Source organism: Macaca fascicularis, chromosome 20, assembly GCF_037993035.2.
Source record: "Macaca fascicularis isolate 582-1 chromosome 20, T2T-MFA8v1.1".
Taxonomy (NCBI): Eukaryota; Metazoa; Chordata; class Mammalia; order Primates; family Cercopithecidae; genus Macaca; species Macaca fascicularis.
This window is the reverse complement of record NC_088394.1, coordinates 80,209,960-80,339,106: the sequence shown is the minus strand read 5'-3', so window position 1 is coordinate 80,339,106 and position 129,147 is coordinate 80,209,960. Positions and strand designations below refer to the sequence as shown.

General features: G+C 49.2%; 1 protein-coding gene across 1 annotated transcript; it reads right to left on the bottom strand.

Annotated features, from left to right (window-relative positions):
* Positions 1–10,796: 10,796 nt before the first annotated feature.
* ATP2C2 (ATPase secretory pathway Ca2+ transporting 2) lies at positions 10,797–99,625 on the bottom strand. The gene is made up of 27 exons (XM_005592673.5): positions 99,438–99,625; positions 70,074–70,184; positions 63,406–63,522; positions 60,137–60,226; positions 58,037–58,072; positions 57,875–57,936; positions 54,361–54,469; positions 47,454–47,603; positions 47,296–47,364; positions 46,717–46,792; positions 43,926–43,992; positions 33,831–33,955; positions 33,600–33,697; positions 32,158–32,259; positions 30,468–30,557; positions 26,656–26,757; positions 24,514–24,670; positions 20,998–21,168; positions 19,848–19,945; positions 19,712–19,762; positions 18,079–18,245; positions 16,622–16,690; positions 16,424–16,540; positions 15,091–15,238; positions 13,108–13,206; positions 12,800–12,941; positions 10,797–11,359 (listed from the first exon to the last, which is right to left on the bottom strand). The coding sequence occupies exons 1-27, from the start codon at positions 99,534–99,536 to the stop codon at positions 11,214–11,216; spliced, it is 2,868 nt and encodes a 955-aa protein (XP_005592730.3). The 5' UTR covers positions 99,537–99,625; the 3' UTR covers positions 10,797–11,213.
* Between the last annotated feature and the right edge of the window lie 29,522 nt (positions 99,626–129,147).

Genomic DNA, 129,147 nt, shown 5'->3' with positions numbered 1-129,147 from the left:
ACTCTTCATGGCCAAATAGTATTCCCTTGTGTATACACACACCCCATTTTCTTTCTTTTTAAAGTATTTTACGTTCCGGGGTGCATGTGCAGGATGTGCAGGTGTGTTGCAGAGGTAAACGTGTGCCATGGTGGTTTGCTGAGCCTGTCAGCCCATCACCGAGGTATTAAGCCCAGTATGCATTCGCTGTTTTTCCTAATGCTCTCCCTCCCCCCACCGTGCCACCAACAGGCCCCAGTCTATGTTTTCCCCCTCCCTGTGTCCATGTGTTCTCATTATTCAGCTCCCACTTATAAGTGAGAACATGCAGTGTTTGGTTTTCTGTTCCTGTGCCAGTTTGTTGAGGATAATGGCTCCCAGCTCCATCCATGTTCCTGCAAAGGACATGATCTCATTCTTTTTGATGGCTACATAGTATTCCATGGTATATATGTACCACATTTTTTTTATCCAGTCTATCATTGATGGGCATTTGGGTTGATACCATGTCTTTGCTATTGTGAATAGTGCTGCAGTGAACATATGCGTGCATGTATCTTTGTAACAGAATGATTTATATTCCTTTGGGTATGTACCTAGTAATGGGATTGCTGGGTCAAGTGGTATTTCTGATTCTAGATCTTTGAGGAATCGCCACACTGTCTTCCACAATGGTTGAACTAATTTACATTCCTATCAACAGTGGAAAGGCGTTCCTGTTTTTCTACAACCTCATGACCATCTATTGTTTCTTGACATTTTAATAATTGCCATGCTGACTGGCAAGATATGGTATATACCATAGTTTCTTTATCTGTTCATCCATTGGTGGACATTTAGGTTGTGTCTACATCTTTGCTGTTGAGAATAGTGCTGCAGTAAATGTGGGCATGTAGGTATCCCTTTGACACACTGACTTCTTTTTCTTTGAGTAAATAGTCAGTAGCGGGATTGCTGGATTGGATGATACTTAGTGGTGTTGAGCTCTTTTTTTTTTTTTTTTTTTAATATAGCTGTTGGCCATTGCATGTCTTCTTTTGAGAAATGTCTATTCATGTCCTTTGTCTACTTTTTAATGGGATTACTTATTTTTAAATTGTTGGGTTCCTGAAGTGTTTTCCCTGTCTTTTTTTTCTAGTAGTTTCATAGTTTTGGGTCTTACATTTAAATCTTTAATCCATCTTCAGCTGGTTTTTGTAGATGGTGAGAGGTAGGCATCCAATTTCATTCTTCTGTGTATGGATCTCCAATTTTCCCAGCACCATTTATTGAAGAGACTGTCCTTACCCCAGTGTATGTTTTTGGCAACTTTGCTGAACATAAATTGACTGTAGATATGTAGACTTATTTCTGGTTTCTCTATTCTGTTCCATTGGTCCATGTGTCTTTTTTTTTTTTTGCCAATACCATGCTGTTTTGGTTACTATAGCCTTGTAATAGATTTTGAAGTGAGGTGGTGTGATGCCTGCAACCTTGTTCTTTTTGCTCAGGATTGCTTAGGCTACTCAGGCTCTCTTTTGGTTCCATATGACCTTTAGGATTTGTTTTTAATTTTGTGAAAAATGACATATTTTGATAGGGATGGCATTGCATCTGTAGATGGCTTTGGGCAGTATGGTCATTTTAATGATAGTAGCTCTGATGCACAAGCATGGGATGCTTTCCATTTGTTTGTGTCTTCTTCAGTGTCTTTCATTAGTGCTTTGTAGTTTTCCTTGTATAGATCTTTTACCTCTTGGTTAAATTTATTCCGAGGTTTTTTTTTTTTAATAGTAATTGTCAATGGGGTGGTTGTCTTGAATTCTTTCTCAGATATTCCATTATTGGTATGTAGAAACACTACTGAGTTTTGTATGTTGATTTTGTATCCTGTGACTTTACTGAATGTATGAGATCTAATAGTTTTTTGATAGAGTCTTTCTAGATATAGGATCATATCATCAGCAAAAAGGGGTGATTTGAGTTCCTCTTTGCCAGTTGGGGTGCTTTTTATTTCTTTGTCTTGCCCGATTGCTCTGGCCAGGACTTCCAACATTATGTTGAATAGGATTGGTAAAAGTGGGCATCATTGTTTGTTGCAGTTCTTAGAGGAAAGACTTTCAGCTTTTCCCCATTCAGGATGATGTTCGCTGTGGGTTTATCATATATGGTCTTGATTATGTTGAGGTATGTCCCTTCTGTCTAGTTTGTTGACAGTTTTTTTCAGGAAGGAATGTCGTATTTTATCAAATGCTTTTTCTGCATCAATTTACTAATTGATTATATCTGATCATATGGTTTTTGTCCTTCATTCTATTAATGTGATGTATCACATTTATTGATTTCTGTATATTGAACCATCCTTGCATAACTGGGATAAATCTCACTTTATTATGGTGTATTATTTTTGTTTTATTTTGCTTTTTGAGATGGAATATTGCTGTGTTGCTCAGACTGGAGTGCAGTGGCACGATCTTGGCTTACTGCAACCTCTGCCTGCTATGTTCAAGCGATTCTCAGGCCTCAGCCTCCCAACTAGTGGGGATTACAGGCACCCACCACCACATCTGGCTAATTTTTGTATTTTTAGTAGAGACAGGGTTTCACCATGTTGGCCAGGCTGGTCTTGAACTCCAGGCTTCAAGTGATCCACCTGTCTCGGCCTCCTAAAGTGCTGGGATTGCAGGCATGAGCCACCACACCCAGCCTTTTTTTTTTTTTTTTTTTTTAATGCGCTGTTGGATTCAGTTTGCTAGTGTTTTGTTGAGGATGGCTTGCTTGGATGCTAAATGGCAGCAGTGGGCCGGGTGGGTGGGCTCTTGGGCCCCTGGGCAGCCAGTGTGGCATGGGAGATGGCAGTGGCAGTGGCAATGGCAGCATGACCCTCTGGGTCCCCAGTAGTGTATGCTGGTAGTGGTGGTGGCTGTGATGAGCTGTGTGGGCCAGTCTCCAGACCCACAGGTGGCATGTGCAGGTAGATGCCAACTAGTGCAGGTAGTGGCAGGGTGGGTGAACCCAACCTCAGCAGCCTGGGAGGAGTGCTCAGGTACCAACAGTGGTGGCCTTGGCTGGGCCATCCCCAGTTGTCTAGACTGTGTGTTCCGGCATAGGGTGTGTGTATTAGTCCATTCTCATATGCTGCTAATAAAGACATACCTGAGCCTGGATAATTTATAAAGGAAAGAAGTTTAATTGGCCTACAGTTCAGCATGGCTGGGGAGGCCTCAGGAAACTTACAATCATGGCAGAAGGGGAAGCAAACTTGTCCTTCTTCACATGATGGCAGGAAGGAGAAGGGCAGAGCAAAGCAGGAGAACAGCCCCTTATAAAACCATCAGATCTTGTGAGAACTCACTCTCATGAAAACAGCATGGAGGTAACCTCCCCCATGATTCAATTACCTCCCCCGACCGGGTCCCTCCCATGACATGTGGAGATGATAGGAAGTACAAGATGAGATTTGGGTGGGGTCACAGCCAAGCCATATCAGCATGTGTGGCAAAGCCAGGCTGGGCAGGCTTGTTCCAAGGTCCCTCGATGGCATACGCAGGCATTTCCTGTAGTAGGTGGGGAGGATGCAGTCCTCAGGCCTCCGGTGGAATGCTTGGGTGGGAGGTAACAGTGGTTGTGCTGTGACCTTGCCATTGGGGAGGGTGAGGCTAGTTTCAGTGGCAGCAGCCCACGCCCGCGAGTGGGGAACACGTACTCCGCTTGCACCTTGGTGGTGGCAGCCCGCACTTTGCTGTGCCTCTGCCCTCGTGCTGCTGAACCCCAGGCTGGCGTGCAGTCTCTCGTGGGCTGGGCTCCCATTTGGTGCCTTGCTCAAAACTGTACTGTTTACATTTTTCTTACAAGTGACGGTGAACAGCCTCATTTTCCAAAAGCTTTCAGTATCATATCTTTTTCTTGGTTTTCTAGGGTGTGGGTCTTTTTCTTGTTGATTTGTAACAGTGCTTTTAAAAAGTAAAATAGAAATGAGATCTCAATATGTTGCCCAGGCTGGTCTTGAATCCCCGGACTCAAGTGATCCTCCTGCCTCAGCCTCCGAAAGTGCTGGGATTACAGGCGCAAGCCACCACACCCGGCCAACAGTGCTTTTTGTGAACAAAGCAACATTTCCCATATATGGTCAGTTTTTTACAGTTTATTTGACTTCATTTGTGGCATTTTTCTGCCCATAAATTTTACAGTTTCTGTCATATTTGCCAGCATTTCTGCTTAAGGTTCTTTGGATTTGCAGTTTGTTTAGGCAGTCCATCTCTGAGTATTAAAAACATCATTTTCTTCTATTGTGGTTTCTGTTTTTACCTCTTAAATCTTTTATCTATTCAAAAGGCATATATGTATATATAGGTGTATATATATTTTTTGGTGTGTATATACGTGTGTGTGTGTGTGTATATATATATATATAAAATTTGTTTTTTGAGATGGAGTCTTACTCTGTCACCCAGGCTGGAGTGTAGTGGCACAATCTCAGCTCACTGCAACCTCTGCCTCCAGGATTCAAGCGATTCTCCTGCCTCAGCCTCCCGAGTAGCTGGGATTACAGGTGTGTGCCACCACACCTGGCTAATTTTTGTATTTTTAGTAGAGGTGGGGTTTCACTATGTTGGCCAGGCTGGTCTCAAACTCCTTACCTCAGGTGATCCAACTGCCCTGGCCTCCCAAAGTGCTGGGATTACAGGCATGAGCCACCGTACTCAAGCTTCAAAAGGCATTTAAACATATACCCCTATCTTAGCTCAAAATAAAGTCCCATTACCTTTTATATTAAGTGGTTTATCTTTTCCCCATTGGCTTATAATGATCCTTTCTCATCAACTGAATTTCTGTATGAATTTAGGTCTCTTTCTCATGTTTTAATTGCTGGAGTTTTATGATAAAAAATATTTAAGAACTGTTTTTCTATTACTACTGTTTTTTGGAATTTTTCTGCAAATGCTTGGCTGCTTATTTTCTCTGACCTTTGATTGCACTGTGACCACTTCTAAAAAATGGGATAGTACTTTCAAAATGGTTCCACCTATGTTAATGTGTATTTAATGCTGACATTTGGCTAATGTTGATTCTTCTATCCAAGAAGAGGATCATCAAGCTTCTTAGGTAAATTTTTATTGTCATTTCTGGGCCTATCAGTGGACATTTCTTCCTAAGTGATGGCTATTTTAACATAGGAAGCTCTTGATTTTTGTAGTTTTTATTCCCAGTTATCTTACTGATTTTTTTTTTTTTTTGAGATGGAGTCTTGCTCTGTAGCCAGGCTGGAGTGTAGTGGCGCGATCTCGGCTCACTGCAATCTCCACTTCCTGGGTTCAAGCAGTTCTCCTGCCTCAGCCTCCCGAGTGGCTGGGACTACAGACACACACCACCATGCCTGGCTGATTTTTTGTATTTTAGTAGAGATGAGGTTTCACCATATTGGCCAGGATGGTCTCAATCTCCTGACCTTGTGATCTGCCCGCCTCGACCTCCCAAAGTGCCAGGATTACAGATGTGAGCCACTGTGCACCCCCCCGCCTTTTTGTTTTTTTTGAGACAGGGTCTTGCTCTATTACCCAGGCTGGAATGCCGTGACATGACCTCAGCTCACTGCAACCTCCGCCTCCAGAGTGAAGCGATCCTCCCACCTCCTGCATTGCTGGGACTACAGATGCGCACCACCACTCCCAGCTAAATTTTGTGTTTTTTTAGAGATGGTTTCACCATGTTGCCCAGGTTGGTCTCAAACTTCTGAGCTCAAACAATCCACCCACCTCGGCCTCCCAAAGTGCTGGGATTCCAGGCATGAGCCACCAAGCCCAGCCTCTTACTGACCTCCTTTATCCAGTAGTTCTCCCCCTTGAGCGTGTATCCGATTTGCCTAGAGAGCTTCTTAAAATGCAAATTGCAGGTCTGCATTCCTGTTTCTGATGATGTAGGTGAGGATGGGATTAACTCTTGACAACCTTATTCATTTCTTCTACCATTGGATTGTTTTAAATCTCTGCTGGAAGTCTTCAAATTACGTTATGTAATATTGGTCCCAAAGTATTGAAACTCTTTTGTAGTTATCTGTTTTTTTTCCTTTTCTTGTGTTTTCATTCTCCTAGATTCAGTTACTAATTTTGCTTTTATATTATTTCTTCCTGCTTTTCTTCTGTATATATTTTTTTCAGTTTTTTGAGTTTACTAAATGAAAAGGGATGGAAGTAAAGGAATACATAAAGCTATTACTTTTTTCTTGGGCCCTGAGTTATTTTGCAGTATTGTATAGATACTGATAGGTGTGTGTTGATCGTAAGCCTCTAGATTTTCTGTGGCCTTCATTTTGATTTCCTCTTGTACCCAAGCGTTTTAAAATTTTGGTATGCCAGGGAATTTCCCGTAGTCCTGTGACTTGTCTTTAATTACACAGCGTAGAGATCAGAGATGCCTCTGCGTTATTTTTTTGAGACAGAGCCTCGCTTTGTTGCCCAGGCTGGAGTGCAGTGGTGCGATCTCAGCTCACTACTACCTCTGCCCTCCCAGGTTCAAGCGATTCTCCTGCCTCAGCCTCCTAAGTATCTGGGATTACAGGTGCCCACCACCATGCCCAGCTAATGTTTGTATTTTTAGTAGAGATGGGGTTTCGCTATGTTGCCCAGGCTGGTCTCAAACTCCTTACCTCAAGCGATCCAACCGCCTTGGCCTCCCAAAGTTCTGGGATTACAGGTCTGAGCCACCGTGCCCAGCCAAGAAGTCATCTATATTAGATTTACTCTTTGGAATCACTCTGAGGTTTCGTGTCCTTTCATGTGGTAAGTTAATCTCCTAATGAATTTTCTGTATCATTTTCCTGAATTTCCCATACTGTTTCCTCTTTAACTTTGAATGTTGTGTTGGTATACTCTGGCCTATGGATTTTTCAGTGGTGATTATATCTTGTTAAATTTCCTTCTTGGTCTCCCTTAATGCTTTTGGCCTTTCTTTTAATCTTGTCTGATTAGACTGTGTCGCTTCTGTCGTGTGTGTTGTTTGCCTTTACCTAGTGTATTTTTGCTCTGTGTTTGTATGTCTTATCTTCTTATACACTTTATTTTGAAATGATTTTAGATTCGTATAGAACTTGCAAAAATTGTACAGGAGTTTCTGTCACTCCATGAGTGAGTGGATAAATAAACTGTGGTACTTCCAGGCAGTGGAATACTAGTCAGCCATGTAAAAACACACAGAACAACTTGAAGAGACCTACAGGTATTATGCTTAGTGACAAAAGCCAGTCTTAAAAGGTTCTATACCATGATTCCATTTATGTAACATTATTGAAGGAACAACATTATAGTGATGAAGAAGGGATTAGAGGTTGCTGGGATTAGGAGGGTGTTACTATAAAAACGTAAGAGGGAGTTTTTCAGGGGCGATGGAACAGTTTTGCCTTCTCATTGTAGCAGTGGTTACATGAATTGATGTGTCATATAGTTGCATAGAACTTGTGTTGTGGCGGGGCAGGAAACCACCCTCAGACCCAGTGATTTGCTAGAAAGCCTCACAGGACTCGGAAACTGTTGAGCTCAGAGGGAGAGGGTGACCAGTCTCTGCAGTTGCAGCCCTGGGGCTGTTCTAATCTGTATGTTTTCCTGGTAATAGACATGGCTGTGAGCAAGACAGGTGTCAGTGAGCTCTGTGGGCCTCATCAACGAATTATCCCACCTGAAGATGGTTGTGGGAAACTCCTGAACCTGCAGTCAGTATCAGAAGACCTGGGCAGACTTGGCCAGCCATTTGGAGCACTGTGCCCTTAAACTCAGGTTTGCCTAACATCAGGTACTATGTAAGAACCAGTGACATTCAAATAGGTCTGCTGATAACAATATTGTACCAAGCTTGTTAGAACAAGTTTATCTGTGTTAAAAAAAAAAAAAATCCTGGGATTTTAATAGTAATTGTGTTAAACCTAATAAAACCATCTGGGGAGAATTGATACTTTTTTTTGAGACAAACAGTATTCAATTTTTAATTTCCATTTCCAATTGTTCATTGCTAATGTATAGAAATACATTTTTGTGTGTTAACCTTGTATCTGGTGGCTTTACTAAACTCGTTAATTCTAGGAGGGTTTTTCTTTTTTAAAAAGATGTGTTGGAATTTTCTGTGTAGACAATTATGTTATCTGTGATTTTCTCCTTTTCAGGCTCTTTTCTAATGCCTTTTAACTTTTCTTGCCATATTACACTGGCTAGGACTTCTAATACTATGCTGAATAGGAGTGGTGAGGCTGGTCACCCTTATCCTGTGGGGAAAGAATTGAGTTTTTCATCATTAAGTATGATGTTAGCTATAGGTTTTTTGTACCTGTTCTTTATCAGGTTGAAGAAGTTTCCTTCAATTGCTAGTTTGAGAGTTTTTATTACAAATGGAGATTGAATTTTATCAAATGCCTTTTCTGCATTAATTGATATAACCATGTGTTTTTCCTTCTTCAGACTATTAATGTAGTGAGTTCTACTGGTTTTTGAATGTTGAACTTTTGAATGTTTGAATTCCATTCCTCAATTAACCCCATCTTGTCATGGTGTCTTACATTCTTTGTACCTGGCTAGATCTGATTTACTCATATTTTGTTGAGGATTTTCGTGCATCTATTCATAAGGGATGTTAGTCTCTAGCATTTTTCTCTCGTTTTGGTATCAGAGTGATTGTTGGCCTCATAAGATGAGAAGTGCTCAGTCCCCTTTTAGTTTTGGAATACAGTGTATAGAATTGACATTTCTTTACAAGTTTAGTAAAATTCACCAGTGAAATCGTCTGGCTTCAGAAACTGCCTTTTTTGGAAGCGTTTCAACTTCAGCTTGTCTATTTAATCTTCAGTGAGTTTTAGTAGTTTTTGGTTTTCAAGGAATTGGTTTATTTCATCCAATTTGTTGAATTTAGGTACATAAAGATATACATAGTATTATTTCTTATTATTGTTGGAATATCTTGAAGGGTTTGTGATATACTTTTTCACTCCTGACATTGGTAATTTATCTTCCCTTTTTTTGATAAGCTTCTTGCAAGACTGATAGTTTTATTGATCTTTTCAAAGAACTAGGTTTTGATTGATTTTCCTCTATTTTTGCTTTTGCGTTTGATTTCTGCTCTTTATTTTGCTGACTGTTTCTGTGCTACTCGTGGATGGGTGTTCTACAAATGTAAATCAAGCTAAGTTGCTTAATGGTGGTGTTCAAGTCTACTGTGTCCTTAATGAAAAGAAGGTCTTAGTTTTAATGTAGTCTAATTTATATTTTATTGTTAGCATTTTGTGTCTTATTACAATTTTATCCCTAAAGTTTTATATGGTATAAGCAAGAGTTAAGAGTAATTTTTGTTGTTATTGCGAATATCAGTCGAACCTGGTTTTTTGATCACTTACTTTTAAATGGGAAGTAAGTTTCTTGGGCCAGCAACGTGCCAAAGGATCCTGAAAAGTAGAGCAGGAAGTATCCCTGCCTCAGGGGGAAGCACCCCTTAGCAGACTGTGGAAGTGGCACAATTCAGCCTTGACCTCTTAGTGGTTCCATGGGTTGGCAGCTTATGGAAAGACAGCCCCACTGCTCAAAAGGTTTCTTCTCCAGCCAGCCCTATGTCTGCGTCTCACTAGGAATGGCCGTCTCTGCATCTCCTCCTGTGGCCCTGGTGTCACAGGTTGGGTCGGAGAAGGGCTTCTTCCCAGGCTTTGAATCCTACCATGGAGGACTTTGGACTCTGCCTGGAACCCAGGCAGGGGTCCACTCGTACGTTCCTTATCTTGGTCCGACCCAGCTGTTACCACCCCTGGTAGCCCTTTTCATAGCTACTGTGGCTGGGTACATTGGTTACTTTTATCTGACAACTTGGCCAGGCCAAGTTCATTTTTGTCAAACGCTGGTCTAGATGGCACTGTGTAACTAACATGTAAGTCCGCAGACTTGAAGTAAAACAGATTATCCTTCATAATGTGAGTGGGCCTCGTCTAATCAGTTGAGGACTACAAGAGGAAAAGGCTGAACTCCCTTGAGGAGGAGGAAATTCTGCCTCCAGCCTGCGTCCCCAGCTCTTCCCTGGGTCTCCAGGATGTGGGCCTGCCCTCAAGATGTTAGACTTGCCAGCCCCACAAATCCTATGAACCAGTTCCTTGAAACAAATCTCTGCATCTCTCTCCATCCTGTTGGTTCTGTTTCTCTAGTGAGGCCTGACTAGCAACTGGGGAGTTCTAGCTCTGGCCTCATTTCCTGAGAGATGGGGACGGAGTTCCCCTTCTGGTTCTCGTTAGTGGTTCTAGCGTGGCTTCAGGCAGAAGAACAGCATGGAGACCTCTCCTCTGCCACGTGGAAGAGCAGATCCGTTTTTGGAAGTCTGTGGGGCAACAGGAAATCAAGCTCGTCTGCAGGTAGCAGGAGACACTGCTGCTCCCGATTCCGGAGAGAAGGGTCACTTCTTGAGAGAGAATCTTGCTTTGTTGCCCATGCTGCAGTGCAGTGGTACAATCTCTGCCTCTAGGACTCGAGCCATGCTCGTGCCTCAGCCTCCCGAGTAGCTGGGATTAACAGGTGCACATCATCAGGCCTGGCTGCTTTTTTTTTTTTTTTTTTTTTTTTTTAATTTTTAGTAGAGACAGGGTTTTGCCGTGTTGGCCAGGCTGGCCTCAAGTGATCCGCCTGCCTTGGCCTTGCAAAGTGCTGGGATTACAGGTTGAGCCACCGTGCCCAGCCCTGCTCTTTATCTCCAAAAGCCATCCCATAGGCCATTCATGATGGATTGCTGCTCACCCCACGTGGCCATTAACACACAGCTGTGGGTTTCCAACCTGGCTCCTTGTATGAAAAACCCTAGGTAAACGCATCAAAAGAATAATAGCCTCTGGTATAGCACTTTATTTAAAAAGCCCTCATTTTATGATGAGGAGGTGGGGCCTCCAGGAAGACAATGGGCGGAGTGTGACCATCCTACCCACTACCTCTCAGAAGCCCCATGTATCTGGCACGAGTGGCCTGCGTCACTGCAAGCTGTGGCACAGATACATATATAGATGTGGTTAATAAAAATCATTGTGATTTAATAGTGTGATGTTTCTGGACAGGCCCCTCCCTGTCTGTCCCAGAGCCAGTTGGCGTGCTGGCTGGATGCGGACCTGGGTCCCCGGAGCCCACGAGATGCCTGCAGCGTTCTCAGGAGGAAAAACTGAGTCACTGACAGAAGGCTGCGGCGTCCGTCCTAAAAGTCTCCCCTGAAGAGGAGACACCGCAGGGGCCACAGGCACATCTAGATGGAGATGATTAGGGAAGGTGCCGCAGAGTGAGGGCCACTACACGTCTTCGTGGTGCGTCTGGACTCTGGGTGCCGCAACAGTGTTTTTCGTATAGTTTGAGGAGCTCTGACAACATGAAGACGGATGAGGCCAATCCAGTTAAAACCAGCAAATCTGCCAAAGGGGAAAACAGAAAAGGGTCACAGAGCACACAACACAGCTCTGCGCCCCGGCAGGAAGCTCCTTCCCTGAACGTCCTCCTGATCAAGTGAGAGGTGCAGAGGACCAGCCCTTTTCCTTACCCCCAAGGGAGGGAGATCTTCCCAACCCTGGATCCAAAATGCTACAGTTCCAGAAGGGTCTGCCCATCTTTCAAGGCAAGCTGCAGGCAGCTCCAGAGCACAGGGTGGTCCGGCAGGCAGCTGGGGGCATGTTACGGACTCGGGCTGGAAGGGGAATGGGTTTCCTCTCCCGGCAGCACCTGTTCCAGCACGCTGGTGCTTGCAAATGTCCTGAGTGACCAGTCTGGGCTCCCTGTCCAGTGCACCCTGACACATTCCCTGGGATGAATTCCCAGCGTCTTCCTCTGCTCCCATCATATGCTGTAGTGAGGAATGATCCCTGGCTCCCTGCTGTCATGACTCCCAAAATACGGGCTGCCAAGCACAACCCCTTCAGCCGTGGGAAGACGGCCTTCCCAGCAGGTAGAAACCTCCAATGAGCACATTGTTTTGGGGCTTCCTGTTGTCTGTTTCTGCAGGGCATTGCTGGTGACCCACACTGCTTTTTGGAGGACAGGGCAGAATTGACCATCCCAGTCTTGCCTGGAACTCATAGGACCGTTGTCACTGCAGCCTCAGGCCTGATGGATAATTCCATGCCCCTCCAGATCTGAGCCACGACCCACTCTGAGCCCTGCCAGCGAGGGGGGGGCCCATGAAGGCTGCCTCACCAGCCTCCCTCGTCCTCTACTCCGTGGTGGGGGTGACTGTCAGCACCGTGGGGAGAAGGGTGGGGTTGATGATTTGCCCCTGGCTCCCTCTTCCTCCCAACCCTGCCCCCACACCTGCCATCACTGCAGCTTCAGAGAAGGGTGACACGTTCACTTGGCTGAGGATGTCGAGGAGTTCCCTGGGCCCCACACCACGGTGTGTGTCCTTGGAAAGCCATGGTGACTGAATCATGTCCCTTCCAGCCAAAACCAGAAGACAGACCAGCTCCCTGTCTTCAGGTGACCAGATCGCTAAGTCACACTACTGGCCCCAGGGTCAAGTCCAGGCTCCCCAATCCCAGGCTGAGTCCAGGCCTTGCACAGCTCCCTCCATGTGCTCTGAGCCTCTAGCCTGACGCCTGTGATGCCGATGCCCCAGTCCCTATTCCTGAGCAAGGGGCCTCTTCCTGGAGGTTTCTGTGTGTCCTCTGTGCCTCCTCACATCACCCACATTAGAGTCCCTTCCTGTGAGGACAGAAAGGCCCTGAAGAGAGAGCCGGCCCCTGGTGAGTTCCGCTTTCCCGCGCTCGCCCCTCCTGGGCTGCAGCTCCCCGCCCGGCAGCTACCGCGCCCCCCACGGCCCTGGTCTGAGGTCACCTGTCGTTCCTGTCCCCGCCACTCACCGAGCACTCCCAGATTCTCCGTCTGGAAGACCCTCTGCAGCGGGGGGATGTAAATGACCGCCAGCTGCCCCAGGATGGACCCGAGGATGGAGTAGAGGAACATGCGGTTCCTGAGAAAGCCGATCTCAAATATCAGCTTGGTCTGTAGGGAGAAAGTGACATGGGCATTGTGTGCTGTCCACAGCCCAGGTGCAGGTAGGAGAGCTCTGGCTGCCCACGCTGAGCCACAGCCGCTCAATGCTGTGGGCAGGCCTGGGGCATTGCTGTTGAGAACACTCTGCAGCAAGGAGGGTCAGCCCTGGTCTCACCTGAGAGCGGCAGGTCAAGGCGTTGAAGAGATCAAAAAACACAAAACAAGTGAAGGTCATCGTCGTGGTGCGGGGAGTGCTCGCTCTGTCTTCAGGCATCTGGAAGGCAAGCGCACGGGCGAGAGGTTAGGCGGGACGAGACATCATTCATCCTGAACCAAAGGGCACAGGCCTGCCTCACGGCTCCTGGGGCACGGCTGGGGGCCACTTATAAGCTCAGTAATAGGAATGGGTCACAGCTTCCTCCAGGTGTGAGGTCAGTGGGTGCCACACCAGGGTCTCCCCAGCACATGCTGGTTTGCTGCCACCACGAGGATGGGGGCGGGGCACCCACAGCCAGAAGAACCACCACCTCCTCCAGGAAGTAACTGTCTCCCGGGGAGGTGATGCCTCCAGTTAAACCCACAGCGTGAATGTCACTTCCTACAAGGCAGGCTGAAGGATGGCTAATGCCCGAGGCGACGAGAGCCTGTGAGGTGACCGAGTGCAGCTCTGAGAGAAACCCTGGAGTCCTGCCCAGCTCTGAGCCCTGCAGGGTCTCAGGGGTGGGTGACATTGCAGGGTATGGCCAGAGCTGAGGTGAGACCAGCCCACGGTCAGAAGCTCCTGGGCAGTTTGTTTTTTTGAGACGGAATCTCACTCTGTCACCCAGGCTGGAGTGCAGTGGTGTGATCTCAGCTCACTGCAACCTTCTGCCTCCCAGGTTCAAGTAATTCTCCCACCTCAGCCTCCTGAGTAGGTGGGACTACAGGCACCCAACCATGCCTGGCTAATTTTTGTATTTTTAGTAGTGATGGAGTTTCACCATGTTGGCCAGGCTGGTCTTGAACTCCTAACGTCAGGTGATCCACCCGCCTTGGCCACCCAAAGTACTGGGATTACCGGTGTGAGCTACCATGACTGGGTAATGTTTGTGTTTTCAGTAGAGACAGGGTTTTGCTACGTTAGTGAGGCTGGTCTTGAACTCCTGACCTCAGGTGATCCACCTGCTTCAGCCTCCCAAAGTGCTGGGATTACAGGGGTGAGCCACCATGCTTAGCCAGCAGTTCTCACCTCAACTTCCCACCACCTGAGGAGAGACTCCTCTGCCTGGCCAGGGCAGCAGGCCATGGATACCCTCCTGCACTCAGTGCCACACCACAGGGCTAAGCCATGAGCGTGCAGCTAAGTCTTCTGGAGCACGTGTGTTAAAGTGGAGACAGAGGCAGGGCCTGGCAGCTCAATTCTTAGGGGTGCAGGGGTGCTGACGCCACTACTGGGACCCCACTCGGAGGACCACCGGGTTGGCCCATCTTTTTCACCCCAAGCTGGACAAGCGCAGGGGCCTTCACGGCCTTCCCAGGCCAGTAAGAAGGCAGGGGAAACAGAGCTGTTCTGCTTGGGGCAGACGGAGAGCAGGAGGAAACATGGATGCAGGGTTCCTGGCTAGGGTCCCTCCCCCTTCCCGCACATGTGCGACCTGCAGTGTGGTCACACGGGTCACCTGCTTCATTTCCCACCTAGGTCATTGCCCATCCTGGCCCAGAGCTCCCTGAACCTGCAGGCCTTGAAAAGTTGACCCAGGCCCAGATGCGAAGCAAACAGTCACCTCTAGAGCATAACACAGGAGGATCCTTAGCAGGTTTCAAATTGTTTGCCGGTGACAAGGGAACAGGGGGCATCCTGTCCCATATAGGAAGAAACCTGATGCACGGGGCCTCAAGTACATTTCAACTACCGTCTTGGCAAAGTCATCCCCACCCTGCCAGCCTCTGCAGTTCCCAGGCACACACCTGGCGACCTCCTTTCCTTCAGGGGTCACCCAGTCCCTTTGCCTCATGCTCCCCGTCCCTCTGATGGCACCACATTGTCCTGTGTGTGTACATGTTTGCCTCTCCAAGATGAGAGCTGGGGCAGGAGGGCAAGGACTGCAGTCCCCAGCATCTGTACGGCCCCAGGACTTGGAGAACTCTTACAGAACAAGAGGGGGCGGCCCTCGCTCACCTCCTTCCAGAAGATAAAGAGGGTCCCGCTGATGATGACAACTGCGGACATGAGGATCTTCAGGATGAGGGCTCTGCTGAGGATGGTGTCCCCCACACTCCGTGGTGGCTGCCTGAGGGTGTCTTTGTCAACGGGTTCTACCCCCAAGCTGCTCCAAACAAGACACAGACGCTTTGAAATGAACCAGGAATGAAATACAGGACCCTTGAGGCATCTATGCATAAGCCTCCCAGGCACAGCGGGCAGGGCCAGGCATTTGCTGAATGCCCCCAGGCATCGCACCTGCCCTCCTCATGCCTTCCAGAAGCCCCAGAGCCCGAGTCCACGGGCAGCTGTGCCCCTCCATCTGTTCCGCAGGCTGAAGGAAGACCACCCACTGAGGCCAACCACACACAGTTCCATACACCCAGGCGATCTCCATCACCATGAGGCGACCCCCCAAGTTGAGCCTGGAGAAACAGGCTCCAGGCTCCGCCCTCCGCAGGGCCCCTCATCAGCTGAGACCTGCCTCCAGCCAATTCCACACAGCAGGGTTGAGGCTAGACCAGCAGCGGGTGGCAGAGTGGGAGCAGCTCAGACATAGCTCAGACTAGCTTCGTGCTCCCAGGGAGAGCTGGCAGGAGAGGTAACCCTCACACTTGGCTTTGGGGACACAAATGGGGACTGTCTTTCCCTTGGCAGCTGTCACTGGTAATAACAGCAACACTGAGCTCCAGCGGAAGCAACGTCGGCGCTGCGCTCAGTTACGCGTGCATGGCCACATGGGTCCCCTGACTCCAAAGTACATTCCTTCCCCCACACCACTTGGCTGGCCTGTGGAAGGGGATATTAAGGAGCGGGTGGACTCCTGAGCACCTACTGGGTAGCAAGGTGCTTTAGACAGCAGGAATAAAACACAAACTCCACCTCCACGAAGCTGACGTTCTAAAGGGGAGACAGATCACAATCAGACCCATAAGGAAAAGCGTGTGTGTATATCTTCCTCTCTAGGGAAAAATACAGCAGGGTGCGGGGATTGAGTGGGAGTGCAATCAGGGAAGACTTCCTGAAGGCAGTGACTGGAATGAAGAATGAGAACGAGCAAAGCAGGTTGCCCAGGAAGAGCATCCAGGCAGAGGGAGCAGAAAATTCCATCCTTGCCCAGCCCTGCCAGCCCAGATACTTTCTCCTCTGCCTTCTACTCCCAGTCTCACCCCAGTGCAACACACTTCAGTTTTCTGGGAACTCCTGATGGAAAGCGGCAGTGTGTGTTCATCCCTACAGCCTTAGGGCACAGCCAGCAGCCCTGCAGCGGGGTAAGGAGACACAGGGCTCCCAGCTGGCCTGGCCTTACCTCTGCGCCGGCGGCCCATCCATGATGATGTTGATCCACAGGATCTGCATGGCGTTGAGGGGGCTGGGCAGGTTGAACATGGTGGACAGAGTGATGAGACTGAGGGCGGAGATGCTCCTGCGGGCCACACGCAGCCAGTCAGCGGCCGCCCGCCAGGCGTGGCCCTTAATGACACTCGGAATGCCGGCCTCTACTTACGTGCTCAGCTGGAATCGGACAAAGTTTTTGATGTTGTAAAAAATCCCCTTGCCTTCCTCCACCGCATTCCTGCAAGGGAAGAGAGCCGTTTACTCACAGAGAGGGCCTGCGGGAGGGCTCAGCCAGTGCGTTGGTTGCTGCAAGGGGCAGTGGGGACTTGCTCAGATGGACGCTGTACTTGGACCTCTGCTGGTTCCCTTTGCTGGCATTCTTGGGGACACATTTGTAAGAGATGGTAGTGTTCTAACAGGTGCCCCTTGGTCACTGGGAACTGATCCTTAAGCCATGTTCGCCCTTCTGTGCCAAGGGTACACTTGATACCTCCAATTGGACCATCAATTACTCTTCTGCCAAGCCCAGGGATCCCATCCCTGCCCAGACTCCCGAAGTGCTCCGTGCATCTCAGCGATTTACCAAAGAGAAGAGAGAGATGCAGCAAAACCAGTTAGGCCTAAAAATGAGGTCCGGGGGACGGTAAGGAGGGAGGGATGGGGAGGCTGAAGGACATCGCCTACTTCTGTCTTTAGAAGGCTCTTCACGGAAGCCCTTTTAAACCTTGAGCTGGGGTCACGCATGTAGAAAAATCATCTATGCACCGCGCCCCGCCCCGCCAGATTTTACTAAAAAATTTTGCAAAAGAACTATAGAGCTGATATTATGACTTTTTTTTCTTTCTTTTTTTTTTACTAAGCGTGTTAAGGCTTCCTATGGCCAATCAATTGTGGCAACAGCTTTGTAAAGTGCACGATCACACCTGGCCTCAATATTTGTTCATTTGGATTTTTTTATATCAGGTTTAAAAAAGTTTTCCCTCACCCCCAACTACTACGATTTGCTTATGAGGACAGTCTTAGAACTAGTTAAAATTAGATCCAGAGGGAAGGTAAATGTATTAAGAAAAAAATACAGAAAAGTGAAATGGAACAAAGAGTTTTGTGTAAACCCAGAACCTAAAGAGCACCTCGGTGGGGAGCAGTGGGGGTGTTTGCACCCAGGTCTCTCTTCAATACATGAGATATATCTATCGACACGTGAGCCTCACACTGAAGATGCTCATTGTAATCCTTTCTCACCCGACACTCAACTGCGACCATGTATTTGGCCACAGGTTTTCCCTACAGATTCAGCTGCTGCCCACCAGCCTGAGCCCGGCGGGCATTCTCAGGAACACATGAAATGCACCCACAGGCAGCAAATCCCATCCCTGCTTCATGTCCGTGACATTCCCCTGGGTGCAGCATGCGACTAGCCCCAGGGGCCGTGGACCCCATGACCCTGCTATGAAAGGCTCTTGGTGTTTGGGGTTGGGGGCACCTGCCACACTGAGGAGCCCCGAGATTCAGCTCTCCCTGGGGACTCTGCGAGACCCCCTCTGTCTCCACAGTAGCAGGTCCCAGGGAGAAGCTGGTGGCCCCAGGCATTTTTGCAACTAAAAAACTACCAGAAGGGCAGCTTACATGATGGCTGAGAAGTCATCGTCCACCAGGATCATGTTGGCGGCCTCTTTACTGACGTCCGTCCCCGTCTGCCCCATGGCGATCCCGATGTCTGCAGACTTTAGGGCCACCGCGTCGTTCACCCCATCCCCAGTCATGGCCACGATTGCCCCTGACTCCTGCAGAGCCTTTGGAAAGAGCAGGCAATGAAGGCCTGCAGCCCGAGGACCAGCTCAAAATGCCCGGTCACACACACCCTGTGGCCAGCCACAGAGACCTGTCTGGAGGGCACGTGGACTTTGAATCCCAGCTTCACCCACATTAGCTTGGGAATTGGGTGAGCCTTTGACCCTCTTGACCTCAGTTTCCCCATCTGCAAAGTGGAAGCAACAGTTCCTTCTTCCCAGGTCTGTAGTGAGGCCCAAACTGAGATGGCGGATGTGAGGGTGCCCAGCATGGTCAGGAAAGGCTCATAAAGGTGATCCATCCCCAGTAATAAATAGTAATCAACATTGTGGCTCTGGAAACCATGAGGTACCTGGTAAGTATGACTACCTTCTTTGAGGAGTAACTCGCATAGGGATTTACTCTGTAGAGCTAAAAATGACATGAAAGAAAGCCCGTCTACTAAAAGAGCTCAAGGGCCAACTTTCAGAGCACAGGCGAGAAAACCCAGCACGTTTTCTACCTTTCTATCATATGCAGGGTCAGAAAAATCACATCAGCTCTTTATTGGGCACCTGCTGTGTGCCAAGAGCTTCATGGGCCTGGCTTTGTTTAATCCTCTGCCAACCCTGTGAATTAGCTGACGGCATTAATAGTTCCCCCATTTTACAGATGAGGAAACAGAGGCACAGAGCTGAATGACAGGAATAATGCCAAAAAGCACCCAGCACTTTGGGAGGCCAAAGTAGGTGGATCACCTGAGGTCAGGAGTTTGAGACCAGCCTGGCCAACATGGCGAAACCCTGTCTCTTTTTGTAAAAATACAAAAATTAGCCGGGTGTGGTGATGCAGGGCGTAATCCCAGCTACACGGGAGGCTGAGACAGAAGAATCGCTTGACCCTGGGAGGCAGAGGTTGAAGCAAGCCAAGATTGTGCCACTGCACTCCAGTCTAGGTGACAGAGCGAGACTCCGTACCTCCAACCCACCCCACCCCGACCCCCCACAAAGAAAAAAAAAAAACGAAAAAGACAGCTTCTGTTGTAGTTTTCCCCTTTGCATTATCCAATTACAGTTCCCAGTTTTCAGTGTATGTGGCAAGGGTCCCCCAGTTCTCCCCTCCTCCTCAAAAGGATCCCCAGGTTTAGTGGGGCTCGTGTCCACCCAGCTAGAAATGACACTTCCCAGCATCCCCTGCGGCTAAACCTGGGCCCATGACTGCGTTCTCGCCAAGGGGCTGTGAGCGCAAGTGACGCTGGCAACTTCAGAGCCTCGTCCTCTCCAAGGGAGCTGCCCGCGTGCCCCTGCTCATCCTCTTCCCCTCCCCCTGGCTATGAAAAGGTAACCCCGGGGGCAGCTGCCCCGGACCTAGAGAAGGAAGCCACAGCCGGGCCCTGTACTGTCACCCGACAGACGCATGAGCTCCCTGAGCCACAGTGTCTCTGGCCCGGCCCCAGCAGCGCAGCCTGTGCCCGCCTCACCCAGCGAACCTTGATGATTTTGAGCTTGTGCTTTGGGCTGGTCCTGAAGAACACGGACACCTGGACATGGAGACAGGGAAGGCGAAGAATCAGATTTCAGAGCTGTGACCCAGCCCCGCCGCCAGTCTTGCCTCCGGGGACCCACCTTCCCCACGCGGTCGGCCAGCTCGCCCTTCTCCATGCTGTCCACCTCCTCCCCAGACATGGCTTTCAGCTTCCCGTTGCACAGGCCGATGTTTCTTCCTTTAGGAGAACCTGTTGTGAGGGTCTGCTCCAAGGCCCCTGTCCCCACCCCTCACTCCCAGCCCTACCTCGGCCACGGGGAATACCAAGAATAAAACCATGCTGGAGACCCTTTACTGAGGACCTACTATGCTGCGTGGCCTTGGTTCTATCCACAGGATTAACTTACACCAAATGCCTTATTATCCCCACTTGAAAGGTGAGGAAACACAAGTGACTTTGCAGAGGACACACAGCTGGTTAAGGAGTAACACTGGAACCCGACACAGCTCTGATTCCAAAGCCCATGAACCTTTTCACAGCCCCAGGCTGTGACAACCCATATAATAGTAACTAGAGGGACTGGGCGCAGTGGCTCACGCCTGTAATCCCAGCACTTTCGGAGGCCAAGGCAGGCGGATTCCCTGAGGTCAGGAGTTCAAGACCAGCCTGGGCAACACGGTGAAACCCCATCACTACTAAAATACAAAAAATTAGCTGGGCATGGTGGCAGGCGCCTGTAATCCCAGCTACTCAGGAGGCTGAGGCAGGAGAATTGCTTGAACCCAGGAGGCAGAGGCTGCAGTGAGCTGAGATTGTGCCACTGCACTCCAGCCTGGGCAACAGAACAAGATTCCATCTCAAAAAAAAAAAAAAAAAAAAAAAAGTAACTAGAGCAGGGGGGCTGCCAGCCCTGTACTAATGAAGACTGAGGGTCAGAGTGGTTCAATGGTTTGCCAGGGCTACACAGCTAGAGGCAGAGGCAGACTGAAACTGTGCATGGCCATGATGCTGCCTGTGAAGACAGTGGATGAAAAGCCCCTGACACACAGTAGGTCCTCAGTATCCATGAGGACTTTTCCCCTTTTGCAGAACCTGCCAACATTTCAGAAACAGGAAACACCTCGGAAATTGGAATGCTGGCCACGAATACTCAGCGTCTTTTCTAAGCCCATAGGGCTAGGTGTGAGCACTCCTGACCAAGTTTGCTGAGGCTTCCCTTTGGTTGCAGCCCCCCACTGTAAAGGATGGATGGGTCCTTTCGTCCTCACCCCTGACCCTGTCCCAGTTACCTATGGCCAAGGCCGTCTCCAGAGCATCTCCTGTTATCATCTTCACGGACACGCCAGACTCGGAGAGAACCTGAACTGCTTCCTTCACACCAACTCTTGGCGGGTCAATGATGCCAACGAGACCCAGAAATGTCAGCCGCCCCAGCTCGGGCCCAGAAGCCAGAGCCAGAACTGAGGAAAGAGGGGGAGGAAAAAGGGGGAGTAAGGAGGGATCACCGGGGGCTCAGGGGCCATCTGTTTTTGTTGTTTCTGTTTTTTCGTTTTGTTTTGTTTAGAGGGAGTTTTGTTCTTGTTGCCCAGGCTGGAGTGCAGTGGTGTACTCTCGGCTCACTGCAACCTCACCTCCCGGGTTCAAACAATTCTCCTGCCTCAGCCTCCTGAGTAGCTGGGATTACAGGCATGCGCCACCAGGCCCGGCTGATTTTTGTATTTTCAGTAGATACAGGGTTTCACCATGTTGGCCAGGCTGGTCTCAAACTCCTGACCTCAGGTGATCCGTCCACTTCAGCCTCCCAAAGTGCTGGGATGACAGGTGTGAGGCAATGTGCCCAACCCTTTGTTAGTCCCCAGCCAGCCCCCACCATGGCCCAGATCCTCCTCGGTCTGCGGAGGGCTCAGGCATCAAGTCCCTAGACTGAAAGGGAGGACAGAGATGCCTGCAGCGGCTCTCAGGCCTGCGCAGATGCACACCAGACGGAGACGGGAGCCAGAAACAGCCGCGTAGCAGAAAATACCACTGCTGTCCGCTTGATAGGGTTTGACTGTGTCCCCACCCAAATCTCATCTTGAATTGCAGCTCCCATAATTGCCACGGGTTGTGGGACGGACCGAGTGAGAGATAACTGAATCACGGGGGTGGTTTCCCACACTGTTCTGTGGCAGTGAATTCGTCCCATGAGATCTGATGATTTTATGAGGGGTTTCCCCTTCGGCTTGGCTCTCATTCTCTCTTGGCAGCTGCCATGTAAGATGTGCCTTTCACCTTCGCCGTGATTGCGAGGCCTCCCCAGCCACGTGGAACTGTGAGTCCATTCAACCTCTTTTTCTTTATAAATTACCCAGTCTCAGGTCTGTCTTTACCAGCAGCATGAAAACAGACTAATACACCACTCATGGTATAAGACCCACCCCACTTCCCAACAAAAGTGGCCACAGAAACTTGTTTGAGCTGGCCCAGAATGGGACACGTGAGGTGGAGTAGGATAGGACAGTTCTGACAATTCTTGCCCTCATTTGCTCGGTGCTAACTCATTTTGTCATTGCCAGCAGACGTGGGGGAGCTGCACAGAGGTTAAGAAAAATTGACAGGGGAGCGACCCAGCTGAGGGGACTCTGAGCTTGCCCTGGGCCTTGACTCTCTTTTGGTGGCACAGAATCCAGGCCTAGCTCCTGCCAACCGGGTGATCTCAGAGGGGGTGGTGGACTTTTCACCTCACTGACACCAAAGACAGGGCTGGCATCCCTCCTGCACCGGTGACACTGCTGCTCTTCCTCTCCTTTTCCAATGCCCCACTCCCTGAAACTAGAAGCAGGAGCATCCCCTGCTTCTAGTGGCCACCTGGCAGCCCTCTGTCCCCAGAGGTCCTCACTCCTGCCTCTGTGCTCCCCTCACCCTGACTCTCCTTCCCGCTCCGTGGGGTTTGTCATCTTCCCCTGGATGTGTGTAGGGTGGGGGGTCTCAAAGCCCAAGACAGGATTCACTGACTCTTCCAATCCTCACAGCAATCACTCCAGGGGATCTAGCAGGTTGGGGCTTCTCTAAGTCACCCGGGCACTGCCCCAGGCCTGCCAGGCAGCAGGCATCAGTTCACGGTCGCCTGCTGAGGAATAACATCCCTTCTCTTCTCAGACCAGACACGGGTTGGAAAAATGCACAGGCCTTCTCTAAGGCCAGTTCCCAGGTTGTAGCTTTCCCAGCCACAGGTGGGAGACAAGTTCATTTGTAAACACAAAAGGACCTGCGTGTGGACTGGGGGACACAGGAAAAGGCCTCACTGTTCCTCTGCCACTGACCCATTCTCATTACGCTCTCCCCCAAAGTCTGGAGCAAGCCCCTGGAACGCGTCCTCATGCGCTGTAGCAGCGCAGCAGACATCCGGGCGAAGGCGCTGGCTGCACTAGGCCGGGCTGTCACCCGGGCTGGCTCCGCTGCCTGGTGGGGATTCAGGGCGTGGCCTCACACAGGCACTTCATGGTGCCCAGTACACAGGTGGGGCCCAAGTGCCAGGAGCAGATTTAGAGGCCAGGACCACGTGGGATGTTTACTTACTCACGTGTCCACTTTTAAGTGAGCCGTTTCATTGTCAGCAGAGGCGCGATGTGACCAGAACAGGGAGCTACTTTCGTCATCAACCATGACGAAAGCAGCTGCCACCCACGCGCCCGATTTTCTCCCAATCCCTCCACTGTGCAGGAGGGACGCCACAGCTCTGTCTCTGGTGTCAGTGATGTGAAAAGGAGCTTCTTACACCAGCCCCTCTCAGATCACCCAGCTCGCAGGAGCTGGGCCTGGCTTCTCTGCCACCGAAACAGAGTCAAGGCCCAGGGCAAGCTAAGACGGGACCCACCGTCTCTTCCAGTCCCTATAGCAATCAGTGAAGTCACTACTCTCGTGCCTTCCTTATGCATACGGGGAAACTGAGGCACAGTATTTACCTGTGGGCCTATTGTAGACCCAGCGCTACACAAACCATTTGGGAGGCAAAGCGCCTGTGCTTTGGGGAATGCTCCCCTCACTCGGGAAGAGGGGACACATGCTCGGCGCTGGCTTCACCGTGCCCCAGAAAGCCACAAGGGTCTCGCTCTGTACACCTCTGAGCCAACTTGCCAGCAACCTACAAACTCTGTTCCCCGAAGGGGAAGACCAAGGCTCCTGAGCCAATAAGGCCAGCCCAATACCTCTCATTCCCCCCAAGGGAACACCAGTGCCTAAGGCCAGCCCAACGTCTCTCACCTCCCCCCAGGGGAACACCAGTGCCTAAGGCCAGCCCAACGTCTCTCACCTCCCCCCAGGGGAACACCAGCGCCCAGCAGCGCTTCTAAGCGCTTCCTCTGTACCTGGCCAGGGTGACAAATGACACCAGGGGAGACGGGTTTTAATGTTCAGCCCATCAGGGAAGGCACTGGCTCTGCTGCAGAAATTTGAAAACGGCCAAGGGAGAAAATATATTCCTTGACTGAAAAGAGCTTCAGGTTTTCCTGATAAGAGGCAATGAGCAAAAAGACCTATTGGGAAAATCAATATTTGGGGTGCAGCCCATTCACCTGCCTTAGGAAACTCAGCAAGGGAGGGTCCCCCTCTTCTGGGGATTAATAGGGGTCACTGAGGAACTGGGATGAGGTGGGGGCCTGCCTTTCATGGGACCATCAGGTTCCAAGCACACGTCGTTGCTGTCAGCATGCTGCCTGACTCCTTGGGACAGGTGACCTCCTTGACTGGGGATCCTGCTTGAATGCACTTAAAAGTCAATGTTACATGCAAGCTTAAAGCTCTGGGCTGGGGCCACAGGCACTGACCCCGCAGACCGAGGGACCCCATCCTCTTCTCTTCCTGCAGGCAGAATGACCTCTGCTGGGGTGTCAGCGGCAGGGGGATGCCTCCGTTGTTGTACATGGTGCAGTAGCGGATCACCTCTTCCAAGGCCCCCTTCATGAAGTAAATGTCTTCCTGATCCTTAGAAAAGACAAAGGGAAGAAATCCACTACCACTGGAAGCCTTGTTCATAGTAACCATCACCCCACTCTGCACAGGGTTACAAAGACACACACAGGGACCTTGGCAGCGGAGTTATTTACAGTGGGCTGGTGCTGTTTCCAGGTGCTGGACAGGTTCGCTAAGTTCCAGAATCCCATCCATGGAATGTTTTGCAATCCAGAGAAAGAACAAGGTCAATCTTCAACCTGTACCACCCTTGTTCTTTTTTCAGTTCCCTTGTTACGGTCACTCAGAGCGTCTTGTATGTTGCATGCATGGGAGGAATCATCCCAGCTTGGACTATGCCTTTGGGGTGTGATTAACGGAATATTTCTGTTAGACTGTTGCCTCCCTAGGGCATCACCAAGTCTATTTTGTACCCACTCCCAGCACTTGGCTTGTCATAGTGAACCCACGTGAGTAGCTGATCATTTTTCCTGTGTTTTTGTTAAGCTCTGTCGTGACAAATATGTACACTGTAAGCTCCACGTGGGGAGGCCCTGGGTCAGTGAAAGTCACGCTGTATCCCCAGCCTCGCTACTGGACCCACCTGGCTCACGTGGGTGCACAGTGTTAATATAACACTGTTATAAGTTTATATAATATTAATTATATATGTTATTAGTTAACATATTAATTATAATACATATGTATTATATGTATGTATATCATTTATATGTATGTTACATTATATTATTTATATGTATATTCTACATTATATAATAATATATTAACTTATATAATTATAATATATTACATAATATATTATATAATTAATATGTTACTATAACAAGCTTATATTAACCAACACAGGCATCTAAGACACAATATTAAAAGAAAATCTTAGGGGGAAAAAGTAAATTACAAACACTATAAACAGTAACCTTGTTTTGAAAATACCATCCAGATATTGTCATTTGCATATTTAGAATCTACAATGCTCCATCCCAGACTTAAAACAGAATTACCACTGGGTGGGTCGTGGGCAGGGAGGGAAGAGGGGTGAAATGAAAAAAGCTTTCATTTTTATGTCATATTTCTATACTTTTTCAATGAGAAATATTACCATTGCCTTGCAGGGAAAAAGATTTAAAGATCTAAAAGTTTTTTGAAAATCCATAATCCCTTCTAAACCCCTGAAATGTACAAGGGCCTGGCATGAGCAGGCCAAGCTGCCCACAGCCCTGAGTGGGAGCTGAGCAATCTGCAGGGGCAGACACGGTAGATTCTAGAAAGAGTGAGAAGGAAGAGGAGGGGTGGAGAAAAAGGTAGAAGGCAACAAAAACTTTAAAAAATAGCTTGTAATGAAAATCTGAAAAGTCACAACAAGTCTGAAAAGAAAATTTAAAAAATCAGCTGTAATGTCCACCCGGGGTGGCCACGGCTTGGTATGTGTTCCTCTAGTCAGGAACAACGTGTGTGCACAGGCTGAGGCTCCACCCAGACACGCCTTCCGTACTGAAGCTTTTGCTTCCCGGTATGGCGGGAAGGTGAGCTAAGAAGTATAAAAAACTTAGCACAGGGCTGCAAAGAGAGGACTGGCAAGCTGGCAACTGGTGTCAGCAGCAGGGCTTTAGTCAGTGGATTACAGGCTGGTAAATCTCAACATTTGCACCTGCATCAGAATCTGCAGAAAACGAAGGTTACTGGGTGCCATCCCTGGACCATCCGGCTCAGGAGGTCTGGCATGGAACCTGAGATCTGCATTTCTAATAAATTCTCGTGTGATAACAACCGCGGCTACTCCGGGGACCCTGCTGTGAGAACTTCTGTTTTAAACAAAAAGCCAGAAGCAGAGCCAAGAGAATCAAAGGTTTGATGGTGATTAGGTTTTTCCCTGTATTTGGAATGTCACAGAAGCAGCCAGGAACTTTCAAATTATCCTTGAAGTCCGCATTTTGCGTGATTTCTGGGTGTGGGCCTGGGCGGAAAGAGAGAAGAGGCTGAAGATTGAAAGGGCTCACCTCAGTCTTCAGACTGCATTTCACCGCCATCCACTTCTGCTCTGAACTGAATGGAATCTCTTTTTTTCTTACGTATGAATTTTTAATATCACTTAAGTCCATCTAGAATAATAAAATGCACATTTTTAGTGACTCATCTGAAGCCAATCTCTACACAAAACTCAGTCCATTTAAATTATTCATTGTTCAAACCACCTCTGGCAGATAAGAAATCCAAGCATTTAGCACACAGAAAAAAGGCCATTTTTTTCTGTGTGGAAAAAATGGAATGTCCCACCTAGAGAAAAAAAAAGTCTCTTCTCTTGGCTGCAGGGTAGACCCGATGGTCATTGCAACAGCTTCTATCTGAAATCTGCTTAGAAACAAACCTGCAGTGCTTCTGCCGGGAGGAACATTTCAGACTTGAAGGTGTAGCAGTTTCTCAAAAGGAACCCCCAGAGTCAGCAAGGCAGCCCTGCGTCCACAGCCTGGGGTCCTCGCCAGCCCTGCGTCCACAGCCTGGGGTCCTCGCCAGCCCTGCGTCCACAGCCTGGGGTCCTCGCCAGCCCTGCGTCCACAGCCTGGGGTCCTCGCCAGCCCGGCCCTTTGTTGCTCTTTGATGGCTTTTGGATTAGTGACGTGACAACTCAGAATCTCAGTTTCCCCAAGTGTAAACCAGCCATGACCCATGCATCCCACTGCCCTGCAGGGGGTGAAAATGGGGTGCAGCAGGGGCACAAAAAGCTACTCCTTTTACATGAAGTGCAGATATTCGTACAACGCAGTCTATCTGCAGTATTACATTTCAGGGGGAGGGGGTGGGGTGATTAGGGAAAAATGCCTAAAACTTCTCCTTAGTGGGGTTGAATCGTACCCCACAAAAGATATGTTGAAGCCCTAACCCCGGAACCTCTGAACGTGACCTGATTTGGAATAGGGCCTCTGTGGATATCGTCCATTTGAGGCTATTAGGGTTGGCCCTAAGCCAACATGACTGGATCTAAGAGGAGGAAGGCCGGGCGCGGGGGCTCACGCCTGTAATCCCAGCACTTTGGGAGGCCGAGGCAGGCGGATCATGAGGTCAGGAGATCAAGACCATTCTAACATGGTGAAACCCTGTCTCTACTAAAAATACAAAAAGTTAGCCAGGCATGGTGGCGGGCGCCTATAGTCCCAGCTACTCGGGAGGCTGAAGCAGGAGAATTGCTTGAACCCGGGAGGCGGAGATTGCAGTAAGCCGAGATCAAGCCACTGCACTCCAGCTTGGGCAACAGAGCAAGACTCCGTCTCAAATACAAAAAAAAGAAGAGAAGGAAAACGCTGCACGGAGCCATGGCAGGGAGCACCTCGTGACGGAGGCAGAGCTTGGTGTGAGAAGCCAAGGCAGGGATGTGTGTGCGAGTCAAGGAATGCCCGGGGCTGCCGGTGACACCCAGAAGCTGGGAGATGGAGCCTGGCCCTGCTCACACCTTGATTTCAACTTCTGGCCCACAGAGCTGTGTTTCAGTGTGTTTTGGTTACTCTAAATCACCAGCCAGTGGTGCTTTATTTCAGGACCCTAATCCAGGAGCAATAATGGAAGAAAAGTTGGGAACCACTGGCCTGGCCTCAGTGCCGTTTAGAGCAGGAGAGACGGGTAAGAACCAGGAAGTGCTTGCCCCATGCCTGTCACACAGGCAGCACTTCCTACGTGCCAGCCAGTGTTTATTCCATATTCTCAAATCTTAAGCCAGGCCCCGGGAAAGAGGAGAATCATGACACATTAAGGAAATCTCCCAGCTTCTAGGCTCTGGAACCTCTCTCCTCTCTAGGCTGCAGGGGCGGCTGGTGGCGGGAGCAGGGTGACACGTGGGTGTCATTCCTGCCAGACAGTCAGGCCGGCACCTTCCCTTCTGGGCAGCGAGGAGTTGTTGAATGGAGCAGACTCAGCGCTATTTTAAAACGGGAAATGAGCTCCGTTCACTATTACAGACGCTGCAGAGAGGATTATCATCTTCTGTGAATGGAAGGAAAATCATATGATGTCATGATTTCTGTTTGCTTTTTTGAGACAAAGTCTTGCTCTGTCGCCCAGGCTGGAGTGCAATGGTGTGATCTCGGCTCACTACAACCTTCACCTCCCAGGTTCAAGCAATTCTCCTGCTTCAGCCTCCCGAGTAGCTGGGATTACAGGTGTGCACCACCATGCCCACTTAATTTTTATATTTTTAGTAGAGATGGGGTTTCGCCATGTTGGCCAGGCTGGTCTCAAACTCCTAACCTCAGGTGATCCGTCCACCTCGGCCTCCCAAAGTGTTGCGATTACAGGTGTGAGCCGCCACGCCCAGCCTTTTTGTTTTTTGAGGCAGGATCTCACTCTGCCATCTAGACCGGAGTGCAGTGGTATGATCATAGCTCACTGCAGCCACAGACTCCTGGGCTCAAAGGATCCTCCCACCTCAGCCTCCTGAGTAGCTGGAACCACAGCCATGCACCACGCCCAGCTAACTTTTATATTTTTTGTAGAGATGGGGTTTTGCTATGTTGCCCAGGCTGGTCTCAAACTCTTGGCCTCGAGTGATCCTCCCACCTTAGCCTCTTAAAGTGCTGGGATTTGAGTCACTGCACTCAGCCTGTAATGACTTCCCAATGCTCTTACACTGGGGAAAAACGACTGATCTACCGTCACAGGGGCTTATGAGAGGGCGACCACCTCCCCCGCACCCAGCACCAGCTTCGGGAAGGCAGCCGTGTGGGAGGTCGGAGTCTTGCACTGGAGGGAGGGACAGGTAAGCTGATAACAGAAAGCAGTGAAGTGAGCCCGGGGTGAGAAGAGGTGTCTGCTGGGATGGAAACTGGAGTGAACTTGAAGAGAAAGTCGGTGCTCGCCAGTGAGGACAGGCAGGAGCAGTCAAAGCCCAGGAGGAAGCAGGAAGCGGGGTGAGTGCAGGGGCCAGGCTGGGTAGCATCGAGGGGTCAGTGCTGGCGGATGAGCACCCTGAGTCAGGCTTTTCCCTTGACCTTGATGGAGAGGGGTCTGATCAGACCTGAGTCAGAGACAAGTCACACCGCAGAAAGCACGGGGCAGGCGGGGGAGAGGAGCTCCCGCAGTGTCCAGGGGAGCCCCGGCTGTGGCTGAAGAGGAGGGATCCAGGCCAAGTAGCCATGGAAACAGACGTGGGAGCTGACTAGGGCCATCTTCCTCCTTCCTTTGCTCCCTCCTCTTAACCTCTTCCAGCCCCTCCTTTCCCATGTCCTTTGTCCTCTCTTCTTGCTTTCCTGTCACCTGCATTCCCAGCCCATGTTTTTCTGCCTTTCCTTCTGCTAACTTGTGCACAGAGTGCAGCAGACCCCCATCAGCCCCCATCCATCCCCTCCACACTGCAAGCAGCCACTTGGTACATGACACTGGGCACAGAATGAGCAACCCCGCACAGCCACAGAGCCCAGGATCTAACGCTGAACCCCAGAGTCACTGGAATACATTCCCAGGAACCAGCCCCCCCAGATGGTGCCTCGGTGAGCACAGGGTCATGTTGGACGCACAGGGAGTCTCGTTCCACTGTCTGTCGCTCCAACACCTGACCAGGGCCTGAACCACAGGGAGCTCTTAGGACTCTTTTGGAATCGCTGGAGGAGGGATTAGAGACCTGCAGAACTTTCTGAAGTCCCGTGGAATCTCAGAGCTCACCTCCTCTACCACCAACAGATGGCCCACAGCCAGCTTGGGCCATTTTCTTCCATGATTACCTAACATCCCTAGTCCTGTTAGCTCAGACAGGAGCTGGCTTTCTACCAACGAATCCAGCCCCGAGTGGAAGAATTCCCCACACAGACACCCCAGGACATCCTACCTTCATTGCCAGGGCCATCAGGGCACCCTCGGTGGGCTGTCCCATCACGGTGTTCTTTCTGATGACCGCGTTGTTGGCGACACAGCCCGCCTAAAAGGGGATTATCCCGACATCTGTAGTTAGTACTCGGCTCGTGAAAAAGTTAGACACTGTGGGCTTTTCCCAGTTTTACATCTGGGGCTGCGGGGACAAGACTTGCTCTTTAAAACTCAGTGTCCTGGCTTTTTAAAAGGAACACCGTGACTATTTCTTGGCTGTGCTGAATGTTGGTTCCCACAAAGCTACCATGAGGGAACCCAGCAGGGAGGCAGGTGGACGGGTGGTGATGAGGCAGGTGACGGGGAGTGACCTGTAATGGGGATGATGGCGTTTCCACTTGGGGTGACAAAGTGTTCTAGACAGTGGTGATGGCTGTACAACTTGTGAGCATAATGAAACCACTGAATTGTGCACTTTAATGGGGTGAATTCATGGTAGATGACTTCTGTCTCAATTTAAAAATAAATATTTAAACAATAAACAAGGGACAAGCAAAAAGAGCAGGATTCCCGGCACCCTTCCTTTCCGGCCTGGTGAGCCTGGACACTCACATTACTTCTCTGCCCATTTCTTTTCTTTTTTATTGTTACTTACTAGTTTTGCATATTTTTGTTTCATTCTTCATTCATTCATTCATTCATTCATTCATTCATTCATTCATTTGAGACAGAGTCTCACTGTGTCACCCAGGCTGGAGTGCAGTGGCATGACCTCAGCTCACTGTAACCTCTGCCTCCCTGGTTCAAGGCAATTCTCCTGTCTCAGGCTCCTGAGTAGCTGGGACTACAGGTGTGTGCCACCATGCCTGGCTAATTTTTATATTTTTTAGTAGAGATGGGGTTTCATCATGTTGGCCAGGCTGGTCTTGAACTCCTGACCTCAGGTGATTCACCTGCCTTGGCCTTCCAAAGTGCTGGGGTAACAGGCATGAGCCACCACGCCTGGCCATATTTTTGTTTTTTAATCTGCAAAACCGAGACAGCGTTCGCTGTGATAGTGAAGTGGCCCCTGGAGGCAGGTCCTTCACAAGCAGCGCTCACTGAACTGTACAGACGAAGAAGGGTGCTATGTGGGGAGGAGTGAGCCCCTGTGAAACGATGAGTACCACTCGGATTGCAGGACTCATCACAGCAACAGGGGAACATCATCACAGGCTCACTAAGTAATAGGGGAAATTTATCACATGCTCGCTCATAGCAATAGGAGAAGTTCATCACAGGCTCACTTTTTAACCATTTATCAAGCACGTCTCTGTGCAGGAGTCTCCTTAGAGCCTTCCCAGTGGGCAGTGATTAGAATAGAGGCTTCTAGCTCTTCTTTTTAAATATTGTTTTTAAAAAATAATACAAACAGGGTCTCACTATGTTGCCCAGGCTGGTCTCAAACTCCTGGCCTCAAGTGATTCTGTCTTGGCCTCCCAAAGTGCTGGGATAACAGGCATGAGCCACTGTGCCCAGCCTAGCTCTCCTCTTACCTCTGATGTCTCCATCAGTTTTGGGGCCATTTTTTCAGTGCTGTGACAGCCTCACCCCTGGGTGGTCCAGTCATTGTCAAGAACCAGTAAGTCCAATGGCTATTTCCCTTTTCAAAGAGAAGCCCCAGAAGCCCCAGTGTAAATGCCTATTTCCCCCGTGGTGCTTTTGACACCTACCTCCACTAACTTTCCTACTGAGACATTGGAAAATTCCTTAATTACTTCCTTGGATGGTAGAAGACACACAGTCCCTCGACCGTCATACCCAACTCCGCTGACCTGCAGGGCGAGGCAGAAGAAAGGGTGTCACCAAGAGTCAAAAACATGCTCCCTCGGTTGGCCCACAATCCCTGTTCTGGGGATTCATTCCAAGGACATAATCCTAAATGTGGAAAACCCTAAAAGGGCTTTCAGTATGAAGATGTTCTCTGCAAGATTACTGATGAATCGGATACGTCACTGATGGACACAGTGCCAGGCATTAGTAAACTGCAGCAAGTTTACTCAGTGGGACACTCTGCAGCCAGTACAAGTGATGGTTAAGAAAACTAAGAACTAGCACAGAAGAGTGCTTATATTCTAAGAACAGGGACGGGCAAACGTGCTAGCCTTTGCAGCCTATTTCCAAGTTTGTCGTGGCTACTCAGCTCTGCCGTTGCGGCACACTGAGGCAAGAAAGCAGCCATTGGCAACATGTACACAAATGGGTGTGGCGGTACACCAAGAAAACTTGATTTTCAAACAAGCACTGGCCCATGGGCAATCATTTGTTCACCCCTTGCTTTGGCCAGTTTTGTAGAAAAAATGTCAGGATAAAAAATTGCACATTCAGGGAGCTTCCAACTGCGCCAAGCACACAGAAGGCACTGAAAAACACGAGCGGACTTGGGAGGCTGAGGTGGGAGGATCCCTTGAGCCCAGAAGTTATAGGCTGCAGTGAACCATGATTGCACCACTGCACTGCAACCTGGGCAACACAGCAAGACCCTGTCTTAAAAAACAAAACAGTCTGGGCATGGTAGCTCATGTCTATAATCCCAGCACTCTGGGAGGCCAAGGCGGGTGGATCACCTGAGGTCAGGAGTATGAGACCAGCCTGGCCAACATATAGTGAAACCCCATCTCTGCTAGAAAATACAAAAATTAGCTGGGCTTGGTGGGGCGTGCCTGTAGTCCCAGCTACTTGGGAAACTGAGGCAGGAGAGTCACTTGAACCCGAGAAGTGAAGGTTGCAGTGAGCCAAGATCAAGCCACTGCACTCCAGCCTGGGTGACAGAGCGAGACTCTGTCTCTCAAAAACAAACAAAAAAACCACAAATGGACTAATCATGGTTAGTTTATCATGGAAGGTATGGAATTTTTTTTCTAGTTGTTAAATTTTGTAATGTGCTTACAATTAATAAGTAACTGAAAAAGGAGGCTACCTTAAATTGGTCGTCTTTTGAAAGGAAGTATGGGATGATTAAAAAGAAAATCAGTCATGTTAGCAAGGAGATTGTAAGATGACCTCAATTTCTTTCTTCCTTATTGTGTTCTAGAAGACATTGTGTGCTTTATCTAGAAAGGAGACAGCCTGGCTGGGTGCATCTTTAAGGCTTGTAAATTCCTCTGGGACTCACCTCGGCATGAAGCCCATCTGACGTTACAAGCTGGGTCACTGTCATTTCGTTGGCAGTCAGAGTACCCGTCTTATCAGAACAGAGAACACTGCAGCAACCTGGCACAACAAACATCAGTTTCTAGAAAAGTCGCCACCCTCAGGCTTGTGAAACCCCCAGGCTGGATTGCCCCGACAGCCAAGCCCCCATTCAATTCCACAAGTGAGAATTCCACCGGCCGGAGTCCCTCACCTAACGTCTCCACGATGGGTAACTTTTTCACGATGACCCGCTTCTTGGCCATCCGCAGCACTCCCAGGACCAGCGTTACCATGACGACGATGGGCAGACCCTCGGGAATGGCCGCCACAGCCAGGCTGGAGCGAAAGGGCAAATGAATCCCCTCCTTAAGGAGTGTGTGACTCTCAGCTGGGGCTGGCAATGCTTTGGCTGGTGAAGCTTGTCTTAGGTGTCCCCAACGTCCTGGTTCTATTCTCCATTCCCAATCCTAAGGTGCACCTGCCTCCTTCTTCAGCACCCGTTGTCCTGAGTCCTCCCCTGCAGACCCTGCTCTTGGGAAGCGACCTAGCCTGTCAGTCATCCACACCTTAGTGTGAATTAGTCTGTCAGCTGTTTTGCCTCTTTAAAAGTATCTTGTATTTACATTATTCTCATTTATTAGAAAAGGCTCTGGGTCCCATGAAAGGAACTCCCAGAATCAGACAATAAGTGGGAGTAAGAGTTTTCGGTTCCAAGGGCCCTCATGGGTCCCTTGAATTTCACTTTTCATGAGCGTTGTGGTGTAGACACTTCCTGTGAGGAAGCCAGACAAGGAAGTCCAGGTCAGGGGAGGTGAAGAGCCACAGCGACGCTCTTGTCTACTGTGTGGATCCGTTTCAGGGTATCTGCTCACTTCTTTCTTATCTCTCCAACTCTCCCCGTATGGTGCGACCCCACTCCCCCATAACCAGGTTGACTGGATTTGAGGGGAGCGTGTGGCCCAAGCTGAGCCAGTGAGATGCTGTCTTGGCAATGAGACTGGGGCTACAGCACACGGATGCCCCTTCCCTGGGTGTGTCAACAGGTGAGAGGATGTGTGGAAGGGGCTCCTTCTGCCCCTTTTGGCTGAGACTCCACAACATCAGGGCCGAATGGCCCCACGTTCCACACTCCTGCAGTGGTGGAGAGGTATGACGCCTGGTGCCTGGTGTCCAGTTTGACATGGCCAGGGGTGGGCTGCAGATAGGGCAAGAGTGTTTGCAAGTGGGCCTCTGTTGAAGCCGGGTAGTGGCTACATAGGTGTTCACTTTATCATCCTCTCTGCTTTGGTACATGCTTGAAGTTTTCCTTTAAAAAATGTAAAAATAATCATGAAGAAACCATGACAACCCATACGTCCATCAGTGAACAAATGGATGAGTCAAATGTGGTCTATCTATGCAGCAGAATACCCTTCAGCCATAGAAAGGAATGAGGCACCGGCACACGCCACCACATGGATGAGCCCGGAAAATGTGCTGCTGAGTGGAAGAAGCCAGACACAGAAGGCCACTCAGTGCGTGAGTCCACTCATAAGGGATGTTCAGAATAGGGAAACCTACACAGAAAGAAAGATGAGCAACTGCTTAGGACTGCGATGTGGGCACAGGCGGGAATGTAGAGTGATAGCTAAAGGGCATAGTGTTTCTTTTTGAGGCGATAAGCAAATGTTCTAGGCCGGGGGTGATGGCTCACACCTGTAATCCCAGCACTTTGGGAGGCCCAGGCAGGCAGATCACCTGAGGTCAGGAGTTTGAGACCAACCTGGCCAACATGGTGAAACCCCATCTCTACTAAAAATACAAAAATTAGCTGGGTGTGGTGGCGCGTGCCTGTAATCCCAGCTACTCAGGAGGCTGAGACAGGACAGTCACTTGAACCTGGGAGGCGGAGGTTGCAGTGAGTCGAGACTGTGCCATTGCACTCCAGCCTGGCGACAGAGTGAGACTCCATCTCAAAAGAAAAAACAAAATCTTCTAAGGTCAGGCACAGTAACTCAAACCTGTAATACCAGCACTTCGGGAGGATCACACTGGCAGATCATTTGAGCTCAAGAGTTCGAGACCAGCCTGGGCAACATTTTTTTATTTCTACAAAAAAAAAAAAAATATATATATATATATATATACACACACACACACACACACGTGCACACACACACACACATATATATATATAATATATAAAAATTAGTTGGGTGTGGCAGTGTGCACCTATAATCCCAGCTACTCAGGAGGCTGAGGTGGGAGGATCGCTTGAGCCCAGGAGGTCAAGGCTGAGGCTACAGTGGGCCGTGATCACGTCACTGTGCTATGGCCTACATAACAGAGTAAGACCCTGTCTCAAATAAAATAAAATATAAAATAAAATAAAATGTTCTAAAATGGACTGTGGTGATGGCTGTGTATATCTGTGAATACACTAAAAACCATTAAATTATATGCTTTAAATGGATGAATTATATGATATGTGAATTATATCTCAATAAAGCTGTTTAAGAAAGAAAAAGGCGGGGTGTGGTGGCTCATGCCTGTAATCCCAGCACTTTGGGAGGCCGAGGCGGCCAGATCACCTGAGGTCAGGAGTTCGAGACCAGCCTGACCAATATGGAAAAACCCTGTCTCTACTAAAAATACAAAATTAGCCGGGTGTGGTGGCGCATGCCTGTAATCTCAGCTACTCAGGAGGCTGAGGCAGGAGAATCGCTTGAACCCGGAAGGTGAAGATTGTGGTGAGCTGAGATCACACCACTGTACTCCAGCCTGGGCGACAAGGGTGAAACTCCGTAAAGAAAGAAAGACGCCGGGCGCGGTGGCTCAAGCCTGTAATCCCAGCACTTTGGGAGGCTGAGACGGGCGGATCACAAGGTCAGGAGATCGAGACCATCCTGGCTAACACGGTGAAACCCCGTCTCTACTAAAAAATACAAAAAGCTAGCCGGGCGAGGTGGCGGGCGCCTGTAGTCCCAGCTACTCGGGAGGCTGAGGCAGGAGAATGGCGTGAACCCGGGAGGCGGAGCTTGCAGTGAGCTGAGATCCGGCCACTGCACTCAGCCCGGGTGACAGAGCGAGACTCCGTCTCAAAAAAAAAAAAAAAAAAAAAAAAAAAAGAAAGAAAGACAAAGGAAAGGAAAAGGAAAAGGAAAAGGAAGAGGAAGAAAGAAAGAAAAGAAAGAAAGGGAAGGAAGGAAGGAAAAAGAAAGAAAGAAAAGAAAGAAAAAGAAAGAAGGAAGGGCGGGCGGGCGTGCTTTGGCTGGCGATGGGGAGGGGAGGAGAGATTTTGAGCAGATGAGGGAGGCTGACCAGATCCTCCCTATCAAGCCTGCACCCGAGGCCAGGCTGAGGGGTGGGGAGGATATGACTTAAATGGAGCTCCAAGTGCTGTCATTGCATGGAACCAGTCTGTACAATTTCTAGAAAGAGACTATTTAGAGGACTAGAAGTGATGTGGAATTTCTGTTATCTGAGATACCAGAAACGTCCTGGGAGAAGGGGCCACTGCCTCTCGCCACACCTGCAGCCCACCCACAGCCACGGCCAGGAACCCTGCAGGAGCCCCTGAAGACACCCCCGCTCCAGGCTGCCCAGGAAACACGTGAAATCGGCCAGCGTGAACGAGACCACGGGGCGATCCCAGAGCCCAGGCCCTCCTCTAAAAGAAGAGCCACCACCAAATCACCAGGGACGACAGCAATGCACAGTGCTGCCGGGCCTCCCACGCTCCCCAAGAGAAGCTGGAAACCCAGGATCTCTTTCATGCAAACTCCCAATTTTTAGATATTGGCAACAAATTCCAATGAAAAAAATACAGTTGAAACAAAACATATTTTCTGGCTATATCTCACACAAGGGTGGCTGGGTTTGTTTGAGATGGAGTCTCACTCTGTCGCCCAGGCTGGAGTGCGGTGGTGCAATCTCAGCTCACTGCAACATCCACCCCCCAGCTTCAAGCAATTCTCCTGCCTTAGCCTCCCATATATCTGGAATTACAGGCATGTACCACCACACCTGGCTAATTTTTGAATTTTTAGTAGAGAAGGGGTTTCACCATGTTGGCCAGGCTGGTCTTGAACTCCTGACCTCAAGTGATCCACTTGCCTCGGCCTCCCAAAGAGGTGGGATTGCAGGTATGAGCCACTGTGCTTCGCCTGTTTTTTGTTCTTTTGAGACGGGTTCTTGTTCTGTTGCCCAGGCTGGAGTGCAGTGTTGCCATCGAGACTCACTGCAGCCTTGATCGCCTGGACTCAGGCAATCCTCCAGCCTCCGCCTCCCTGGTAGCTGGGACACAGGCATGTACCACTATTTTTTACTTCTTAATTTAAAAAATTATTTGTACAGACAAGGTTTCACTGTGCTACCCAGGCTGGTCTTGAACTTCTGGGCTCAAGTGATCCTCCCACCTCAGCATTCCCAAGTGCTGGGATTATATGCATGAGGCACCAAGCCTGGCCAAGTGGCAGTTTTTATCCTCTGCATTAGAAAATCCAGCAGAGCAAGGAGGTATACAGTAAATAGCTGCTGCATGAAGAAGTGGGTATAACAATGCTTAGGCCTGCGCTGGCCTAGCACACAGGGACACTCCACCTGGGTTGGCTGATAGGCAGAACACTTGGTGAGAATCCATTCAACCAGGATCACACAGGGAGACCCTATTTCATCAGAGCGAAGACACAGTTGATTGTGAAGGGCACCATTATTTTGTGTAGCGCTCAGAAAAGAACACGGCCAATTTATCAGTAACACCATGCTTTCTAATTACATCGCTTATGAGAAGTGGTCTGATTTCAGAGGAGTTGGAATGTGAAAAAGAATGTACATCTCAGAATCAAAGAAAGATGGTACATTAAATGTTGGCAACAAATTCCACTTACAAAACAGGCAGTTTGAATAGAATGGTTGTGAATGGTGACCTTTCACCCAGGGACAACGGAACAGGCAGGGACAAGTTAAATAAACCAAGATTATAGAATTTGATCAAGGGGCTGTGCCCGGTTTGTACAGTGACAGCCAGAAGGCTTCGCTGGTTTTATGGCACAGGCTGTGAAGACCAGCTAAGCAAACATTTGTGGAGGGTTATGACGGGGACTTTCACCCCATATGGCAGGGGAAGGGCATCTGTGTATTACCTGGATGAATTAATCATAATAAAGAATTAATCCACAAGCTAATAAAGATTAGAACGGGCCGGGTGTGGTGGCTCACACCTGCATTCCCAGCACTTTGAACCGCAGAAGCAGGTGGATCACTTGAGCCTGGCCGACATGGTGAAACCCCGTCTCTACCAAAATACAAAAATTAGCCAGGTGTGATAGCAGGCACCTGTAGTCTCAACTACTCAGGGAGGCTGAGGCAGGAGAATCGCTTGAACCCAGGAGGCAGAGCTTGCAGCGAGCCAAGATCACATCATAGCACTCCAGCCTGGGTAACAGAGCGAGACTTCACCTCAAAAAAACAAAAACAAAACAAAAATTGATTAGAATGGACCAGGAAAAGCAAGTGCCTTGGATCATCTTAAATGTCACTTAACATACAGGGAATTCATTTTTTTTTTTTTTTTTTTTTTTTGAGACAGAGTCTCGCTCTGTCGTCAGGCTGGAGTGCAGCGGTGCAGTCTCAGCTCCCTGCAACCTCCACCTCCAGGGTTCAAGTGATCCTCCTGCCTCAGCCTCCCGAGTAGCTGGGACTACAGGTGCCCGCCACTACACCTGGCTAAGTTTTGTATGTTTAGTAGAGACGGGGTTTCACAATGTTGGCCAGGATGATCTTGATCTCTTGACCTCATGATCCATGATCCACCTGCCTCAGCCTCTCAAAGTGCTGGGATTACAGGCATGAGCCACTGCGCCCAGCCCAGGAATTCATTTTTAAAAAGCTTTTAAAGTTAAAAAAAATGATTCTCTCATTTTACTTATTTTGGAAAATCTCCACTAGCTAAGCTGCCGTTTCTATCTTCTGATTCAGTGGTTTTGGGTGGCTTTAATCTGGCACTAAAACTGAAAAACCTTACCCTTTCAAAATCACAAATGAGAGGGGGAGCAGTTCTCCCACGTACAAGTCCACTCGCGTGGGTCAAGCAGGAAGCCTGTGTTGCAAGGGAGGTTAGGACAAGAAACCAGAAGTGACCAATAGTACAGCGTGGGGAGAGAATCGGGCGATTTGGGGCTTGGGCGCAGAAAAGCCTTTCTTGCTTTTTCTCCTGGAAATATTTAATAGTCTTTCTTGGCTCATGAAACTTTTCATGGCTTGTAAGACAGGGATGGGATGTACCATTATTTGCAGGAGGGTTTTTTGTTGTTGTTGTTTTTTGAGATGGAGTCTCTGTTGTCCAGGCTGGAGTGAGGTGGCGTGATCTCAGCATACTGCAATCTCCGCCTCCTGGGTTCAAGCGATTCTCCTGCCTCAGCCTCCTGAGTAGCTGGGACTACAGGCGTGTGCCACCATGCCCAGCTAATTTTTGTATTTTTAGTAGAGATGGGGGTTTCACCGTTTTGGCCACACTGGTCTCGAACTCCTGACCTCGTGATCTACAGGAGGTTTTTAATTTTTTTTTAATTTTTTTTTTTTTTTTAGATAGGGTCTGTCTCTGTTGCCTAGGCTGGAGTGCAGTGATGAGATCATGGCTCACTGCAACCTTGACTTCCCAGGCTCAAGTGATCCTCCCGCCTCAGCTTCCCGAGTAGCTGGGACTACAAGCTTGCACCACCACACCTGGCTAATTAAAAAACATTTGTTTTTGCACAGACAGGGTCTCAGTATGTTGTATAGGCTGGTCTCAAACTCCTGGGCTCAAGGTATCCTCTCGCCTCAGCCTCCCAAAGTGCTAGGATTACAGGTGTGAGCCACTGTGCCCAGCCTATTTAGGGGAGTTTTTAAACATTCTGTCTTCTGAGAGTCCTGTGTTCTCTGGCAGCTTCCTTGAGGCTCAAATGTCTCCCTCCCTGCCACCACCCCTGCCTCCAAAGGCTCAGTCACCTGAGAATGCTGTTCAGGTGTCTTGGCCTCTTCCCTGGTCCTGTTCTTACTGGAACCCGCTCTGGGGGCACAGTGTCAAATCACAGCCTCACATTCAGAGGGTGCTCCCTGGACCAGCTATGTCAGCACCCTTGAGAGCTTGTTAGAAATGTGAATCTCAGCCAGGCGCAGTGGCTCATGCCTGTAATCCCAGCACTTTGGAAGGCAGAGGCAGGCGGATCGCCTGAGGTCAGGAGTTCCAGACGAGCCTGGCCAACATGGTGAAACCTCGTTTCTACTAAAAATACAAAAATTAGCTGGGCGTGGTGGCGGGCATCTGTAATCCCATCTACTTGGGAGGCTGAGGCAGGAGACTCGCTTGAACCCAGGAGGTGGAGGTTGCAGTGAGCCAAGATCACACCACTGCACTCCAGCCTGGACAGAGCGAGACTTCATCTCAAAAATAAGCAAGCAAACACTGCATGTTCTCACTCCTAAGTGGGAGTTGAACAATGAGAACACTTGGACACAGGGCGGCGGACATCATACACCAGGGCCTGTCGGAGGGTTGGGGGGAAAGGGGAGGGAGCGCATTAGGCCAAATGCCTAATGCATGTAGGGCTTAAAACCTACATGACGGGTTGACAGGTGCAGCAAACCACCATGGCACATGTATACCTATGTAACAAACCTGCACATTCTGCACATGTGTCCTAGAACTTATTTAAAAAAAAAAAGGCAAACAAAAGAAAGGTGAGTCTGAACACATTGGGTGCAGTGTAGACTGCTCAGGTGATGGGTGCATGAAAATCTCAGAAATCACCACTAAAGAACGTATTCATGTAATAAAACGCCACCTGTTCCCCAAAAACCTATTGAAATAAAAAAAAGGAAGAAATGTGAGTCTCAGGCCCCGCCCAGCCCCGAGTTGGGGGAGTGGCCATCCCGGTTTACCAGGCTGTCTCAGGGACCTTCCCCTTCTTCAGCTCAGCCTGAGACCTCGCCTCTCCAGTGCCTGCCTCTGCAGGTACCCTTCCAGTGCCTCAAACCCCACCGGCCCCAGTACAGCTCAGCGTCCTGCTCCAGTGCCCCCTCCTCCCAGCCCCCGCTTCCGTAATAAGCTGGGGCTCCCACCTCCCACGTCCTTCAGCCTCTAAATCAAGGATGGCCAACACTTTTCAGCTCTCTGCTTCCAAAGTGTCACAGGGACGGCCTGGCGTGGCATACTGGGAAACGCTCTGATGATGAGGTTAGGAATAGGAGAAGGAGCTGTGAGTTTCCCCATGATCTAGGCGACTCCATGTTCTCGTTCTGGTCACAGAGCTCAGCTGTGGTCCCCTGCAGTGGCCCTCAGACATGTTCCCACCACCAAACCTTTGCCTGTGCTGTTCCCCCTGCCTGGTACACCCTTCCTGCTCATCTCCTGACTCAACTCTCCACCCAAAATCCTCCCCGGCCACCTCTTCCAGTCCATCCCTTTCTACCTCCCTTTTTTTCTTCTTGAGGCGGAGTTTTGCTCTGTCACCCAGGCTGGAGTGCAACGGCGCAGGCTCACTGCAAACTCCGCCTCCCGGGCCCAAGTGATTCCTCTGCCTCAGCCTCCTGAGTAGCTGGGATTATAAGCGACTGCCACCACAGCCATTTAATTTTTGTATTTTTAGTAGAGACAGGGTTTCACCATGTTGGCCAGACTGGTCTAGAACTCCCGACCTCAGGTGATCGTCTGCCTTGGCCTCCCAAAGTGCTGGGATTACAGGTATGAGCCATCACGCCTGGCCGATTGACCTATTTTTGAATATTTTATATAAATAAAATCATACAATATGTGCAACTGGCTTCTTTCACCTAGCAAAATGGGTTCAACATTAATCCATGTTGCAGTATCAATCAATACTTGATTCCTTTCTGTGGCTGAAAAATATTCCACTGTACCTATGTTGTTTATTCTTTCATGAGCTGACGGACATCTAAGTTTGTTTACATCATGGGTGTGATGTATTAATTACATATATATACATAAGAACAGACACTACAATAATTTTCCACACATCACCAAAAAGCATCTTGCAGACAGCAGCTGCATGTGCGTTACCGTCCGGGAACCACTGGGCCTGATGTGAGCCTAGACATGGGTTGGTTCCTCCCTGTCCTGGAATAGCCCCTAGCCTTCCTTCCAATGGGACTTACCCAGTTAGTGACAATCCCCAGCCCTCTGCCTCCCTTGCCCTTGGTAAATAGCCACGGAAGAACTACCGACGAAATCACACCGCTGCACGATGGTGGGCTGCCCGTGCCTCTCCCTGTCTCGGTCAACAGGACCCAGAGGCTTGGGATGACTACATAGAAGAAGGGCGGGTCCCCTCGGGTTAGCATCATCAAGTGATAATGACTCCCAGCCCTGCCATCCTCGTGTGGCCTTGGGCTCCACATCCATTGCCTCTCTGAAAGCCTCCTCTGTGAAACAAGGGCTTGGATCGAGTTCTAAACTAGTAATAATGTGTGCGCTTGCATGGACTAACTCCTTTAATCCAAACAGTCGCCCAAGGAGAGGGTACATGAGCATTTCCGTTTTTGAGAGGGGGAAACTGAGGCACAGAGAGCTGAGAAACTTGCCAGAGGTCACAAAACCAGCAAGTGGCAAAGTGCAGAATTTAAACAGAGGCAGGCTGGCTCTGGGGTCCTTGCTCTTAGCCAGAAAGAAGACCCAAACCCACAGGCAAGGAGTGACAAGAAAGCTGATACAGTCTGAATGTGTGTCCCCACTCAAACTTCATGTTGAAACAGAAGCTGCAATGTTGGAGGTGGGAGGAGATGGGATGATGGGGTGGGTCCCTCATGAATGGTTTAGCGCCATCTCCTTCGAGCCGTTCTTGCTAGAGTGAGCTCCTGAGAGATCTGATTGTTTCAAAGCATGTGGCAACCCCCTCACCCCCCTGCTCTCCTGCCCCCACTCTTGCCATGTGACATGCCTGCTCCCCCTCCCACCTTGATTGGAAACTTCCTGGAGCCTCCTCAGAAGCTGAGCTTCCTGTACAGCCTGTACAACCGTGGGCCAATTAAACTTCTCTTCCTGATAAATTACCAAGCCTCAGGTATTTTCTTTTTAGCAATGCAAGAACAGCCTAATACAAAAGGGCCCCCCCCCCCGATTATATGCCGTCACTCATTTTGCAGGCATTCACCAGGCACTCTGTACCTGTCGGAGAATGTGCTATTGGGAGGCTGGAGTTTGGGTGATGGGGTTGCACCTTCCCCAACCCTTCCTGTTCTGCAGCCTCCCCACCTTCTCTTGCTGCAGGGAAGGGCTCAGAGCCCATGACCACCCTGGCAAGGCAAGGGGCGGCCACAGCACCCTTACCTGACCCCAATCGTGAACATATTCAGGAGCTGTTTCCCTTGCAACCAGCCAATGAGCATGATGAGACCTGGGGAAGAGACAGAAACATCCTTATCTCCATATGCGCCGCACACGCTGATGCCTGGAGGGATTCAAACCCACTTCCTTCAAGAGTTTACAGGAACACATGCACAGAGGAACGACTGATAACCTCAAACACTTTCAACCTCTCTCTTCTTTTTTCTAAGGGAGATACGTTTATACCTACAAAAACCTGGTTTTACTTTCTCAGGAAAGGTCCAAGCCAAGTTTAAGTTAAAGACTCAATCAGTTTATTTTGGACTGTTTGCAAACATCTTATTCCCAAAGTTTCCCATCTGCTGTGTGTATCCAGAACATGCCCCCATGCGGTGTTTGCTGTGACAAATGCAGCTGCTCCTGCGACGGGCAGATGGGCCACGGGCTTTTTTTTAAATTATTTTTTCCTGTGGTACTCATGATTAAATATACTTCATTTCTGTTTTCCTTCATTAATAATTTACCCAATATTTAGTGCACACCAGGTACTGCACTAGGTGTGCGAGACGTGGAGGTGGTCACAGATAGACCCTCAAGGCACAAACGGCAGCAGCTGCCCTGGGGCCTGTGGAAGTTCACGAGATGCTCTGGCAACGGGGAAAGGTGCTCGGGTTGCCTGGTGCAGCCTAAGTCTCGTCATCTATAAAGTGGGGCTCATTGTCATGCCCCCCTCAAAGAGTAGTTGGTTTAAGGTATGACAGTCTGTGCTCAGAACAGCTCCTGGGCCACAGCAAACACCAATCTAATCGTTAACTCTTGTTGCCATCATTGTCGGAAGGAGTGAGTAGGGACTGGGAAGGTGGGTGGGGTTGCCCGGTGACACCCTTGGAGAGCTTTCTAAAGAATGTCAGCTTTGCTTTGCAGGGGCCAGGGGGCCAGGGATGTTTTCTGCTGGGTGGTAGTGGGGTGTGTGTGTATATGCGTGTTGAGCGGGGGAGCTACCACAGTATCTGTTAGTTTTGTTTTGGGCATCCTACAATTAGCTACTAAACTCAGTCATCAGTTAAAATCTTAGCTAGAGCCCAAATGAACTCAAATGAAATAGATTAGCAGGGGAACTCTACTGGAAACAGGGGCGAGGCAGTGAGCCTGGAGCCACCCCCACTAGGAACTTACCCCACTCCCACCCTTGTGGCCTTCCCATAGCAGAAGGCTGGAGATTCCTCACAGGAGCTCACAAGATTCAACTAGGTACATGTCTTCCGAAACCCATGTTCAGTGTCTATACATTAGTAGCTTGAAAACGGCCACACTGAGAGTACTTACACCATGGGAATTGGCAAATGCTACTTTCCTCTAGAAGCACTTAACAGTATGGCGTGGCTTCCCTACACCTGCCCCCTGGGCCTTCTAGGGGGTCCATGGGACTGAGTTTCAAAACTTTACTATAGCAGTTCTCAAAATGTTAAAAAAAAAAAAAAAAAAAAAAAAAAAAAAAAAGGCCGGGTGTGGTGGCTCATGCCTGTAATCCTAGCACTTTGGGAGGCCAAGGCGGGCAGATCACTTGAGGCCAGGAGTTCGAGACCAGCCTGGCCAACATGGCAAAACCCTGTCTCTACCAAAAATACAAAAATTAGCTGGGCATGATGGTGCATGCCTGTCATCCCAGCAACTCAGGAGGTTGAGGCAGGAGAATAGCTTAACCCAGGTGGTGGAGGTTGCAGTGAGCTGAGATCACGCCACTGCACTCCAACCTGGGCAACAGAGTAAGACTTCACCTCAAAAAAAAAAAAAAAAAAAAAAAATCTGAGTGGTATCATGGGCCTTGCTGTGGACATGTCAGTTTAAGTTCTAATTTAACTTAAGAAACATGGGATTACATAAGCTGTTTCTCTCAAGACTGTTCTCTGGCTCTACAGTTTTGGCCACACTCACCAGTACCTCCCTCATCATTGGATGTGCTATAGGCAGTGGTTTGTTGGTTTATTCCTGGATTAAATTTTTCACTCAACAAATATTTACTGAGACTCTATTAGAGGCCAGGCACTGGTTGATCCTAAAGGCTGGAATAAAGCAAGGCCAGAACTCGAAAGAGCAGAAAGAAACCAGTGAAGGGACTGGGCACTACCATGGGGATGCTAAGGCTTAAGATCTAGATTCAGGACTGCAGCATCATGTCAATGCTGTTTGGCATGTTACCAAAGGTCAGGAAGTCCCAGCCCAGGCACAGGATGCTTAGAAGCATAGAAATATGGTTGGGTGCACAGCTAAACTACATTTCCCAGTCTCCTTTGCAGTTACATAGGCCATGTGACTCATTCTGGCCAATAAAAGACAGGCAAATTGATGACTCCACTTCGTGGTCTATGCCTTAAAAATGTCCCCCACAAGCCTCCATGTTCTCTCTTTCACCATCTGCTGGCTGAACAGAAATATGGCATCCAAGGACCCAGAGGAAGACAGAGCAACAATATAGTAGGGGCCTGGGTCCAAGTCAGTGTTTTTAGACAAGCTGTCCAGGAGAGCCACTGGATCAGGAATACACCCATGGACTGTGGCATGAGCAAGGAACAAGTGTTTAGTGTTAAGTCAAGAAAATGTAGCGGTTACTTATTATAGCAGCCAGCCTGGTCCAACCATACAGAAAGCTCTTGTTGCTTTTTGAGAGCCTCTGATCCCAATCCCCAAGCCTTATGCAGCTGAGCAGCAAGATATTTGAGAAACGGCCATGGTGGCCACCCTATGATGGCTCCTCTCCATCTGCAGAACCCAGTACAGAAACTGCTCCACTTACCGATTATGCCAAAGGAGAAGAGTGTCAGTTGCTTTCCTAGCCTGTCCATGCTTTTCTGCAAAGGAGTTTTAGGTGTCTGAAAGGGTGAGCACAATAGGTTAGTTGGACAAGATCCCAGCTTCTGCCTGCCTTTGTTCAAAATGTCTTCACCTTGCCATCCTGCAGCTTGAGTGATGATCACACGGGGTACACATATGTCAACATTCATTGACTTCCGCACTGAAGAGTTGTGCGTGTTACTGTCTGAAAATTGTATCTTTATGAAAATGCTAACAAATGTCTTAAATGTTTAAAAGGAGGCCAGGTGTGGTGGATTCGTCCTGTAATCCTGGCACTTTGGGAGGCTGAGACAGACAGAATGCTTGAGCTCAGGAGTTTGAGACCAGCCTGGGCAACATGGCAAAACCCGGTCTCTATTAAAAAAAAAAAAAAACCCCACAAAATTAAATGTTTAAAAAGTATACTTATATTAACTACATGCCTCTCATTCCTAAGGAGTAGGCAGGGCTGATATTATTAGCCTATAATAATCTCAAACTCCAGCTTACAAAAATCCCGAAGCCCCCTGCTGCCCCTTACCTCTTCGGCCTGCATCATCTTAAACACTTCTCCGAACTGAGAGCTTTCCCCTGTTCCAATCACGACCCCCTGTGTCCAGGAGAGAGAGAAATATGAAATCTAACGGCTGGGAGCCTGTGGGTTATGGGAGCCCAAAGCCTTGGAGCCCCAGGACTTACCTGGCCCCTCCCATACTGCACCAGGGTCCCCATGAAGACGATGTTGCTGAGGGTGGTGAGGTCCCCGCCACCTGTCAAGGGGCTGTCTGTTTTACTGCAGGGCTCGGCTTCCCCAGTGAAACTGGATTCATCCACCAAGAGGTCCGCGACCTAGGAGAGCAAGGGGAAAAGGCTGTGGAATCTCCTGTAACCCGAAGAATTGGTGTTAAAAGCACAAAATGGTCCAGCACCTTCATGGACATGAAACCAAGAACACAGCGAACCTACAGAATGAGTGTCACAATGACGGCCTCGCGGACCTCCAGGATCAGAAAAGCTTTGCATGAGCAACCTCTCTTAAAAACATGAAAGTCTCTTCTCTTCACTTAACATTGTTCAAAATTTTGATTAAAAAAAAAAAAAACAAAACAAAAACGAAAGCAATGGCTATTTTAGGATATACCTTTTAAAACACCTGTGTGTGTCTCCTCACACGCAGTCCACTCTTCACCTTGGAGATGCCTGTACAACCTGTGTGGTTCCCACACAATCTCACACAATAACCAAGCCAGGTTATTCGGTGAGAATCTAAGGCAACAGTAACACCAGAAACAGAGACAGGGACACAGAGACACCCACACACCCTGGCAAGGGGAAGCGAGGTAGTGACATTTGTAGAACACTGACTACGCACCAGGCCCTGCACGCAGCTCCCCACAAGGCTTAACCCTCAGACCTCACCACCCCCAATGGAAGACGCTATTATCTTCCCCACTTTGCATATGGGGAAACTGAAGCATGGAAGAATTAATTTGTTCAAGTTTCCACAGCCAGTTAGTGGCAGAACAGAGACTTGAACCAAAGCTCTGGTTCCAGAAACTATACTCTTAACCATCTTGCAAAACCGCAACTAGACCTCAGACTTACCACATATCACTCCCAAAGAGAGGCTCCCAGGACCAGAACTGTCCCAGACACCTCTGAGTTCATAAAGGGGGGCTGGGTGGGCCTGTCCCTTGGGACCTGGTCATGTAAGCATGTTACGCCAAGCTAGAGAGAAGCCTTCTTCCACAAACCACCAGAGAACCATAGCTAGATCAGTGATTCTCAAACAGGGACCTGTGACTTCTCTGTAATTTAAAACTTTATATTTAGTAATCATCTTTTAAAAATATGTGCACTGCCATAGGATCTCAGTCCCCAAGAATGACAGGGGCCGCCACTCGCCCAGGTAATGCCCGTCTCCCCGCTCCTTTCCTAATGGACCCCACAGTATCAGGGAGGCGAGGCCTCCTGCCGCACAGCCACATTCCTGCCTCCCTGTGGCTCCTGTGGCTCCTGTGGCTCCAGCTCTGGACAATGAAGCATACGAAGTCACTGAGTGATGCTGGGGAAAATCTTTGAAGGAGGCTCAAAGAACATTCTGGAAAATACCTGGCTGGGGCTCCTCAAAACTGTCAAGGACAGCCGGGCATGGTGGCTCACGCCTGTAATCCCAGCACTTTGGGAGGCCGAGGCAGGCAGATCACTTGAAGTCAGGAGTTTGAGACCAGCCTGGCCAACACAGTGAAACCCCATCTCTACTACAAATACAAAAATTAGCCGGGCATGGTGGCGGGCGCCTGTAATCCCAGCTACTCGGGAGGCTGAGGCAAGAGAATCTCTGGAACCCGGGAGGCAGAGGCTGTAGTGAGCCGAGATCGCCCACAGAACTCTAGCCTGGGTGACATAGAGAGACTCTGCTCAAAACAAAAACAAAACCGAAACTCTCAAGATCAAGGTCAAAAACAAGGAAAGTCAGAAACTGTCACAGCCAACAAGAACCTCGGAAACATGACCACTAAATGGCATGTGGGATCCTGGAGCAGAAATAGGACATTAGGGAAATCTATGGCAATCTGAAAGTGGACGGACTCAAGGTAACGAGAAGGCCTCAATATGGGTTCCTTAGTTGTGACCGATGCACCTAAGTAAGCCGAGGCATTACAACCAGGAGAGGATCCTGGGTGCGGGGTAGATGGGAATCCTGAGCTGAATTTTTCTGCAAATCTAAAACATTTCTAAACAATGAAGTCTCAGAGGTGACCGCCACTCGGGGAAGGCAGCTAGGAAGAGAAGGAGGAAGGAGGCAGCGGTGTTTGGAAGAGAGGAGGGACACGGGATGGGGAGTGAGTGTGGGTTTGAACAGATGGGGATCTGCCCGTCCATATCCTCTGCTGGGCCAGGGACTCCTTTGGGCACTGGGAATATCGCAGTGAATGGGATACGATCCCTGCCTCAGGAACAGGATACTCCATGGAGGAGGGGGAGGGACTGACGATAAACAAGCATTGAATGACCACCAGGGTGCACAGAGCAGGGAGGGAGGCCCCTCAGAAGAGGCTGTGCGTGGGGGGCAGGGAGGGTGGCAGAGGGGAAGGTCTGGGAGGAGGGACAGGGAGCAGAGACCTCAGGGATGAGATAGGCTAAGTCATGTGTGGTGGGGGGAGGGTTTTAGGTGCCCCCAGGGCGGTTGAAACCAACAACTTATCTCAGCGTGAGACAAGTAGCTTGGGTCTCCTTTGCCTAAAACGGCTGATGTTTTGCCAAAAGCTGCTGTCTCCAGGAAACTGTCCCTGACTACACCAGGCAAGTCTCTCCCATTTCGGAAATCCAGGATTCCCAGTACTTCCACTCATGGGTACCTTAGCAGTCCGGAACAGTACTTGTCACTAACAGATTTAGGTTAGTCTGTCACTCTGGGCTATAAACTCATGAGCACAGGGACCAGCTCTGCTTCCTGCAGTGTCCTCGGCATCCAGCCCAGGGCCTGGTACATAGTAGGTGCTCAGGAAACACCTGTTGAATGAATGAGTGATGTGGATGGGGAGTGGGGCGGGGGGCCCCAAGGCAGGAAGGGAGGAGGGAGGGGACCTGGAGAAGGACCAGAGTGTGGCCCGCTGAATAATGCCCCCCACCACCTCTCTCATGATGTCCGCTTCCTAATCCTCAACTTGGGAACGTGTTCTCTGATGCAGTGACAGAGACTTTGCAGACATGACTAACTGAAGGACCTTGACATGGGGAGAATGTGGTCTGGGTGGACCCAGTAAGATCACAAGGGTCCTTATAAGGGAGAGGGAGGAAGAAGGGTTGGAGATGTGTTTGACATCAGGGAGATGTAACAGAAGCAGTGGTGCAGGGACATGGGGCCATGAGCCAAGGAATGCAGGTGGCTTCTAGAAGCTGGGAAAGGCCAGGAAACGTCTTCTCCCCTGGAGCCTCTGGAGGAGCATGGCCCTGATAGCACTCTTTTTTTTTTTTTTTAAGAGTGGAGTCTCCCTCTGTCACCCAGGCTGCAGTGCAGTGGTGTTATCTCGGCTCACTACAACCCCCACCTCCCAGGTTCAAGTGATTCTCCTGCCTCAGTCTCCTAAGTAGCTGGGACTACAGGGGCTCACCATCACACCTGGCTAATTTTTGTATTTTTAGTAGAGATGGGATTTCACCATGTTAGCCAGGCTGGTCTTGAACTCCCGACCTCAGGTGATCTGCCCACCTCAGCCTCCCAAAGTGCTGGGATTCCAGGAGCGAGCCACCGCTCCCGGACCCTGATAGCACTCTTGATTTCCACCCAGTGAAAACGATTTCAATTTTGACCTCCAGAGGTCAGACCATACCTTCGCCTTGTTTTCAGCCCCTAAGTAAGTGGTCATTTGCCACAGCAGCCACAGGCCACTGATACATCAAGGAAAGCCAGGGGCAGAGGCAGTGCCAGGAAGAGTCTGAAGGCTGCCCATAGGGAGAGAGAGAACGTCCTGGGGGTAAGGACACGGGCTGTGGAGCCAGAGGCCCGGGGTCACGTCCCCCTCCACCGCCCACCGCCGTGTGACTGCGCAGGGCCGCGCAACCTCTCCGGCCTGCTGGGTCCGTGTCGTAAAATAACACAGAGGAAACATTACAGTGCTGGTCTCTTAAGATTGTTGGGAGATGAAATGAAGCAATTTTCATACGGTGGTCAGCATAGACCTGACATACTGAAAAATATTTGTTGTCTTCCTATGACAAAAATAAAGGCCGGTGGAAGATCGGGTGGCACCTCCAGACCAAGAAGGAGCAAAGCTGGTTGTGTGTGGGTTCGGCAGGTGGGCAGGAGGGGCTTCTGGTGACCTCCCAGGCTCCCAGGGCACAATCTCAGGAAAGGGCAAGGAGGGGTGAGGGGCAAAAATAGAGTCGGGGGCACAGAACCTGTGGCCACCAAGGGGGCATGCCCAGCCTGAAGACGGAGGCACAATCGCGGGCTCACCTCCTATCTCCCACACGCAGGGCTCACGCCCACCCGGTGCCCCCACCTCCAGGACGAAGCGTCACCTGGAGTCCATTCACCTTCGACCCAATTCCCTTTTTCTTTTAGACATGGCTGGGGAGAAAGAATGACCAGTGGCCCAGGCTTGCTGGCTGTACCAGCTCAGCCTCTGACTGAGGGCTTCCTCTGTTTTAACTCTGGGAAAGGGAAAAGAATGTCCTGGGACCCCATATACTGTGCACAAAGGGCTATTACTTTAAGAGCTTTCTTGAACTTGCTGCTTCCTGCTGAAACAGCTGGATAGAAATGGTTTTAAAATGTACAGTTGAAGTACTCCTGGATCTCAGAGCTTAACAGCTCATAAGCATTTTCCTCTGAATAGACAAAGCTATTGATAGTTTAATGGAATTGCAAAATACCACCAGGAAAATCCATAGTGTTCATGGCCAGTAGCTTTAAAATAACCTTTGTGGTATCGGTACACAGGTACAATACTTTCTGTACAGATGGGGGGTCGCTATGTTGCCCAGGCTGGTCTTGAACTCCTGGGCTCAAGCAATCCACTCATCTTGGCTGCCCAACGTGTTGGGATTACAGGTATGAGCCACTGTGCCCAGCCACAATTTAATTTAATATAAGCAGCATAGAGAGAAAGCCAGCTGAACCAGTGAGGAAGTTATCTGGGGTGTAAAAAGTTGTTTCAAAGAACCATTGTATAGACCGATAATGATAAAAAGTAAAAGCAATCACCAGTAACTGGTGACCGTTTACCCCACGAAAGGCATGTGCTAAGCATAGCACAGGTCATAGCTTGTTTCATCTTCACAATAACCCTGTGAACTGGAAACCAACATCAGCCCCTTTTAGGGGTGAGGAGATCAAAGCTCAGAGAGGTGAATTCCTTCCCCAAGTCACACCGTAGGAGCTACAGGACTCCGGGTTCTCTGACCCCCAACACACACTGCGGTAATGGCAGCCCCCGCGCTTGCCTCTCACTCACCGCGCCAGGCACTGTTCTGAGCACTTGGCATCTCTGAAGTTTTTTAATTTTCACAAGTACCCTTTAGGCATCACCACCCCCCATTTTGCAGATGAGAAAACTGAGGCACAGAGAGGTTAACTAACTTGCTGGAGGTTGCAAGGCTTTGAATGATGGCCCCAGGGCTCAAGCCCAGGCTAATGTCCAGCCCCAGGTCATTGCCACCTCTCATACGGCCTCTCTCTGCCTCTGCACCTGTGGTGGACCTGGGTCCTCCTCACGGGCTCCCTGGCATCTGGAGCATCCCCTGTTAGGACCCCCCCTCTCTCAGGAGAAGGAAAACGTGGAAAACCTGAGACCGGCTTTCCCAGTCCTCTTTGCAGGTGGTGACTGGCCACAGACAGCGGTTCCTCTGACTGGATTCAGGCACCCCAGACTTGGAGTCAGATGCTGACTGCTGGAGCTGAGCACGGGGAGGGGCTGGGCCACAGCAGATCTATTTCTGATGCTGCAAAGGGCACCACCCTGAGCCTGAGGGTGTACCCTCCTTCATTTTGGTGCCTGAACATCTCCTACCCTGATCCATGCCCTGCCTGGAAATCTGAAGGTCACGGCAGAGAGGCTCAGGGTCCAAGTGGCCACGCATAAGCCCTGGCCCCTGCCTCCTATTTCACAGACAGGCTAGGAATGTTGTAAACACAGGTCCCAGGGCGCAGCTCCCAACCCTTTGTGCTCCTCTCCATCCCCTTCCCTTATGCTGCCCATTTAACAGCGGGGTCCTTGATCCTACAGTTCCTGAGAATGCATCCCATCAGTAAATACATCAGGCAGATAATCTGTGTCTAATCCTTCATCATGCAAAGCTTTGAACAGTCCTTACACATTCTTGGAAGGATTCTTGAAATAGATTACTCCCACCAACAAATCATGTTGAACTTGATGTAACCTCCTGGGAACCCCAGATAATCTCAGCAGACTGCCTCCGGCATGGATCTGTGAAGCTGTGGCACCCAGAGACCCATAGAGCTTGCCCCACAGCCAATGTCCCCAAACCTCACTACCCTAAAAGCGTGTGCTTCTTGCTCTGTTGCCCAGGGTAGAGTGCAGTGGCATAGTCTCGGCTCACTGCAACCTCCGCCTCTTGGGTTCAAGTGATTCTCCTGCCTCAGCCTCCTGAGTAGCTGGAATTACAGGCACATGCCACCACACCCAGCTAATTATTGTATTTTTAGTAGAGATGGAGTTTCACCATGTTGGCCAGGCTAGTCTTGAACTCCTGACCTTAGGTGATCCACCCACCTCTAATCTCACATCTTTCTAACATTTGTGTGTCTGTTTTGAGAGGCAACTCTTGTATCATTCCTCAAGCCCACTTTGGTTTAATTTGTTATTGCAGCCTGCTTTAAACTGGAAAACCATATAGCCAAAATTTGTTAGGCTTAAAGTGAGAATGACAATTTATGAAATATGGTTTGAGGGGCTCTATGCGTAGAATACGCTTGTCTGCTAACTTTGTTCCGGTCTTGTGTGCATGCATGTGCGTGTGCATGTATGTCTGAGCACCTGTGTATGACAGAGACTGTACATACCTACAATAAGCTAAGTGTCTGCTCCTTGACCAGCCCCATCAAATACCCCGTTGGCAAGGGTTTGAGACCACTCACCTCAGTGAGTCGGATGTCTGCAGGGATCCGGTCTCCGATCGAGAGAGACACGACATCTCCAGGAACCAGTTCTCGAGCAAGCAGGTGCTGGAGTTTTCCTTCTCTTAGGCTGCATTTGATGTGGTAAAAAGCAAGAGCACCCATGCTGACATTCGTTTTTATGCACTTTGATGCATTTGAACAAGGAGAAAAGAAACACACTTTTCTCTTTTAATACACACCAACCCTGTGCCTTTAGGGTGTCACTATTTTGAAATTAATATATCCTCTAAGACTTTAGGGAAAGTATGTGGTTTCTGGGCATCCCCGGGCCACATCTGAAAGACGAGGCCATTGCTATTTACCCTGCCTGGAAACCAGGTGGGCCGCATGCCGCAGGGAGGCTCCTGGGGTCAAGGTCAGTGGTTCTAAAGCCTCCGAATGCAGCCGGCAGAGTTTTGTCCTCAGAGCACACAGCACTCAGGGTGCAGGGTTTGTCTCCGGAAGTCAGGGATGGCACAGCCTTGTCATAGCTGGAAGCCCAGGACCTCCATTCCCGTGGGGCCGTGACCAGCTGCCCTCAGACTATGGATGTGCTTCTGTGCAGGCTCCGACTGGAATCCCCCACACTACCGCCCCTGGCCCATCCCAGCTGACTCTGACCTCCCACCTGGCCCCTTCAACCCCTCCTGCATATGGCAGCTGGAGCGCTCTTAGGACCCCAAACCAGATCCCAGCTCCCTCCTGCTCCAAACCCTCCGATGGCTTTCCTATGACCTTGGTACCAAACCCAAAGATCTACTCCGGGGCAGGCCAGCCTCCTGCAGCTCCCATCTCATTCCACCCAGGCCCCTTAAACACGCAGCTTCTTCTGGTCTCAGGGGCTTATGCAGACCTCAAACGCAGGAGCAGAAATTCCCCTCCTCCTTGTTAATGGAATGTGATCTTATTCAGGTATCCCCGCTCTCCCCACAGCCATGTGCCCCGGGGAGTGGGTCATGCCTGGCTAAGACCCCTGCTCTTGATTGGCTTAGGCATCAGCACATCACGCGACACTGGCCTGTGAGACGTGAGTGGATGTTTGCTGGGGGCTTGTGGGAAAAGAATTCCTTACTGTATGTGCATGTGTGTGCGCGCATGCGCGCGCACGCGCGCGCACACACACACACACACACACCTTCTTCTATAGGGCCTTTGCGTGTTTGGCTGTGATGCCTGGAGCTGTGGCAGCCGCCTTGGGACCATGAGGAGAGCCAGCCAAGAACCAATCCAATCCCTATAAGCTCAAGGTGGCAGGGTAAGGAGGTGAAAGGGCCAGGCCCTGGGTGCTCTGCTGAATTAAGTAACCCTACAGCTCCCACCTCAGATCCCTGGCTATGAGACAATATATTTTCTTAGGGTTTGTGCACTTGGACTTTCTGTTCCTTGTAGCCAAGAGCACCTGCCAGAGATATACCTGCTGCTCCCTCAGCACCTCCCACAGCTGGCTCCTCTTCCTCAGGCCTCAGCTTAAATGTCACCTCCTCTCTAAATGTCAGCCTGATCGACAGCTGTTTAGGGTTGTCCTCCCCTTCCACCAGCCACTATTACATCTCAGTGGGATTTATTTGTTTTGGTGGCCTTGGGCATTTTTTGGCTTTCGTGTACCTGGACAATTCCAAAATCATCTTGTTTCTTCATTGGCTGATTATGTACTCCCTTGGTAGGAATGTGAGCTCCCCAGAGGCCGAGGCCTGTCCCTTTCTTCCACTTATATAACCTCAGTGCCCTTTCCCCAGGCATACAGTAGGTACTCAATACATATTTGATGCCTGCATCACGGATGGAGTAACACAGGGAAGGGTCCCGCATGGCAGGGTTTCCCCTGACTTGGAAACGGGTCTCAGCGACTCAGAGGGTGGGCTTCACCTCCTCAGCACTCTTCCAACTCTACCAGGCTGCCTGACACCGCTGTGTTTGTAAATAAAACTCTTTCAGAAGCTACCTCCCGGGCAACATTAATAATGCACGCTATTCACCTGAAAGGCCAAGACTTGATATTTAAGCTTAAGATCGGTTCATCAAATCACATAAATCATTTATGTTTCCGTTTGCTCAGTTAATGATGTCACATGTCTGGATTTCTGACAGCATTGTTCATCTGACCAGCGAGCCCAGATGTTTCTACTGCTCCTGTGGCCCTTCTACAATGGACTCGCCCTCTCTGATGTGAGTCAATTCTGTATCCTCCTCTTCTTATTTGGTCCTTCGTCATTATCCGCCTTGTATTATACACACACCCCCCTTGAATGCTGACTCTTTGAGACGGGGGACCTTATCTCACTAGGGCTTTCTACCCCAGCCCCATGGCTCAGTTGTACAACATGTACCTGGGATATATACTAAAGCTCTCCCCGATAATTATCCTTCAGAAAATACGGAGTTGCCATGTGTTTGCCAAATGTTGGAAATGGGTCTTAGAGAGTCAGAGGGTGGGCTGAGTTGTTCCCAGGCACCGCAGATCATGGGATACTTTTACTTTTTTTTTTCTGAGACGGAGTTTCGCTCTTATCACATAGGCTGGAGTACAATGGGGCGATCTTGGCTCACGGCAACCTCCACCTCTGGGTTCAGGCAATTCTCCTGCCTCAGCCTCCCAAGTAGCTGGGATTATAGGCGCCCACCACCATGCCCAGCTAATTTTGTTTTTTTAAAAATTTTTAGTAGAGACAGGGTTTCACCATGTTGGCCAGGCTGGTCTTGAACTCCTGACCTCAGGTGGGCTGCCTACTTTGGCCTCCCAAAGTGCTGGGATTACAGGCATGAGCCACTGTACCTAGCTGATCACAGGATACTTTCTACCACTTTGAGTAGAATTGTCAGATGCCATATTGGACAGGGCAGATGATATTAATAGAACATTTCCTGCAAGTTGGATCGCACAGGGCTACGCTAAGCAGAAATGGCCATGGGGTACTGGTAGATTTTAAAATCTTTTCTCTTTCCTTGTTAAACATCTCTGGTAAGAGCTGTGCAATAACCAACAGCACCAAGGAAAGGTCTGGGCAGGAAAGAGGCTGTTGCGGCTGCTGAGCGGTTACTCAAGTTCTCTCTCTCTGTACCCTATACTGCAGCCGATGTTCTCTTGGCTCCGCTTGTTAAAGACCTGGATCTTACTCTCCTGAGTCCATTCACTGAGAATTCAAATAAACCTCCAAACCCTCTCCCTAGAAAAAATACACAGTTCTGCACACTATTTCACAGGCTTTGTGGGCTACCCTCTTCCCAGAGTCACTCCTGCCACCTGTGGCCCTCAGGCTAGGCACCCTGATTTAGACACTGAAGATGGAGTTGAGGCCCAGAGAGGTTGAGTGACATGCTCAAGGACACACAGCAACCTGTTGGCAGGCGGAGACCAGGCCTTAGAACTCCCAGGGAGATGTGGTTCTCTTGTCTGACGCTACCAAGGATACAACGTTCACCAAACATTTGCCGAACCCTCCAGCTCACTGGCTCCTCCAGTGAACCAAAAAGTCCCAGGGAGGCCCTGACTTACCAGTAACATTCTGGAGGAACCAGCTTGGTCAGCTCTTCCAGAGATTTCTCCGACCTGTACTCCTGGCAGGAAGCACATCAGATGTGCTGTTCAAAGGTGGGGACTCCATGAAGTTCCTGTCCCGCCCGGGTTACCCTGACCGGGACCTCGGGAAATACTCACCTGGATGAAGGCCACAGTGACCACGATGAGCACGGCCTAGACAGTAAACGGAGGAGGGTGTCAGTGCCAGAGGCTCGGTGGGAGGGGGGATGGGGCGTGGCAGGCTAGGGCCTTGTCTTTAATGATTGATTTCCTTTCTTCTTGCAAAATAAGTGCACAGTGCAGAAATTTAGAAAATATACTAGCCAAAAGAGGAGGAAAAAATGGACACTATCTTCTACTACCCAGAAGCGCACATTTTGGAGTACCCATCTAGATTTTTCTACGTAGACACACTTAAGGCACCGCATCATATAATATGGACATATTCTTTTATAAACTGCCATTTTCACTGAACATACTGCAAACACCCTTCACCATAGCAGATGTGGATCTTACTCCAGTCTTTTTTTTTTTTTTTTTGAGATGGAGTCTCTGTCACCAGGCTGGAGTGCGATCTCTGCTCACTGCAACCTCTGCCTCCCGGTTTCAAGCAATTCTCCTGCCTCGGCCTCCCAAGTAGCTGGGACCACAGGCATATGCCACCATGCCCAGCCGATTGTTTTGTATTTTTAGTGGAGATGCGGTTTCACCATGTTGGCCAGGATGGTCTTGATCTCCTGACCTTGTGATCTGCTCCCCCTTGGCCTCCCAAAGTGCTGGGATTACAGGCGTGAGCCACCGCGCCCAGCCTACCCCAGCCTTTTAATTGGAAGTAGCAAATTCCATCATGTGGAATGAGTGTTTGTATTTTAAAAGACCAGCTGGAACGAACAGAAAGAAGTGGGGAATGACAGCCATCAAAAGGTGCTCAGGCCAGGCATGGTGGCTCACGCCTATAATCCCAACTATTTGGGAGGCCAAGGCAGGAAGATCACTCGAGGTCAAGAGTTTGAGACCAGCCTGGCCAACACAGGGAAATCCCATCTCTACCAAAAATATAAAAATTAGCCAGGCATGATGGCGGGCACCTGTAATCCCAGCTACTCAGGAGGCTGAGGCAGGAGAATTGCTTGAACCCGGGAAGCAGAGGTTGTAGTGAGCTGAGATCATGCCACTGCTGTCCAGCCTGGGCGACAGAGCAAGACTCTGTCTCAAAAAAAAAGAAAAAAAGAAAAAAAAAAATGTGCTCAGGAGAAGTCAGACACAAAAGGTCATGTACTGTCTGAATCAATTTTTTTCTTATTAAAGTTCTAGGATACATGTGCAGAATGTGCAGGTTTGCTACACAGGTATACATGTGCCATGTTGGTTTGCTGCACCCATCAACTCGCCATTTACATTAGATATTTCTCCTAATGCTGTCCCTCCCCCAGGGCCCTCACCCTATGAGAGGCCCCGGTGTGTGATGTTCCACGCCCTGTGTTCTCACTGTTCAACTCCCACCTATGAGTGGGTCACGCAGTGTTTGGTTTTCTGTCCTTGTGATAGTTTGCTTAGAATGATGGTTTCCAGCTTCATCCATGTCCCTGCAAAGGACACGAACTCATCCGTCTGAATCCGTTTCTGTGACATATCCAGAACAGGTCAACCCACAGAGATAGAAGCAGATGGGTGGTTGCCAAGGGCTGGCAGGAGGGCGACAGGAAGTGAGTGACTGGTGAGCACAGGGTTTCCTTCTGGGGTGATGAAAATGTTTTGGAACCAGGCAGAGGAGGTGGTTGCAACATGTCATGAATGTACTCAATTCCACTGAATTGTTCACTGTGAAATAGTCAATATTTTATTATGTGAATTTCATCTAAATAAAAAAAAATGAGTGCTCAGTGGTTATCTCTGGGTAATGGATCAAGGGTGTTGTTCTTCGGAAGGCAAATATGCACAGCCCAGGCTCTATTCCCCCCATCCCAGGGTCATGGGTAAGGAATTCCCTGCAACACTGCTCTAGCAAAGACCCAGAAGCACCTGTGTGTCCACCAAGCAAGTGGCGGCCGAATAAACCAGGACACCTTGATATTAGGGTAAAGAAGGACGTGGATTTGCTTTCCTTTGTTTCTTCTGTACGTTCCTTTTCCCCATGCCTACAGCAAACTGTTTTTTTTCTTTGTATATAGTTACAAGCAGAGACTCAGCAGACCTGTGGCTGCCCGCCCAGGAGCCAAGCGCTGTCAGGGAACTCACCATGGCAATGCTGACGGCATCCTCATACTCCTTGGTGAGGACACTCACCAGGGCAGAGCCCAGTAGCAGCAGGATCAGGGGGTTCTTAAACTGAAGAGGAAATAACAGGGTGGGGCACGTTCTTTAGTCTCAGGGACCAGAATGGGTTTCTTACTGTGCAGAAGCTTGTGTGACAGGGATCTCAGTTCAAGGCCAGGCTTCCAGGTCAACACCATGGTGACCGAGGGCTGGGGAGGCCACCCCATGAAGTGGTCCTCCTCTGCCTGGAACTCCACCCCACTGACCCTCCCGGAGTCGTCCTGACACTGACGCCCTGAAGACACCGGCCTTGGCCCTGCCTTTGAGTTCTTGGCCTTGCCTCTCCCCATCCCCATGACGCTCCAGGCCAGATCTTCAGCAAGATGCCAGTCCTGGCTCAGAACAGCCAAGGGTCCTCTCTCACCACACCAGCTCCCCAAATGCTGCACATCCCAGTCACCAAACTTGGTGCCAACCTGCTCCTGTCACAGCCTTTAGGGACTCCAATGATGTCCCTCTTTAAAACAGCTGTTCCCAAAACTTCCTGACAGTATTTTTACTTTATTTTATATACCTGCCCTTTCATTGCAGACATCTCATGGTAGCTCATGTTCCAGAGGATTGAAAAGAAATGCAAACACATCAAACCGGATTCAGAAGGCAGACCACAGATCAGGATGAGGAAGAGAGTTCAACTAGCAACAAGGGCTGGGCGCAGGGGCTCACACTGTAATCCCAGCCCTTTGGGAGGCTGAAATGGGAGGATTGCTTGAGCCCAGGAGTTTTAATCCAGCCTGGGAAACACAGCAAAATCCCATCTTTACAAAAAGAAAATGAAAAAGTTAGCTGGGCATGGTGATGTGCACCTGTGGTCCCAGATAATCAGAAGGCTAAGGCAGGAGGATCATTTGGGCCTGAGAAATTGAGGCTGCAGTGAACCGTGGTGTGCCACTGCACTCCTGCTTGGACAGCAAAGAAACCCTATCTCAGAAAAAAAGTAATAATAATGCACCAGGTCTGGGCACCTTAATTCTCAGGCTGCCAAGCTCCTGGCGCTTCAGGACCTCTGCACCCTGCCCTCCAGCAACGTCCTCCATCCACATCCTCACACTGCTTCTCTTCTCATTTCACTCAGGTCTCTGCCCAGACGCCACCTCCTCAGAGCACCAGCCTAGTGCCTCCCTGCCATCGCGTCCAGAGGCTTAGGTCGTGTTAAGGTAGAATTCCTAATGGTGAGACTCCTGAGGCAGAGGAATAGGGCTGCCTTGTGAGGTAATGAGTTCCCTGTCACTGGGGGAAAGATAGGAGAATCACGACATTTGGCACGCAGGAGGAACTCAACACACGTAAGGAATTAATAAGGGAGTGCAGAAAGGATCTGTATACTCAAGGGCAGGAAAATCCAGCCCGTCAGGAGCTCCCGTCCAGTCCTACAAGGATTCCCACAGATGCTGAACCGACAAGCTGTAAGATGAATGAGCAGGTCCCCTGCTCTCAAGAAATTTAAGAGATTTCATTCTGAGGAACACCCTGGGTGGATGCTGGAAGAGGATCCTTGGTGCGAAGGAAGATGTTCACAGTGGGTGTCGACAGGGCAGAGTGGAAGGAGGACAACCAGGGGAAGTGGGGGAGTGGGTCCTAGTGGAAGAGGTGCCAGGGCAGAGCAAAGAGGCCTCCAGCCGCAGAGGGGAGGTCCTCCCTCACAGCTCACACTCAGCCTCCTTCCCTGGACCCCAGCTTCCGGGAGCCTCCACTGCCTCTTCTCAGTTCTGCAGTTTTAGGAAGCTTCTGGGCTAGCCAGAACGACCTGCATACCCAGAAGCCTATTTTGGTGCCAAAACGCATCGATGAATAACATTCCCAGAACACTGAGAACTGAGCCACAATCAGGGCGGGGACCTCAAGGAGAGTGGAGACAGAGGATGCTGCACGGAGGACTGTGATTGGTTCCGGAATCGACCAATGGAGGAAGCTGTAAACACAGAGCCAATAGGAAAGCAGCTGAAGCCAGGGGAAGCCCAGGGGCCAGAGAATGAAGAAGGGGATGTCAGGTATGGCGCCAAGAGCATGCAAAAGGCTGGAAAAGGGGATCTAAGGCCATCTAAATGCCCTCAGGCACCTGGAAAATTCTGCCCGTTCACTGGGCCTTTCTGAACTGGTCCTGCAAAGGTGGCGGGGGCTGCCGACTTCTAGACTGAAACTTGGAGCCATGTCAATTGCAGTTTTCTCTTTCCTCTTCTTAGTGGCTTCCAGGCATTTGACTGTGTGCCTTTCATTCAGCACCGCGCCAGCACGGATGGCAGCAGCTAGCAAAGGAAGGGGCTCTGGGTGCAGCTCCCTGGCTGCACTTCTCTGCCCTGCTCCTCGCTGCTATGTGACTTTGGGCTCAGGTTACAGATTCTATAGGACACCCAGTTAAATCTGAATTTCAGATAAACAAGGAACTTTTTCTTTTTAGTATAAGCATGTCCACTGTAATATTTGGGACACACTTATACTAGAAGTTGCTTGTTTATCTATCTGAAATTCACTTTTGTTGTTGTTCTTGTTGTTGCTGTTGTTGTTTAAGACAGGGTCTCACTCTGTTGTCCAGACAGGAGTGCAGTGGCACAATCTCAGTTCACCCACCTGCAGCCTCCACCTCCCAAGTTCCAACAATCCTCCCACTTAGCCTCCTGAGTAGCTGGGATTACAGGCATGGCACTACCACATCCGGCCAGTTTTTATATTTTTAGAAGAGACGGGGTTTCACCATGTTGGCCGGGCTGGTCTTGAACTCCTGGGCTCAAGTGATCCACCCGCCTCAGCCTCCCAAAGTGCTTGGATTACAGGCGTGAGCCACCACGCCCAGCCTGCAATTGAAATTTGTAGGGCATCCTATATTGTTATTTGCTAAACCTGGCAACTCGGGGGAAATCTTTCAACCTCTGTACTTCTCCTTCCTCAAGTGCAAAGCCCGGATTAGGAGGAGGATTAGTAAGTGCATGCTTACTTATTCACTTACTCACTTAGCGTGGGGCCCGGGGCCTGCTCAACTGTGTACGAATGTGATCACTGTTTTTCCTGAACGCGGCTGCCTGGGGAGTTAGTGATTTGCTCATGGTTGATGCTCAGGCTGGCTGGGACAGTGCAAAAGGGGCAGGAGCTGTCCTGTCCAAGGATGCTCTCCACCAACATTGAAAGATGGAATGGCTGCCCCACCCTCCCTGGCTTATGCTTGTTAATGCAAAGAATGACACCTCTGGTCCTACCTGATCCAGGTATTTCTTCCACACAGGTTCACTGTTGTCAGCAACAAACTCATTCCAGCCATGGGCCAGCCGGCGCTGCGTCACCGAGAACTCCGACAGCCCAGTGTTTAAGTCCACCTGGAAGGAGAGGTTAGGCACAAGCTCACTGATGGGCCCAGCAAGGAATGAGGCAACAAGGTACAGACTCCCACTCTGGAAGGGAGTGGCTTCCATGATGGGCCAGGGACATGGGCTTGTCCACCAAGGTGCTGGGACTTGTTCAAAGACCCCATGCAGATGGGGCAGAGAGAGGAGGAAAAGGCCAGTGACCACTATAATTACAGCAGAAAAGATGACTATGACTCTGGTCTTAAATTTCAACAAATGGAACTGCAGTGTGGACTTCCAGCAATGCAGAAACACATATTTTCTTCTTTTAAAAAAATAAGTCTTGGGAATGTAAAATGGTACAGCTGTTATGGAAACTGTGTAGTTGTTCCTCAAAAAATTAAAAAGGGAGTTACCAGATCCAGCAATTCCACTTTGGGGTATATACCCAAAGGAACTGCTAGTGGGTCTCCAAGGATGTTTGTACAACCACGTCCATAGCACTGTTCACAAAAGCAAAAAGGGTGAAACAACCCACCAATCTGTCGAGGGAGAATGAATGCGTGAAACGTGGTGTACACACACATTGAAATAGTATTTAGCCTCAGAATGAAAGAAAATGCTGACACGTGCTACAACATGGATATACCTTTAAGTTGAACCTTGAGGATGAAGTTAAGTGAAATAAGCCAGTCACAAAAAGACAAATTCTGTTGATTCCACATATGAATTACATAGACTAGTCAAATTCATAGAGACAGAAAGCAGAATGGTGGATGCCAGAGGCTGGAGGGAGAGGGGATGGGAGTGAGTGTTTAATGGAGACAGACTGTTGTACAAGATGAAAAGAATACTGGAGATGCTAATGTGCTCCCGCCTTACTGACTGTGGGTCTTAAGACCGTCCCATGAGAGGGTGCCACCCTATAATCTAGGGGAAGAAATGATGTCATGAAGCTTCCCTAAAAACCCAAAGATAGGATTCAGTGAGTTTTCACGTAGCTAAACACGGGGATGTGCCTGGAGAGTGGCACCCAGGGAGATGTTTGAACAGCTACGATCACAGCAGCACTGGGCATGGAAGCTCTGCGCCCCTTCCCCGATTACCTGCCCTATGCGTCTCTTCATCTGTATCCTTTGCCTTTATAATAAACTGGCAGGGCTTGGTGGCTTACGCCTGTAATCCCAGCACTTTGGGAGGCCAAGGCAGGCAGATCGCCTGAGGTCGGGAGTTCGAGACCAGCCTGACCAACAGGGAGAAACCCTGTCTCTACTAAAAATACAAAATTAGACAGGCGTGGTGGCGTGTGGCTGTAATCCCAACCACTCAGAAGGCTGAAGCAGGAGAATCGCATGAACCTGGGAGGCAGAGGTTGCAGTAAGTTGAGATTGTGCCATTGCACTGCAGCCTAGGCAACAAGAACGAAACTCCATCTCAAACAAAACAAAACAAGGCAAAACAAAAAACTATAATAAACTGATAAATGTAAAAAAAAAATTCTGGAGATAGAGAATGACGATGGCTGTGCCACAGTGTGAATGTACTTAATGCAACTACAATGTACACTTCACAATGATTAAGGCCGGGCACAGTGACTCACACTTTAGGAGGCTGAGGTGGGGAGATCGCTGAACCCAGGAGTTCAAGGCTAGTCTGGGCAATATAGCATGATCTTGGCTCTACAAAAAATTTAAAAAAACAGCCCGTTGTGGTGGCAGACTCCTGTAGTCTCAGCTACTCAGGAGGCTGAGGCAGGAGGATTAAGCCCAGGAGGTGTAGACTTCACCGGGCCTTGATTGCAGCACTGGACTCGAGCCTGGGCAACAGAGTGAGACCATGTCTTGGAAAAAAAAAAAAAAAACATGGTTAAGATGGTAAATTTTATGTCGTGTATTTACCACAATCAGACATTTTAAAAAATAGACCTGTCTTAAGAAACAAGAATATTTTTTGAAATGATAAACAAAACTGACAAACCTTTAGCCATGCTAAGAAAAAAAGAGAGAAGAACCAAATAAATACAAACAGAAATGAAAAAGGAGGCTTTACAAATTATATCACAGAAAGTCAAAGGGCCAGTAGTGGCTACCAGGAGCAACTATAGGCCAATAAATTGGAAAATATAGAAGAAATGGATACATTCCTACACACACAGACCCTACCCAGATTGAACCATGAAGAAATCCAAAACCTGAATAGGCCAATAACAGTAATACAATCGAAGCCATAATAAAAAGGCTTCCAGTTAGGAAAAGCCCAGGACCCAATGGCTTCACTGCTGAATTCTACCAAACATTCAAGGAAGCAATACCAATGCTACTCAAATTATTCTGAACAATAGATGAGTAGGAAATACTTTCATTCTATGAGGCCAGTATTACCTGGATACCAAAACCAGACAAAGACACATTTAAAAAAGAAAACTACTGGCCAATATCACTGATGACTATTGATGCAAAAATCTTCAGCAAGATACAAGCAAATTAAATGCAGTAACACATTAAAATGAAAATTCATCATGACCAAGTGGGATTTATCCCAAGGGTTCAAGGATGGCTCAACATATACGAATCAATTAATGTGACACATCTTATCAACAGAATGAAAGACAAAAACCATATGATTATTTCAATTAATACTGAAAAAACATTTGACAAAATTCAACATCCCTTCATGATAAAAACCCTAAAAAAAACTGGGTATAGAAGGAACATATCTCAACATAATAAAAAACATACATAACAGACCCAGGGCTAGTGTCATATTGAATGAGGAAAAACTGAAAGCTTTTCCGTAGGATGCCCACTTTTACCACCGTTATTCAACAGAGTACTGTAAGTTCTAGCTGGAGCAATCAGACAAGAGTAACAAATAAAGGGCATCTAAATTGGAAAGGAAGAAATCAAATTATTCTTGTGTGCAGATGATATGATCTTATATTTGAAAAAACCTAAAGACTCCACCTAAAGCTGCTAGAACTCATAAACAAAATCAGGAAAGTTGGAGGGTACAAACTCAAATTACAAAGATCAGTAGCATTGCTATATGCTATGAGAAAGCAATCTGAAAAAGAAATCAATTAGGTAATCCCATTTATGAGAGCTACAAATTAAATATCTAGGAATTAACTTGAAGTAAAAATCTCTACAATGAAAACTATAAAACGTTGATGCAAGAAACTAAAGAAGACACAGAAAAATGGAAAAATATTCCATGTTCATGGGTTGGAAAAATCAATATCATTAAAATGTCCATACTACCCAAAGCAATCTATAGATTTAATGGAATCCCTATCAAAATACCAATGACATTCTCAACAGAAATAGAAAAAACAATTTTAAAATTTATATGGAACTTCAAAAGACCCAGAATAGCCAAAGCTATCTTAAGGAAAAAGAACAACACTGGAGGAATCATATTACCTGACTTTAAATTATGTTACAGAGCTTTAGTAACCAAAATGGCATGGTACTGACATAAAAACAGATACAGAGATCAGTGAAACATAATAGAGAACCCAGATATAAATCCATACATCTACAGTGAACTCATTTTTGACAGAGGTGTCAAGAACATCCACCGGGGAAAGGGCAATCTCTTTGATAAATGGTACTGGGAAAACGAAATTTCCATATGCAGAAGAGTAAAATTTGACCTCTCTCTCTCATTATCAACAAAAATCAAATCAAAATGGATTAAAGGCAAGGTGGGCAGATTACCTGAGGTCAGGAGTTCCAGACCAGCCTGGCCAACATGGCAAAACCCCATCTCTACTAAAAATACAAAAATTAGCTGGGAGTGGCTGTGCATGCCTGTAAATTCCAGCTACTACAGGAGGCTGAGGCAGGAGAATCGCTTGAACCCAGGAGACGGAGGTTGTAGTGAGCTGAGATTGCACTACCTTGCTCCAGCCTGGGCAACAAAGTAAGACTCCATCTCAAAAAAACAGAAAAAGAAAAAGAAAAAAGATTAAAGACTTAAATCTAAGATCACAGACTATGAAACTACCAAGAGATCATTGGGGAAATTCTCCAGGACATTGAACTGGGCAAAGATTTCTTGAATAGTATCCTACAAGCACAGGCAACCAAAGCAAAAATGGATAAATGGAATTACATCAAGTTAAAAAGCTTCTGCACGGCAAAGGAAATCATCAACAAAGTGAAGAGACAACCCACAGAATAGGAGAAAATATTTGCAAACTACCCATCTGACACGGGATTAACAACCAGAATGTATAAGGAGCTCAAACAACTCTACAGGAGAAAACCTAATAATCTGATTTAAAAATGGGCCAAAAGATCTGGATAGACATTTCTCAAAAGAAGACACAGGAATGGCAAACAGGTACATGAAAAGGTGCTCACCATCACTGACCATCAGAGAAATGCAAATCGAAACTACAATGAGATATCATCTCACCACAGTTAAAATGGCTTTTATCCAAAAGTCAGGCAATAACAAATCCTGGATGTGGAGAAAAGGGAACCCTTGTACACTGTTGGTAGGAATGTAAATTAGTACAACTCTAGCGAACAGTTTGGAGGGTTCCTCAAAACACTTAAAAATATGCTGGGCGCGGTGGCTCATGCCTGTAATCCCAGCACTTTGGGAGGCAGAGGCGGGTGGATCATGAGGTCAGGAGATAGACACTATCCTGGCTAACACAGTGAAATCCCGTCTCTACTAAAAATACAAAAAGATTAGCTGGGCGTGCTGGCAGGTGCCTGTAGTCCCAGCTACTCGGGAGGCTGAGGCATGAGAATGGCATGAACCCGGGAGGTGGAGCTTGCAGTGAGCCGCGATCGCACCACTGCAGTCCAGCCTGGGCAACAGAGAGAGACTCTGTCTCAAACAAAACAAAAACTAAAAACTAAAAATACAACTATTATATGATCCGCAATCCCACTCCTAGACGCATAACCAAAAGAAAGGAAATCAGAATATTGAAGAGCTGTCTATACTCCCATGTTTATCGCAGCACTATTCACAATAGCCAAGGTTTGGAAGGAGCCTAAGTGCCCATCAACAGATGAATGAAGAAAATGTGGTACATATACACAATGGAGTACTATGCACCCATAAAAAAGAATGAGATCCTGTCATTTGCAACAATATGGATGGACCTGGAGGTCATTATATTAAGTGAAATAACATAGTGACCTCCAGGCGCAGAAAGGCAAACTTTGCAGGTTCTCACTGATTTGTGGGAGCTAAAAATTAAAATAACTGAACTCATGGAGACAGTAGGATGGTTACCAGGGCCTGGTAAGGGTAGTTGGGAGAAAGTAGAGAGGGTTATGGGTACAAAAAATATAGTTAGAAAGAATAAATAAGACCTAGTATTTGCTGGCACAACAGGGTGATTGTTGTCAAAAATAATTTAATTGTACATTTAAAAATAACTAAAAGAGTGTAAGTGAATGACTTGTAACACAAAGGATAAATGCTTGAGGTGATGGAGACCCTGTTTACCCTGATGTGATTATTACACAGTGGATGCCTGTATCAAAGGCATACAGAGATACACTGTATCTCTGGAACCCATAAATATATACCTACTATGTACCCACAAAAATTAGAAAAGAAACAGTAGCTAAAACAATTATATTGTGCCCAACACCATTCAAGTTCTTTCTGTAAACAAATTCATTAAATACAGCTGATTTATGAGTAATAATGGAAGGAAACTTTGTTGTTCTGGTCACAACAAAAGTGTCCTTGTTTTTAAAAAGCACATAACAAGCAAACTGTACTTGCTGGTAGAGAAAACGGGGAAAATAGAACTGATTTCTAGATTCTTTTGAATAGTGAAAGAAAATCTAGCTCATTTTCTAGGTAGGGACAATGTCTAGGCAGAGAAGAAATACTTCTTCCCCCTCTCCAAATACTAATACACAGGACTTAAATTTTAACAGACTTGAGTTACTCTCAAGAAAAGACACATCAAACATTGGCTTCCAACTTTCTGAAATTGTAGCATGTGCCCTTTTACTGGGGGCTTTTTATCTGCTCTCCCAAAGTGTAGTGGTGAGTACGCACGTGCACGCACGCATGCACACACACATTTGTGTGCGATGCAAATGTTTCTTGTCTTGCACTGGCCAGGAATTCAAACTCACTTGAGAAACTTGGGAGAATTTGGTTTTAGTACCTGGCAACTCCACGCATTATAAAAGACAACAGGTGGGAATACCGGATGATGAAGAGTCTGGGCTTTGATGTGAAACAGCTGGACTCCACACTGGGCTGTGCTACCTCTAACACGGCTGTGGCTACTTTCTGCATCTCAACTTCATCTTTCATCCCTTCATGTTTTTGCCAAGAAATGTGAGGCTGAAGAGAAGCAGCGTACAGTGTCTGAAAGGATGGTAAGGGCCTAGTGAACATGAGCTCTACTGACAAGTACTGATACTCTACCTGTGGAATCTGAACCATTCAACATCAACAATATTTTCCAACCTTGATGACAAAATTGGTTATAACACAGAATTTCAAAGCACTGTTCAGGGATTTGTGTTGCTTTCTTTTAAACATAAAACCTTATCACAATTAGCACCAGATGCAAATTCAATTCTTACACAAAACGCTTTGGCCAAATCCTCTTTCTGGCATTTGCAGGCTTCCTTGGGGGGCAGGGCTGTCACCTTCTTCTCTTTCTCGATAGCTTTCAGCTCACTCTGTTCATCAATCTGTGAAAAGAGCAGGGTTGCTGTTCAGCAGATTGAACTTTTGTACTGATGCATTTTTAAATTTATTTTTATTTTTATTATTTTATTTTTTTGAGATGGAGTCTCACTCTGTCACCCAGCCTGGAATGCAGTGGCATGATCTCAGTTCACCACAACCTCCACTTCCTGGCTTCAAGAGATTCTCCTGTCTCAGCCTCCCAAGTAGCTGGGATTACAGGTACGCATCACCACACTCGGCTAATTTTTTTGGTACTTTTAGTAGAGACGAGGTTTCACCATGTTGGCTAGGTTGGTCTCAAACTCCTGACCTCAGGTGATCCGCTTGCCTCGGCCTCCCAAAGTGCTGGGATTATAGGTGTGAGCCATTGAGCCCAGCCAGATGTGTGTGTGTGTGTGTGTGTTTAAAGCATAACATACACACAAAGTGTGAATACGTGTACAGCTCACAAACTAACCCTTATAACCAGCCTCCAAATTAAAAACAGATATAACTGGTCCCCAGATGCTCCCTTGGCCTACCTACCTACCTGAGGGGTAAATGCTGTCACGGTTTCAATCCTCATAGATTCGGTTTGCTGGGGTTTGAACTGTATGGAAATGGTGACATGCAGTATACACTCATACATGCTTTCTTGTCTGATTGCTTTCACTCAACGTTGTTAGTGAGATTTATACAAGATGTTGCATGTAGCAATAGTATGCTAATTTTCACAGCAGCTTAGTATTCCACTGTATGAGTAGATCACAATGTATTTGTTCTCCTGTTGATGAACATCTGGGTTCCAGTTGTTAGTTGTTGGCTAATACTGATGCATCTATTTTTAAGCACTTTTTTTTTTTTTTTTTTTTTTTGGTCACCCAGGCTGGAGTGCAGTGGTGCAATCATAGCTCTCCGCAGCCTCAACCTCCCAGTCTCAGGTGATCCTCTTGCTTTAGCCTCTGGAATAACTGGGGCCACAGGTGTATGCTGTGATGCCTGGCTAATTTTTTACTATTTTGTAGAGACAGGGTCTCCCTATGTTGCCCAGGCTGAGCAAACTTATTAACAGAATTGAAACTTGTAAGCGGACAGAGTAGGGCAACAATATACATATTTAGAATCCTGAACCTCAGACTTCCAGGATTCTCCATCAAGTATGCACCATATTGCAGAGAGTGCCTCCTGCTGACGATAGGCGGTATCACAGCCTGGTTCTATGGGACATTTTAAATAACCCAAGAAAAGTGGAGGGGAAACACAACCAAGTTCTGGAAGTCTCAGAACTCTGTGTTGAGACTCACGGGCCTGGAAAGAAGCCACATGAGACACCTGGAGGTTTTGGGAGGCTTTGCTAATACAAAGGAGACCTCAGAAATAGGAAAGTGTGAGGCATTTTTGCAAAACCATTCCTAGTGTCCTGATACCTAGGACGTGATAAGAATCTTTTCCTTTTCCACCAGGTTACTGGAAACTGGGAAGGAGGAAGCAGGAGAGGTATTGAGTAACTTCCTCCTTTAGCTGTAACAGACATTTCAAAGCCCTCTCTTCCTTCTTGCCAGCCATCTTCCCCAACCCCAAATCATTTCCTCCCACATGCCTGTTTGCTTAGAAAAGCTGTGCTAGCCACCTCGTTTTCCCGGGGCTGCTTCTTACTCATGCCCAGTGCCCAGGAGCACAGCAGCGATTACACAGATCTTTAAGCAGGCTTAGCCATCCATTGGGAGTCTTCCTTAAGTCAACATTGCATTCTTTGTAGAGTTACTTCAAAGAAAAATGTGGATTGCACAATAAGACTTTTCCCCCCTATTCTCAAGATCTGGTTCTGTTGTACCAAATAAAGTGCTTGATTCTTGCTCACACCACAGGTGGAGGCAGGCTGGGGGCTTGGCACTCCCCCCATCCCCCGCACGACCTCAGCTGCCCTTAGCCTTGCCATTTCTGACTCACTACACCGAATTCACTTTTCCTTTGCCTTTTTTTTTTTGAGATGGAGTCTTGCTCTGTCACCCAGGCTGCGGTGCAGTGGTGTGATCTCGGCTCACCACAACCTCCTCCTCCCAGGTTCAAGCAAGTCTCCTGCCTCAGCTGGCTGGGACTACAGGCACGCACCGCCACGGCCCGCTAATTTGTTTTTGCATTTTTAGTAGAGACGGGGTTTCACCATGTTGGCCAAGCTGGTCTCAAACTTCTGACCTCAGGTGATTTGCCAGCTTCAGCCTCCGAAAGTGCTGAGATTACAGGTGTGAGCCACCGTGCCTGGCTCAAAACACGTAAATCCCATCACACACACACACACACACACACACACACACACACACACACGCTCCACACACACACACACACACACACACACGCTCCGTGCTTGAAAACACTTGCAGAGGTTCCAGTGCTCTCAGGATAAGAGTCCAACTACCTTCAATGTGACTACCCAGAACCCACACATGCTACAACATGGATGAACCTTGAAGACGTTATGCCTTGGTGAAATAAGCCAGACCCGAAAGGACAAATCCTATAGGATTCCAGTTACAGGAGGTACCTAAAATAGTCAAACTCACAGAGACAGAAAGGAGCGCAGAGGTTACCAGGTGCTAGGGAGTTAGTGTTTAATGACTACAGAGTCTCTTTGGGAAAGATGAGAGTTTTGGAGGCAAATGTTGGTGATGGTTGCATAACAATGGGAATATACTTAATGCCAGTGAACAATACCCTTAAAAATGGTTAAAATGGTGAATTTTATGTTATGTATATTTTACCACAATAAAAATCCAGAAGAAAAGGGCCAGACACGGTGGCTCATACCTGTGATCCCAGCACTTTGGGAGGCGGAGGCAGGCGGATCACCTAAGGTCAGAAGTTCAAGACCAGCCTGGCCAAAATGGCAACATGGTATTTTGTAAAAATACAAAAATTAGCCAGGCTTGGTGGCAGGTGTCTGTAATCTCAGCTACTCAGGAGGTTGAGTCAGGGAGAATTGCTTGAACCTGGAAGGCGGAGGTTGCAATAAGCCAAGATCATGCCACTGCACTCCAGCCTGGGCAACAGAGTAAGACTCTGTCGAAAGAAAGAAAAGAAAGAAAAGGGAAGGCAGGGGAGGGGAGGGGAGGGGAAGGAAGGGGAAATCCAGAAGAAAAGGATCAAAGGCACCCATTCCCCTGCCTTTGAGGACGAGACTAGCAGGTGCCCCCAACCTTTCTCAGGTGCTCTGGACACCTGAAGGCCCAGGGCTGTCCACCCACATGTTCCTGGAGAATGAGCCAGATGGGCTGAGGAGGTCATGGGGTGACAGGGTGCCATGCTGCAGTAACACTGGAGGGCAGGGAGGGTTGGCTGCCGAGACTTCCCTGACTCCCCTGTGTTTTGTGACTGCGGGGGCAGAGTCCAGAGCCCAAAGGGGACAGGATGCGGCCTCCGACTTCCCTCTGTGAGTAAAAGCCACCTACACATTCCCAGCTCTGTAACCAAGGGTGCTGGAAACAGGGACTGTGCTCACAGCAGCACGGCTCATCACACCCAAAAGTCAGTCACTGCCCAATGCCCATCCACGGGTTATGGAGAAGCAAAATGTGATCCGTCCAGACAGCGGAGCATCAACTCAGCCTTGAACAGGAATGCAATACTGATGCACGCGGATGTTATTAAACTGTGGCCTCTGCAAAACCGTTCTTTGAAAGCCTAACACCTGGTACACCAGAATGTGACTTTATCTAGATGGGGTCTTTACAGAAGTGATCAAGGTCAGATGAGGTCGAATAGGAGTGATGTTCTTGCAAAAAGGAGAAATTTGCACAGAGATAAACATGCACACAGGAAGTCCATGTGGAGACGCAGGAGACAGCCCTGTGATGATGGAGGCAGAGGCTGAAGTAATGTGTCCAGCAGTCAACGAACGCTGAGGATTGCTGGCCATGCCGGAAGCTCAAAGACAAGTGTGGAACGGATTCTCCTCTGGCGCCTCCAGAGAGAGCACAGCCCTCCTGACTCCTTGAGTTTTGACTTCTAGTTTCTAGAACTGTGAGACAATATATCGGGAGGCTGAGGCAGGAGAATGGTGTGAACCCGGGAGGCGGAGCTTGCAGTGAGCCGAGATCGCGCCACTGCACTCTGGCCTGGGCGACAGAGCGAGACTCCGTCTCAAAAAAAAAAAAAAAAAAAAAAGAGACAATACATTTACATTTAAGCCACCACATTTTTGGTACTCGGTGACCACAGCCCTGGGAAACACACTTGCTACAACACAGATGAACTTGGAGGACATCACGCTAAGCACAAGGAGCCAGACACAAAAGGCCACACCGTATGTGATTCCACTCACAGGAAATGCCCGGAACAGGCAAATTAATAGGAGCAGAAAGCAGATTGGGACTGGGGAAGGGGGAATGGGGAGAAACTGCTAATGGTACAGGGTTTCTTTCAAATCTTTCAGAACTGAATAGAAGTGGTGGCCACATGACATTGTGAGTGTACTAGATCCCATTACAATGTTTACTGTGAGATGGTTGATTTTGTTTTGTGAATTTCACCTCAATAAAATAAGAATTTTGTTTTTCATTGTTGAGGTAGAGTCTTGCTCTGTTGCTCAGGCTGGAGTGCAGTGGCAAGATCTCGGCTCACCACAGCCTCTGCCTCCCAGGCTCAAGCAATTTGATTCTCCCCCCTCAGCCTCCTGAGAAGCTAGGACTACAGGTGTGTGCCATCACACCAGGCCTTTTTTTTTTTTTTTTTTTTGGTATTTTTAATTGAGACAAGGTTTTGCCATATTGCCCAGGCTGGTCTTGAACCCCTGGACTTAAGTGATCCACCTGCCTTGGCCCCCTACAGTGCTGGGATTACAGGCGTGAGCCACCATGCCCAGTCTTTTTTTTCTTTTTTTTTAAAGCCATTTACAAGCTGCAGGCAGGAACTCCCTCCACCACCTAGAAACTGTCCTCCTGACTCTCTCCTGGGTCCCACCTGTGTCAGTCCCAGCCCCCTCCACCCCACAGCCCCCACACCCATAGCCTCCCATTCACTGGCCTCCCATCCTCTATCCTCATCCCCCTCTCACTAGCTCCTCGCATAAACATCTCAGCGTGGGTTTCCACTCTAAACATAACCTCTTTTCTGGGCCTTGCATTGGAAATACAGCTGCTCCTTCCTCATTTGCCAACATCGAACTTTTAGAAGCAGTGTCTACACTTACTGTCTCTACCTTTTCATTTCCCATCCACTTCTCAACCCACTTCAGCCAGGTCTCCAGGTCACTGTTGTGTTTCAAGGCCACCGGGACATAGCCCTGGACCCAATACACCGTGAGCGAGGGCTCGCTCTGCCTCACTCCAGTCTCGCGACTCTCAGGAAACACAGTCCCTGGGTTGGTGACTGAGCTCATGGATGCTGCCACTCCTTGCCCTGCATTTGGGGGACTTCTACCTGGGATGCTCACCTGGGCACCCCCCCATCTCATTAAGAATGCACAGGGGCCAGGGGTCTAATCTGCCCCGGGGTGATTCCAATCACACAGCTCCATAATCTAAATGGCACTTAATGTATCCTTTGTTGGAAACAGGATCGCCCACTCTGTTTCCAGAAACTGCGGGTTCCGGTATACCCCCATCCCCGTACCCAACCCCAACACACACTGACGGTTTCTCTCCAAGTGGGCGCATGCCTGCTGCTAATCAGCACATTGCCGTGACCCAGAATGGCCCACCTGGAAGCTGATGCACTCAAAAACTGGAAGCAAACTCAGGGTAAATTGGGGGAAGGCTGATCAACTGTAACGCACCTACGCTGTCAGGCAGCCAAAAACATCCCCCGAGTTGTACCAAGCCTCTAGTCAAGGCCCATCCACCAGTTTACAGGAAATACTGGAGATAATAGACACGTGGAATGACACCACGGGGACACGATCACTGGACTGTGGGAACTGCAGGACACACAGCCCAGCCTCCCCAGCATATAAACTACAACAAAAACACAAGGGCGCACAGGCTCACGACCGCAACCCCAGCACTTTGGGAGGCCAAGGTGGGCAGATCACCTGAGGTCAGTAGTTCGAGACCAGCCTGGCCAACGTGGCGAAAGCCTGTCTCTACTAAAAATACAAGAATTAGCTGGGTGTGGTGGCAGGCACCTGTAATCCCAGCTACTCAGGAGACTGAGGTGGGAGAATCACTTGAACTCAGGAGGCGGAGGTTGCAGTGAGCCAAGATCACGCCACTGCACTCCAGCCTGGGCAACAAGAGCAAAATTCCTTCTCAAAACAAAACAAAACAAAACGAAAAACACAAGGATGAAACCTGCAGAGTTTCTACAGAGAAACATCAGAGACCCCAGCCAAGCACAGACTGGGACCTCACTTGAGTCTCGATTTGAATAAACCAGCGTGAAGCCGTGTTTAGGAGCCCACTAAGGGAACCTCAATATTGGCCAATATTTGATTTTTCTCTAATTGTTAATATTTTATGATATGATAATGGTAATTGTGATATTTTAAAGAGTTCTTATCTTTAGCCATATATATGCAGAAATATTTATAGATGAAATGCTAGGAAGCCTGAGATTTGTGTCAAAACAATCTGGGGTAGAGAGGAGTCAAGACTGGCTCCCCTCATTGGCACTGGGTAAGACAGTCATGTGGGCTCATTCCATTATTCCGTCTATTTCTGCATGTGATTGGAATTCTCCAACACAAAATACAAAATTAAATAGTATAACATTAAAGAGAAAAGAGGTGTTCTATGATTTGACCTAAGGAGACGTCACTGATGTCATCAAAAAAAAAAAAAAAAAAAACCTTTTGCAGAACAATGGTCATAATATAATCCTAGTTTTGTTTACAAAAAAAAAAAAAAAAGAGGAAGAAAGGAAAGATGAAAGGAAGGGGAGGGGAGGGAAAGGTAGGTGAGGGGAGGGGAGGGGAGGGAAGGGGAGGGAAAGGGAGTCACATAAAAGAAATTGGAAACAGTTTCAATTCAACTTTGTGTGAGTTTCCCATGGCTGCTTGGTTTCCAGGGCTGTAACAAAGAACCAACACAAACTGGGTGGCTTAAAACAACTGAAATTTATTCTCTCAGTTCTGGAAGCTAAAACTCTGAAATCAAGGTGCTGGCAGGGCCAAGTTCCCTCTGAACCCTGCAGGCAAGATCTTTCCTTCCTCTCCCAGTTTCTGGCAGTGGCCAACAGTCTTCCGCTTTCTTGGCATGTGCATGTATCACAGCAGTCTCTGCCTCCGCCAGTACACGGCTATATTCCCCAGCCTCTCTGTCTGCTCTTCTTATAAAGACCCCAGTCATTAGGTTAGGGCCCACACAACTCTAGTGTGACCTCATTTTAATTTGACTGCATGGACAAAGACCCTATTTCCAAATAAGGCTGCGTTCACAGGTACCGGGGGTTAGGGCTTCATGTGTTTGGGAGGACACGCCTTGACCATAACGGCACATATGTGCATTCACAGATGGGAGAGATGGCGGTAGCTGCCCCAGGACTGTGGGGCTGAAGGGTCCGAGGCTGTAGCTTCTTGTAACTTTGTAGACATCAGTCCACTGTGAATCGCAAATGTTCCTTTTGTAATGAGAGTGGCGCATCCTGGTAAAGGTCAGAGAGTGTCCCTAATTCTCCCTCTCCATCACACCTGATTTGGGCAGAACCAAACCTTATTATTTTTTTTTTTGTCTGAGACTGAGTCTCACTCTGTCACCCAGGCTGGAGCGCAGCAGTGCGATCTTGGCTCACTGCAACCTCTGCTCCCCCAGGGCTTAAGCCATTCTCCTGCCTCAGCCACCCGAGTAGCTGGGATTATAGGTGCCCACCACCATGCCTGGCTGATTTTTGTATTTTTAGTAGAGACGGGGTTTGAACATGTTGGCCGGGCTGGTCTCAAACTCCTGACCTCAGGTAATCCGCCCACCTCGGCCTCCCAAAGTACTGGGATTACAGGCGTGAGCCACTGTGCCTGGCCCCCTTCTCTTTTGTGTTTCTCTTTTTTAAAGCTTTTTATAAGATGAAATCCACATAACAAAAAGTTAACTGTTTTAGAGCATACAGTTCAGTGCATCTAGTACCTTTGCAATGTTGTGCAAGCACCACGTGAAACTTATCCCCAAACACTTTCAGCCGCCCCGCATCCCCCACCTGAGAGGAAATCCTGTGCCCAGGAAGCAGGCATTCCCCATACCCTTTCCAGCCCCTGGGACGACTCATCTGCTTCCTGTCTCTATGGACGTCATGGTCCTGCCTACTTCACATCCATCGTCTGTGTCTGTGCCTCCTTTGGAACCCCCAAGATGTTATGTGCCTGCTGCAGATAGACCCACACAGGCAATGGTGAGCGGAGCCTCCCTAGCCCCAAGGAAACGGCCTAGAAGAGAAACGCTTCTGAGAGACGCTGCACCAAACAAGCGCAGCTCAGGACTGATGTTTCACCTACCAGAGGCTCCCGAGGGGACCACAAAGTGCACATATGACCCTTGCTGAAAGGTGGGTTGGCAGGAAAAGTGAGCTGTGAGCTCACTCCAGAGCAAGGGAGCCAGCAGCACCTCCGGGCGAAAAGCCTCTCTCAGCCCAGCTTTGCTGTGGCACCCTCCCGTCCAGCCCTGGGATTCCGCTCATTGCCAACTTGGACTGCGTTAGACCCTAATCATCTTCCCTGTTAGAGGGCTCATGCAGATGTGCATTTCTTCAACGTATTTGACCAAAGCCTAGCCCGTGCCTCAGTTTCCTCCCCTGGAATGTGGGGGGTTAAGGGTATAACAGCCGGGATCCACAGGGCTGCTGTGGGATAAAGGAAAGTGAGACTGGGCACGGTGGCCTAGGCCTGTAATCCCAGCACTTTGGGAGACCGAGGTAGGTGGATCATTTGAGGTCAGGAGTTCAAGACCGGCCTGGCCAACAGGTGAAACCCTGTCTCTACTAAAAATACAAAAAAGTTAGCCAGACGTGATAGCACATGCCTGTAGTCCCAGCTACTTGGGAGGCTGAGGCAGGAAAATTGCTTGAACCCCAGAGGCAGAGGTTGAAGTGAGCTGAGATAGCACCACTGTACTCCAGCTTGGGCGACAGAGCTAAACTCTATCTCAAAAAAAAAAGGGAAACAGTGAGTATGAAATTCCCAGCACAGTGCCCAGCACCAGGGAGCACTGAGGGCACATGAGCCTTAGGGTAACAGCAGTGACCAGCGGTGGGGACAGCAGGAGTCCTTGTCCTCAGAGGACACCAAGGGGCCCGAAGACGGCTGCCATGTTTAAGAAACGAAAATACAGATGCCAGTTACCTTGGCACTCCGGATAAACACCAGATGATTTTCCAGTATACACACACACCAAGTGCCACTTGGGACATGCGTGCACTACAATTATTGTTTGAAATTCAACCACGACTGTGTCCTGGGTAAATCTGACGACACCAGGCATGAACAAGCCGAGAGATGCTCAAAACTCGCGTGGTGGTGCCCTGCTGGGGTGCAGCTAACCACAAAGGAGATGGGTGGGCCCCAGTGCAGATCGTGAGGGATCTAGAAAGGCACCCAGGAATTATGAGAAAGTGGTTGAGAGAGGTACTGGAATGAGGGGGCCTTCTGGACTGAGGGAAGAACAGGCGTGAAGGTGCTAAGTAGAACAAGAAAACGGGCTCATGTGGGAATCCCAAATGCCTTAGGTTGTAGAAAGCACTTGGCCCCTTGGGGTTTCAGAGAAAGAGAAGAGGCAGAGAGAGCCCCAGGGATGGTGAGTCCTCCAGTCCCAATCCTTCAAGAAGTTCACAATATAGGACGGGCATGGTGGCTTATGCCTGTAATCCCAGCACTTTGGGTGGATCACGAGGTCAAGAGATCAAGACCATCCTGGCCAACATGGTGAAACCCCACCTCTACTAAAAATACAAAAAGTAGCCGGGCATGGTGGTGCGCACCTGTAGCCCCAGCTGCTCAGGAGGCTGAGGCAGGAGAATCACTTGAACCCAGGAGGTGGAGGTAGCAGTGAGCCAAGATCGCACCACTGCACTCTAGCTTGTCGACAGAGCGAGACTCCATCTCCAAAACAAAACAAAAACAAAAGAATTTCACAATATAGGGCATGTCATTACTGGGATCCATGCCACTGGAGAGAATCAATGCAAGAGTCACAATGACACAAGAATAAAGCAATCGAGTGGGCTTCCTGACAGATGACATTGGAGACACGCACGCGAATAAGCCACACTCCAGGCAGCTGCTTCCTTCTTTCCAAGGCTCCTCTATCCTTCTCCCCCAAGGCACGGATCTGGGTATCCTCTAGTTTTATCTTAGTCCAGGATTCTCAGAGTGCGGGCCTCAGGCCAGCATCACCTGGAAATTGTTAAAAATGCAGAAACTCGGCCGGGCGCGGTGGCTCAAGCCTGTAATCCCAGCACTTTGGGAGGCCGAGACGGGCGGATCACGAGGTCAGGAGATCGAGACCATCCTGGTTAACACAGTGAAACCCCGTCTCTACTAAAAAATACAAAAAACTAGCCGGGCGAGGTGGCGGGTGCCTGTAGTCCCAGCTACTCGGGAGGCTGAGGCAGGAGAATGGCGTGAACCCGGGAGACGGAGCTTGCAGTTAGCCGAGATCCGGCCACTGCACTCCAGCCTGGGCAACAGAGCGAGACTCCGTCTCCAGAAAAAAAAAAAAAAAAATGCAGAAACTCAGGCCCTACCCTGGGCCTACAACCTCAGAAGCCCTGGGGGTGGGTGGGCAGTCTGTGTTCCAGCAAGTTCTGTAGAGGACTCTCTGACTGATGTGCTCAAAAGTTGACACTGTTTTTTTTTTTTTTTTTTTTTTGGAGACAGTCTCACTCTTTCACCCAGGCTGGAGTGCAGTGGCACGATCCTGGCTCACTGCAACCTCCGCCTCCCGGGTTCACGCCATTCTCCTGCCTCAGTCTCCCAAGTAGCTGGGGTTACAGGTGCCTGCCACCATACCCGGCTAATTTTTGTATTTTTAGTACAGACAGGATTTCACCACATTGGCTAGACTGGTCTCCTGACCTCAGGTGATTCTGCCCGTCTCGGCCCTCCAAAGTGCGGGGATGACAGGCGTGAGCCACCACATCCGCCCAGTCAAAAGTTGCTGCTGGTTCTTATAAAAATACACTGGCTGTGGGCTCACCCGAGACCAGCAGATGAGTGAGGCCATCAGGGCTCCACAAGCCCCCAGGTGCTTCTATTTAAAAAAAAAAAAAAAAAGGGATGGGATCTCACTATGTCACCCAGGCTGGCTGGCCTTGGACTCCTGGGCTCAAGCAATCCTCCCACCTCAGCTTCCCAAAGTGCTGGGATTACAGGCATCAGCCCAATCATCCAGGCAATTATAATATTCTGAAATGTACCCAGAGTTGTCTGAGAAGGGCTTGGGAGACACACTCAGGGACCAACCCAGCAAGGTCCTATTCTTGAAGGATGGCAACCTTGGAGGAGGGAAAATGCTGTGAGCTTCACTGGTGCGCTTCCATGAATACCTGTCACTCATTCTCTTTTGTTGCTCTATAGTATTCTAAGTATGCTGCTTCATGGCTATGCCACAGTTTTTTTAAGTACGTGCACGTGGCTGGCATTTTGTGTCCAGTTTGAGCTTTTTTTTTTTTTTTTTTGAGACGGAGTTTCACTCTGGTGCCCAGGCTGGAGTGCAATGGCATCAGCTCGGCTCACTGCAACCTCTGCCTCCCTGGTTCAAGTGATTCTCCTGCCTCAGCCTCCTGAGTGGCTGGGATTACAGGCTCCCGCCATCATGCCTGGCTAGTTTTTGTAGAGATGGGGTTTCACCATGTTGGTCAGGCTGGTCTTGAACTCCTGAGTTTAGGTGATCCGCTCACCTCAGCCTCCCAAAGTGCTGGGATTACAGGCATGAGCCACCAGGCCCGGCCCAGTTTGGGCTTTTATACAGAACACTGCTGTGACCATTCATGTGCAAGTCTTCCAGGAGGTGCGAGCGCCCAGATGTGCTCCGAAGTGGAACTTAGTCTAGGGTTATCCTAGTCTCAGGTTCTCAGAGCGTGGCATGCTTGTTCAGTGATAGTCGTCACCACCAGTTTTCCCCTCATCTGCACCCCCAACCCCACCGCCCGCAGGTGAGTGGTGACAATCGAGCTTAAGACCGTGTGGGAAAATGGGGAAGAACATTGCAAGAGAACTCAGAAGGGCCTGCCTGAGTATTTTTTAATGTTAGGGACAAAAAACAAACAAAAAACCCTAAATGCAGCCAACAGAGTAGAGGAGGCATCACCAGGCCCAGACTCGGCCTAGTCTGGCTCCCCGCACCTATGCTGTGTGACCCTCAGCAAGCCGCTTGATTTTCTGAGTCGCAGTTTCCTCCTCTTTAAAATGGGAATGATGATACCTCGCCCCTAGCACTGATATGAGGAAGGGCTTCTGAAATTTCAGTCTCAGGTCAAGAGGGGCTTCAGAGGTGTTTTCCAGCCCCCGAAGTCCTGTCTAGGAGCATCTGTGTACGTGTGTGTGTGCAGGTGCAGTGGTAGTGTGTCGCAGTGAGCAAGCAGGTAGCAACAGCACAAAGTGAGATACATGGAGTACGAACTTTGCCCAGGGGTGGCCAGTGCATTCGGGCCAAGAGGAGATGGCTAGGCAGAGTAGTGGCCAATGCAATTGTTGGCAAGGTGAGGAGATGGGTTACATACAGGGAAACTGTGCAATAAGGAAATATACTAATGGTAATGGTAGCTGGTGTTCTTACTGTTGATGAAAAGAGTTAAAAATATACAAAGCGCTGGCACAAACCCTGTGGTATTTATTGGACTGGAATCTATGGAGATACAGAGAGAGACAGATATAAAACTAAATATAGATCTCACAGCATATGCACACTTACGCCACCTCCTCTGAGAGGGCCCAGGAGCCATGGCACCCAGTAACAATGAACACATAGTACCAGATCTTGCTTTCTAAATATAATTCTTCCGGTAAAAAGAGCCAAGGATCCTGGGAGAAATGGCTTTTTCCGGGGCCAATGTACAGAAAGTACAAAATGAAGCTGAAGTTTCTCATTATGCCAGAAAGGGAAGTGCTCAAAGGATAACGGAAAAAATGTCAAGAGGACATGGAAGCCACCTTGAAGGGGTTCCCATTGGCCAAAAAACAATCAGGCATCAAAATAAATATTGATAGTAACAAATCATAACATATTTAATCAACTAGGAGTCTGATATGGCCTGGCTCTGTGTCCCCACCCAAATCTCATTTGAATTGTAATTTGAATCCCCACATGTTGGGGAAGGGACCTCATGGGAGGTGATTAGATGGTGGGAGTGGTTCTCCCATGCTCATAATAGAGTGAGTTCTCACAAGATCTGATGGTTTCATATGGGGCTTCCCCCTTTGCTCAGCCTTCATTCTCTCTCCTGCCACTCTGTGAAGAGGTGCCTTCTGCTGTGACTAAGTTTCCTAAGGCCTCCCAAGACATGTGGAACTGTGAGTCAATGAAACCTCTTTTCTTTATAAATTACTCAGTCTCAGATATTTCTTCAGAGCAGCATGAGAATGGACTAATACAGAGTCCTTGCATTCCTACCGATATCAATAAATAAATGACCCAGTCAACAGGGAGAAGAGAAAGCTCTTCCTTATAGAAGACCGTAAATAAGGGAGAATGATGATGACGGTAATATGGTTTGGATCTGTGTTCCCCACCAAATCTCATGTCCAATTATAATCTCTAATGTTGGAGGCAGGCCTGGTGGGAAGTGACTGCATCATGGTGGCAGATATCTCATGAATGGTTTATCACTATCCCCTTAGTACTGTCCTCATGATTGTGAGTGAGTTCTCATGAGATCTGGTCATTTAAAAGCATGTGACACCTCCCCCTGCTCTCTCTCTTGCTCCTGTTCCCACCATGTAAGACACTTCACTCCTCCTTTGCCTTCCACCATGATTGGAAACTTCCTGAGGTCTTCCCAGAAGCAGAAGCCACTGTGCTTCCTGTACAGCCTGCAGAACTGTGAGCCAATTAAACCTCTTTTCCCTATAAATCACACAGTCTCAGGTATTTCTTCTTCTATGTGTGTTTTTTGAGACAGAGTCTCACTCTGTTACCTAGGCTGGAGTGCAGTGGTGCAATCTTAGCTCACTGCAACATCCGCCTCCTGGGTTCAAACTATTTTCCTGCCTCAGCCTCCCAGGTAGCTGGGATTACAGGCATGCATCACCAAGCCTCATTTTTTATTTTTAGTAGAGACCGGGTTTCACCATGTTGGCCAGGCTGCTGTCAAACTTCTGACCTCAAGTGATCCACCTGCCTTGGCCTCCCAAAGTGCTGGGATTACAGGCATGAGCCACCATGCCTGGCTTCAGGTATTTCTTTATAGCAGTGTGAGAAGGGACTAATGTAGATGGAATTAGAAAATCACCATTCAGCAAACAGTGTGATAGTAATCCATTCAGCCAAGCATTGTCCATGCATGCTGAACTTAATGAGTGAAAATAAAATGAGAATCAGGTACTGATACTGTCTCAACATATCTCTCTGTAAAATACTTAATCATTACAAAGGAAAAAATAATAGCTTTAATTAAGGCAAATCTGGCAGATGCTGTCTTAGCCAAGGGGCCAAATTTATCACCACCAGTAACGAGACAAACAGCTGGGTGAGCCTCCCAATATCATGTACTAAGGAGGACACAGTATCCTGCCACAAGGCTTTCTCCAGAAGTGTGTAACCTGAGCCAAATCCCGAGGAAACATTAGACAAACTCAAATCAAGGGACATCCTATGACTTTCTGAGCCTGGAATCTCTAAAAAGGTCGAGAATACAAAAGACAGGGAAAACCCACAGGAGTATTCTATACAGAAGGAGACTGGGGGACGTGGCAACTAAGAGCCACATCCTTTCCCTGTTACTGGAACAACTCTGATTGGAACTTGTGGACTGGATGGTCATGTTGCGTGGCTGTTCATTTCCTGATTTTTGGACTCTGTTGTGATTAATGAAGATTGTCATTTAAAGAAAATAGGCTGGGCACAGTGACTGACACCTATAATCCCAGCACTTTGGGAGGCTGAGGTGGGAGGATTGCTTGAGCTCAGGAGTTTGAGACCTGCCTGGGCAACATGGTGAAACCCAGTCTCCACAAAAATATAAAAGTTAGCTGGGCATGGTGGCACATGCCTGTATTCCCAGCTACTGAGGAGGCTGAGGTGGGAGGATCTCTTGAACCTCAGAGTTGGAGGCTACAGCGAGCTGAGATTGCGCCACTGCACTCAGCCGGGTGACAGAGTAAGATGCTGTCTCAAAAAAAACAAAAACAAAAACAAAAACAAACACCCACACCCCCAACACACACACACACACACACACACACACACACACACACACACACACACACAGATGTATTTAGAAATAACAGAGCATCATGTCTGTAATTTATGCCTAAATGGGGGCGGTGAGGCTGAGGACAATGCAGCCAGTGTAGAAATGTGCTAATGATGCTGAGAGACCCCGGAGGAAGGATGTGCAAAAGTGTTTGTGCTATCATCTTCTTACAACTTTTCTGTCCATTTGAAATTATTTCCAGACAATAAGTGAAGAAATGATTCCGGAATGATGGTATGGCTGGGAAGAAACAGCTTCATTCCTATATGCAGGTTCAGTCTGCATTGGCTGAGCATGTACTATGGACCAGACCCAGCTGCTTATCATCACGCACACCTTTACTCCTCTATCTGACCAAAAGTTCAAGTTGGCAGGTGCTGTGCCCATTTTGTTGGATGGGCAAACCAAGGCCCTGGATTTGAGAGCTTTGCCCAAGGTCACAGCAGGCGAGTGTGGAGTGAGGGCTCGATGTAGGCTTTCCTGCCAGCCCACCTCTCTGCCTCTAGACACACAGCTGGGCCTCCCTGGCACTGATTCACACTCAGTTTTGGGACAGTGAGGCTGGTTCCTAGTGGACCTGCTTGTGGTCTGAGCAGCAGGAAGCAGTAGGGCCACTGAGCTGTGCCCAGGATGACAAGAACAGTGGCTCCCAGGAACCCCTAGCTTTGCTCCAGGGCAGGCCCAGCGCTGGGTCCCAGCAGGTCCCTAGGAGAGGAGGCGCCTCTGGCTCCAGCTGTAGACTCTTGCCTGTCTTGTCCAGGAAGAGGGGCAGCCCTTCCTTCCTTCCTTCCTCCCTTCCTCCCTCCCTTCCTCCCTTCCTGATGGAGTCTTGCTGTGTCATCCAGGCTGGAATACAGTGAAAAGATCTCAGCTCCCTGCAACCTCTGCCTCCTGGGTTCAAGCGATTCTGGTGCCTCAGCCTCTGGAGTAGCTGGGACTATAGGCACCCGCCACCGTGCCTGGCTAAATGTTTCATATTTTTAGTAGAGATGGGGTTTCACCATATTGGCCAGGATGGTCTCAAACTTTTGACCTCAAGTGATCCTCCTGCCTCAGCCTCCGAAAGTGCTGGGATTACAGGCATGAGCCACCACATCTGGCCATGGCTTGGTCATTTCTATGGTCAGCCTTTGAGCCCTGGCTGCAATGGTGTTGAGCTGAACAGATCAGCCCCCATGCCAGGAGGCACCTGGGTGTCCATGCTGCCCTAGGACTGACCCTGAGAGATGGCAAAAGGGAGCGGGTTGGGAGGCATGAGTCAAGTCAATCCAACTGTTCTTAAAAGGGGGTGGGGAGGTTTCTGTGAAGAATGCATTTGAAGCCCATCAGTGATAGACTGGATAAAGAAAATGTGGCACATATACACCATGGAATACTATGCAGCCATAAAAAAGGATGAGTTCATGTCCTTTGCAGGGACATGGATGAAGCTGGAAACCATCATTCTCAGCAAACTAACACAGGAACAGAAAACCAAACACCGCATGTTCTCACTTATAAGTGGGAATTGAGCAATGAGAACACATGGACACAGGGAGGGGAACATCATACACTGGGGCCTGTCAGCAGGTGGAGGGCTAGGGGAGGGAGAGCATTAGGTGAAGTAATTAATGTAGATGACGGGTTGATGGGTGCAGCGAACCACCGTGGCACGTGTATACCTATGTAACAAACCTATACGTTCTACACATGTATCCCAGAACTTAAAAAAAAAAAAAAAAAAAAAAGAATGCATTTGAAGCAGAGGTATTCCTAACACCAACAAGGAGTCCAGGGCACTCGAGCTTAGAATTCAGGCAGCCCTGGACCCAATTCCATAAAGAGTTGTGTGACCCTGGGCAAATTACTTCATTTTCTAAGCCTCAGATTTCTACAGGGATTTCTGTAAGGATTCAAAACTATGTGGTATATCCATAGATGTTCATTATAACATTGTTCTAAAAACCAAAAAAGGAAACCAACTAACCATCGGCAGGAAATGGGTTAAATACAAATGCCTATACCGCCATGGAAGATGTGTTGACTCACACGCACCGTGGGAATATGGGAGCGTGGAGTGGGCAGAATAGTGGGCCCAGCAAGAATCAGTGAGGGAAAAGACACTTATGTAGTTGTGTAATACTTCTTAAAAATATTTTTTCTTTTTTTCAAGACAGAGTCTTGTTCTGTCATCCAGGCTGGAGTGTAGTGGCGTGATCTTGGCTCACTGCAACCTCCGCTTCCCAGGTTCAAGCACTTCTCCTGCCTCAGCCTCCTGAGTAGCTGGGATTAAGGCGCGCGCCACCACACATGGCTAATTTTTGTATTTTTAGTAGAGATGAGGTTTCACTATGTTGGCTGGGCTGATCGCAAACTCCTGACCTCATGATCCACCTGCCTCAGCCTCTCAAAGTGCTGGGATTACAGGTGTGAGCCACCACGCCCAGCCTGTAGTTGTATAATAATAATTACTAATAATTAAATTATTATGACTAATAAAAATCAGCATGATCAGGTGCTACCTTACATGCTTGATGTATATTAAATGACTCCATTCCACAACAGACCCCCTGATGTATGTACAGTTAGTTACTACCCCATTGTACAGAAGAACAGAGGCAGGGAAAAATCAAGTTTGCCTGAGGTCTCACAGCTGGCGAATGGCAGAACTAGAATTTGCATCAGGCAGCCTGGGCTGTAGACTTCCATGCTCTTAACCACAATCCTGCAGCCTCTCTAGACTTGCACAGAAAAGGGGCCAAGAACACCCAGGCAAACAGTAATTACCACAAATGGATCAGAAACAAACAGGACCTTCCTCACTCCGCCTCCCCCCACCCCAAGTCAAGGGGGAAAATAGGATACATAAAGTGGGAGAGTGAAGGAGGAATTTTAAATTGTGCCAATTTTTATTTATGGTTTATGAAAAAAAAATTAAGACAAGTATAGACAGGAAAAGAAGGAAAAAAACCATACAATTCCTGGTTCACACAAGATAGTAGAAAAATAGCAACTACTATTGGCAGAATTCAGTAAGAAGTGAAGGCAAAACTGTCACTCAAATTTCAGTAGGCTGTATCTGGGGGAGGGGGTAGAGGGAGGACAAAGGCTGGTGAGACAGGTGTTGCTGAAGGAGACTAACTATTTACAGACTTTCCCTGGGGAACAGGCACCTCCCACCCAGATCACAGGCGCGGGAGGCCAGCTTATCTTTCCTGAAATCTACTACAGGTCAGGCTGTAGGCTCCAGGGTCCGCAAAATGTGGCTGATATAAAAAAGAAAAATAATAAATGCAGGAGCACGTGTAGCCCAAATGCAAGGCTTAGCTGTCTGAGTTCCTGCCATCTCCTGCAGGAAGTCTTCGCAGATGGCACTGGACTTTAACAGTAGCATTCCCACTCAACCTCCACACCCAGGCCACGCCTACCTTCTTTCTTACATGCTCTGCTTTCCTTCCTGGGGCTTATCTCAGTGTGTAATTATGTACTCACTGGAGTAATTATTTGATAGACATCTTCCTTCCCCACCAGAGCATGAGCCCCACTCAGTAGGATTAGCGCTTTGCTCACTCTTTTGTCTCTAGTATCTGCAAGAGGGGCTGGCAAACGGGAGGATGGGTCTGAGACACACAGAGAAGCTAATCATCCAGAGCAGCAGTGCTCACACTCCAGGGAGCCTCAGAATCCCCCCAGGCGGCTTGCTGAGTCTCAGATTGCTGGGACCCAACCCAGAGTTTCTGATTCTGTAGTTCCAGGGTGGAACCTGAGAGTCTGCATTTCTGGCAAGCTCCCAGGTGATGCTCATGCTGTTGGTCCCCAGCCCACACTTGGAGGACATGTCATCAAAAGAAAGAATCAGCCAGGCACCAAGTGGCTCACACCTGTAATCCAACACTTTGGGAGACCGCAGTGGACAGATCTCTTGAGCCCAGGAGTTCAAGACCAGCCTGGGCAGCTTAGCAAAACCCCATCTGTACAAAAATTAGCCAGGCATGGTTATGTGTGCTTGTATTCCCAGCTATTCAGGAGGTGGATCACTTGAGCCCAGGAAGGTTGAAGCTGCAGGGAGCCATGATTGCACCACTGCACTCCAGCCTGGATAGCAGAGTAAGACCTTATCAGGAAAGGAAAGGAAAGAAAAGGAAAGGAGGGGAGAGGGGAGGGGGGAGGGGGGAGGGGGGAGGGGAGAGGGGGGAGGGGGAGGGGAGAGGGGAGAGGGGGAGGGGAGAGCGGGGAGGGGAAGGGAGGGGGAGGGGGAGGGGGAGGGGGGGAGGAACCTAGCCGTCAGAAGGGGAGCCCAACACTGCCCTCCATTCTTGCACCCAACACCTCCACTTTCACACCAGGACACAGGAATGTGGAAAGATGACACCTGCCTAAATCTATGTGGCCATCGAGGGATGGGCCCCGTCTGCCCTACACCAGTGGCTCATGGTTAAGAGTGGCCACTCAGGCCAACACTCCTTCCCCTACACCCAGAGCCCCCAGATTCGGTCCAGCTGGAGAGGCAAAGACAGGGAGGGTCCTGAGAGGTACATGGGGGTGAAATAAGCAGTTCTAGTTAGCCTGGTAGTCGGCATCCGTGGTTTGGCATAGGAAAGTGAGGTGCAGTGCCTGCCTGTCATCTCTTCCCCCTGGGTCTCTGCAATCACAGATCTTGGGCCCTTCTCTTCCCTGTCTCTGTTTGCACTTGAGTTTCAAGGTGGGGCAAACAACACACCCTCTGCTGGGCTCTCTTCTCTCCAACAGGCCACAGGGAGTCTTAGGAAAGGTCATAGGAATATGGCCCGGCTAGAGGGGCACTGTCCCCACATCTTCTACCTGAGGACTTGGGGCAGACAGCAGAGGTGATAAACATTTCCAGAGGGGCTACAGCCTCAAGAGACAATCACGCATTTTCTCCTTGTGACTCACAGCTCCTCAAAGAAATAGCTTTCAAGTCAATTTCTACACAGAACATGGTGTTGGACTGAGTTGTCCAACCCCCCCAACCATTCCCAGGCTGAAGCCCTAAACCCCACACCCCGTGTCCTCAGAAAGTGACTGTACTTGGAGATAGGCCCTTTAAAGAGGTCACTACAGCTAAATGATGTCATTGGTGTGGCCTTAATCCAATACGACTGGTGTCCACATAAAAGGAGCAGATTAGGATGCAGCACGCGCAGAGGACAACCGTATGAGGACACAGGGGGATGGCAGCCATCTGCAAACCAAGCAGAGAGGCCTCCGGAGGAACCAACCCTGCTGGCACCTTGCTCTCCGACTCCTGGCCTCCAGAACTGAGACAATGAATGAGCTGTGAGGAAGTGGAGTCTCCAGCAAGGGCAGCTGGCTGGACAACTTTGGGATTCACATCCATTGGCAACAAAGATGCCCTTCCAGCCCACTCCACCTTCCAGGCAGGGACAGGGAAGACAGGTGATCTGGATTAAAAGCTCCCACCAGCTCGCTGAGACTTAGCACAGGGCTTCCACTACTCGCTGAGACTGAGCACACGGCTTCCACTACTCGCTGAGACTGAGCACACGGCTTCCACTACTCGCTGAGACTGAGCACACGGCTTCCACTACTCGCTGAGACTGAGCACACGGCTTCCACTACTCGCTGAGACTGAGCACACGGCTTCCACTACTCGCTGAGACTTAGCACACGGCCTCCACTACTCGCTGAGACTTAGCACACGATTTCCACTACTCACTCAGTCTTAGCACACGACTTCTACTACTAAGTCTCCCGTGTTCTTATCACCATCATGTGAGACGCCTTAGAGACCAGAGGTGCTGGGATTGTTAGCCCCTGAAGTATCCACAGATCCAGGTTAACCCCAGGACAATTGAGAAGAATCGCTGACAGTCCACAGGGAAGGTATCGACTGGATGTTTCCTCTCCGACAAGAACCCTTCAGCAGGGCCAGCCTCATGGGCATGAGGCCAGTGCAGGTGCACAGAGATCCCCGTGCAGGACGGGTGTTGGGCTTGAGTCTTCATGCTCCAAGCTGCCATCTTGAAATGCGTAATCATTGGATCTGAATGTGGATGTGGAAATTTAGTCCCATGGGATGATGTATACCCGGGGCTTGGCATCTCCCCGACTCCACCCAGTGGCCACGACTGCTCTTCCCGATGAGGGACACCTGGGAGGGTCTACACAAGGGGTGTCCAATCTTTTGGCTTCCCTGGGCCACATTGGAAGAACAATTGTCTTGGGCCACACATAAAATACACTAATACTCATAATAGCTGATGAGCTAAATAAATAAATAAATAAATTGCAAAAAAATCTCATAATGCGTTAAGAAAGTTGACGAATTTGTGTCGGGTTGCATTCAAAGCTACCTTGGGCTGCGGGTTGAACACGCTTGGTCTACACTCACCCGGTAGTAATCCCTTGTGTGGTGGAGAGCAACAATCTATAGCAAGTGGATGTCACCAGGACAGTCAAGGGAGAGATCACAGAAGATAGAAGCAAGTGTCTTCCTGCTATTGGCAGTCTGCTGCATGAATTCTGTAGCCAGTCCTGCCCTCAAGTCAACCTCATTGGCTTACCTGCCTTCCTTGAACCAGAGACCTTTCCTCTCTGCCCTTGGTCATTCCAAACGCCCCTGTGGAAGTCCCGAATGCGCTGATCCAAATTACTTACCTCTGTGTTGGGAAGCCCCAAGGGGTTGCAGGAGTCCCCAAATGGCCACATACAGCATACAGACCCCCCCCCCGATACCATCCTCCTCTTTCTCCCACTGGCACCCCAGCTGGGCTGGCACCACTCTACACCGCCCCCACTGGGGATCTGGATTCTTGTCTAATAATGCTGTTTACAGAACCACTCCCAACTATGCCCACCCAGCCCTGAAAGGCAACACAGACCTAAAAACCCACAATCCTTTCTCTCCCCTTCTTTTGTTCAAACTTCCCCTTTATTTTTCACATGTCCTTTTTTTTTCTGGCTACAAAATTAAACCATAGTTGTGGCTGGAAATTTGGAAAATGCACAAGATTACAAAGAAGAAAATTTGTCATTCCAAGATTTAAAAAAACTGCTCAAAATGATCTTTTTCCAGATTTTATTATCGCACATTGCAAAAGTTTGTTTTTTCCAAAAGAAATTACGACCACCTGTTTCCACTGAATGATGCATCATGCAGGGCAAAGATGGCAAAAGAATCATGGAATCCACGTGGGCGAGCAGACAGATGTCTAGTCCTTCTGTTTTTCTGTATGTTTGACATTTTTCTTTTTCTTTCTTTTTTTTTTTTTTGACAGAGTCTTGCTTTGTCACCCAGGCTGGAGTGCAGGGTATGATCTCGGCTCACTGCAACCTCTGCTTCCCTGATTCAAGCGATTCTTCTGCCTCAGCCTCCCAAGCAGCTGGGATTACAGGCGCCCGCCACCACACCCAGCCAGTTTTGTATTTTTAGTAGAGATGAGGTTTCACCATGTTGGTCAGGCTGGTCTCCAACTCCTGACCTCAAGTGATCCACCCACCTGGGCCTCCCAAAGTGCTGGGATTACAGGCGTGAGCCACTGTGCCGAGCCGTGTTTGTCGTTTTTCATGTTAAAAATGTTAGATAGAATCTTAGCCGTCCACTGTGTCATTACATATTCTTCCACAGCATCAGTTCCAGTGCCTGTGAGAATTCTGTTACCTAGATATCCCAGAATACGTGTAAACAAACCTCTACTCATGGGCATTTTTAAATATTTTGAATATCTCATTTCTTGTTTTAAAGTTTTTGTTTTCATCATATCTGATATGAGACAAGTCCTTTTTACCAGGTGTCTATATGAACCTTCAAACAACCATCCAAATACCATCCATGTCAACATCTGACTTAGACAGGTTCATCTAAACACTCTACATGATTTTTGAGGTCCCTGAATAAGCTTTCTGCTAATTCCCTTTTTCTCCTTTTCGATAGATTATTAGGGGGGGTGGGAATAAAACCCAAACTCTTGCATCTTTCATAACTTGTATTTCTTTGACCATGAAAGAGAAACAGCAGCTGAATGTCTACCCTTGAAAATATAGCACTTGCCTGTGTTCTCATCCAGATGGCCTCTGATTTAGGAGAAATACCGAATCTACAAACAACTTGTGTGCACACAAATAAAACACACAGGACCACCCATCAGCTCCCAGTCCCCACCCCTAATATGATGGCCACCAAGCAGCAACCATTTAACACACTGGAAGTTCCTTCTAGTTTCCTCTCCCTAGGAGTTTGGGACTCTAGCATTCTTTATACTTAAAAAAAAGCTTGTGACATTAGGATTGGGGGCAGGGTTTCCGGGATGCCATCTTCAGAGCCTTCAAGTTTTCTGAGAACTTACTAACATTGAAAGTGTTTCAATGACTGATTCACACAGACCTTCCAGGGTGGGGGGCAACTTACAACTAAGGACTGTGACATAACACCAGCGTGCACATTTGCATCCATGACAATGACCGCAGCACACACTGTAGGTTCCGAGTGAAGGCTGATACCCACTGAAAGCTTCAATGGCTCAGAGAGAAAGGTTAGCAGGAGAATTGAGTCATCACACAGTGCACAATTGTGGAATCGGTGAGAAAACTCTAAGACACCTAAATATTGAGAAGTGTAGTCACGTTGCAAGCAGGTGCCTTACATGAATCCAGTCTTTGTACATAGCAGCTGCCACAGTCAATAAGCACTAAGTGTAGTAGTAAATACAAATAGATACCAAATGAAGAGATACTCTTTCAACAACGCCCAACAGTAACATTATCTTCAAGTGAACGAGCCAGTTCTATGGTAATCAGATGACAGCCTTCAAAATTGGCATTCGCAGGCTGCTTGCTGGCAGTTGGACTTGAGTTTGAGTCTGATTATCCTAAACTAGCAAACAAATTCCTGACAAATGTAACTGTCATTTTGTACACACACGCGTTAGCAGACGTTCTCAGCATCAGCATTTTCAAAATCAAAAGTCCAAAAGAGTTTAAAGAACAGAACTCAAGATGAATGAAAACACTAACCAAAACAGATAACTAGTGAGCAGATGACATGTCAGATGTGGTTCTAGGGTTTTGTTTTTTTTTTTTTTTTTTAATGTGAATGACATCATTTAAGGAAATACTTCTTTCTACTATTCCAATGGGCAGCCTTTAAGGCGGTCCCCAGTCATCATTCCCTCCCAGTACCCATGGCCTGTGTAACACCCTTCCCTTTGAGTGTAGACTAGACCTAGACTTACATCAAATGAATAGAATATGGCAGAAGTTATGAGATCTCATTTCCGAGACGAGATTCAAAAAAGGCTTTGGTTTCCAGTGTCTTTTTTTTTCTGTTTTTTGAGATGGAGTCTTGCTCTGTCACCCAGGCTGGAGCATAGTGGCAAAATCTTGGCTCACTGCAACCTCCACCTCCCGCATTCAAGTGATTCTCCTGCCTCACCCCTCTGAGTAGCTGGGGTTACAGGCACCCACCACCACACCCAGCTAATTTTTGTACTTTTAGTAGAGATGGGGTTTCGCCATGTTGGCTAGACTGGTCTCAAACTCCTGACCTCAGGTGATCCACCTGCCTCGGCCGCCCAAAATGCTGGGATTATAGGTGTGAGCCACCATGCCTAGCCTGATTAAGTTTTAATAGAACATCGCCAATATATCAAAATAAGGCTGTTTTATGTGTACTTTATAATTTTATTATAACTTTTTTTTTTTTTTTTTTGAGAGGGAGTCTCACTCTGTCTTCTGGGCTGGAGTGCAGTGTTGTGATATCGGCTCACTGCAACCTCCGCCTCTGGGGTCTAGGGATTTATCTGCCTCAGCCTCCCCAGTAGCTGGGATTACAGGCACCTGCCACCATGCCCGGCTAATTTTTGTATTTTTAGTAGAGAGGGGTTTCACCATATTGGCCAGGTCGGTCTTGAACTCCTGGACTCAAGTAATCCACCCATCTCAGCCTCCCAAAGTGCTGGGAAAACAGGGGTGAGTCACTGCGACCGGCCTAAATTGATTTTATAATTGAGTTACAAGCAAACAGTTATGTTTATTATAGGTTTTATGCTTATACTTACTTGAAGTCACACTTTCATACAAATCATTTAAGATAACACTGGCCAGGTGCGGTGGCTCATGCCTGTAATCCCAGCACTTTGGGAGGCTGAGGCGGGCGAATCATGAGGTCAGGAGTTTGAGACCAGCTTGGCCAACATGGTGAAACCCCGTATCTACTAAAAATACAAAAATTAGCTGGGCGTGGTGGCGGGTGCCTGTAATCCCAGCTAATCGGGAAGTTGAGACAGGAGAATCTGGGAGGCGGAGGTTACAGTGAGCCAAGATCACACCACTGCACTCCAGCCTAGGTGACAGGGTGAGACTCTGTCTCAAAACAAACGAACAAAACACTGTGGGGTTTCAGTATGTTTATTTAAGAAGATGCCCACACGTTGCTAAATTCTGAGAAACACTAATGATTTGTGAGTTTGGGCAAGCCTTGAGTTAAGGTTGTGTGTGCCTGAGCCTCAAAATTCCCATGCATATACTCTTCTCCGGTAACCGAGTGTAATCTCTTAAAAACAAATCTGACTGTGCCTGTTTTATCACAGTTCTAATGTTGGGCCCATCTGTGAATAAATGAGTGAGTGTCATGTCTTGACTTAAAACCCTTCAACAATCCCCCATTGCTCCAGGGATAAAACCCACACTCTGACAAGGCTCCATACGACCCTCCTCTGCAGCCTCATCCTACCAACCCCAACGCCTCTCCCTCTTTTGTCTAGAACTCGCTGTCAACCCCTGCCCTTCATCCAGCTCACTCTTTGCCACTCCTATTTATCTTAAATATCACGTCTTTCTCCCAGCTCTGACACATCGGCACTAAACAGTGAACTGTGACCTGTCTCTGCCTCCCGGATGGGATACCTGAGGGCAGGGAGCTGTGCATCCTTATCAGCCTCAACCCCAGCCTGTAGCACCCACCTGACACACAGAGGGAGCCCCTCTCCATGAATCTAGGTTGAATGGATGGGTGGTCACTACATGTGTCGGTTGGGATCCAAGCCTCACCCTGCAGAGCCCAGAAGGAGGAATCTGCTCACCAGCCAGGGAGGCAGTGGGTTGGGGCTATACCTGCCTCAGTTAGGAGATGGGAGCCCTGAGGGGCAGAGGCAGCTTCCCCCGGAGTCAGCGCTGAGTCACCTGGGAAGCAGGAATTTCTGGTCCAATCTCTTCCTTACCTTAATGTTCAGGTCAGCAGTGAGAAACTTTTTCTAGTAACTAAATTAAGGAGGCCTCTCAAAGACCTTTCTTTTTGTTGTTGTTTTGTTTTGAGACAGGGTCTCACTCTGTGGCCCAGGTTGGAGCACAGTGGCATGATCACAGTTCACTGCAGCCTTGACCTCCCAGATGCAAGCAATCCTGCTTCAGCTTCGGGAGCGGCTAGAACCACAGGTGCACACCGCCATGCCTAATTTTTTAAATTTTTTGCAGAGATGGCATCTGGCTATGTTGCCCAGGCTGATCTTGAACTCTGGGGTTCAAGCAACCCTCCTACCTCAGTCTTCCAAAGTGTGGGGATTACAGGCATGAGCCACTGCGCCCGACTCAAACACCTTTCTTTTCATTCCTGGAAATGCTGAAATCCAGTCTCCAGTTCCCCTCTTAACCACCAGTCCTCTGTCTGGTCCTCTACTCTTTGATTCTCCAGTGCACCTAAGACCACTGGGTCTCAAATAAAGCATCTCCTGGTTTGTCAGCTGCCCGTTGGCCTCCTCTATGAACTTTGTTTTGTACACACCTGTATCCTCGGCGCCTGGCAAAACTGGCTGTCAGGAAATGCTCACTGAGCAAACGAAAGTGGCCCCACTAGGAGCTTCACATCCTCGTTGATCACATGAAGACAGTAAAACTTACCTTGGAGGTAAGAGGCCCGAGAGAAGACACAGCAGGTTCTCAGTAACAATCACTATTAGAACTGGCGTAACTGGTCAAAGTGGCTGGGGGAGGGGAGGGCTTAGAGGCCTCCTACAGGCATCCTGGATGTGGCATATAATTAGTGCTCATAAAAGACGGTTCCAACTATTGTAGAAGTAATCACCTCAGCACACATTGCCTCCTTTCCAAACCCTGGGAGGAAGGCGTTTCAACGAGAGGACACGAGTATGAGAGCAAAGGAGGTGCTCAGGTCTGAGCTGACCTGGCAGGAAGTGAGTGCCTCGCCCAGCCTCCCGGCTTCCCCACCTCCCTCCCTCCTCACACTTCCCATCGATTTTCATCGTTATTTCTTGGGTTTGCACAATGCTGCCTCTGGAGACAGCACGCTTTATTTCTCAGCTGGCCTTTGGTGCTGGCTGCTGGTATCACCAGCCTCCTGGTGTGGCACACTGCCCATCGTCACGCACCCAAGGCCTCGGGATGCTGCTGAGAGCACCCCGGTCCACAGCCAGGTGGGAGAGCATACCAACAGACCAGCTCAACACCTGTCGGACCTTTGAGAACTCTTCTGCAAAGCTTTAGAGGGATGAAGTCCACCTGGCACAGAGATCAAACTCTCCCCAGCATCTCCCTTGAGGTTACATCATCCATGCACCTGCATTCCTGGACATCCTATGAAACCTGATGGTAACCAACTACACATCAGGAGTGTTCGAAAAATACCTGGCCTGATGCAACCATTGAAAGATGGAAAGGAAAAAACAGGAATGGCAACGTAAGAAAGGCAGCCTGTGTTGGCAAATAAACTTCAAACTCCTTTAGCAGAACGTATCACACAAGTAGAAAAATATATCACAGCAAATTAATTGAACTCTATATCCTATTAACATTAACACGCCACTTCAGAAAAATCGAGATTGTTCAAAGACTGCTAATTAGGTGGTCCTGTGGTCTACCACCCTAACACCAGAATTCTTACATCAACAGGGATGTATAAAACACTATTTTTAAAAAGCCCGAAACACTATCTTTAAAAAGCACGAATACTTAATCTCACAAACAAAATGTTTTGACCATTAGTATTCTTTGGGAGAAAAAAATAAAATTTTAAGTCAAATACTTTTTCAGCTTTTTATTATTATTATTATTAAAAGGTAATTGTACCTTTGAAGTTTCCTCTCACTGGTCAAAAGGCCATTGCCAAGTCATAGTTCTCATTAGCAACCCGGGGGACTTGTTCAGAAATGGTATTTTTGAATGACTGCTTAAGCTTAAATGAAAAAAAAAAAAGTGCAACGACCCTCTGGTGTGCAAAGAAAGCAGAAATTTAGTGCCCCCTTGCCCTTAAAGCATGCAAGGAGTTCTGTTTGCGAAGCTGAAAAGAAGGGTGTTGGGTCACCCTCAAGCCTGGCTTCACCTCTGGCTTCCAAGAATCCGAGGAACAGGAGGGGCTTTATTTGACAGCTTTGCCAGTTTGTTCCCTCATGAACCGCCCTGCCCCTGGCACCCTGCTGCTTTACCCCAGCGGGTCCCCTGGAGGTTGCAAAGCAGGCCGACAGCTCCGGGTGGCTTCTAAAAGTGCCTGCCTATAGGAAGTGAGGCTGGGAGGTCCCTCAGCTCCAACTTTGCTTTCTATTATTGCTACAACATTTCAGCAATCTTTTGTTTTTTTGCATCCCTCTAATTTTATTTTCCAATTTAAGTTTCAAATATCCATAAAGCATCCCAAGTCTGAAGACCCAGGAATTTTAATTCTCCGGAGTCAGAGAAACCTAGGTTAAGTTCCCAGCCAGGTCACTTCCTAGCTCCGTGCCCCTTAGGCAATATACTTAACCACTCTCGGCCTCAGTTTCTCATCTGCAAAATGGGTTCACGTGAGGGTTCAGTGCTGAGCTCCCCGGGCCAGAGCACACATGAGAGCGTGGCTGCTGTGAGGACGGCTTCTTTCCGGAACCAGGGGAGGAGGACGAGTTCGCGAATCGCAGCGCAAACGCGGGGTCTCGGGTCGGGGACGGTTACGACAGAGGGGATGGGGGGTCGGGTCGCACGCCCGGCGCGGGGTCGCCCGGACTCACCAAGGCTTCCTCCTCTTCCTTTTCCAGCGCCTGGTACTGGCGGCCGCCGCCCGAGAAGCCGAGTTTCTTCAGGAACTTGGAGACGCGTCCCTCGACCATGGTGAGCGGGCGCAGGCGCTGCCTGCCTCCCTCGGTCCCCGGCGAGGCCCGGGATGGCTGCGCGCGCCCAAGCCCCCTGGGCCAGACCCGGTTACCAGGGAGCTGTCTACCTGCCCGCGCCACGTGAGGCCCCGCCCCCGGGGCGGGGCTGCGCGCAGGGAGGTGTAGGCTTACCTGGCCCCGCCCCGCGAGCTCGCCTGGGACCCCAGGGCCCCTGGGGACAGCGCCGGCTGGCCATCGAAGGCCCAGGGAGCGGCTGCGTCGCCTCAGGGCTTGGGCTGTTTCCCACACTTGCAGATCCTCAGAATCACCTGGAGTGGGGGAGGTGGAGGAGCAAACGCTGGTTTCCGCTGGAAATCCGGATTCCCAGACCCCTCCCTGCCCAGTTATTGGGTTTGGAGCCCCCGGGAGCTGAGTTTTTAACGAGCCCCAGGTGATCCTCTTGAGGAAGGCAGTGTGGGCCGCTCTAAGGCGCCGGGAGCGAGGTGGTTGGAGCTGACTCAGACTCACACCTGCGGCTGGGCACGCTGGATGGGTCATCTGGCCTCTCTGAGCCTCGGCGACCTAGTCTGTCATTGAGCGGGGAGCAGAAGGCTAAGACCCCCACCTCCAGGGCCCTGGGAGTGAGTCCGGGAACAGGAGCGGCTGACAGCCCTGCTGCCTTTGGCTCCTGCATGGTCTGGGATGGTCAGGCCCCCTGTCCTCGTCTGCAGGATGAGCGCCGCTTTTGCTCATGGCGGGACCTGAGCAGGTTTCTTACATTTTGTGCACCTTGGTTTACTGCTCTGCAGAAAGGCCACCACCATAGACTTTCTCCACAGTGACATTGAGAGGCCCCAGCGGACAGTGCTGTACAGGAAGGTCTGGAGCAGGGCTTGGCTTAGAGAATGTGCTGGTGTCCCCATGACACCATCCTCATGATCCTCATCATCATCAGAAGGTGCTGGGTTCAAATGGCTCCCAAAGTATGTGAGTCCACACACAGTGTAGACAGTTGTCTGCTGCCAAGTGGGTGCTTTGAAGTACCAGGGCTTTCTTTGGCTTCAGGTGGGTCTAGATCCGTAAGTAGACCCACCACTTAGCAGAGGCGGGGGCTCTGGGGAAGGCCGTGCCACCCACCTTTCCACTGGCTTCCTCATCTCTACAGGGAATTTGCTTACGGACTACAGGACGTGGCCTCTGCATTTATCCACGCAATTCAGCTGCCTCTTTTGAGCAAATATTTGCCACCTACCTCAATTGCTCCTGAGGGTTGACTCCAGCCCACAAAAACCTGTGGGGCAGTTCCAGTGGCCCTTCTTGTATCTCCTGCATCTTCCTCTTTTAAGGAAACAAAGGTTATGGTATCAGCCTGTCCCCCCCGCCCCCCAGTTTCAACAAAGGTACAGGAATAATGGTAACAGCAAACCTCTGACATGAGTGAGTCCAGATTTGAATCCCAGGAATGTTCCTTTCAGACCTTGGACAACTTTCTTCACCTCTCTCCACCTCAGTTTACTCATCCATAAAATGGGGACATCACTACCTACCTGTATGAGTCAGGGTCCCAGTAGGAAACAGTAATTTGAGGAGAGTTTGAGAAAGACTTTTTACAAAGGTGTGGGGATGATGTAGAGAAACCAGAAGCGCTTATGCCATTAACGAAGACTAGCAAAAAGTGAGAAGTGGCTTTGTTCCCACCCAAGGCCTGAAGGAGCAGACGAGAGAGGAGTTACCTGGAGAAGGGAGCTCTGGGGGGCTGATCACTTCAGCAGAGGGCAACAGAGCCAAGGACGCAGGCTCCTGGGCGGAGAATCCAAAGAAGGGTGGAGAGTGGTGTAGAGGAGGCTGGGCTGGTGGCTCACACCTGTAATCCCAACACTTTGAGAGGCAAAGGTGGGCGGATCACCTGAGGTCAGGAGTTTGGGACCTGCCTGGCCAACATGGGGAAACGCTGTCTCTACTAAAAATACAAAAATTAGCCAGGTATGCTGGCGTGTGCCTGTAATCCCAGCTACTTGGGAGGCTGAGGCAGGAGAATCGCTTGAACCCGGGAGGTGGAGGTTGCAGTGAGCCGAGATTGTGCCGCTGCACTCCAGCCTGGGCGATAGAGCAAGACTTCATGTTAAAGAAAAAAAAAAAAGAGTGTTGTAGAGGAACAAGTAGGAGACATCCTGCAGCCAACCTCAGCATCCTATGGTAAAGGCTGAGTGAATGCTTGCACAGGTGGAGTACCCAGTAGTATGACGTAGTAGTACCCGACATTGCAGGCCCTCAGGCACTTCTGTCATATTATTAATATAAAAGAACATACAGGAACTTGGCTCAGTTATTTCTTAGGTCCTTCCCAACCGGCATTCTGTGATTTTAAGATGATGTTGGATCCAGGGAAGAAGAATGCCTTGTTGGCATCTTCATGTTTGTCCAAGCCGTTAACCAGTCATCTCTCCAGGCAGACCAGCATCCCTGGAGCAGGGGATTTGAAAGCTCAGCCTTCTGGACCCTATCACCATGGCTTCCGCTCCAGCCCAGAGATGTCAAGGCTGGAATTCCTGGGCTAGGTTTGAAAATGCTCAGGGCATTCCGGAAGGAAACTCTAGATGGTGGATATATACATGTATATTTTAGAGACAAGGTCTCACTCTGTAGTCCAGGCTGGAGGGCGGTGGCGGGATCATAGCTCACTGCAGGCTTGAACTCCTGGGTTCAAGCAATCCTCCCTCCTGAGTAGCTGCGACTACAGGTGCACAGAACCACACCCAGCTAATTTTTTAATTTTTATTTTTATGTAGATATGGGGTCTTGCTATGTTGCCCAGGCCAGTAAATTAGGTTTACGGTGCATAAAATTAGGTAAATTAGGCTCCACCAGTGTTGGTTATGGTAAATGATGTCCCCGAAACATGGCAAATACTCCAAAATATTTATTGAATATGTCTCTCATAAACAATAGATCATTAAAATGTATATTTAACAGAACTTTCAATGAATGATTTGCTTTATAATAGGGAAATGTATTGTGTCTACATTGTTATAGTTGTCACTGTTAGATTGACGTCTGTCATCCTCTTTCATGTTTTATTTCTGTGCCTTTTGAGGCAAGCACTCAATTTGCTGTCAAGTTTTACTTTGGTTTTGGAATAAACATCTCATTGAAAGTTCTGCTGGGAGCTACCTGAAAACACTTCAGAAACACAGATGAGTATTTACAGTCTCTTTTGGTTTCCTTTTCCAGATTTAAAGAAATTTTCCAACTTTAATTTTTGTTTTTCTAACCTCTGCATCCTCTTATATTCTAAGTAATTTAATTACCCAAACTCTTCTCTTTTTTTGGGACAGTCTTGCTCTGTTGCCCAGGCTGGAGTACAGTGGCGCCATCTCGGCTGGCTGCAACCTCCACCTCCCGAGTTCAAGCGATTCTCATGCCTCAGCCTCCAGAATATCTGGGACTACAGGGGTGTGCCACCATGCCCAGCTAATTTCTGTGTGTATATATATACTAGACACAAGACAGGGTTTTGCCATGTTGACCAGGCTGGTCTTGAACTTCTGACCTCAAGTGATCTATCTGCCTGCCTAAGCCTCCCAAAGTGCTGGGATTACAGGTTTGATCCACCGCGCTTGTCTCAAGCACTTACCTTCTGAGTTGGTTTTTGTTGTTGTGTGTTGTCCATTTCCCTGTCAGTTACACCTGCTATTTATGTTTGTCTTAAACGACCTTTCTGAGGTCTGTCACTTTGTTTGGATTCCGTGGTCATCCCCACAGACTTCAAGATTCTGTTTTTTCAAGTTTTTCATTTAGTTTTTCTGCCTTCAGTCTGTAAAATGCTAGAGCCCACTTGCAAAGAATCTAACAAGACAGTTGGCTGGAGAACTTTCTGGGGTTTGCAGCTCAACGCCTCAGTGATTCTGCAGCATTGGCCAACGATGAATGCCAAGGGTGGGACCCAACCAAAGGCATCCAGCCTTTCTCGAAATGTCTGCTCTGGGCACCTTGAACAATGAGGTCATGCTCTGCAACTCCCATTCACTCTCTATGTCAAAGTGGTGTCTTTTCACTGCCCGCAAATTATCCCCAGCAATGCCCCAGCACTGCTGGGAGCCATGATGCAACCTCAAGGCACCTGTATTTTGTTTGGTAACAAACTTCACTCACAAATTCTCTAAGAGTGGCATTGAAGACATCCTTTTTGGAAAGGGTACACTGTACAAAGGTATATTTTGTGCAATTTGTTTCTAATTTTAAGAATTAGGTGGAAGTTATGGTACCTTTCGTAAACCCTTGATTCTGTTTTGCAATAGCTGTGCACACAGGAAATAATCATTTTATAGATGGGAACACTGGGACTTGGAAAGGTAAAACCATTTCATTCACTTAACAAATATTTCTCAGCACCTGCCATGTGGCACTGGAGATCGAGCTGGGAACACAACAGACTCTTTCCCTGCTTTCCTATCTCATCTCCTAATGGGGGAGACAGGCTGTGGACAAATCCATGTGTAATGCAAAGTCAGGCAGTGCATGTCGTGGGTTGAATAATGTCCCCTGCAAAAGATATGTCCATGTCCTAACTCTGGGAATCTGTGAATGTGACCGTATTTGGAAAAAGATCTTTATAGATATAATTAAAGATCTCAGGATGGAATCATCCTGGATTAACGGAGTGGGCCCTAAGTCTAGTGACTGTGGCCTGATAAGAGACAGAAGAGAAGGTCACCTGAAGATCAAAGCAGGGATGTGACCACAAGCTGCAAGACATCTGGGTCCATGAGAAGCTGGAAGAGGCAGGAGGAATCTCCCCACACCCATCATGGGGCTTCCAGAGGGAGCACAGGCTCCCCCACACCTTGATTTCAGAATTCTGCCTCCAGAATGGAGAGAGAATAAATTTCCACTGCAGCCACCCAGTTTGTGGAGCTTTATTGCAGCAACCCAAGGAGACTAGGACAGTGGGTGACACTAGAAGAAAAGTGAGGGTGGGCGCGGTGGCTCACGCCTGTAATCCCAACACTTTGGGAGGCCGAGGCGAGTGAATCACCTGAGGTCAGGAGTTCGAGACCAGCCGGGCCAACATGGTGAAACCTCATCTCTACTAAAAATACAAAATATTACCCGGGCGTGGTGGTGGGTATGGTGGCCTGTAATCCCAGCTACTCTGGAGGCTGAGGCAGGAAAATCGCTTGAATCTGGAAGGAGATTGCACTGAGCCAGGGTTGTGCCACTGCACTCCAGCCTGGGTGACCAGGCAAGACTCAGCCTCAAAAAAAAAAAAAAAGAAAAAAAGAAAACAGTGAGCAGGATGGGGCCTGGAGAGTGGAGCCTCTTGTAGCTAGAGGAGTCAGGAGAGGTAAGACGAGATCTCTGTGGGTACGGGGCAGCGGGGAGGGGTGGCAGAGGAAACAGAAGGGCAGTAGCTAAGGCCTGGAGTTGGAAACAGCTCTGCTGCCACAATAGCGAGACCCCCTTATGTGAACCGGTCTATGCATTTGCACCAAAATGAGGGTCACGCTCACATGCTGCCCACACACAGCCTGTTTCCAGGCACTATTCATGTCTTACTTTCACTGTTTCATAACCATTATTTGCTGAATGACAGGCAAACGTTGGCTGAGCACTTCCTGTAGCTATGGGCACTGCTGGGCTTCTAAAGGGCTTAATTCCAGCAGAAGCAACAAGGCACTGCCCCTTGGAACATGACACCAGGTGCCAAATGAACACGGCTTGGGACTTGCTAAATTCCGGGAGGTAAATACACAGCACAGATGCCTCTGCTCCTCCTCCCTCTTCTGACCTGTAGCAGGCATCAGTGTTTGATCACCAGGCGGCACTTCCCCCTTGGCTGGGACAGGCCTCGGAATCCTCCTTATCAAACTTCAAGTAGCCACTGACAATTGTTTGCACCTGGCAAATTAATAAACCCATTTACCAAAGGATTTTCAGAAAAAGGAATGATGGGAACAGGGAGGAGTTATGGAACCTTCCAGAAGATAGTGGGATGGCTGAAGGAGAGGATCATCTGTCCATGTGGAGAGAAAAGTCAGGTGGGGAGACAGAAAGAAGACCCAGACAGAGAAAGGCTGACCTCAGAATTCCCAAACTTCAAGATCTTTTCTCTTTCTCTTTTTAAGCCTCCCTGCTTTAAAAGAGAAAAAAAGTTTTTTAAGAGACAACTTCTGACTATGTTGGCCAGGCTGAATTCCAACTCCCGGGCTCAAGGGAGCCCCAGCCTCAGCCCCCTGAGAACACCCCCCGCCCAGCTCTTTTCTTTTAACTTCTCCAAGACCTTTTTTGACAATTCTTTCCCAGGCCAACGGATGGTTGTCCAGTAGGATTTTGTCTACCAAACACCATGGCAATTATTAAGTGTAAAACTGACTCCTTTTTAAAAAAACTTTAGTTGTGAGAGCAGAAAAATTGCACAGAAAATAAAGAGTTTCCCTGTGTCCCTTCTCCCAGCCTCACCCCCACCCCGTGTCTCTTATGAATAGCATTGTGCACTGGTGCGGTACCTTGATACCACTGATGGGCAAACATTGATTTATTATTAACGAAGTCCTTTTTTTTTTTTTTTTTTTTTTGAGACAGAGTCTTGCTCTGTCACCCAGGCTGCAGTGCAGTGGCACGATCTTGGCTCACTGTAACCTTGCCTCCTGGGTTCAAGTGATCCTCCTGCCTCAGCCTCCTGAGTAGCTGGGATTACAGATGTGCATCACCACACCTGGCTAGTTTTTTTGTATTTTTAATAGAGACAGGGTTTTGCCATGTTGGCCAGACTGGTCTTGAACTCCTGGCCTCACATGATCCACCCACCTCGGCCTCCCGAAGTGCTGGGATTACAGGCATGAGTCACCGCACATGGCCAGTCCATTGTTTACAATAGAGCTCACTCCTGGAGTCGTACATTCTGTGGTTTATGACAAATGTATAAATGACATAATGACAAGGGTCCACCATGGCGGTGTCATGGAGATTAGTTTCATTGTCCTAAAAACCCTCTGAGTGCCATTAATTCATCCCCCACTTCCCTGGACCCCTGACAACCGCTGATCTTTTTACCATCTCTGTAAGTTGTGCCTTTTCCAGAACGCCACATAGTTGGAAATGGGACTCCCTTTCAAACTTACTCTCCCTTTAAAAATTGAAAAGCATCCAGGCCTGTCACTCAGAGTCCAGAGAATTGCAATCCAAAGCAAAGAGGCCCAGGGCCTTCCCTGTTTAAACTCTCCAGTTTGTGCCTACCACGGTCACTCACGGAGGTAACCACCCTGATTTGGCCAGGACGGTCCCAGTTTTACTGTGGATGTCCTGGCATCTTGAAACTCACAAGAGATGAGGTCATCCCCTTGGTTTAAACTCCAGACTCCTTCATAGGCCACACCAGGGCCCTGCAGCCCTGACGCCTGACTCTCTCCCCATCTCGCCCCTTCTGCCATTCTAGACCTCCTTCCTTGTCTAGGCCCTGGGTACGTGCTCTCTCTCCGCCAGCCTCGGCCTGACCTCTTCCCTCTGTCTGGAACATGCGCCAGAGGCTCCAGCGCCCCTAAATCTCACCCTGCCTACTCCTGCGCATCCTTGAAGTTGTAACTGAGTTGTCGCTTCTCCAGAGAGGCCCCTCCTTATCCCTGGACCAAATGAGATCTCCTGCAGAGGGGAGCCCCACTGCACCCATGGTTTCCCCAAAGTGATGGCAACTTTACCACAGTTAGGAGTTTAAAAGAGGGCGCTGAATGCAAAGAGCGCTAACATCCACCAACAGAGAGCAGGTGAATAGCACGTGGGATGCCCAGAGGATGGGACATTGTTCAGCCATAGGAAGGAATGAGACACCCATCCACACTACAGGATGGATGGGCTTGGAAAACATGATCCAAGTCAAGGAACCACTCAGGTGATCTGCCCAAAACAGGCAACTCCACGCAGACAGGAAGCTGATGGGTGGTCGTCAGTGGCTGCGGGGAGGGAGCATTGGGAGCTATTGGCGTTTCTTCTTTGGGTGATGGCAATATTCTGGAATTAAAGGGAGGGTTTGCATGCTCTTGTGAATATACTAAAACCCACTGAATCACGCCTTTAAATGAATTTTTTTGGATTGTGTCTCCATACAAATATATTTTAAAATAGGTTCTGAAGACATACTTGTTGAATGGAAAATGAATGGATATTTTTAACTGGGAAGCCTGATCAGAAGTTAAATCTATGATTTTTGTTGGCTTTTGGATACAATAGAGTTCAAAGTTCCCGGTTTCTCTCTTTGCAAGTCCCTAGAACCCTGGGTTTCCCAAGTTAGGTTATGCCTGAAGGGGTGAGGTCAGTTCTCAGGAAAGTAGCTCTTAGAAATGCAGGAGGGGTAGGGTGGAAAAGGGTCTGGGGCTGGATCTTCCTTTCTCCTTGTCTGGTGTAGCCTGTTCCCCAGACTCAATTGCCTGTTGAGGAATTCCGAGGGGCTTGGGATCAAGCAAGGGCACAGGGTGGTGATAGCCTCCCCTCCCACAGTGGATTCTCAGTAACACAGAGAGGTGGCAAAAATGTACATCAGAGTGCATCTCTCCCCATTTCAAGCCCCCCATAGCTTGCTGTACCGGAAGCTGCTGCCCCGCTCCACTCACCCTCAACAAAGTCTGCTTACTGCAAACACCTGAGGCCCTCTGCTTAAGGGATTTTATGTTGGCACCTGGGCCAGAGATAAGGCAATGTTAACTCCCCGTTCCACTTCCTGGCACTCCCCCATGGCTGACCCCAGGTGATGGGTATCTGCCCCAGCTTCCGCCCCCACTGTGAAGTGAGATGCCTCAATTCCCCACTCCTCCACAACTGTTTCGTGGCATTACCTTGGGGAACCCTGGGAACGCGGAGAACCAGAGCGAAGACCTTGCCATCACCCTTGTAATACAATTAGATTTCTTATTCTGGCCCCAAGAGGCCTCATCTGTCAACTCCCCTCCTCCTGCCCCAACCCTGGTCTCCTGGCTGTTTGTCAAACAAGCTGAGCTCAGTGCCGCCTCCAGGCCTTGGTGCTTCCCACGCGCCTCTGCCAAGCACGCTCTGCCCTGCTATCCTCCTTTCAGGGAGGCCTTCCCTGAGCACCCCACATAAAGTGCACCCTCCTACTGCTCTGCCGCTGTGGTCCCTTTGTCATAACCCATTGAGCAGAACTTGCAGTGTGTGTGCTTTTCTCTAGGTAAGTTTCGCTTCAATTAAAAGCTCTGAAAACAAACCAGGTCAAAGTTTAATGAGAAACAGGATATTTGAAGCTCTCAAAGTCCCTACCAGAGACTTATTCATCCAAAGGGAAAACAGTCACTTTACAGTGGAGAAACCTGGCAGACACCACCCGTGCCAGGGGATCAAGTGACCATCACCAGGAATGGGATGAGCCACATCATGTGCCCACTGTGATTCGCAAAGGAGGAGGCGGTGCCGCGCCTGGGCCATTCCTGCAGAGGCTGAAGCTGAATCTCATCAAGGCGTGCATCACACCCAACTGTTTGACTGGCTTGGATTCTTCAAAAATAACCACATTAGGAAAGTCAAGGGAAGGCTGTGGAATGTTCCAGATTAAAGGAGACTAAAGGCCAGGTGAAGTGGCTCACGCCTGTAATCCCAACACTTTGGGAGGCCGAGGCGGGTGAATCACTTGAGGTCAGGAGTTCGACACCAGCTTGGACAACATAATGAAACCCCATCTCTACTAAAAATACAAAAATTTAGCCAGGTATGGTGGCAGGTGCCTGTAATCCCAGCTACTCGGGAGGCTGAGGCAGGAGAATCGCTTAAACCCAGGAGGCAGAAGTTGTAGTGAGCCAAGATCATGCCACTGCACTCCAGCCTGGGTGACAGAGTGAGACTCCGTCTCAAAAAATAAAATAAAATAAGGCCAGGTGTGGTGGCTCACACCTGTAATCCCAGCACTTTGGGAGCCCTTTGAGGCGGGTGGATCACCTGCGGTCAGGAGTTTGACACCAGCCTAACCAACATGGAGAAACCCCATCTGTACTAAAAATACAAAATTAGCCGGGTGTGGCGGTGCATGCCTGTAATCCCAGCTACTCAGGAGGCTGAGGCAGGAGGATCTCTTGAACTCGGGAGGAGGAGGTTGTGGTGAGCCGAGATCGTGCCGTTGCACTCCAGCCTGCGCAAGAACAACACTCCATCTCAATAAATAAATAAATAAATAAAGATAAAAATAAATAAAAAAGGAGACTAAAGAGCTCCCTGATGACAATCAAATGGAACTTGCAATTTTGGGTCAGATCCTGGACTGGGGGAAAAAAGGTCTTTCTCTTTGGTTGTAAAGGACATCAGTGGGACATTTGGTGGATTCGGATAAGGTCTATAGAGAATTGTATTGTCTGGTGTGAACTTCCTGATTTTGATCATTGGACTCTAGTTATGTAAGAGAATGTCCCTGGTTTTTTTTTTTTTTGAAAATGCACGCTGAAGATTTTTAGGGTAAAGGAGAGGGAAGGGGAGAGGAAAAGGGAGGAGGAGAGAGAGAACGCACAGACCTGGAGAAGCCGGTGAAGAATATATTCAGATCTCAAAAGGTCACATACCATGTGATTCTACTTATATACCATGCTTGAAATGACAAGATTATAGATGAGGAGAACAGATGAGTGGATGCTGGGGTTAGGGGTGGCATAGATGTGACCGCAAAGATTGTGCAAGGCAGACCTAGGCGTGATGGAATCGTTCTCTTCCCTAGCTGTGCTGGCGGTCACATGAATCTATACAGGGATAAAATGACTCAGGAACCACACACAGTGGCCCTCCCTGCGTCTGAGGTTTCCGAAGAGCCTGCAGATACCAGGAGGGCTGACTGGGGGACTTGAGCACCCTGGGATTTTGCTGTCCCGGGAGACAGGGTCCTGGAACCAATGGCCATAGATACCAAGGCACTGCTGTGCTCACATTGTAGCTGCGCCTGCTTCCTGGCTTAGATTTGGCACTGTGGTTATGTAAGATGAGTGAAGGGTACCCTCCACCTCCCTGTACAGTCTGTAATATCCTGGGAACCTGTAATTATTTGAAAATACAAAGGTAAACACACCTCTGTCCCTCTCCATTCCTTACTCAGCTTTATTTTGCCCCGAAGCCCTTCTATCACTGACTTGGTCTGTCTCTTTTTTGCCCGTCCCCGCCTGGATTGCCGGCTGCCTGAGGTCTGTTATCATTCCTGCTTTATTCCCAGCATCTGGAAGCATGTCTGGTCCATAGTAGGTGCTTGAATGGAATGTTTGTTGTGTTGAATGAACAAGAGAGCCCTGGCCCGAGGCGGCAGAGTGCCTTGGCCTCAGTGAACCTGAAGGGAGCCAAAACTCAGGGACAATGACTTCATTCAGGTGCCCACCCCGGGAAGCCTGGGGAGCCCCCAGGGCGATGGGACTGGATGCTGCAGCTGGCTCTTTGCATTAGGGTCTGGCTGTCATTTTTACCAGCCAGCCTGGACACAAAGGGACTTTTGATCAACAGTTTGGGCAGTACAGGGGCGGGCCCCATGAACCCAGTTAAACCAGTAGGGAAGCTGGTTAATTCATTCAACAAATATTTAATGAGAGCCAGAGGAGCTTGTGGGAGGGTAAGAACAGCCCAGTGTGAGCAAGCGATACCGCTGACCTGCCCCAGGCCCTGTGCTCAGATTTTGCCCTCACTTAATCCTTGCAACAATTTACTTGCGCTCAGCAACCCCATTTTACAGAAGGGGAAATTGTGGCCAACAATGTGGTACCCACCCAGGTCCCTTCAGACCCTTTTTCCCTGTGTGGTGCCCCCCTCCCTCAGTGTTGGGGCTTCCGCAATAACCCCCAGCACCTACAGATTTTTGAAGGCCAGGTCTGGGCTCCTGGGCTGCTTTGCCTGGACGTGCAAGACCAGAAGAACCTGGAAATGTTCTCACCCCCAAGCAACCAGCAAGTACAAGGCAGGAGGTTCTAGCCTTTGGTGGGACAAGGCAGAGGCATAACTCGCCCTTCATAGCTCCCAATGGGGTGAGGCCAGGCCTGGGACTTGGCCTAAAACCGCGCCCATCCGCACTGTGTTCCTGCACTCCCTTGCCAGTTTCTGCTGGGGCACTTCCTTCAAAAATCACTGGCATGAGGCCTGGGATGGGGGCTCACACCTGTAATCCCAGCACTTTGGGAAGCCGAGGTGGGAGAATCGCTTGAGTCCAGGAGTTCGAGACCAGCCTAGGGAGATCCCATCTCTACAAATAATTTAAAAATAAGCCAGGTGTGGTGGTGTGCTCCTGTGGTCCCAGCTACTCAGGGGGCTAAGGCAGGAGGATTGCCTGAGCCTGGGAATTCCAGGCTACAGTGAGCTGTGACTGTGCCACTGTACTCCAGCCTGGGTGACAGAGCAAAACTCTCTCGGGGCGGGGGTGGGGATGGTGGGGGTGGATATCACCAGCATCTGAGTCTTTGTCTCAGGACCTGCTTCTGCAGAACCTGACCTGAGACAGGATCTGAGACACGTGGTGGTTAAGTCGGTTGATCACAGTCACACAGCTAAGAGGAAAAGCCAGGTTCTGTGTTCCTGGAGTCAGATGATCAGGAGTCAGATGGCAGAACCTGCACTCCTATCATGCTGCACTGTCTCCATCTAGACCACCCACCCACCCACCTATGCACCCACCCATCCATCCATCCACCTACCCACCCACCCATCCACCCATCCATCCACCCATTCATCCATCCACCCACCCACCCATCCATTCATCCATCTACCCACCCACCCATCCATTCATCCATTTATCCATCCATCCATCCATCCATCCCACTCATTCATCCATCCACCCATCCATCTACCCACCCACCCATCCATTCATTCATCTGCCTACCCACCCATCCACCCACCCATCCACCCACCCATCCACCCACCCATCCATCCATCCATCCATCCATCCATCCATTCACCCATTCATCCATCCACCCACCCACCCATCCATTCATCCATCTACCCACCCACCCATCCATTCATCCATTTATCCATCCATCCATCCATCCATCCATCCCACTCATTCATCCATCCACCCATCCATCTACCCACCCACCCATCCATTCATTCATCTGCCTACCCACCCATCCACCCACCCATCCACCCACCCATCCACCCACCCATCCATCCATCCATCCATCCATCCATTCACCCATTCATCCATCCACCCACCCACCCATCCATTCATCCATCTACCTACCCACCCACCCATCCACACACACATCCACCCACCCATCCACCCATCCATCCATCCACCCACTCACCCATCCGTTCATCCACCTACCCACCCACCCATCCACACACTCATCCACCCACCCATCCACCCACCCATCCATTCATCCATCCACCTACCCACCCACCCATACACCCATCCATTTACCCACCCACCCATCCATTCATGCACCCACCTATCCACCCACCCATCCATCTACCCACCCACCCATCCATTCATCCCCCGACCTACCCACCCACCCATCCACCCATCCATCTACCCACCCACCCATCCATTCATCCACCTACCTACCTACCCACCCATCCATCCATCCATCCATCCACCCACCCACCCATTCATTCATCCATCCACCTACCCATCCATCCATCCATCCATCCATCCATCCATCCATCCATCCATTTATCCAACCACCCACTCACCCATCCACCCTCCCCTCCACTCCTCCACCCACCCACCCATCCACCCACCCAACTGCAAACTTATTTTGACCAGCCCCTACTGCTAGGCATGGAAGAAGGCTGGGGATCAGGACAGATGAGGGTGAGTACACCTCTCAGGTCCCTCCCTGGAAGCTCTCAGCCTACTTAGGAAGGAGACTCAACCTCATCCCTCTGATCACTCACTGACTCAAAAGTCATGGACCGAGCACCTGCTGTTTGCCTGTGCCGAGCTAGATGTCAAGCAGAGAGATGACTTAGGGTCTCTGCCCTCTAAGAGCTCTCAGTCCAGAGGAGGAGCAAAACCACATGGTACATGTTGTGATGACACCATGTGCAGACGCAGTGGGGACACGAAGGGAACCTGTAGGTGAGGCTCAAGGAAGGCTTCCAAAGAGGTGATTCAGAGCTGGCTGTAAAGACTGAACAGAGTCCTGGCAGGAGAAGCAGGTGGAGACGTGCAGTTTGCACAACATTCGGGGTTCCTGACTGATGTTGAAATGAGGGCTAGGAATTGCAGCAGATGTGCTCCTGACCCAGCTCTGCAGGCAACGCCCTCGGAGGTGACCTTCTGCCTGTCCTCAGACGAGGGCCGCGAGTCACACCCTCCAATGGGAAAGCTTTAGTTGGGGGCTGAGCTCCAGGGCCCTAGTTTGATCCCTTCCATGCTTTGGGACCTTGAGCCATATATCTTACCCTCAGAGCCTTGGCCTCTTTTATCTCTAAAAAGGGTCAGTTACATGCACCTTACAGGCGGTCGTGAAGGCTGCACAAGTATTGCCTGGCTCCAAGGAAGTGCTAGATAGATCTGGTGGGGCCCAGGCATGCTTAGGCAGGTTGGTGGATCGCTAGGGAGTGCCACTGACACGGTTGTGATTTGCATATGCTGATGGCAGAAGATGGGGCCCCCTTCTCCAACCCCTACAAAGACACTGAAGGGGGTTGTGAGTGCCCATGGGTGCACTGCTGGGACCTGCCTGGGGGAGTCCCCGCGGGAGTCCCGCCACCGACAGCTGTTCACCAGAGCCCAGGAGCTTCAGGCCCCTCCATGGGTCCTTGGGGCCAAGTCAGGCCAGGGAGAACACAGGGTGGGAACCCTTTCAACAGAGGGTGGGCATGGACATTTAGAAAACTAAATTCACTCTGGGTCAATGCTTACTTTACCTGTGACTTCTGGGAGTTCTTGACAAATTGTCCCAATCCCTGAGCCTCATTTCTTTTCTTTCTTCTCTTTTGAGACAGAGTTTCACTCTTGTCACCCAGGCTGGAGTGCAGTGGCGCAATCTTGGCTCACTGCATCCTCCACCTCTTGGGCTCAAGCCATTCTCCTGCCTCAGCCACCTGAGTAGCTGGGATTACAGGTGCCCACCACCATGCCCAGCTACTTTTTGTATTTTTAGTAGAGACGGAGTTTCACCATGTTGGTCAGGCAGGTCTCCAACCCCTGACCTCAAGTGATCCGCCCACCTCGGCCTCCCAAAGTGCTGGGATTACAGGCATGATCCACCACGCCCGGCCTCATTTCTCATAAGTTGGAATGAAGGAGAATACTGCCCCCCAGTCAGGGCTAAGGACCGAATGGGCCCAGAATACACAAGCTCAGGCAAAAACTCCCAGCCTAAGGCTGCTTATGACCTTGAACCCAAATGCTGAACTGGGATGCCCAAAAACAACACCTTCCCTTGCGAAAATTTTACCCTCCCGAAGTTATTGCATTAGTTTCTATATTTTGCTAATGTTTTAAGTGTTTCATAAATGTGTTTTCATTTAAAAATGCAATTCTATTTATTTCTCAGGACCTGGCCAGCATCATGCATAATAACTTTTTTTTTTTTTTTTTTTTGAGATGGAGTCTTGCTCTGTCGCCCAGGCTGGAGTGCAGGGGCATGATCTCGGCTGACTGCAACCTCTCCCTCCTGGGTTCAAGCAATTTTCCTACCTCAGCCTCCTGAGTAGCTGGGACTACAGGCGTGTACCACCATGCCCAGCTACTTTTTGTATTTTTACTAGAGACAGAGTTTCGCCATGATGGCCAGGCTGGTCTCGAACTCCTGACCTCAGGTGATCTGCCCACCTCAGCCTCCCAAAGTGCTGGGATTACAGGTGTGAGCCACTGCATCTGGCTGGATAGAACTTAAAAAAAAAAAAAAAAACATAAAAAGTGTTTCTCTCTTCTTCTCTCATGATGAACTGTACCCCAGTTGATCTTCCTCCATGCTTTGGGACTTTGGGCCATGTACTGGAGCCTTGGCCTCTCTTATTTCTAAAAGGGTTACACACACCTTATAGATGGTGATGAAGGCTGTGTGAGTATTACCCGGCTCTGAAGAAGCCCTGGATAGATAGAGTTTCTCCACATTGGATTTGTGTCTTAGCTGTTGGGACACTCGATGTTCTATTTAACATTCAGTACCTGCTGAGCTTCACCTGGCAGTATCAGTTAGAAGTCGCTTCTAACTGACTCTGGCTCTATTAAGCAAAGCAAGAAAGGGAATTTAGTGGAGGGATCAGCACCCCACATGATGAAGAGGAGAAGGGCAGAGGTTCAGGTTTGGAAGTTGGGAAGAAAACAAGGGAACTTGAGGTGGGGGTGGCCAGAAAGCCAGAAGCTCCACCACCCTCACCTGGCCAGCAGCCTTGTCAGGACATAGGGGCAGGGAGAGGAAAGACCTGTCCTTCTCAACTTCCTTTTTTTTTTTTTTTTTTAGATGGAGTCTCACACTGTCACACAGGCTGGAGTGCTGTGGTGCAATCTCAGCTCACTGCAACCTCCGCCTCCCGGGTTCAAGTGGTTCTCCTGTCCCAGCCTCCTGAGTAGTTGGGACCACAGGTACATGCCACCACACCTGGCTAATTTTTGCATTTTTAGTAGAGATGGAGTTTTACCATATTGGTCAGGCTGGTCTCGAACTCCTGACCTTCAGTGATCCGCCTGGCTTGGCTTCCCAAAGTGGTGGGATTACAGACATGAGCCACTGCACCTGGCCTTTCTCAACTTCTCTAATGGGAGGTGGGTCACTGTCTTTCATCCATCCACCTGCCCATCCAGCAAAATAGTTACTAAGTGCCCATCAGGTGCCAGGTATTGTGGGAGGAGCTAGGGATGGGGCGGCGGTGGTGGTAGAAGCAGCCAGGTGAAGGCCATGGAGGTTTGCTGTGACCAGGTGTTCTATATTAACCATCTGGCTGAGTGCGGTGACTCATGCCTCTCATGCCAGCACTTTGAAAGGCCAGGGTGACAGGATTACCTTAGAAGATTAGTGAGACCGTGCCTCTACATATATATGTATATGTATGTATATGTGTCTATACGTATGTATATGTGTCTATACGTATGTATATGTGTCTATACGTATGTATATGTGTCTGTATGTATATGTGTATACACACACATATATTTATGTACATATATATATTAACCATCTCCTCCCATCTCATTATACTTTTAGTGCCTTGTTTTGGGTTCCCCAGAGGCAAACCCTGAGAGGAAGACTTGAATGCAAGGGGATACATTTGGGAGGTAACCCCGGCATGAATTACGCTCCCCACAGAGGGAGCATCACTGAGCCCATCACCACTATGGGCAACAGGAGCTCAGTCTTGCGGGGGAAATCTGTGAGATGGTACAGAACGCAGAGTTATCCCTACCAAGGGGTGGGGAGCCTGCGGTATTGATCCCCAACTTCCATCCCTCTCAGGTTGAGGGCTGCTCCTCGGGCCTCACCTCTGGTCTGCCATGAGGTACACGGGCTGGGCCTGCTTCTGCAGCCAGAAAGGCAGCCCTCAGGTAGGGAGTCCCAGTCTCATGTGACCTGAGGCAGCCTTCTTTTCTTTTTTTTTTTTTTGATGGAGTCTCGCTCTGTCACCCAGGCTGGAGTGCAGTGGCGTGATCTCGGCTCACTGCAACCTCCGCCTCCTGGGTCCAAGTGGTTCTCCTGCCTCAGCCTCCCGGGTAGCTGGGAGTACAAGCGCCTGCCACCATGCCTGGCTAATTTTCTGTATTTTCAGTAAAGATGGGGTTTTACCATGTTGGCCAGGCTGGTCTAAAACTCCCGACCTCAAGTGATCCACCCGCCTCAGCCTTGCAAAGTGCAGGGATTACAGGCATGAGTCCCTGCACCGGCCAGGAGGCAGCCCTCTGCAAGGAGAGATAAATGGGTGCGGAGTGGAGGGGGTGCCTGGCTCATCTGCCGTACTGGGCTTTACAGTTTTACACTGGGCTTTTACAAAACATCGCACACCCCATGTTCCATTTGGGGGTGAGCCTGCTTTGCCCACTTCTTTGCAGAGTGTAAGTCGTGAGCTCTGAAGACTGGCCTTGCTTTTCTCTCTGCACTGATTCCTGTGCTGCTGCTGCTGCTGCTGCTGCAAGAAATCTCAGATCAGAAGAAAATGTTGCTGCTGCTTGTAAAGCTGCAGAGAGAGACAGAGGTTCTATCCTATACCCTGAAACTGTCCTTGCCACGGTTATGATTTCTACCTTGTTAAATGTAAAATCAAACAGTCATAGGGAACACCCCCAAACAAAGGTGCAGCTTAATGAACCCTGGAAGCCAGCAGCCAGGACAAAGAGGAACTTTGCCCCCATCCCTGCGAGCTCCCCGCAGGCCCTCTCCCTGCCCCACAGCCTGCACCCTCCTCCAAACGTGGCCATTCTCCTGACTTTGACATTCACATGCTCATCCCTTCCTCACCTGCCCACACACTTTAGTTTGGTTGTGTCCATTTTGTGAATTTGCCATGTCCGCTACGTGTCTTAAGCCTATAGGTTTCCCATCTGTCTTAGTTTCTGTTGCTACTGTAACAGATTATTACAAATTTACTGGCTTAAAACAACACAAGTTGGTTGTCTTACAGTTTCGGAGGTCAGATGTCCAAAACAATCTTACTGGGCCAAAGTCGACGTGCAAGCTGTGTTAGCGGGGCTGTGTTCCTTCTGGAAACTTGTAGGGGGCGGGATCTGTTTTCTTGTCTTTTTCTGCTTCTAGAAGCTGCCTGTGATACTTCGCTCATGGCGCCTTCCTCCATCTTCAAATCTCTCTTCCTCCGTCTCACCCTCCCTGAATCTTTCTGAGCTCTGTTTCCATCATCCCCCCCACCTCTCTGACTCTAACCACCCACCCACCCCGCCAACCACCCTTATAAGGATCCTTGTGATGACATTGGACCCACCTGGCTAATCCAGGTGACTCTCTCTATCTCAGGATCCTCAACCCAATCACACCTGTGAAGCTCTTTCTGCCATAAAGGGGACACATTCACAGGTGCTGGGGATTAGGACGTGGCTATCTTTTGGGAGCCATTATTCTGTCTAACACACCATCCGTCTTTCTTGCTTAGTTTATCTGTGGAGGAATCCTGGCCGTTTGACCTGCACACCCCTAGAGTCTGGATTTTTTTTTTCTTTTTTTGAGACAGAGTTTCATTCACTCTGTTGCCCAGCTGGATGCAGTGGTGTGATCACTGCTCACCACAACCTCTGCCCCCCAAATAGCTGGGATTCCAGACGTGCGCCACCATGCCTGGCTGATTTTGTATTGTAAGTAGAGATGGGATTTCTCCATGTTGGTCAGGCTGGTCTCGAACTCCCAACCTCAGGTGGTCTGCCCGCCTTGGCCTCCCAAAGTGCTGGGATTACAGGCGTGAGCCACTGCGCCCAGCCCCATGTCCTATTTAAATCACAGGACATAACTGGTTTCCTGAGGCTTGGGGACAATCAAACCTGGGACAATGGTGGCTCTGGGGTTCGCTCAGAACCCAGCCCTGACCTCCTGGCCCTCTGCCTTCACAGGTGTCCAGGGCACCCCACACTCCTCAATTGCTTGAGTCTCCCATCTCCCCACTGGGTCAGGGGAGGACAGAACCTTCTAGAGACTCCTGGAGGCATCTCAGCTCTTCCAGCTAGTGAGCCCCCTCTCGTTCTCTCTGGGGTTTTGGGAAGCAGGTCTCCAGGGATTGCTCTTAGGGCATCTCAGGAGCATCGCCCCAGGCAACCCAAGCTCAGTCCTCACCACCTCCTGCCAAGTCACCGCCTGCAGCCGCCCCACCTCGGAGAGTCCTGCTCTGCCTGGAGCCCTCAGGTTGAGGGGACCCTTTGAGCCCCTCTTTTTTTTTTTGAGATGGAGTCTCGCTCTATCACCCAGGCTGGAGTGCAGTGGCGCCTTCTCATCTCACTGCAAGCTCCGCCTCCCGGGTTCCCACCATTCTCCTGCCTCAGCCTCCCATGTAGCTGGGACTACAGGCGCTGGCCACCGTGCCCGGCTAGTTTTTTTGTATTTTTTAGTAGAGTCGGGGTTTCACCGTGTTAGCCAGGATGGTCTCGATCTCCTGACCTCGTGATCCGCCTGTCTCGGCCTCCCAAAGTGCTGGGATTACAGGCTTGAGCCACCGCGCCCGGCCTTGAGCCCCTCTTTAATCCTGCACTCCCCAAAGCTGCAAAGGAAGCCCCCAATCTCCTTCTGTTCTCTCCCAGCCCCTGGGAAAGATGTTTATCTCCCAGGTATCTCCCAGGGGCTGTTTATCTCCCAGCCCCTCCCTCACACAACAGACTCCTAGTGACTTGCTGTGATCTGACTCCCAGGGTCCTATGGCAGCCTAGAGATCCGGCCATCTCCGTTTTGGTAACAGACATCCCCGTTTTGGTAAGAACAGCACATCTTGGCCTTAACGCCTTAATGCACACTGTCTATGCACTAGGAGCCATTCTAAGCAGTTCCTATACCTTAGCTGGTTTGCTCCTCAAGAGCAGCGTGTGAAGCAAGTGCTATTATTTGCACACATTTTGTGAAAGAGGAGACCAAGGCACAGGGGTCACCTGAGGAATGAGAGGAAGAGTCGGGTCTTACTCGGTGACAGTGGGCTCCAGGGTCAGTGCATCTAACCGGAGGACAAGACTGCTCAGGACTAGTCCTCAGCATCCTTTGGAGAAGAAGCCAGAACATGCATAAAGAATAAACTGACTGAGGCCGGTCATAGTGGCTCATGCCTACAATCTCAGCACTTTAGGAGGCTGAGGTGAGCAGATCACTTGGGGTCAGGAGTTTGAGACTAGCCTGGCCAACATGGCAAAACCCAATCTCTACTAAAACTACAAAAATTAGCTGGGTGTGTTGGTGCACTTGTAATCCCAGCTACTCGGGAGGCTGAGACATGAGAATAGCTTGAACCCAGGAGGCGGAGGTTGCAGTGAGCCAAGATCGCGTGACTGCACTCCAGCCCGGGTGGCAGAGTGAGATTCTGTGTCAAAAAAAAAAAAAAAAAAAAAAAAGAATACCCTGAATGCAAGAGTGGAACCATCTCTTTGTGTTACCTGTTTCTCTCTAGAGCAGCAGTTCTTGAATTGGGGTTGGCATCAGGATCACCTGGAGGGTGAGTGAAAACACAGATTGCCATAACCTGTCACGAGATTAGGAAAAACACAGAAACAAATGAGGATTGCCAGGTCCGAGGCTGGAGTGTCTGGCTTAGCAGATCCGGAACGCGCGTGAGAATCTGCCTTTCTAAATGCGGTCTCCAGTGATGTGGATTCTGCTGGATCTAGGAACCTCACTTTGGGAACTGCTGCTCTTGTAATTTTTTTTTTGAAACAGGGTCTTGTTGTGTTGCCCAGGCTGGAGTGCAGTGGCGCCATCACAGCCCATTGCAGCCTCCACCTCCCGGACTCAAGGAATCCTCCCACTTCAGCCTCCCAAATAGCTGGGACCGCAGGCAAGTGCCACCAGGCCAGGCTAATTTTTAAATTTAATTTTAAATTTCATGTAGATAATGGGGTCTCCCTCTGTTGCCCAGGCTGGTCTTGAGCTCAAGCAATCATTCCACTTTGGTCTCCTAAAGTGCTGGGAGAACAGGTGTGAGCCACCGTGCCTGGCCTCTTGTGAACTTTTGACCATCGAGGGAGACTAGGACTAGGCTGGTACTGCCCTGGTCCCTCCTAGGATACAAGGTGTGGTGGTCCCAGCTGGAACTTCCCAAACCAAGTGGTCCTGTGACGATAACCTCGTGGTTATGTTAAGAAAGATAAACGAATACATCATCCTCATGTGTTCAAGGTGCATTCTGGGCCCAGCACGACAATTCACGCCTGTAATCCCAGCACTTTGGGAGGCCAAGGCGGGTGGATTGCCTGAGCTCAGGAGTTTGAGACCAGCCTGAGCAACATGGTAAAAACCTGTCTCTACTAAAAATACAAAAAATTAGCTGGGCATGGCGGCTTGAACTTGCAATCCCAGCTACTCAGGAGGCTGAGACAGGAGAATCGCTTGAACCTGGAAGGCAGAGGTAGCAGTAAGCCGAGATCGCGCCACTGCACTCCAGCCTGGGTGACAGAGCGAGACTCCATCTCAAAAAAAAAAAAAAAAAAAAAAAAAAAAATGCGTTCTGAAGCATTTACAGGTGACATAGGTGATATCTGAGATTTGCTTTAAAATATTCCAGCTCCTGTCCCTGCAAAAAGTTGAGGGTGAAACAATGGCAACTGGTGAGAAGTCCTAAGCCACCCATTACACTGTTTTTGATGTATTGTTTATTTTTAAAGTGTTAATAACGGCCTTACTTCATGTAGAAACAGAATGTTCTGGCTCCCTCGCTTAGTAACTGTCTGACCTAGAGTAAGACATTGACTTATTAGGATATTGAAGCCTTGGTTCTTTCTCCCGTCCAATGGGGATACTGGCATCTTCCCAGCTGGGCTGGTTGTTGAGGATATCACGGATGCTGAGTGGCACTCAGCCTGGTGGGTAATTAATGAAGCTGTCATTACCCGAATTTGCTTCTTGCTCACACATTCTGCAGTCCCCACCTGGCCAGGGCAGGCCCTCCTGTGCCCAATGGGTAGGGGTGCTGCCCATTTCAAGGCACCTGCTCAATGGGTTCCTGGGTTGAGTGTGGAACTTGCCAGAAACCTGTCCATCTGGGAGCAGGAGGCGCGGGTATGGGATGCACGACAGAAGGCCTCTCGGCCAGCACAACCAGGAAGTTCTGGCTCGGAGCTCCCGCGGCTGCCCCACACCGAGGCTAAGGCCTGCTGGGTTTTTCTTTACGTGGTGACAGGGTCTGGGGCGAGAATTCCCTGGCATCCAGATCAAAGGGGTTTCCAACAGAGTTCATGGGGCTCTTGGCCTGCCAAATTGTCTCAGTCCAAGTGTTTTTTGAGTGTTGGTTTCGTTTGGTTTTGGTTGCAAATAACAGAAATCCATGTGTGCTAGCCTAAGCCAGAATCAGAGGTGCTCACTACCGGGGTCCATGGACACATTGCCTGGAACCCAAGTTCGAAGAGGGCAGCCCCGTCGCCTATCAACTGGAAGCGAATCCTAGAAAACTATCACGGTGGCTGGGAAACCAAAGAAAACGGAGAAGGTGGCTTTTCTTTCTCTGTCTCTCTCCTCTCCCCCACTCCCTGTCTGTGGGTCTCTTTCTCTCTCCTCTTCCTCCTCCTTTTTGGCTTCTCTGTCTCTTTCTCTCTCCTCCTCATATCAAAGATTAAAGGCAGGAGCTCCAAGTTCCATCCTCTCTGTTCAGACAGCCACCAGGTTAGGACTAAGTTTTGCCCAGTGTTTTCCAAGTACCAAGCATGTGGCAGGAAGTGTCACCATCAGGAGTTCACTTAGTTCCACCATAGGCAGGGAGGAAAGTGCTGGTTTCATCTTTCTCACTTCCAGAGAAGGAAATGGAAGCAACACAGAGAGGTGGTGCAAGAAGCTGCCTGAGCCCATGCCACTGAGCGCCTCAGTCCGGAGCCAGGCTCTAAGTCAGTTGTCCTGTGCATCACCCTCCAGCATCAAAGACTCAAGAGAAGGCCAGGTACCCAGTTCCGAAAGCCTTGCTCCCTTCTTTACTCCTGGATAACCCACCTCTGCCTGCCACAGACACCCAGAACCCTGCTGCCTCCATCTTCCCACTCATGCAGCTGGATGAGGCCTGAGCTCCAATCCCACGCCTGCCATTTCTCTAAGGGTCCACTCTTGGGTCAGTGACTTTGCCTCCCTGGGCCTCAGAGTCTCCATTTGTAAATGGGGCCATAATTCTGACCTCTCAGGGATCTAGGGAGAGTCAAGTGACATAATGACCCAGGTAAAACTTTCTGCATCTCCACATCGTTTTCAGGGTTGAGAAAAGAAAAATGGCTTGGTGTAGTCTGAGCTTTGTGGGGTGTGCAGAATTCATCAGGCCTGGAAAGATGACAGTGTGGGGCCTGAGTTGTGCCCCTGCCCCCAGGCCTAGGGCCAGTTACAGGCATTTTGTTCCTGACTTGCTGCCTCACCGTCTATCTTCATGTTCCAGGAATTTCCGACACAAAGAACAATGCCTAGCGAAGCAACAGATTCTGGTATTTTCATATAAATTCTTGGTAAACAGCTTGGGAACTGCCTCTCCTTTTTCCCTTTAAAAACCTACTTGTAGCTGCTGCCGAGCGGAGTGTCTATTCAGAGCAGCTTGAATCCATCCTCTCAGGTTGGGATCCTCAGGCTTGGCCCAAATAAACTCTTCATTTAGTTTAACTAAGTAATGAAGTTAACTTTGCCTCTGTCATTTTCCCTTAGATCAACAGGGTCAAGTTCAAACTCAGTGCATGAACCGGCTGGCATCGGCCTAGCTTTCCAGCCCACATCCTCTCGCTCTCGGGTGCCCCCTTGCCCTGGCCTCGCCCACCTGCTCGGAGGTCCTTGAACTTCTCTGCCCTGTGCCTTTGCCAGTGCCCTTCCCTCTGTTTGGAATGCCTGTCCTCCTCTTCCCTCTCCTGACCTCGCCACTTGCTCCCCGGAGCGGGTTCAGTGGGGTCTCCCCAGAATGTCCATATCCTCACCCCTGAACCTGCAGATGTGACATTATTTGGAAACAGGGTTTTTTGCAGATGGGATGAAGTTAAAGGTCTTCAGCTGAGATTATCCTGGACTTAGGAGGGCCCTAAGTCCAATGACAGGTGTCCTTCAAAGAGAAGAAATCCTAGAGGGAAATCTGGGACACAGAGACAGAGGCGAAGGCCACAGGAAGACGCTGCAGAGATGGGAGGGGCACATCCTCAAGGCCAGGAGCACCGAAGTGGCGGGCTGCCATCAGAAGCCAGGAGAGAGGCACCGGGCGGATTCTCCCTCAGAGCCTCCGGAAGGACCCATCCGTGCCGACACCTTGGTTTTGGCTTTCTGGCCTCCAGAACTGTGTGAATGCATGATTGTTGTTTCAGATCACTTGGTGTGTGGGCATTTGTTGCAGTAGCCACAGAAACTCATACTCAGAAACTTCGCTCAGACATTGCCTCCTCTGGGAAGCCCTCCTTGACTTCTCACCTCGACTGACACCCAGAGCCCAGTATGACCTTCTCCTACCTCTTACCTTGGTGGCTGTGATCAGCGACGCACCTGTGTGGCTCCAATCCAGAACGTAAACTGAAGGGCAGGACTCCCTAACGGCTTAGATTACAGCAGCCTCTCCCAGAGAAGTCCACAGTCTAACAGGTCTCACAGCTGTCAACAAAACATGGTTCTGTAATGGTGGAACTTCGGCAGCTCACAGGGGCCTGTGGGAAGGATGTTTTGGCGGCCGGGCTCCTTCTCACCCAGGCTCCTACTCCAGGCGTCAGCACGGGAAGAACCTCTGTGGGGGCTATAAGATCAGGTTTGTCCTGAAAGAGAGTCACCTGAAATGGATCCACCTGCCTTCTCTTTGGACCAACTTACTGATCTCTATGAGAATGTTCTAGAAAAAAGGCTCAGGGTGCGAGCTTATACTGGCAACTCAGATGGAAAGCAACCCAGGGAGGAATGTGGCCACATCCGAATAACAAAGGTCCAAAGGGATTATTATTATTATTATTCTGAGACAGGGTCTTCCTTTGTTGTCCAGGCTGGAGTGCAGTGGCACAATCATGGCTCATTGCAGCCTCGACCTCCTGGGCTCAAGTGATCCTCCCACCTCAGCCTCCTGTGCTGGGACCTGAAGTTGTGCACCACCATGCCAATTTTTTTTTTTTTTTTTTAAATAAGAGACAGAGTCTCACTTTGTTGCCCAGGCTGGCCTTGAACTCCTGGGCTCAAGCAATCCTCCCACCTCGGCCTCCCAAAGTACTGGGATTATAGGCATGAGCCATCATGCCCGGCCCAAAGGGATGATTTGGTTCAGTTTGCCCTTATGGAAAAAGCTGCTTTCAGGGGACTTGGATGGCACGGGGAGGTTTGTCTCCAGCAGGCCTGGAGTGGCCCACGGGCTTGCCCACTAATTTCCAGCGTCCTGGTGCCCTGTCTTGCAGTGGGGACCCAAAGCACCCAGGGTCCCATCCCGCAGCCGTGCGTCAGGAGGGACAAAGTCCCCTCAGGCCCTGGCCACCCCTGCCTCCTGTGGCTGTGGAACTGTCCCCAGGTGGTTAGAGAGGTGGCTGCACCTGAGAAGTTGCTTCCTCAATACAGGAGAACTTGTGCCGCAAGAGAGAAAACTCCAGACAGAGATTCAGAGAAGTGGGGCCGGCCTCCTTCTGCTCCCGGAAGAGTGGGAGAACGGGAGGTGGGGCTCTGATGTCCCAACAACCTGCCCCGCCAGTTTCCAGCTGTGAAGCCGTGGGGAGATCGCCACATACTCCCATCCTCCTCGTACTCCATCCACACACGGGTAGTAAAACCACCTAGTGAGGAGGAGGCGACAGTGCAGTCAGGATCTTTGGGTGGTGATGGTTGCTCTTGCAGCAAGATGGCAGAGCTACACACACATGCAAACACACACACGCACACACACGCCCATGCAGAACGGGACACAGATGAGTATGCTCCATGGAGAGTGCCAGCGTCACCTTCCCCGTTTTGATGTCACGTCACAGCCGTGTGAGATGTTACCATGGGGGAGGAGGGGTGGAGGGATCAGGACCTCCCTGTATATTTCTTCGCATGTCTTGTAAATGTATCAGAATTTCAAAGCAAGGAGTTTTTTTAAAAAAAATTTTTAAAGAAAAAAATCCAGCCAAATGACCTTAGTATAAAATATAATTTGACTTTGACAATTAATGGCAATAAAAGGGAACAAATTTGTTCGTCTTTCAGAACCAGGTCTTGAACCCCATCAGCCCAGGCCCACAGCCCCTCACCACTCCTGCACACGGCCCATCCTGCAGCCCTATCTGCCCCACCTGGTTCCGGCTGGGTTTCTGTCATCATCACCAAAGTGCGGGGGTCATCCAGCCCCTCAGGGCCCTTGAGTCCCTGGCTGGGGTCTTCAGTGACCCTTCTGTGTTTCTTTGCCTCCCAGCCTTGTAAGTTTCCTGACCGTTTTCACACCCTCATCTCATCTGGTCCTATGGAAGGCACGGCAGATGTTACACCCATTTCATAGCAGTGGAAACTGAGGCTCGGGGTGGCCAAACTCTTTGTCCAGGGATACGCAGCTCAGGACCAGCAGGGCCACCATGGAACTCAGCTTCAGTCCAGAGCGCTCCAACATTCTGAGGCAGCCGGGTGTCTGCTCAGATTTCAGCTCAGCAGAGAGACACTGTCACCTGTCTCCAAAACGATCAGCTCCAAGGGAAGCTCTCAAGGGGAAACTGTATTAGGTTCAAAGCCAAAAAAATACAGCTGCTTCCCAGACGGGCCGGGCACACAGCACCTGCCTGCGATCACTGATCCATCTGTGTCTCTCCTCCCAGGCAGGAAGGAAGCAGGAAAGGCCAGGGAGGAGGGAAGCGAGGCTCTTTAGTCATCCCAGGGGCAGTGTGATGAAGGGGAGAGTCCCTGGGAATCAGCAGGCCATGGTTCAAATCCCTGCTTCTCCATGTACTGTGTCCCTCTAGACTATAGGCACCGTGCAGCTGGGACTGTTTCTAGGCTGTTCCAGGCTGAAACAGTGACAGACAGCAGATACCACAACTCATGTGCAACTTTATACACAATTAAAAGAAAAAGCACCACTAACCAGGCTGTTATTATAATGCTTTCCCCTTAAAAAATTAACTCTAATTTTTTTTTAATTTAAAATTTTTGTGGGTACATGTGGAAACAAAATGAGTTCACTGTAGGGGTATGGATTTGTTTCTGGGTTCTCTATTCTGTTCCATTGGTCTACGTGTCTATTTTTATGCCTGTACCTTGTTGTTTTGGTTACTATAGCTCTGTAGTATGATATGAAGTCAGGTAAAGTGATTCTTGCAGTTTTTTTCTTTTTGCTCAGGATAGCTTTGGCTATTCTGGGTCTTTTGTGGTTCCATATAATTTTAGGATTTTTTTTTTATTTCTATGAAGAATGTCATTGGTATTTTGATAGGGATTGCATAAATCTGTAGATTGCTTTGGATACTATGGACATGTTAACACTGACTCTTCCAATCCACAAACATGGAATATCTTTCCCTTTTTGGTGTGTCCTCTTCAATTTCTTGCATCAGTGATTTACAGTTTTCATCGCCGAGCTCTTTCACTTTTTTGGTTAATTTCTAGGTTTTTTGTTTGTTTGTTTGCTTGTTTGTTCGTTTGTTTTTTGAGATGGAGTCTAGCTCTGTCCTCCAGGCTGGAGTACAGTGGTGTGATCACAGCTCAGTGCAGCCTTGACCTTGGGGATCAAGCCATCCTCCCACCTCAGCCTCCCAAGTAGCCGGGACTACAGGTGCATGCCACCACGCCCGACTACTTTTTGTATGTTTGGTAGAGACAGGGTTTTGCCATGTTGCCAAGGCTGGTTTCGAACTCCTGGGCTCAAGCAATCTGCCTGACTTGGCCTCCCAAAGTGTTAGGATTACAGGTGTGAGCCACTGGACCTGGGCTGCCTGTCCTTCTTGGGAAGACTTTCCAGGTATTTGAAGGGACTTAGGGCCACAAACTCAATAACACTGTGGTTCTTGCAGACTCATGGAAGTGTCACCTCGGTGGTCTCGGATAAGAACTGGAAGAATTATCTGGATTACCAGGCAGCAATTCTTATTCTTTTATCTTTCTTTCTCCCCAACAAATGGAGTCTCTGTCTGTGATGAGCCACCTGGAACTGGGATTGGGGGAATAAGCCTCCCTGCAGCCACCACCACTGGGACTGCGCTGGTTCAGACCTGAAGCCAGTACAGCACTGGGTCTTGCCCAGGGCCCACTGTAACCATCACCTGGCTACCACCTATGTTCACTGAAGGCCCTAGGGCTCTATGATCAGCAGCTGGTGAAGCCAGCAAGGTTTGTGTCTCTCCCTTCAGGGCAATGAGTTCCCTCAGGCCCTGGATAGGCCCAGAGATGCTGCCTGGGAAGCAGAAATTACAGTCTTAGACATCTACCTGATGATCTATTCTGCTGTGGCTAAACTGACACTCAAATCACAAGACAATGTCCTTCCTGCTCCTTCCTCCCCTTTCCATAGGCAAAGGAGCCTCTCCCTGTGGCCACTACCACCACCGGCCCATGGTCAGGGGTTCTGCCAGCCACTGCTGCTGTTCACTTAAAGCCCAAGCGCTCTTCCATCAGCTTGTAATGAATGCTGCCAGGCCTGGGACTCACCCTTCAGGGCACTGGGCTCCCTTCTGGCCCAGGGCAGCTCCAGAAATGCTGTCTAAGAGCCTAGGCCTGGACTCAGAGACCCTAAGGGCCTGCTTGCTGCTCTATCCCACTGTGGCCAAATGCGCAAGACAAAGTCCCCGTTACTTTTCCTTCCACTTTCCTCAAACAGAAGGGGTGTCTCCCTGTAGCCACCGTAGCTGGGAATGTACTGGGTCACACCTGACACCAGCACATCTCAGGGCCCAAGGCCTGTGGCATATTACCTGGGTATCACTGTTGGTTATTCAGGGTCTGAGAGCTCTTTAGGGAGCAGGTGATGAATCCTGCCGGGACTAGGTCCTTCCCTTCAAGGGAGTGGGTTCCTTTCTAGCCCAGGGTGTACCTAGAAATGTCACTCATGAGCTAGGGCCTGCAACGGGGGCCTCATGACTCTGCCCAGTGCCCTCTCCAACGGTGGCTGAGCTGGAATCCAAGATGCAATGTAAAGTCCTCTTTAGTTTTAACTCTCCTCTCTCCGAGCAGGA

Coding starts and splice junctions, on each gene's coding strand:
- ATP2C2 (XM_005592673.5), bottom strand. CDS start 99,536: ATGGTCGAGGGACGCGTCTCCAAGTTCCTGAAGAAACTCGGCTTCTCG. Junction 33,956..43,925: donor ATGTTCACGATTGGGGTCAG/GTAAGGGTGCTG, acceptor CTTTCGCTCCAG/CCTGGCTGTGGCGGCCATTC. Junction 11,360..12,799: donor GGAGAATCTGGGAGTGCTCG/GTGAGTGGCGGG, acceptor CCCCTTTGGCAG/ATTTGCTGGTTTTAACTGGA.